Below are 113760 nucleotides of genomic sequence, written 5' to 3'. Positions count from 1 at the left end.
ATTTGCCTGTCCCTGCAGGATGTTACTGTTTATGAAGGCAAGTACTAAACTGGTTCAGATTTAAACAGAAAAGTCAACTGATTTGTTTGTCTCCCCTCAGTGATTACGATTTAGAGCCCATTGTCCAATTGCTCTTATGATATTGTGGAAAATTTTAACAAAGCACTGTAATGTTGTGTTTAGGTGCAAATATACCTAGGCTGCGAAATCTTAGCAGCTGTTGATAAGACACATTCCTTCAGTACCACGGCAAGACCTGCTGTAAAATCTCTCAAGAATGCACAGGAATAGCAAACCAGCACAGAGAACAGTTCTCCTTTGTCTTTGATACTCTGTCACACAAAACCTGGCTAACTCCGGGGTGACTGTAAAGGTTTTCTGATATGTAAATGTCATTCTGCTCTGCTACAGGAACTAACACGCTGCCTATTGCTGTTTGATCTTGCTAACCCTTTCTGCAAGAAAACAGACAGACAGAAATACCCTGCCTGCAGGAGCCTTCAGAAGGTGTAGGAGAGGGAGAAGAAGAGTGTTGAAGTTTATGAAATCGTTCCATTAACATTTGCTGATTTTGTTTCCTCTCTTAAATTCTAGAGTGTCCTCACAAACATAAACCTCGTGACCAAAAGGACCAATAAAGTAATTGGTGTCTTTAGCATGATTTGTATACTGCTCCATTGACGTAAACCCAAGAGCTACGCTGTTCCCTTGTCAATTGTTGACATATTATTTTGTAAAACTTAAGATGGGCTTCTGATTACTGCTTAATGTTGCAATACATTGGGCCAAACATTTGCTACTGACAGTCAAATACTTTTCTGAGAGAGAGAAAGAGAGCGAGGGAGATAGTGAGAGCTCAAGGGGGAGAGTTATGCCCTTCTAGCAGGACTGTTTCTGCAGCTGTTGTGTGCATTAATCCAGTGAGCAGATCTCCCAGCACTAAATATAGCCGGTGGGGTCATCTTACATGACAAAATAAATAAATAAATAAATAGAAAGTATTTAACTATGTGGTCATGTTAAATTAGGTTTGATTTTGCTTAAGAAGGAAATCCAAATTTTGGCATCTTGGTTTAAAGGTGAATGCCAAAACGTAAATATTTCAGAGTGTGGAGGGAAAACAAGCGGGAGGAAGAACACAGTCCTGGGAAGGAACTCCTCAGGTTGTTACAATCTTCCGTTGACTCCTTGGAGGAGTCAGACTGGTTCAGAGGGATTTTAAGAAGCCCACCAATGCTATTCAAGCCCTATATAATGCTGTAGAGCATTGTTTCTCTTTCACTGCAATACGCATGCCTCGGCACAATTCAAGTCAGTTTAAAAGTGATTTGTTCCCTGTATATGTCTTATCAACAATAATTAGCATTCAGATATACATGTTCATCAAACCCTTCTGCACCTGTGCTGCAAAATCAAAATCCAAAGATTACCTTTTTTAATTCCTCCAGATGTTGCTGCCCAACCCTGGCAGATAGCGATGGCAATTATCCAGAAGTGGGAGATTAAAGTTAAGGAAGCGAGGGAATTCTTCAAGTCCTCAGGAACAGAAACAGTTAGGAGTCCATACAGTGAAGGAAGTTAACCTTCGTTATCACGAGGATGGCTGTAAGGAGCTGGACAACCTGTCACCACCGGAGCAATAGCATTTGTCAGTTTGCAGGTCCCAAGTTATTTTGAGCAGCGTAAACCATGTGCCCGCAGAGCATTCCACCTCATTGGACAGGGAATCCACTGCTCTGACAGCACCTATGGGCACCGAGTGCCTTCTCACTCATGAAACGTCCCCTATAGATGCTTATACGGGTTTTGCTGATTCATCCAAGAGGGACTGTCGTGGCATTGCATTACTCTTATCAGCTGGTTTAGACTTCAGCCTTTTAAAATTACTAGTTACGGCTATCGTCTTTATGTTTTGATCAGAACTCCAAGATTGTGGGCACTGGGAAACCCATCAGCTGGTAACAACAAAAAGGTTCTGCAACTCCAGAGGCAAGCTCAGCAAACACATGGGATTTAGCAGTAAAATATTCCTGACTTCTTTGAAGCGTTTGATTTAATAAACATGCTGCAAAAATGCTGAAATCCTCAAGGAGGGTCTGTAACTACAAATCCTCAAAAAGCTAGAGCTTCTAAGCGTGGTATGGAATGCACAGAAATAAACTGTTGGGGGAAAAGTAATTAAAAGGGGCAAGTGAAATGTGGCTATAAATAAAACTGAGATTAAAACATAGGTGGAATAATTTAGAAATATTTTAGCCCTGTTAAAGGAGTACACAGAAGAACCCTGTTGCTAGGTAGAATTTCACTTTGCGAAACTGGTTAAAACCCTGAGTGATTAAAACCTAGCACATCACTTGGAAAACGTGGAGATTAGATTTTCTTTTCTACTCATCCTATACACCAGCAACGGAAAATAATCTGTAATTCTAAACAGTTCAGTTAACCAACAATGCTGCTTGATTGTTGATATATTGTTTTATTAAAAATCCTCATCATTATTCCAGTTTTAAAAGATGAATACAATTGTATGCATTTATTATGGGGAATTGATATATAGCCCTTTCCAGAGCAAATTATGTAATTAGCTGGCTTTTTGACCTTCTCACAATTCTTTCAAAATGTTATCAAGTGAAAGATTTTGCTAGAAAAGAGGTTCTCCTGTGGGATGTAGTTCTTCAGAAAGGTGTTTTATGAGGCATAACAGTACGAAAATTCAGAGGTAAAGGCAGTTCTTTTACGGAAAGTTTCCCGATGCATTGGAAGTAGTTTTCTTTTGTTCCTGTTTTCTGTAAAATATTATCAGAGTACCTTGGGACCGTTAGTTTGTGGTGTGGTTTCTTCAGAGATGTGGAACAGTTGTTCAGTGAAGTCAGCCCTTCTTTTGAGGACAGGTTAGGCATTTTGCGGTGACGTCTAATGTAACTTTATACTGGGAACAGTGATCTTTATAATATCTGTAACAGTAGATGTGAGCCATACAGTACTGACAGGAACTGCATATTGATACTGGACTGCACGCTACTGTGGCTTGGGCAATACTCTGCAAAGTCTGAAGCCTGAAAATAAAGTCTGATGTCTCTGATAAAATAACTGCAAATCCACGTGGACTCCTGCTGAGGTGCAGTTATTGTACAACGTGCATGGAGTCTTGCTGTGCTGCAGACTGCTGTTTGTGCACGGTATGTGAGATTAAGCAATCCAAAGTGACTATTCAATCTCATCCAAAACATGCGCAAAAAATTTTCCAGTACAAGAGAGAGTTTTATATAAGATGCTAGAATTGCAAAATCATTGAATAATCTGTGCAACAAATGAGCTAAGGGTTATGCAGAAAGTACAGCATTGAGAAACTGTGAAAGTTATGAGCCTCTACTGCGGCACACAGACTGACCATTGTATCAGCAGGTGGTACAAGCACAAAACTTCCAAGAACCACAAGAAATTAGAGCATACACAGTAAAAGTGCCAGATCTTACAGAGCTGTCGTATTGATAGAGCAACATCAGGGAATTTCAGATTTATTAAATTGCAAATAACAGCAAAAAAACCTGTGAAAATATTGCTGTTCCTGTCTCTACTTTTTTAAAAGATGATGAATTCAGGCTTTTGGCTGCAGAGCACTGAAAAAACACTTGAAGGTATCATGACCTTCAGCTTGATGTCCTTTTGTATTTGCTGGCCAGCAGAAGAAGGGAACATCTGCCTCTCTAGGATGAGGTGAGGTGTCCTAGAATTAATTACACAAGCCCTCATTCTCTCCAGATGTTGGCTTTCAAAGCCCAAAGTACCTTTACAAGGAGTGAGTCTTAGAATGGAACTTCGTACATGGCTGGTTGGCTGTAACTCCACAGTAGGATTATGGAACTGTAATTGGAAACCTGTAGGATTTCTCATAAATGGAAACTTCTTGATTTTCTAAAAGTTAGGATAAAATTAATAAAGTATTATTAATGACATGTGCTAAAACATTAATTGAGAAATGAAGTGGCTTACACATTATTCAGTAGAGAATTATGAGACCACTGTGCAGACTGCCCAAAATTGTGAGGCGTCTGCACTGTCTTTTGGGGATCCCCTCAAGGCATCCCTTAACACATCACACACTGTCCAGCGTGACAGCAAGCCTGTAAGTACAGCTGGGGCTGGAAGAAGTTGAAGAGTTTTAGAGCTTTAGAACATAAAAAAGAATGGTGCCTAAAGATCTGAAATCATTATCCTTTAAAATGTTGGTCTACCACCATTGTTTCTTAAACTGCTCAGAGCAGCAGCAGGGCATAGCTTCCTATCCCAGAGTAACTGAGGCAGATGAGCACTTCTCGGGCGCACAGGCTTGCCATAGTTGCAGTGATTTCAAGGTTACAATTAAGCCCATAGTGCCTATAGGTCAGTATCACCTACCTAGCATATAGCATATCTTTGCTTATAGTTTGGAATAAGAAATTCTCCAATTCAAGCTACCTCAAGCTCACAATTACACATGTACAAACATTTATTTTAGCTTTAGAGGTTAGTGCTGGAAACAGTGCTGAGAGCTGCATGGTGGCAGTTAGCTTTGGGACATATATTACAGGGCACCCTGATTCGTTAGGTACTTACCATAGAAGGTAGTGATGAAAAACAGCTGGACAAGCCTCAAAACTGCATTCTGAGCAGGAATACCACCTTAGAACAAAAGACATAAAACTGAGTGCTGCTGGCATTTAGGCTGGAAGCAGAGAGAAGACGGAGGCATGACCAGAAGGCTGGGACAAAGAAAACTTCCTGGCAGTGTGTTTTAACAGCTGGTTTGTGAAGCGACTCTGCTTTTAATTCACCTCAACTGGACTCGACCAAGCCGCTTGGAGATCAGCTCCAGTCAGTTTACACACAGCGGCTGTCTGTGTCCCTATGGGGAGGTGGAAGCAGTGTGAGTTTCTACTGTTACTCTCTAAGGGCAGGTACATAAAACAGTACCGTAGCTCAGGTGACACTGCCTAACTCATTCAACTATTAAAGCTTCATCTGAATTTTTGAGGAAAATGTGAATTTATTGATGATTTAGGTACGTACCGGGGACACATCCGTCAAGAAACGTGTGCAGAATCAGAAAAACATGTTCAGGTCACAAAGTAATGTGCAATAGCAGCAATAATTGTTGTGTTCTTGTCACTGCCACATGTGACCTTCAGTTATACAGAGCAGGAAGGTGGCATTTATACAGCTATCTCACAAACAGAAAATCGGGAGAGATGGGGATAACTGGAAAAGGAGGTTAAAAAATCTTGCCATCTCCAAACAGGATTTTCTACAAGGCCAGTTTTCTGGCTGTGGTTGTAATCCAATTATAAATTACTGTATCAAAAATATTAATATTGTCCTTATAATCAATCCTAGATTTCTGTTGGGTTTTAGATTGTGATTCCTAAAAATTTGCCACTGAAAATTCTGGCACACAAATACTAAATGTTCCATTTCTTCAAAAGCTTCCTCAAGGTCAAGTTGTCGTGTAGCAGTTGTTTTGCAGCCCTGTGAAGCACAGGCTTGCTACCCACTTTTGGTCTGCATCCCACCACCCACTGGTCTTGCTCATCCCAAGGCTGAACTCATTTTTTTCCAGCATGGAGTAAGAAATAAACTGTGATAGACAAGTTTGCTCTCATGGGCTGAAGGGGTAACTTCAGAAGAGAAGCTTAGCCAACCTATAACCATTTTACTGATCAAATAGGAATGTTGACTCATAAAGTACCTGCTTTGTCTTTTGTTATGCTGGCTCAAATCACTCAAGTCTGGTAGCACTGACTTCAGAAAGAAGGCTGATGTGAGCCACACCCTGCACCCAGAGAGAATGGTAACTTTGAGGAGATATTACTCAGCCACCTGAATGCTTCCAGTTGTGTGCACTTTATGTATGACCCGTAGAGGGAAACTATCTGCTTTAAAATTTGGATGCTAGCAAGTTAAAGAACCCAGCTGCATGTAGGATCTTTAGATATCCCAACTTAAAAGAGTAATTTTCCTTACAAAAGGGAGAATATAGGAGAACCTAATAACATATTACCTACACAGGGAACAGTGAAATGGTTGTGACACTTTTTGCATGACTAGTCCCAAACGGGCCATAAAAGTGGCCCTGATAATGCCAGTTCTACTGTCTTCACCTAACTCTGGACACTCTCTGTCATTTTGGTATGTTGTTTCAGGTCTCCAGCTAAGAGACCACTGGTTGGCACCGTCTTGGTCTGATGTTGGCACAGCTTTGCGGGATCTGGCTGTAGCTGATACAACGATGGACCTGTTTTCATCAGATTATGTGTAAGAGAGGCCACTATGCCAAACGCTGTGTTTGTACTTTTGCTGTTCTTTTCTGGGTTTTGCTTTCCCTATTTTGTGGCTCGTCTAATTGTTTCTTCAGGTAACCCAGGATTAGACCCTCGCAGCTACAGATCTATCCGTTTCAATTTGCTTCCTTACCTTTCTTCAGAACATACATCTCCAGAACATCTAAAAAGGATGTTTATAGCCATGATTGCTACTAACTGAACAGATTGTCAGAGGGACTGGCACAAAGAGTGGAGTTATCTATTTCTGGGTTTGATATTAAGTAGACCTGACATCTGCATTGTATGCCTTTGTTAACTGCTTCCTGTTGTCCAGAGACAGAGTCACATACATGAATGTTTTTGACTTGGGGTTGAGATTAACACACACAACATTATGGATTGTCTTTTAAAAAGTGGATTAAGAGTCAGTCTAGTGAGGTGTATTTTGTAACCACACAGCCTCTACTTCCAATTACACATTTGTCAAACAGAGATTTACAGTGCAGTTCTTATTCTTATCACTTAAATGGCATCGCACATGTAGAAGAGAGAACAGAATTTCATCCAGACTACTTACAAAGAAATGACAAGACCCTTACAGAACTGAGAGACTTCACTGAGCATCCATCTATAAGTGCTTTTAACATGAAAGAGCAAGATAAATTGGTTTATTTTCTTTATGGCTATGGTTGTGGAAGCCCAATTAACGTGAATTGCAGAGTAACAAGGAGGATATACTCAGAGGTATACACCATTTATGTAAAATACAGGTTATCTTCAGTATCTTTTTTTCTAATTAGGTACAGTGGCTTTCCAGTCTCTGTGTTTGCTTCACATTAGAGGCCCTGAGGCCTACAGCAAATTAAACACAAAGGGCCAGGCAGCTGGCAGGAGCCTGAGGCAGGTCAATCCTGGACCTTTAGTGTCTTAGAGTAACCCAAACCAGAAAGAATGGCTAGTGTTTTGAGTGTCAGAGGCTTTTGTGTCTGTTACAGACAACTGGAACTGTAGAGAATATCAGCTCTAGTCAGATGTTTAATGGGACAAAACATACAATAATGTAGTTGCCAAAATTATACTTCATGAGATACAACCCTAATGAGAGTGTCTTAAAGGGTTGCTGCTAGAAGAGAATTAGGAGAGGGCATTCATGCATAATCTATGTTTTAAAATAATTTCTTGAGACCTATTGCTTTCCAGGAAGACTCAGATGAGTGCCTGGTTGATCAGCAGTGCACTTGGCAGTCAGCACATCTCAGGACTTGTGGTCATCAGGTCACTTCAGCTAGGTAGGTCTGGGACAAAGGGTTTGGAGGACAGCTGTGTGACTGTCCAGTGAGGTGACCAGAGGAACTAACTGAAGATGAGAGCTTGAAGTGTGTAGATCAGGTAGCAGGAGTGCATAGTTTGGTAACATTTTAGTAAAATATGTCAGAAGCAAACTCCATGGAAAGAAATGCCTGTGTGTAGTATATTACAATGGTGCAACAGGATGAACTGGGAAATGGTCAGTCTGAACAGGCAGGAAAGAGAAATTATATTCATACTTAGAAAGAACATACCAACTCGACACATGGTGGCAGCAGAAAAGCATGGCAGCCTTTGTGCCAACAAGTAAAAGGTGGTAATGCCCTGTGGAGTTAGGGGAATTGTGTTGTCTGGTTATGGCTAGGAGAAAGAGGGTTAGCTGCTATTACTTGACCCCTTGTGCATAGCATTCAGAAAACACTGGCTCTGCCTGCCTCTCTGATTGTACCAACAAGGGAAGAAACCACGTTCTGTAGTTCTATGCAGTTTAAAATTTTCCTCCTCCTCAGTATTCAAACAGCGCCATTTTGTAATGAAAACGTAATAGGATATCATTGCCAAACACTGAATCTCATTAGCTGGCTGATATGAGAAATAGTTACTGTTTTACCAGCCCTTTAGTGTGTCACCTTATTCTGCAGACTTGAGATCAGTTTACCAGCCCCTCCCGATGATTCTGGCTCTCTTTCCCTTACACTGCCTCATCTGTCTGGAACGCCTTCCCTCAGGCCACTGAGTCACCTTCCCCCTTTAAATGTTCCTTTTTTTCATTGTAATTTTAAACTGCCTTGCATCATAATATAATTTGTAAGAATGTATATGAAGATGTACTACAAAATTGCATCTGTAGATGCTGATAAAGCTTCACAGAGCCTGTCTTTTTTAGGATATAACTTTACAGATTAAATTAATTTTAAAGTAAAGGTCTTTTTTCAAAACACAAGCAAACTTTCAGAAAGGACAGAGATGAGCGAGTGATTTGATAGCTTATTAAACACCAGCAGTATCAGAATTACTCTGTCTAGCTAAAGAACAAGTGATATTCAGAAAATGTAAGCTCGCTTACCAAAGGTCATGACCCAGAAAATTACTTCAGAGCAACAATAGCAGGAGGTACTGGCCATTCTGACTAGCCATCCAAATTGTTAATTATGCCAAATGTGACTTTTTCACAAACATATAAGACAAGCAGAGAAAGAAAGAGAGGACAATGTAACTTTTCTAATAGGAAACCAAGCAAGACCTCTAATTCATATTAAATAAATCATCTAGTGATCTCCTAGGCCAAATTTAACCCAGTGGTTCTGCTTGTGAACTGTCACTCTCCAGAACCATCTAATTTCTAAACAGTCAAAATATTAATTTACTCAATGGAAGGAGTCAAAAGATATATCACAGGATATAAAATATATTCTGAACTGTTAAAACCACACATATTACAAGCCAAGCGTAGACCAGTGGGTACATCAGTGACAGAGTAATGCCCTGTGCTACCACACCAGTTAAGAAAGGGAATTTTCCTTCTGCCTAGGGAGCCTTTGAAAATACTTTTTTAAATGTCTGTCTTCTTTTTGCTTTAGGAAAGGAAGAATATTGGAAGACTCCGAACTGTGACACTTAGAAGGAAAATGCAGATATTTCAGTAAGTATTTTTTATTTCATCTGATTAGTAAAGGCCTTTCGAAGTACAAAACCCCTTTTTTGTGTGGGGCTGTAGAAACTCAATATTTGAGCTACATTTTACACATAATGCTTTTAAAGAGTATGCTTAATGTTAGATCAGGACAACAGAGTAAATCAAGAAAACATCTATCTTATAAAGAAATATTTACTATTTTGGAAATTCAAAGACGGGGTATAAAGACCAAGCCTATGTTTTCATTAAGCAGTTAAATGATACACCTTGAATTTACTTATGTAATTTTCAAAAAACTAAGGGACTAACCTGTGTAGATCCAGCTGCATATTCTCATTTTGGGTGTTTATATAATGTCATACTGGCCAAGATTTTGACATTTGAGTGTCACCTAAGTCTTTGCTCACCATTTTTTGAAAACCAAAATACATATTTTAAAGAGTTGTACTTCACAAAGTCTCAACCCTAACGTGTATAACCCATGGGTATCGTATAGGAAAACCGTTCCTCCTGTATCAAGTGCATTTGTTTTACTGTGCCTTGAGCTGTTGAGTAGGGTTTAAGGTGTTTGAGCGAACAGGGAAATTTAAGTGAGGGCTGGAGCAGGAAGGGGAGCCAGAACTGCTGCTGTGATGCTGTGATGGATAGAGTTTACGTGAAGGTGTATAAACTTGGATTTTTTCCATACAAGACCTGCACAGTTGTGGGGTTTTGAGCTGTGATACAAACCCATTGAGACTCAGCTGATTTAAATTGCCATTAGTTCCACTGACTTCCATTGAGAAACAATTTACCCATCTGAGGGTTTGGCCTAGAGGAAAGGGAAGTGGGGAAAATTATGCCTTGGAGCTATTGACCAGGGGAGGCCTGGAATTGTAGGGGTTGGAAGGGACCTCAAGAGATCATCAAGTCCAACACCCAAAGAAAGAACTTAGTGGGAAGAACTTCCAGGCATTTCCCGGCTTTAGTCAAGATAATCAAGTTTAAAACCCAGGAACCGATAAATAATTTGATTCCTAAGACTGAGGCCTCTGCTAAAAGTCTCCACCTCACAGATACAGCTACTTGCTGTGCCCTCCCACACAGTCCTTTTGATTGCATTATTGAAACTATTAAGGAGGGATTACAGTGTTCCAAGCTGCACTGTTTCCTTCCATGGTTTTGAAAAGAACTTTTCACATAATTTAGGCTTCCTAATTCTGAAATATTTGCTCTCTATTTACGTGGGGCAAGAGAAAACCTTTGGCTCTTTTGCAGAGATCTCTCCAGTCTAGATCCTGAAATGCAGGATTTGATGCAGCCAAATGTTTGTATCCAGAAAATATGTGACAGTTAATATACTATTAGTCTCTGGATTTATTCTTTTTATGTTGGTCACTATATGTCCAAAGAAATGATGGTGGTATTTGAACCTTTAATTTCTCAAATATTAAAAAATGAGACATTTCCTGAAAGATAGCTATAGGCATAAATTTGGTAATCCTTTAAATTATATATCTTTTAAAAGAATGTATTGGTGTAAACTATTTTAAACTAAGTCTTAGCCAAAAGATAACAATTTCCATAAATTTTACTTGAAAATATGCAGTCACTGTAATCCCAAATACTGGATTCTAAAGAGATCATTGCTGATATAACTCACTGGACTTGATATGGCTATTTGTAGTGGTTACAAACAAAATGCATCTGGGTTCATGTTTATTGTAATTCTGCAGGAAAGCCAGTAGGGATTGTTATAGTTATGAACAGGCTACTTTCATGCTTACAATTATTAGAAACTCCAAATATAACACAACCAGGTTTATAATGGTGATGAGCTATTCAGAGGCTCAAACTTGCACAAGAAGTCAGGAAAAATGATAAAGATTACATATCACTTGCCTCTCAGGAAAAGTGATTTTAACCCTAGTGCTGTTTACTGCAAAGCCATCACTTGGTCATAAGGCCAAATAAGCATTCTTTTCGCTCGTCTTATTTATAAAAAAGAAAAAGAAGAAAAAAAAGCAGTACTCAGAGGAACTGAATTTGTAATATTTATACTGTCAAAGAGCCAGTTTGCCTTGTTGTGTTTGCTACAAGCTTGTAAGCATACAACATTTTTTGTACTGAATTGTTTGTATTTGCAAATGTTCTATCACATTGGGCACAATATTTTTCTATGTGCAAGGCTGCCAGCTAAAAAATATTGTGGAAGTGTCTTCTGATGAAATTGGAGCTTCAAGCTCACTTCCCTGCTGGTAATCTGTCTGGTTTTGGGTGTCTCCAGTGGGTCATAGAGTGAACAGAAGCTGCTTTGTTTCAGTTGGACACTGTGTAAATTCCTGAATCAGTCTCAGGAACAATTTCTCTTGGATCTCCATGGATCCAAGCCCTAGGACTACTTTCATGTCCGTGTATGTTTATGATTCATTTTGCTGCTCTAGACCCCTGCCCAGAAGCTGGAAATGGCCCTGTATTCTTCTTTTATGAAAGTAAATATAGGTGGGGACTATCCAGTATCCCTCAAATGATCATTTCTGATTGGGATCAGCGATCGTATTTAGTGGTGTCCAAGTGGCTTGCTGACACTGATGACAAGAAAGCCTTCATCAATCAGACATAGGTGGTGAATCATGGCTACCTCCCTCCCTATCCAAGAAAAAAAAGCCAGCTAAATGCAAAGGAGGTTTGGCACAGGTAGCTGCTCTACTGTTTCTGATTCCAAATGATATATAGCTGCTTTGGCCTCCCCTGTACAAGCTTGAAATTTTAAATTGAAACAGTATTTTGTATGCTGCTAGACCAAGTAAACAAAGAAACCTTATCCCAAAAATATTGTCCCAAGATCAGCTGGAGAGAAATAAGAGCCTCTAAATCACTCATGATTGTCAGCATTCTGCACAACTCCAATGTCAGCAAACAGAAACAAGAGATGACAAGTTTGTGACAATATTTTGTTTCCCTAAACAGGACCTTAGTAAGTATTGGCATAGGAAGTCTCTGGGAACATGAGTCAATAGGCTTCTCTACACGTGAATTGTTTGTAGGTAGTAGCAGTGATTCTGTTTTTCACACACTTAGGTGGATTTGATCACTGGTCTCATACTTCTGACTTTCCTTACGTCTCCAAAACCAAGTATTTTTTTGAAATCTTTGATGCTAAGGTTGAGATTTACATCAGGAAATTCAGAGTTGCGGTCCTCCAAGGACTCCATGCTCTGACTGCTCACTTAGTATTTCTGTTGAGCCTCATTGCAACCTCTGCAAGAGAAATCTAATTTTCCATCTGACCAAGAGTCTTTGTCCACTGTGAATATTTAATCCCTGTTTTGAACGGAGATGCCCTGTGCTTCAGTTGTTACAAACAGCAGAGATTCATTGCCACTCTGACACCACGTTTCAATCCACGCTGTACCAATATTTATCAGTTGCTAACTGCACCAAAATACATCTCATAGTATCATGCCCCTCTGGGTTTCAGTAATACATGTGGAATCGTGAATCTTATGCTGAATTAAATCACAAAAGCTACAGACTACTGTCCATTCATCTTTACAAGACAGAAGTATCTTTGTTGCAAAGTAGCCCTGTATTTTTTGAGTGATAACTAATAACAGAAACAGCTGGATGTAGTTTGAACACAGTGGTCACAGTTTGTGCCTCAGAGTTATTTTCTTCCCAGCTATTGTTCACAGAGTCCCACCACAGGAATAGAGAAAACAGCCTGTTCTGACAATTGCTTAGGCACAGGGACACAAGCTGTCACACTTAGCTGATGGTGGAGTCCTCTGCTTCCTGGAGACACATGTTGTGCCTTTTTCTCTCCTAGGAATCAGCCCTAACATCCATTTCGTCTAGTGCCTATTGTGCCCTCTGACATTCAAATGTTTCCTTACAGTTTCTTTTTCCTCCTCATCTGCAAGTGTTATTCTGGTCTAGGATCTTTTCCTTCACTATTACTGTTCCCATAGCCAAACACCCACTCAAACAAACACTCACTGCCTGGAATTATTTTTTTTTTCCTCCCAAATCTTACACCTTGTAAAGCCAAGGACTTTATCACCCAAGAAATGGGGTGGAAAGAGACCTGAATATCAGGAAAAATCCAATCTGGCTCAACAGAGAGGCAACTTTTATTATGGTATTTCTGTTTTCCATACCAGCGTGATTTTGTTTCCTCCATTCCCAGTTCTGTTCCAGTAACAACAAACAATTCTGTGAATTAGATGCCAGCTCCCACCACTCCTCTAAGACAAGAGACCATCTGTGTTATTTCACAGCTAGTTTTCCCCTCAGCTGTCTCCCAAGCCCCCTGAGAGAACAGATCCTTCTATCCCACCTCTGTTCACACAAGCACCTTTCTCCCTGCCCAGTCAGGTCACCCCGTGCTCTGGATAAGAAATGACACTAAACGATCCAACATGGAAATTCACAAAGAAGCCAAGAGTGCTCACCATGAAGTGTTGTGACCAGGCTGTGTGTGAGCCTCAATTCTGGTCGTCTCCTGTGCTTCTTTGTTCTCCTCAGTGCCAGCTGCTACCTTTCTGCCTGCTCTTTACGAAATAGTAAGAAGGCTAATTTTAGGGTGCTTCATCATCCTGCCATGCAAAGACACAGTGTCATGTCAGAATCAGCAGCATGTGGCACCACTTGGAGCTGCTATTTTATAAGCTGAGGTTCAGCGTGTTCTCAAGTTGGTCTCTGTAGGGCAGAACTGGCTGAACTCTTGCTCTTGTATTCCTGTAGAATTGCACCTTAAAAATGCCAGATAAGTTTTGGCCTGAGCAAAAGCCCAGTTTAATGAGATGGGAATTGGTATCTCGTCATCCAACACTTCAGCCCAAAAGAAACATGGGAATTGCCTGGTGTTCAGTTAGCACCTGGCCTGCCGATCTATTTATAACAGAAAAAATAATGTAATAGTGTGAAATTACAAATAGGAAGAGAACACGCATATGGGAAAGGGTGGCACTTGCAACCCTTTGTGTAGGATGCTGGAAAATGTTTGGCATCTTCAGCCCCAACCTGCAGATGCCTGGGCACTTGTGTGGCTTCTGCCATAGTGCCAGGATATGGGGTGGTCACTCTGAGTGCCAGCAGTGATTTGTGTGGGCTTGGGGATACTGGATCCATGCAGGAGTTCATTGAGTGCAAGAGCTACATACTGTATGTGAAGGTCAGCCTGTTTCCTTCACTGCACCCTTTCAGCCCAGGGTTCACCCTTGCGTTTCGCTGCGTCTCCATTTTCTTTGCAGCTCTCACCCTATGAAATAACGTTCTTTCATCTGCTTCAGCTGTATTTTGTGGCCTGAGACAATGAGGGGAGTGGGGTGTTGTAAGTTTTTCTTTTTGTTTATCTTACTTGAAGGTACCACTCCTCAGATTATCCTTAATCAGCTCCCTTAATTAGGAGCCTCGAATTGGACACAGAACTTACAATGTTGTCAATTTTGTATTCACATAGTGATTTACCTTTACAAACAGGTCATAACCTCTTCTTTTTTCATCATATCACCATCAGTTAATAAATAATTGATCTTACTGCTAATCATATACACATTTGAACTAACCAGAATCATAACAGTGAGTGGGGGAGGACAGTCAGAAAGCTAAAATATGCTTGGCTATAAAGTAGCAGAGTGCATAAACCATGTACTCTGGTGGGGGGGGGGGGGGGGGGCAGAGGGAGCAGGGTGTCTGTCTGTCTACATGGGCGATTTCCTTAATTCACTAACATCCAAATATTGATACCGTGAAGAAAGTAAGGTTAAAATGTAGAACTGAAACGGCGTGAAAGGGTCTGACCATACCTTGTTTGCGGGGCTGTTTGTATTCTAAACCTTTCCTTTGTCTTAATCAAGAATGTTCTACACAAAGGCTTCACACAAAGGTTAGTAATTTCTCACAGCAAAATGCTGACATCTCTAATTTCATGTTATCAGCTGTTCTGGACACCCATTTCTGTTTCCCATAGTCTGTGACACATCAGAGTATAAAACAAAGGGGTTTGAAATAAGGAATAAAGGTTTATAAAGTATGTACGTGAGAAAACAGGCAGAAAACAGAGTCCATCTCCGTTACTAGATAGAAGCTTTTATTCCATAACATGCCAGCTTTCAAAAACATATTAACTGAAAGATAGCATAAAGCATAGTTAAGTAATAAAATTTTTTTCATTTTTGTATTATTTGAATGGGCAATTAACTGGGGTACAATCTAACACACACAGTTGTGCTGACAGCAGTCACCAGGCAGTGGCCAAGCATTGCTATTTTAATAATGGCTGGGCAACTGAAAATAGTTTTCTGCTTGTTATGACCATCAATAAGAAGATGGTGCAAGCACAATAGGAAACCCTCTGTGGTAAGGCACTTAGAAGGAATAAATCCCTTCCCTGAAGTTAACTAGCTTTACTTTCTTGTTTTCACTGGGTTTTGCATTACTGTACTATTTTACAAGTACTGTACTATTTTACAAGTGTCAGAAGGGACATTGGGACTTTGGAGGTGCAAGCATGCTCACTCATGGTTCTCTTGACCCCTGCAACCACAGAACTGCATTTTGGCAGACGTGATGTCAGTGGATGCAGCACTGGTAGTACTGAGTGGCAGGGAGTCCAAGCAGTAATGTGGATGTCAGAGCACACTGCCAGGTGGGAAGGGTCTTACTCCAGACCTTAAGACAGGCAGGATATGGCTTCTCTGGCACGGAAAAGAAGGTTTGCTAAGATAGGTAGCAAGCAGAATAAAAAATTCGGCTTTAATACTAAAGACACATTTGAATTATTTAACTTACAGCAATCTGATTTTGGGACTAAAATAACTTTTAAATGAAATAGCTACATGTGTTACAGAAGGAACAGATTTGTGCTACACTCTATGTTGTTTCATGGTGTATACATTTATCACTTGATGTGTTAGGCCAGTTATAACAAAAGTCTTTGCTAGGTAAGAATCCTACTGGGCACGTAACATTCTCTTCAAGTACACGGACATATCCCCACATGCTGGTCAGAGGACACATTGCACAATGGATGTCTGTTTGAGACGTACTTCACAGGAATTACTTGCAGTTACTGCTCCGGTGGTCTTACAAACAAAGGGAAAAGGAAATTTGGAAGATAACGAATGAAACGTTTCCCTCCCTCCGTTTGTAACTGCTACCGCTAATCTTCTGTTTTTATATGCAGAGCGGAAAAGGCAGATCTCTCCCATCTCTCCTTCAAATAACAAGCCTGTGTATTTGCTACCCTGAAAAGTGCTGCATCATTTGCCCTTTGGCAGCTGTGTGGCTATCTCATTTTCTCTCGGGATGGATTTCGTATTTCTGGTTTGGATCTTTACTGATAAACTTAGAACCACAAATCCTGAGAAGCCCTGTGGAATCTTACCTGTTTTGGTACACAAAGGAGCCTTTAATGGCCGGATCAAGATACACCATTTGTTGGTTTGGGTTGGGTTTTTTTAATACTTTCCACTACAGGGGAAAATGGCATCAAAGCTAGAACCTTTCTTACCCATAATTAAAAACCCTTGCTTGCTGTGACGTATGCCTGGTCCTGGCCTTTTTTACATCCTGACCTACCTCCGGGTGGGTCCCAGAACTACTACAGAGGGGACACCAAGTAAGGAAACCACATTGGGATTCCCAACCTGGTCCACATACACAAATTGCAGTGGATTTTCCTCTCAGGACCAAGCAAAATCCTAGGAAAAAAGCTAAACCTCCTCCTCCCCCCCCAAAAAAACGTGTGTAGCATGTAAACTTATTTGTAGTTGCTCCACTGGAGAAGTGGCGTCAGTGAAAAAAGCATTTTCACATGCCCACCCCATGTATGCTCTGGCACTGAGGCCTTAAGCGTGTGAGTGGAATACAGAAAACCCTCAGCAAACTGAAAATATTTCTGCTGGAGGGGTACAGCGAGCACACCCACCTGCCCCAAAGCTGGTGTTACACCCCTGCCTCATGCTGCTGCAACACCATCTGGGTCACACCCCGGGAAGAAACCCGTTGCCTCACAAGGTAATGACAGGTAACTGGAGTATGAAGAACAGTTTGTTCCTGCTTCTGCCTGGCAGATCCAGTTCCTTGCTGCTCACTGATCTTGTTCTTTTCGTGCCCTCAGAGATCGAGCAAAGGCCTCTGCAGATCTCCACAGATCACAGAGAAGGAACAGCAGTACCCGCCAAGTTTCTTAACCGCTCTTCAAGGGAGAACTATGCCGTCCCAAAGACCTCTTCTCAGCAAGCACAGAGGTGGTGATTTGCTCCAGAACGTGCTACAGAACACACATTAAAATATATATATATTTTAAATTATTCATTTAAAATACGCGCTGTAACGCCAGAACGGTGCATCCGAAGGCTGCTGTGTATTGTGCGCTCACTTGTTCTCAGGCCAAGAATCCGTACGGCTGCAGCCACCGCCCCGAATGCGCACCCTGCTACCGGCCCCCTCCGGCGCCCAGCTCCGCTCTTCCCCAGCGCCGCCCCCCGGCGCAGCGGGAGGAAGAGCTCATCGCTCCGGCTTTTGGCCGCTTCAGCTCGTTCTCCTGCATTTCTTTTTTGATGGAAACTTCTCCGCGGCCCGGCCGGCGCCCCGCGGTTACTCCACCATTCGACCCCGCCCCCGCCCGAGCCTTGCAGGGCCCCGCCCCGGCTCCCACTCGCCGCCGGCGTCGCGGACCGCTGAACGACCGCTGCCACCAGCGCGGCTCCGTAGCGTACAGCGCCGGCCCAGACCCCCTCACCCCGCGGGCGGGCGGCGCCTGCCGCCGCCGAGGTCCGGGCTGGCGTCACGCCGCGCCGCCGCTGCGTCACTGCCCTCGACCACGAGGCCGGGGAGGGAGCGAGCGGCGAAGCGGGCGCGCTGCGGCCCCGCCCGCTGAGTCCGCGCCTGCGCAGGAGCAGCCACCGGGCCCTGTCACCGCTCCTTGTGGGGGCCGCTCACGCCCTGGCGGTGGCCGGTGGGTCCCTGCGGCGGGCGAGCCGGGAACCGCGGACCGGAGCGTCTCGCCGCTGCCGGTGAGTTCCGCTGCGACGCGCCGCCGGACCTGCGCGGGCGCCGCCGCCTTTCGGCCCCGCGGGGCGGACGGGAAAGTGGAGGGGGCCGCGTTCGGCCAGCGGGGCCCCACCGCGGAGCCGGCGGGACGGCGGCTGTGGGAGCGGGGCGGGGCGAGACGGGTGGCAGTGCCCGCGGGGAGGGCAGGGCAGGTGCGGGGCGGCCGGTGCGGTTAGGACCGTTACGGGCGAGGGCGCGTAGCAGTTGCGGGGCGCGCCGAGGAGACCTCTGCGCCTGGCGCCGCCCCCTCGCAGCGGGCGGAGGCCCCGCTCCGACCTGCGCTCCTCCACCGGGGCCGGTCCGGCCCCGCCCCGCCCGCGGCGCGGCCCCTTTCTCCGGACTCCAGAGCGGCGGCGGCGATGGCTGGGGGGAGCTGTGCCCCAGGGAGGTGAGGAGAGGGTAGGCATTAAGTCCGTGCGGCAGGTTGGCTGCGTTTGGCAGGGTGCGGGCGGCGTCCCACCCGAGGGGGCGGCGGGAGCGGGCGGTGCTGCCCTGGGGAGTGCCGGGCGCGCAGCCCGCGGCTGCGGCGCTTTAAGAGCGCGTCAGTGCCCGTGCAGAGCCCGATCCGGCCTGCGGGAAGCATCCAGACCCTTCCTGCGGCACCGTTACTCGCTCTCTGCTGGTAGAAAATGAGTTGGGTGGTTTCCCCTGCCGTCGGTGTTTGTCGTCGGCTTTGGACTGCTTTTGACGTCACGCACGGTAGTATCCAGCCGCAGACAACGTGAGTTGGCTTTCACGGCTACGTGCAGGGATAAAATAGTGCCGTGATTTGAGATCAAAGTACAAAACTTCGTTGGCTGCTGACTCTTGAAAGAAAGAAGCACCTTCTGTGGAAACACTTGCCTTTCAACAGAAGGAACTTACTTGCTTCTTTTTGCCCTGCTGAAGGCGGAGTTACATCCTGGCTAGGGAAATCCCGAAGCACTGTGATCACACGTCTTTTCTACCTTCTTGTGTTTCAGGTCAAAGCTTGCGCTGCAGTCACTGCTACGGATGTATGGAATTTGCTGTTGTGTAGCGATGTCTTAACCGAAGACGCCTTCATTTTGATGTCCCCTTCTGAACGTGGTAGGATATAGGTAGTGATAGCTAGGGAAATATTTGATCATGCGTCATCTCCTGAGATAGGTAAATGGAATGAAATATACTTTAAGCTGTTTGGGTTTTTTTTTGTTTGGCTCTTGGGGTTTTTTTTTATGAGGTCGCAGAAACAGGCATCTTGTTTACTGCATTTTGACTTTTACAGGGGAAAACAGTTCATCCTGTTGTGTTGGCAAGAATTCTGCCCTCCTTTGCTTTATGCAACACTTGGATGCTAACTGATGGCTTGCTTCTCTGAGAGGTTTTATGTTTATACGTGTTGTGACCCTGCAGAATGCACAACTTAGTAGTGCGTTGTATTCCACGTTCCGCTGTTCATGCTGTCCTCCAAATAATGATTGCAGATGATAGTTAGTAGCAATTTTACACTGTATAATACGAATTTTTAAGTGGCTCTGAAAACATGGGGAAACCTACTGTCGCAGAAGCGTAGCGAATAGTAATAGTGAAATCGTCATAAATCCTTCATTGTCTGCAATATGGAAAAGAAAAGCAAATTGTAGCTTTGTATCTGTTCCAGATAGGTACAGGGTGTGTCAGCACGTGTACTGGCAATGGCAGTTTAGGCATTAGGGATGGGAGCTCACATGGGGGAGTCTGTATACCTAGCCTCCTGTTACCACAGTGTAACTGTGAAGCTGTAACCTGTGTTGATTGCAGTGCAAGTCTGGGGACCTGACTTTCAGCTATTTATTTTCTTCTAGATTTTAACTTCACTTGACTCATGGCTGTTTAAGTGTAATGACTGACACATCATATTATTCTTTGTGTTGCATAACTGGATTGATCAGAGATGACCAATTTTTTCCAAGCTATGAGTCAAGAGCTTGTTCCAGGGGATGAGCTTGAGGCCATAAGCGGTGCTTTTGGGAGTCATGCAGCTCCTTGCGTAAAGAAACTAGCCTGTACTGTACTGCTGGAGGTCATTCCCACTCACTAGAATTGGTTATGACTGCCATTTGTACAGTTCTGGATTAGGGATTAGAGAAGTTTTATGAAGAATAGTACTTTAAGTATTTCATACAAAGTTTTATAAAACCGAGGAAATCTTAAAAGTTGTATCTGGAATAGGAAGGAAAGCATTTCACTGCAGAGTTAATGTAAATACTGTCTAAGAAAGTAACTTAAAAGTTGCTTGGTGTTTAAATATATTGGTATATAGAAAATGAATGCGTGGATTACTTGCTGTATAGAGAATAACATAAGCATTAGAGGCAATACTAAAAATACTCTGTTTTCTTTTAACAGCTACACAGAAGGGATATTCTAGAAAAGCAAAGTTGGAAGATCGGTGTGATCAAGAGAAGCATAAACATGTTGTGCTGGGGAAATGCATCTTTTGGACAGCTTGGATTGGGTGGAATTGATGAAGAGATTGTTTTAGAACCTAGAAAAAGTGACTTTTTCTTAAATAAAAGGGTCAGAGATGTAGGATGTGGACTGAGACATACTGTTTTTGTCTTGGATGATGGGACTGTTTATACATGTGGATGTAACGACCTAGGACAGCTAGGGCATGAAAAAGCCAGGAAAAGACCAGGTAAGTTTAGAAAGAACGAATTGCGGCGAGTACGTGCGGTTGTGTCTGTGTTTTTGTTTTGTTATGCTACATCAAACCCAGGATTGCCAGTGTCTCTGCATGTGCTGAATCGTATGCACAGTAGTTCTTCCAAGAATGGGCGGATTTTTAACTTGAAAAGCATTCGTTTGCTTGGATTGCATCTTGTGACAGTTGGAAACAACCAACTAGGAAACATGGCTGTCCCCACATATTTTTGGCTGCCATGCAGCTGGACAGTGCTGCTATTTTTTTTTTATTTCCAGTGTGGAATCTGTGTATCTGAGGTCATGGGAGACTCGGTGCCTGTTTTTAATCTCAAGGGGAGGTGACCTGCTTCAAGACATGGATTAGCGTTGTGCTGTATGTGTGGGGTATGGTAGCTATTAATATTTGGCATACCGTAGTCGAGAAACACGCTATGTGTTTTTAGTTGTTTCATATGTGATTTAGAGCAGGTCTGATTAAGGCAGTGTTCTTAATTTTCTTTTCTTTTTTGTTTCCCCCCACCCAAGAACTAAAACTTTAAGTTAAAGCCTTTTTATCACATGCGGTGCTACAGGACGAGGATTTGGAAAAGCCTACGGGGTGTGATCTGAAACTTCCTTGGGCTTTTTTCTTCGTATCTGTTAGATGTGTGTTCCTGATTCCTGCTAGTGCAGTTCCATAGCAGAAGTGGGTAAACATCTTGCAGGGACTGCAGAGGAGTGTGCACATGGGCTCCCTTCAGAGCTGTGCGTGTGAGTCATATCTGCGTGCTGCTGAGAGATACGGAGCAGTGCTTCTGACAGGGCTTACAGCATAACGTAAGCAAATGGAAAAGCCTTAGTAAGAGTTTATTCTAATCACTGTTACAGCAGTTTTATGAGTTACTTGGCACAATAATTGATCTACCAATATTGCATGTGGAAATAAGGCATTATGCAGTATTTCAGTAGTTCTTTATTCAGAGTTTTGGATTTGGTACTGAGGAAAGATTTTTCATGTAGTTGATAGGTAGCTTTTAAAACTAGTTTGGGCTTTCTTTGGGAAACAGTAAATGGATATTAAACCTGATAAACTTGATTCTTCCACAAGCATTTGTTTTGTGAACACGAATAGAAACTCAGCTTGTCAAACTGACTCTGGAATGCTTGTCACCCACTTGGAAAATGATGCTGAGCTGTCTTGTAAAAGTTACAATAAAAATACCTGACTTTCTATTTTTGTGGTATTTTAAACAAGCCTTGTACAAGCTTGTGTATGTAATGGACAAACACCTGCTGTAAATCTTTTTAGAACTTGCTGAGACACAGCAGTCATAGGAGTGTAACTTTCTCCTCCCTGATCTTTCCTTCACCAGGAGGTTACTGACAGTACTGTTGAATGTTCTCACGTGAAGTCAGTGCATAGGGGCAGCTGTACTTGCGCAGTCTGAAGAGGTTCATCTTCACAAAAGGGTGGATTTCTCCTATCTGAAGATCATTTTTGCCACTTCAGTGTCACTAGTGACACTGTTTAGCTGTGCCTTCCCTCTTTCCTTGCCACAGAAATCTGCTTGTCATAGAGATTGCATGAAGGCTCCTTAATCCATGTTGGGCAAAGTCAGCCCAGCTAGTTTAGCAGCTGCTGATCTCATGTGTGTGCTGGTGCCTGAGCTGAGGAGTGCTTACGTAATGATCCCTTCCACCGGTGGAGCTGTGGAGGCTGTAATGGGATGAATTGGGGTGGTAACCTTTTCAATCAGACCAGCTGTTTTAAAAAATTAACTTATGTCTGTTCTGTGTGTTACCTTATTTTGGAAGCTGAGTGCTAATTAGCTGTTAGATGATTGATTTAGGCTACCCTAACCTGTGTTTACAGTGCAGTTACATTAACGGTACACAAGCTTTTTCAGGGTTGTGCCGTTCTTAGGCAGGAATTGAATTAAAGTGTTTGAAAACTGGGCATAAAATGCCAAGCAGGCTCTTATTGGAGGGCGCTGTTGAAAATTTCAGCCTTAGTGACAGACCCTGATGACACTTCCCTGCTCTACTCTTGCTGAAATGAAAACATTAGGACTTCTGATTGCAAGTTGGAAGCATGAAAGCAAACTTTGAGGTTTTCCAAATGTGTTTAAAGGTATTAATGCAGGCTACTGTAAAAAAAAAAAAAAAAAAAAAAAAAAAAGAAAATCATAGAATCTGTTTCTACAGTATTTTGCGTTATAAATAGGACATTGTGTTGCTCATTGCAAAATCAGTAGCTTTAGTCTTTAATTTGCCCTGCCTTGTTTTGCAGCCTTTTTTGTTAATAATGAATAGGTGAATTTAATTTGCTGCGGTGGAATGTTTTCCACTTACATAATGTCTACACGTGTAGTCATTTGACAATAATCTATTTGACCTTAATGTTAATTGAGTTTCTGCACTCATTTTCAGATGGCAAGATTAGAAGGAACTATTATGATCAAGGCGCAGTTTTTGTGCACTTCTGCATATTGCTCCAGATACAGTTGTTGTTTGGTTACCTTGAGGTGTCAGATTTAACTTCTCCTAGAATAGCATGCTTACAATTTCAAATAAAGGATGTTTTGGCAGTCTTCTGGACTTGCTTTGCTTTCATTTCCATTGATATCATAGTACAGACTGTAACTTTGTTCAACAACACTAATTTGTTAGTTAATAAACTAACTTTTAAAAAATTTCTTTCTTCATTTTTAGAGCATGTTGGTGCACTGGATGCCCAAAATATTGTAGCTGTATCATGTGGAGAAGCCCACACTCTTGCGTTAAATGACAAGGGCCAGGTATATGCTTGGGGTCTGGCTACTGATGGACAGCTTGGCTTGCCTGGAACAGAGGAATGCATCAGAGTGCCCAGGTTAAAAATAACTATATGAAGTTATATTTTTAAAGAAAATTTCTGCTTAAATCACATTAGTTAGACTATTACACTGTTTGTAAAGCGTATTTTAGCTATGTCACTTGCATGCTGTTGAGAGTTTCCTCAGAAAGTAACCATTTGGTTGGTTGGGTTTGTTTGGGGTTTTTTTAATAGTCATTACTACGAATGAGTTAGGTTTGAAAAGTAGAATGGGTATTTTAGGAATGTAAATTGGGATTGGTAACTGCCATTTAAGAAAAGTAGAATGTTAAGCTTTCAAAACTAGTTGTGGGAGTACCTAGGTACCTTTGTTATCTGATCTTTGTACTTCAGTTTTCACCCCGAGGTTTTTTAGTTGTGATGGAGTAACACGCCTTCTAGTTATAAAAATGAATGCTAGACAGTTTCACTTGCTTGTTTTCAGAATGCTGTAAGCATTCCAGCTGGTTCAAGTCCACATTTTTACTGTGGTGAAAGGTTCACTGCAATCAGTGGAACTGTGTGGAGGAGTAAGTGTGTATGTTTGCAAGCTGGAGGTTTTCATTTTGAGTTTTCTTTTTTACGTCGGAAAAAGGCACATGAAAATAACAGTTCCTTGTAATATTGGTAATTTAGAAGCTTATCATGGCTATCTGTGACGCTTACAAATATGAAAGATGCAAATAACTAATAGAAAGATAGATTCCTGTATCAAATTCAGAAGCCCACAGGCCTTTTAGAATCTCTTGTTTTTCTCACCAAAAGATGAAGCATGCTAGGTTTAGGGCACATGTGTATCTGTATTTATTTGCAACTTCCTTATAACGTTGTGCAGTACTTAATACCTCTAAACTGAAGTTTAGATTGAAGTTGATGTTGGTAGAGATGAAAAATTGAGTGCACAGATTTTAACAGAAAGTAGTTCAGTCTTTAATATTGATATGAGGGTGAACTTTTGTTGTTTTGAAAACTAGGAAGTATGAAGCATTTTCTTCTTGCATTCATTATGGTCTTTTACTGACTTTATTAATTTGAAAATAAGACAGAACCTGTCCTTGAAGGCGTTAGAAAAGAATCAGTTTTGACTTAAGACTGTATTGAATAGCTTTTAATTAAAGTTGGGATATTTAAAATAGCTTCTTACATACTTCAGTGAAAAGTATTCACTTTTTGTATATTACTCTTTGTTGTGACTTTGTATTTCATACCATGACCTGGTATCTTAATTCTATGTTTTTAATCCCAATAGAAATATTAAAAGCTTATCAGAGATCCAAATTGTGCAAGTTGCTTGTGGCTACTATCACTCGCTAGCACTCTCAAAAGGTAAGCCAAATTCTATTGAAGTTTTCTGCCATTTCTTGCCAGGTAGTTCTAAAGGTTTCAACATTTATTTTGTCTTTTTAAAAGAAAGGATTTTTTTTTTTTTTTTTTTGAAAATGTGCTACCATGTAACACAGGTGGGATTTCAAGTTGGTAGAAGTGTAATTTAGTGATGGAAGCTTCGATTTAAATAAAATCCTAAATGTACAAACAAATGCTGTGTTTTTTTACTGAAACCTTTTTGCTCCTTATCTTGCTTTGATGTAACTTCCATTTGAAATTAATTCTGCTTTTCTTTTTGATCCCATTTCTTTTTTGGCCTGCTAGCATGCTGCTGTTTTAACCCATAACTTCAAGTTAATGGAGGCTTGCAAGGCAACGGCTCCCTTATCTGCCTTTCTGCTTCAAAGCCTCTGTTTTATTAGTGATTCTATAGTCATAACCCACCTTTTGAAACGTTTAAACATCCACCCTCAAAATTTTTCCTGGCCTAGTTAGTGTAGGTATCCAGAAACTAATGTACATTTAAGTTTGCTGCTGCTTCTTTGTTTTATCATGGCAAAGGAGAGCTGTGGCCAAGACTTCTATTTGGAAGCTCAGTGGCAACTTAGTAACGCAAACCCAAGATTGTGAAGTTTGACAGTGTTACTTAACAGCGGGTGGTTGAAACATAAACTAAATAAGCTGTGGGGAAGGATGTACTAGTTGTATGCTGAAGGACTTCTTTTCTTTTTCTTTAAATAGAAGTTTATATTGACTCTACGTGCTTTTGTTCTGTATGGGACTTTTCATGAGCTCGTGTTGAGTGTTTTCTGTGCCATTATGTATTTCCAGGTGTCTTTGCCATTGTAACCTAATGAGATCCCTTTGTTTTTGGAACAGGCAGGCAAAGATACACACATAACCCTTTGCCTGGGTTAAGATCAGCAGTAGAATGTGGGGGAGTGTCAGAATTACGCTATTAAGCATTCTGTTGGTCAGATGTGCAGGAACATAATAGGAGTTTGTAATTTAAAATTTGGTGCTTTATTTAATGTACTGATTGATTTAATTATCGGCTTCAAGTGCAGTGTCACCATCCTGCTGCCAATTGTGAATTTGCCACTCCATGTTTCTGTTGTTCAGTTGCATTGTAAGGTGTTGGGGGCTTGTTTTGCTTTTTCCCTGGGTGGAAGAGAACTTCCAGAAATATTTGCAACGTAGAAAGTTTATGGCCTGAAAAATAGGTGCACATTGGGAGAAAAATGGGATGAATTACTTGAATTGGGCATTTTGGGATGAGACTTTGTAGTATTTTGGATCTATCTATCAGTTATTGATCAGGTGGATTAGTTCATGGGATTATAAACGTTGGTAGAGGATCTCTCTGGTGTTAGGAAGATTACTTTGTATAAAAGTGGTGGTTTGTTGTTAGCTTTTTTTGGTTTTGTCTGGTTAGTTTTGTTGGTGGGGTTTTTTGTTGTTGTTTAAATAAATAAATTTTTTTAAAAATCTGAGCCACCTGTGTCCCGGGGATGGGTTTCATGGTTTTCCACCTTGATAAAACTTAGTGGAAAGGTGGAGGTTGGACAAACATAAGAAACATTGCTCTTTAGAGGTAAAGTTTGAATAAAGATGTGTTTTAAATGTATCGCATCAGCAAAACCAAAATCTATTTGAGATTAGGTGTTGATCTTCAGGATAGTAAATACCTTGGCAAAATGTTGGTTTTTCAGTGGAAAGTTTTATTTTGGAGACGATCTTAACATAGATAGCTCTCTGATGTGTGGTTCTGCAAACTTTTTCTAAGGCACGAAATGACATAAATGTTGTGCTTTGTTGATGATACCATTATTTTAACTGTCACTTAAATTATATGTGAAAATTAAGTATGTTACCATATAAAAGCTTGAAGGAGGCTCATGAATCAAAATCGGACATTTCTGCACATCCAGTGTGCAACTTCAGCAAGATCTCTCCATAAAAGTACATGCAGTAGCAGAGCTCTCAATGGAATAGCATCTTGGTTTGTAATAACCAAACACAGCTTATCTAACACTTTGAAACAGGAATGTTAAGAGCAGTTTTGAGGGTTTTGAATGTGCGTTAAATACTTCCAGTCTGATGAAGTATTTGAGTTGAATGTCTGCAAATTACACAAGGATGCTTAGCTTCAGAAGTTTCTGTGCATTTTAAAACTCAAAAATATTTGAAGAGTAACTGTCAACTTTTAGCTTTTCTTAACAGTAAGTAAACTTTATATAATTAAACTATATTGATTGTATTTCTTGGGGTTTTTTGATGGTGTTTTTTTCCCTCTAAACAGGAAGTGAAGTGTTTTCCTGGGGACAAAATAAATATGGCCAGCTGGGCTTAGGTTACGAGTATAAAAAACAAAGCTCACCACATTTGATTAAATCTCTGCTGGGAATCCCTTTTGCACAGATTGCAGCAGGAGGAGCTCATAGTTTTGTATTAACTCTTTCTGGGGCCATTTTTGGATGGGGACGCAACAAATTTGGGCAGCTGGGACTTAATGATGATAATGGTAAGTAAAAATTGCTTGATTATAATTTCACGCTGAAGGTCTTGGTTTGTGAATCTAAAGGCTGCAGTATTTTGGGGAAAGGAGCAGGCAGAAACAAGCCTTTGCTGAATATTGTTAGAGTCAGAGAACGATGATGTCAGGTGAGATTGCATAAGGAAGAGACTGAGGTTTTTCCCTCAGCTGTTTGGTAGTGAAAATTCTGACAATGTTGTGTTGAAATTCTAGCCTGCTTGGCTTGTTTTCATTCCCTCTTCTGAATGGGATTGAATTAAGATGCTGTGTAGCAGTCGCAGTTTGAACTGGATTTTAGGGAACTGAAATTCCTTGACAAAACCAGTAACCTATCAAAACGATTTGGTCGTTCTTAGTAGACACATTGAAACGATCTTCGTTGGTTTAGTGCCATGAGGGTGTCTGTCTTTCTCAGGCCACTTGTGATAATCATTCACAATTTTCTGCTAACCATTTCCAAAATTTCCTCTACTAGGATGTTGATACTCATTAACTATTTCAAGCAAGCAGTTAGGTTAGAGAAAAAGTTGGGGTTTTGTTATTTGTATTATGTTACACGCATGCTAACCATATGCAGGGCTTCAGGATGGGAGTATGTGCTATCAGGTTCCTGTAATACAGGTTTCAATATAGATTGATTGATAACTCTGTGTATTCAGATTTTCTCACTGGTTTGTTGTTCTCAACAGTATTTAAACTGAGAAAAATGTCTTGTAGTTAGAGTGCACATCTGAATTAATGCTTTAAGCCTGGCCACTTAAAAACACTTTAAAAACATGAAGCATATAAACAAACCAACATTAACTTATTTTCTTTTCTCATGGCCAATGGCAAGTCTAACATACTGTTCCATATTTCATGATACACGTGTACCTAGGACCCTATCCCAGGGAAAATGGGGCTATTTGCTATAAAGTATTTCAGTATAGAAGCATAGTATCTGTTTTTCAGTAACACTGCTTTTGTCTCAGATACATAAACTGTCATAATGATTGCATACTGCTAACAAATTTAAAGTGTCTCTTTGGCTGGGACCAAATTGGAATCAATCAGCAAAACTATGTGCTTTCTGATTATTTTTTTTCTTTTCAAAGTAAGCAATCTACTCTTGTATTAAACCTTACAGACAGGTATGTTCCTACGCTGCTAAAGTCACTGAGAACTCAGAAGGTTGTTCACATCTGTTGTGGAGAAGATCATACTGCTGCCCTTACAAAGGTACAATATTTAAAGATATCTTTGTGCTTTGATTTACTTTTTTTAATGGTTTCAGGAGAAGATGCTAACTGCATGGGAATTAACATAACTCTTCAAGGTTTATTGGGTGAAATTGAGGAAGCATTGGTAGAATGGTTAAATATTTGAAAAACCTTACCAAACACAAGAAAACTTTCATTGGTTTTATAGGTTTGTTACATTTGGTGAAATTTGGCATACAAAATAGAGCATTTTTGATATGATGACAGTGTATGTTGCATTATTAAAATTCTGCAGATATTGAAATTTACATTAGTGTATCTCAACAAGATTAGCGATTTTATGACTACAACACCTCTAGGACTGCTGTACTCTCCATTCAGACCAAGTTAATTTTGAATGGAATTGAAATGTTGGTGGGGGAATTGCTGTATGTAACTCTTTAAAGTTTTCATAGTGACCTGCTGTTTGCTATTGTGGTGGCTTGACCCTGGCTGGACACCAGATACCCACTAAGGTCACTGTGTTGCTGCCCTCTTCAGCTGGGCAGGAGAGAGAAAATACAACAAAAGGTTCATGGGTCAAGATATGGACAGGGAAATGACTTGGCATTTGCTGTCACAGGCAAAACAGACTTGACTTGGGGAAATGAATTTATTGCAAATCAAAAGTCAGAGTAGGTTAATAAAAGAATAAGCTCAAGTCTTAATTAAAAACACCTTCCCAGAGCCTTCCCTTCTTGCTGGGCTTAGCTTCACTCCCAGCTTCTCTACCTCTTCCCTCTCAGGCAAGTGGGGAATGAGTTTTGTGGCCAGTTTATCACACATTGCCTCTGCTGCTCCTTCCTCCTTGCTTTCTTCCTTTGTTCCAGTGTGAGTCACAAACTTCTCTAGGATGGGTCTTTCCCACGGGCTGCAGCTCTTCATGAGGTGCTCTAGCATGGGTGCCTTTCATGGGATGCAGATCTTCAGGACCAGACTGCTCCAGCATGCGTTCCCCACTGTATCACAAATCCTGCCAGCAAACCTGCTCGAGCATGGGCTCATAGCTTCATGGGGCTGCATGTCCTGCCAGGAGCTTGCTCCTGCATGGGCTTCCCACAGGTTCACAGCCTCCTTTGGGTGCATCTATCTGCTCTAGAGTGGGGTCCTCCATGGGTTGCAGGTGGATATCTGCTCTGCCATGGACCTCTGTGTGCTGCAGGGGCACAGCCTGCTTCTCTGGTCTTCTCCAGAGGCTGCAGGGGAATCTCTGCTCTGGTGCCTGGAGCACCTCCTTCCCCTCCTTCTGCAGAGGGCCTTGGCGTCTGCAGAGTTGTTCCTCTCACATATTCCCACTCCTGTGTCCCGACTGCTCTCGCACAGCAGCTATTTACATGCTATTGGCAAACCAATAGAAGAAATCAAAGATTTACATAACCTTCTAGTAAGTATTACAGCCTGAGGTTCTGTGAAGAATATGTGATTTATTTCAAGGCAAATTTAGGAAAAAAGTACGTATTCTGTGTCAGTGTAGCACGTCCTTACGGAGAGGTGGAAATTGATTAAAACAGCTGAAAAGTGTCAACTTGCCTTATGCATAACTGTTGGGTGAAAGCATTATTTAGTGCCTTATTTTTAAAATTTAAACTTATTTGGAAACATTTACAAGCAACACAATGCATAATACTAGTGTTCATTCTTATATTCCTTTTACTGATGAATCATGTGCTTCAAGCATCAAGCAGTGCAAAGTACCTTTATTCTGTGGTGGCTGAAACAGTACGTATGTGTCTTACTTTAAACGATTGGCCCCTGTTCTTTTCCTTTTGTGCTTTGGTAGCACACAGGTATACATCAGTATGTTAATAATTTGATGTTTTGTTTTCTTCATCACTCAACAAAAATGTACCAATTGATACAGTGAGTATTTTGAGCTTCCTACTGATAACACTAGAAAACAATTGTGGCCAGTCAAGATTTGGGCAAGTGACTAAATATCCATTTTGTGTCTGAATCTGAGTTCAGAATACTGTAGTAGAAGGCATTAGAGGTTTGAAAGTTACTATTTTAAGTACTTTGAAGGAAAAAAAAAATCTGTGTTTACTTTTGGAAAATGGATTGGTTTTGTAATTTGCTAGTTTGAATTTTTACATGGTAACAAATTAAAAGTTGCTCTGAAGACTATCATCTGCCTAATTGTGGTCGTACTTTTCTTGTTTATACAAACCTAATTTTCTACAGTGAACGGAAAAACCTGTTAACAAACAATTGCGTTGCATCCTTAAGTATTCTGTGATATTGACTGAAAAAGCTGTGGTGGCTTCGTCATCCTGAAATTGATGTTGGTGCGTTGTGCCAGGCTAGGAAAACACAGAATGTAAAGAAATCTGTAACTTGTGTTCTTAATGATTTTCCCATTTTAATGTAGGGAACTTAGCTTCAAACTCACTTTCAGTCTGATGGACTCGATTAAGATTCTGAATTTACTCTGAGTGCTTCTAGAAATTATTTATTTCACCCACTTTTATGGTTCCATTTTTCCTTGCATGATAGGCCTTGCAGAACGAGGGGATCTTGACTTACATCTGTTGTAGACAGTGCTGTGTGTATGTGCAAGAGTTCAAGTCCTGCAATTCAGAAAAACCTATCAGTGTTTGCTACCCTGATTCAGTTGAGGAGGCTGTTGGTTTTTCTCAGTAGATGCTGCCATTTTAATGATAGTTAAATGTGTGATGCAGTGTAGAACTGAAAGAAACAGCTTTACAGTTTCAAAGCATTTGAAAACGGAAAGTTTCATAGTTGTTGTAAGTTCTATAACTTCTGAAAATGTTTCTGATGTGACATTCTATCATCAAACTTTTTTTTAGTGATTTCTTGATTAAACTAATCAAAAACACTTTTAAAAATGGACTTGCCTTACGACAGTGTTACGTTTTCTGTTTTCTCGCACTTTCAAATAATGAAGCTGGCTATTTCAGTTCACACTCTCTGTCTGAGAAGGGCAGCTTCCTGTTCAGCAGTTGCTTTAAAATTTGTGTTCAGAGTTGAAAAGCCAAAGTATACTTTTCTAATAGCGTGAGCTTATATGCTGTTGTAGTTCGTCAAGAAAACTGGAAAAGAGGAAAACCAAAGATTATTATTTATTAATGACACAAGTTAATGGCAGGACTACTGTATAATGATATGGAAATGACAAGAACACAATTTAACAGGAATAAGGTAATACTTGATAGCGTTTTCATAACTGCAACTAACTTGAGGCCCTTCTGTGACTCGGGGCCCTCCTGTGTGTTAGTATTTTCTCTCCTTTCCCTGCAGTTCCAAGCTCATCAGACAAGGAGACTTATTAACCCCCTATTTCTGTTAAAGCTTCTTGTTCAGAGATGTATTGTCATTTTAACACAAAGAATTTCTTTGTTTAGGAAGGTGGGGTTTTTACATTTGGAGCTGGAGGCTATGGTCAGTTGGGTCATAACTCTACCAGCCATGAGATAAACCCAAGGAAAGTTTTCGAACTTATGGGAAGTGTTGTGACACAAATCACTTGTGGCAGGTAAGTTCTGTTCTATGCTAGCACAGTGAATCTTGTAAGGAACTTGTTTTGTGTAAAACTCTATATATACTGCAATATGAAGTTGGGTTTGGGTTTGGGTTTTTTCTTCCCTTTTGTGGTTAGGGAAGAGAGGATGGTCTCTAACAAAAGATATTTAGAGACCCTATTGGGTTTATAAAAACATTTAATGGAAGAACTAAAGGAAGTTATGCTATTGGAGAGGCCCTGATTTCCCAGACTGAAGGTGTGACTAATCCACGTGAAGCCTGAAGGTGGTGTTTGTTGCTGTCACTTTATCAATTTCCTATTAAAGAACAAGTCTGTTTGGGGAGTTATGTGAGCATTGCTGAGGATAAGTGTAAAATTTGGAAACAACTTGTTTTGTGAAATACCTGTAGCACTGTGTGACACCTCAGTTCCTAGTCGGTTTTTAGTGCATATGTTATAAGAGCACCCAAGATACTAGAAAAATTCCCAGCACACGTGAAAATGCTCTTACCCAAAGAATTGCATTCTAAAAAGACAAAATGAGGGAGGCATGTTTTTTAATAGATGGGCAGACTTAGTACTTGGGTTAGAGAAGATCTAAACTTAACTTTCTAGCAGTTGGGTTGATACCGGTTGATACCGGGCGGACCCATTCCCTTTTAATAGCTTACATAAATTCAGTACTGGTTCTTCCCAGGCTCGTGGGAGAAGAGAGGGAATCTGGAGTTGAGGGGATGGGAGGAGAAAGGAGATGCAGCCAATCTGCTGCAAACTTCAAATTTCTGAACGTCTAGAGATGTGCTCTAAAGGTCAGATTGTGTCTCAGCAGGGCTTCAAGGCAGAACCTGCCATCTCTATTACACCGTGAAAATGGTGTATTGCCTGTTAGAGTCAAACCGGAGTATTGCTAATAGAGAAGTGGAGTGTTTGACACTATGGGACCTTTAACATACTGTTAGACATGCTTAGGTTTTTGTTACTGAATTTTGTTTGCCCTAGGCAGCACACTACTGCGTTCGTTCCTTCGTCTGGAAGAATCTATTCTTTTGGACTCGGAGGTAATGGGCAATTAGGTACAGGAACAACCAGTAACAGGAAAAGTCCCTTCACAGTAAAAGGAAACTGGCTTCCGTATAATACTCAGTGCCCGATAATCACAGGTAAGCAATGTCTGGCATGTGTACTTCTTGGATTTCTGTTCCTTTATAGTGTTTTACAAATCTTGAGACTTCAATTAAATATGGGCTTTAACAGTTTTCTTCCAGACAGTTTGTTTTCACTGTGCTCAGTTCCCTCCACGTAGGAAATACGTGGTTACTTGTGCTGTTGGTTTAGGCCCTTTGCTAGCACTACAGCTAAAACTTTGAGCTGTTAACATTTGCATCAGTTAGAAGTGGCCTTAACTATTGTGTTGCAAAGATCTGCTTCAGCAAGGTTACGTGACAAAGGAACGTTTTACTAGTTAAATGTTCATTGCTGTGCCTTAATAATTTCTCAGATGCACACTTTCACAGCTGCTTGTTTTTTATTCCTATTGCAGACAGTGAGGAGTGTTACTGTGTGAAGAGAATTTTCTCTGGAGGGGACCAGAGTTTTGCACACTACTTTTATCCTCAGGTAACAGATATACATTGGTTCCAAAGACTGTCAGTGATTTAAAAGGTTTTCATACTGAAGGTGCACAATGATGTTGTAAAGTTTGTGAGAGCAGTGTGGAAGCACAACATTAAGTCAGCTCAGCAGTTGGAGGACTTGGGGGTTGGACTCGATGATCTCTTGAGGTCCCTTCCAACCCCTAGCATTCTGTGATCTGTGACTTGGGCCCAGTTGTTGAGTGTTAGCTGTCAGGGTGCTCCTGAGACTTCCTGGCATAAGCTTTTTCACCAAGTGATGGATTCATGCGCTTTTTTCCTTTCGTAAAGGAAAAGGTAATTGAATATTTGAGCTCATTACCCTCAGTAACTCGTGACTGTGCTGTTTTCTCTGTAGCTGTATTAGGATACCACAATGATGAGGAAACAAAGGGAGCTTTACTCTAAAAACCATAGGTGGTGACATTGTTATGTGATAGAGTTTTATGCTAGTTTTAAAACTTAAGCTTTAAAAGGACAAGAATTTATCTGTTTAAACTCAAGTATGGAAGAAAGTCTAGAAGCACTTTACAGTAAAAGTGGCAATATGGGAGAATGATGGAAAGGAAATGCTGTTAGAGGATGAGTTGGGAGGAAAAACCAAGATAAAGATGGATGACTGGATTTGTGTAGGGACTGTTTCCAGTATAGCCCAGCAGATATTACACAACAGGGACTAGTGAAAGAGCAAGAGTTTTCAAGGGGTGAAATCTAGTTTGGACACAAAGGAATACAGACTATAGTGGCTGTCAAGAAAAACTGAGTGCAGGTCAGGTTTGCAGCAACCCTTTGCTCCCACAGCCTGTTCTGGTTCTACAGAATCGCCTATTTTTTCTAGATTTTAATTTTTTTTTTCTTAATTCTGATTGAGTTGTGGTAAGTGTTATGTTTGGGAGAGGCTTGTTTTAGCAGGTGTAGACTGCAAAAATTACAAATCATACAGGCTCAAAGCTTCTCTATGAAAACTCGTGTTTTAAAATCTTCCCTGTGTGCAATTTTCTCATCACTGAGGTAGATTCTGACTAATTGAGATGAACTGGAGACTTTATGAATGCAGTTATTGTGGCTTCTTCAGCACAAAATGGATTAGCAAGAGATAAACATAGCTGCAAAAGTATCTTTCCCAGTACTCCTTAGTTTGGTAATTTGCATTGAGTTCTTTCCAAGTTATGCAAGTACTGTACTCCTGGGACTTGCACATCCATGCCAGTTAAGAGGTCTTAGTTAAAATCTGTTTTTCTCAAGTTAGTTTTTGGGCAGCTCAGTTCCTCGAGTTGTTTCACTGTGGGTTTAAATGCCCCTTCACTGGACACAAGGGAAACTGGCAAGAGGGTTTCTCCTCCTGATCTGGTTGGTTGGGATCAGGAGTACTGCTTTTTGGCAACAGCTAGTCATTGTTACGCTGAGTCAGCTATGCTGTCAGACTGCACCCTCAGGAGAGACAGGCTTCCTTTTGCTAGTTTAACCTTATTTTTGGTGCTGTTTGCAATCCCTCCTTTCAACCCCATTCCACCCCCATCTCAGTTCTGCTTTTCTTTACTGTTTGAAATCTTCTGGAATTCATTTGGTATGAGTAGCACATCACGATGCAGCTCATCTGATGATGCAGTAGATGCTCAGAGAAGTATGATTCATTCTCAGAGGAGTCTGATAGGAGGTGGGGTGGTACAGCAGCTGTCCAAAAATATTGAATGGCTCTTTTTCTGTGCGTTCACAGCCTGGCAATGAGTTAACTGGCTCCTAGTGACTAAGGAGAAGAGATGCTTGCTACTCTCGTGTAGAACTTGTTTAGCACTCATCTTCTAGAATAGTACTTGTATGTTTAAGGAGTTTATCATGAAGTAAGCTGTGATGTGAATTAGCACGCTAATCAAGATGGTTCTAGTGTATGCCCTGCTTCCATAGTGAATGCAGAACTGCTGGGATATAGTAAATTTATCTTTGGGCTTATTTCAGAGTAATAGCCTGGGTAGGCAAGCTGTCAGTCAGTGAAGAGTTAAAGAGCTGAACCACAAGACAGATTTTTCTGGAGATCGATTTTATGTGCCTGATTCTTTACACTTTCTTCAAACTTTAGAACATGGTGCCACCAGATGATTTTAGGTATCCTGACTTTTTGAAGCAGATCTGGACTGTGAGTGAAACATTTATTCAAAGATTGCTGACTTTCCCATCTGGAAGACTTCCTGTAGAGATAGCTAAGTAAGTGATAGTTGAGGAAAAAAGTTGTCTGTCATTATTTTACTAATGAATTAGACGTTAATGGAGTTTTGTACGTAAATAGCAAAAGCTGCTTTTAGTTACTGATTTTGTTGTGCACAGAGCTTTTGCTGTGCTTTTATTGTCATGCTTGTCAAATAGTTTAGATCCTTTAGTCTGTAATCTCTGTCCCAGTTTAGATGATGATGGTACAAGATTAAGTATCTAGTTGCACAGAAAAATAACAGCGTGTGTAAAGGTATATGAGAAAACTCAAAGATTATTGGTTTTTCCTTTAATAAAGGAGAATGCAAAGAAATAAAGAACAAATTGCAAAAATTGCTTTGATTTGAGCTGTAAGCATGGAGCCTTGAATGGACGTTTTATTTAGTGTTGATTAGTCATGTTAAAGTCAGAGTTCCGTCCTGTGTGCAGTGTAATTTATTAGGGATTAAATATACTTCATGCAAATTAGCAAATGCTAATTCATAAAAATGAAACAAAATCTAACTTATTTCACATGAAATTTTCAGTGAAATTGATGGAACATTCTCTTCAGCTGGGTGCCTGAATGGGAGCTTCCTGGCTTTGAGGTAAGTGGTCAGGCTTCTAAACAGGTACTCCTGTGAACAGAATTAATGTGGCTGCCTTCCTACTGTCTCTTGTTTCAACCTTCCTGGTACTTCTGTATCTGACTGTTACTCTGATACCCGCAGCTTAAACTCATAGCTCCATTACTGCCATACAGCTTGTTGGCTGGCCCAAATGCAGCAGTATGCCTTCTGCCAGTCTTTGGAAGCCTGTGCTGCCTGGCTGCTACCATGTAAGCCAGCAAAACTCAGTGCTTCTCAGCTACAGGTTGTATCTAACTCCAGCAGAATACATTGCGTAGGCTGGCTCAGATCCTAGTGATTTTGCACAATTGCCTTGCAGTTACAGGTTACTGCTTTTTCAGTTGCTTCAAAGGTTGGGTAAGAAATAGAAGGTTGTTATTGTGATCTTTCACGTTGTAATTCCTTAGTAAGTAGAGATAAAAACTTATGGTGAAAGAAATTCTTGAGTTGCTGAGAATACAGGATTCAGTCTTTCTCTCTGTATTATTTTTTTCTTGCTGCAGCAATGATGATCATTACAAAACCAGCACTCGTTTCTCAGGGGTTGATATGAACGCTGCTAGACTACTGTTTCACAAACTCATACAGCCTGACCACGCTCATATATCGCAACAGGTTTGTTTGGTGTATTTTCCTTCTGGGATTATCTCTCTGTGTTATGCCTATCCAGAAATACTATTGTTATGCTTGCTCTGACCCTTTTCATAACTTTCTTTGCTCAATAATGTGTCAGTTGCAAATATGTAACACTCTGATATGTTGTGCCAATTAGGTAACATAACAGTATATTGTGTGTGTCTGTATTCTAATTTCTAATATCTTAGAATCGCAGAATCATAGACTGGTTTGGGTTGGAAGGGACCTCAATGTCCCTATTAGTCCCAACCCTCTGCCTTGGGCAGGGACACCCTCTGCCAGCCCGGGGTGCCCAAAGCCCCATTCAACCTGGCCTTGAACCCTGCTAGGGATCCAGAGGCTGCCACAGCTAGAGAAGCTGCCCAGAGAGGGCAGCCTGTGCCAGGGCCTCACTGCCCTCACAGGGAAGAATTTTTTTCCTAGTATCTAATATAATATATACAGCATTTTTCTATGTGTGTAACAGTCTAATTTAAACTCTTGCTGATTGTTTTCTAGATTATTTTTTATCTAGATGGGCATTTGTTTGAATTCACCATTGCATTAGAACAAACTGTATTTTATGATGTGCATAGGTGGCAGCTAGTTTGGAAAAGAATCTTATTCCCAAATTGACCAGCTCCTTACCAGATGTTGAAGCTTTGAGGCTGTATCTCACTCTACCAGAGTGCCCACTGATGAGTGATGCAAATAATTTCACAACGTTAGCTATTCCTTTTGGAGCAGCTATTCTGAACCTAGAAAAAGCTCCTCTGAAAGTTCTGGGTAAGAATTTGAATTCTTTACTTTTAAAACTAAATATTGTCAGATTAAATGTGTAGAAATTGCACCAGTGAAAACAAGGTCCCAGCAACACCTGCTCTGTATTTACAGTTCTATAGAACTCCCTGCTGAGGAAGTTAAGGGTTAACATTGCTTGATGTCTAAGCAAACACCTATTGTGTTGCTTCTGAGTGAGTTAATGGGCCATCCATGTGAATTCATTTGGTATTGTAACTTTTGGACTGATTCCATTTGGGAAGAATTAAACTGTGTAGTTAGTGGGTTTGATTACTTGTGGTCAGACAGCTAACCAGCTTCTAAGCTATGTACAGAAGCCTTGTAGAGCAGATGTTAAATTGTCTTTGTTTTGACTAAAGGACCTGTTCGTGTTTTCTCCTTGATCCTAAGTTGTGCTCTTCAGATAGACAGCGGAGAATAGCTGTATTTTTTTCAATTCTACTTCCTTGCACCTTCTTATTGTGGCTTCTGTCACCTGAAATTCAGCTTTGAGTTATTACTTCAGAATAATTTCTTCTCAGTTGGTATCTATTTGAGAAGGTTCTTTTTCCTTTATTATATTTTGCCTTGTTACCCATTTCTCATGTTTTTCAGTAGTTTTTGGTGAGAGTAAAGTGCTTATTTGCTGTGAAGAAAAGCAAACTGATTATTTGTTTGAACTGTAAATTCTTTTTTTTTGGTGTTGCTTCACTTGCCACTGTGCATAGGACTAGGGGCTTGGGGTTTTAAGGTTTGAACCATCTGTTTTTATGTCAAAAGTTACTTTGTGATACTGTTGTGTACTCAGGATGAACAGAATTTAAAGAGTTTGTATCTAACAGTAGAGCATTTGGATAGAGGTTTGTGTGTAACAATAGAGCATTTGAATAGAGGTGTGTTTATACAAAGAGTAATGTGGTGTTTAAAAGTCTGTGCACCACTCTTGCTCTGGTGGGGTTGTGGTTTTTTTGGTGGGAACCTTTGGTAACTGACAAGTAATGCTTTCCAGCAAAAGATGCCTTTTGGTTAAAAGGATAGCATCACGTAATGTCGTAGTGACAAGTGCTAAGTATGTGTTCACTGTTGGCAGAAAATTGGTGGTCTGTACTTGAACCTCCGTTGTTCCTCAAGATAGTGGAGCTCTACAAGGATGTTGTAGTCCATCTCTTGAAGTTGTGCAAGATTGGCATTCCGAATTCTGAAAGAAGAATACTTACCAACTTTCTACACACCGCTTTCAGAGTTCTGGAGATCCTGCACAGAGTATGTTCTTGTAATTTTTAACCAGATGCTTAACTGCTTGGTTTCATCAGCATGCCAGGGCCTCATCACCCTCACAGGGAAGAATTTCTTCCTAATACCTAACTGAAATCTCCCCTCCTTCAGCTTAAAGCTATTACCCCTTGACCTGTCACTGCGTGCCATTGTAAACAGTCCCCCTCCAACTTCCCTGCAGCCCCTTTGGGTACAAGCAGACTGCTGTAAGGGCACCCCAGGGCCGCCTTTTCTCCAGGCTGACCCAACTCTCAGCATGTCTTCACAGGAGAGGTGCTCCAGCCCTCTGGTCATCTTTGTGGCTTGCTCTGGACTTGCTCCTACACCCTGGGGACCCCAGAGCTAGATGCAGTACTGCAGGTGGGGTCTCCTGAGAGTGGAGTAGAGGAAGAGAATTGCCTCCCTTGACCTACTGGTCATGCTTCTTTTGATGCAGCCCAGGCTGTTTGGTTTTCTGGGCTTCAAGTACACATTGACCAGTCACGTCAAGCTCTTCATCAGCCAACGTCCCCCAAGTCCTCCTCCTTAGGGCTGCTCTTGCTCCATTCTCTGCCCAACCTGTATTTGTGCTTGGGATGGCCCTGATCCATGTGCAGGACCTTTCACTTGGCCTTGTTGAACTCCATAAGGCTTGCACAGGCCCACCTCTCAAGCCTGTTAATGTCCTTCTGGATGTTCTTTGCAAAACTGAACCACAGAGTTCTTTAATCCTGTAACAAACAACAGTTCTTTAATCATAGGTGTTAAACTTGTGCAGATATCAGAAGAAATACTTGTTCTGTTGTATAGATGAAGATGTAGATTCATCATTCTCCCTGTGAGACCGTGTGATGTTTCAGAGTGACAGCACTGTATCATGCAATGCTGTATGCTCAGTTAATCTTACTTTTCTTTGCATTTTTGATGGGATTCTAAATAATCCACATACCCATGTCTTTAGCATTGTATTTTGCATTCCTGTATGCACTATTGTTTTTCTAGAGTTTTTTGAGTGGGTGGGTATCTGTGGCTGATGCATCAAATTCTTAAAAAAACATAGAAAATGCCCTTCTGAAAACTACTATACTAAGTGCTAATAAATTTCACCTTTGTAGGTAAATGAAAGAGGACAAGTTATACAGTATGACAGATTTTACATTCACGAGATACAAGATTTGATAGATATCAGAAATGACTATATCAACTGGGTCCAGCAGCAGGCATATGGAATGGTAAGTTGGGTAGGGTTTTGTTTTGGTTCTCCTCCCACCCCCCATGTTTTGGTTTGTTCTTTAGAAGCCTGTAGATTCTCTAAATATGGGCACTTTGCATTGGCATCAGGGATCTGTGAAGGTATTATTAACGGACTCATCTTCTGTCAGGTACTAGCTAAGGAAGAATTGTAAATTAGGTGTGCTGCTTGCGGGGTATCATTCTTTGGACAGATACTGTCCAACATACTAATCTATCATTAAAAAGTGATTTAGGATGCTGTCACTTGAGCAAGAATTTGTCAAAAATGTTAGGAAAAATTGTACTTCATGGTAGGAAAGACATCTAGAATAACCTGGATTGCTCCATAAGGTAAGTTCAGTCAATGAGAAAGTCAAAGCTGTCTTGGAAAACCAAGTCTAGAAGCATAGTAACGAGTTCCAGGGGGCAGATAACTAACATAGTTTTCTACTTTGAGTGTAGCAACAGGAACAGAGATAATTAACTCCTGGATCTGTAAACAGGAGTGGTACGTGGGAGTAAATTAATGGCTGTGCAGAGAATTAGTGAGTTAGGCAGGATTTTGCTTTGGAATGATACTGAGTAAGTGAATATGCTTTCTCTAGCCACCTCAGTGTAATTATTTTTGCAGTGCTACCTGGAAGGTCCCAGACATGGGAGACCTACTTTTGCTGTATTTTATGAATGCAAAGGAGGTGATCATGTCTACTAAATAATTAAATTATTAATGTAAAATAAGAGCAGCAAGGAGATTGGGGAGTGTACAGACTCATTTCTTTATGGGCAGTTGTGAGAGACCTTTTCAGGCAAGCTTGTCTGAAAAAATGGCTGGTATGTGATGTAGGCTGGTACGGTAGCCAGGAGGGGTGGTGTACTGAATGAGGTGTAGAAGCTAGGGGTAAGCATTGCAGGGCTGTGGAATTAGAGACAGGCTGTGTACTTGGAATAGAGAAGGGTAGGCTGGTGAAGGGTACAGAAGTGGTGGAATTTAAAAGATGATGACCTCTGCAACTGTGCTTTACATGGATTTAAACAAATCCAAATTTTATGTGTCATGGTCAGAGAAGAAAATATACTGAATATGGGAAGAGCTGGAAAATGGCTTTGTAATCGAAGTCTTAAGCTCTGTTTCTTAATTAAATTGGATGATTGAGCAGTAGCTTGACATTACTGGGAAAATACTAGATACTGAACTTCCCTTTAATCATCATTATTTTGTCATGTGTTTGTGCAGTTTCAAGTTCAGCAGAAGAAGTTATGTTGGTAAAAGTTGTTACAGGAGTGAAAGAAATTCAGTGACCTTAGGTCTTCTCATGCCCAGTCTCCCAGGTTCTTTAAAAATAAGAAGTCCTACTTGGCTATTGTACCGGGGATAATCAAGATTTCTTTAGCTAGTGTAATTTTTATTGTCATAACTCGAGGTAAAACCGTTTGCTTAATTAAAACGTGGAAGGGAAAATACAGAAGGAGTTTCTCAGAGAGAAACTCAGAAGGATAAAACATTCTTTCAGCAACAGAAAAAGGAGTGGGGAAAACCTGAAGGTACTAAATAATGAACTGTTGATCTGAAGAGGTGTTCTTGAGGTACAGCTTAAAGGCGCTGAGAAGAAACAATGGTATATACACTAGGAATATAAAATTGCATATGTCCCTCTGTAACGAATGGGGTACTCCAATCTGATGTTTCCTGTAGGAATTAGAAATAGAAAGCAAAGCATTCTGGCCATCACTTTGTGAGCCATGGATGTCTACATCTAAAACGTATTAGTTTGTCCTTACCTCTTATTCTTTCTCTGTTTTCTTCCTGCTGGGTGGAAATGACCTTAGCTTTCAGTGCAGGGTAAGGAGGGTAATGTGGCACCAGGTGGAAAACTTTGCTTTCCTAGCACAGTTGATGCAGCTTGTGGAAGGCTCCACACAGATGTAGACATATGTATTGGTCTGCCTCAAATTTCAAGTCAGTTCTCTTGTATCTGATCACAGACCCAAATGCTTCACAAGACTTCAGTATAAAGTAATCAAAGGGTTCTTTTGTATTTTTAAATTTAGTAAATACATTTTGCATTTAATTTGACATGGTGCAGTCATTTGAGAATGAAAATACGTCGGTGAAAACAAATGTCATATGTTGTATAGAAGTGAACATTTAAAAATATTTCATTTTTTACTTCCAAGAAAATGTGATACCTTAATGGTCCTTTTTTAAAAGATTGGTGTATAGGGTGTTGAATGGCATGGTTGTATGTGTAAGGTTAGTCAGAATCCTTATGATTGGTACTTATTTCTCTGTAAGCATTCTTTTAGGGGGGGAAGTTGCTGATAAATATTTTTAATTCTACATCAGAGATGAATAATTAATGCAGACACTAATGCTGCTTTTTCATCTTAATTATTGCCACCTTTGTGCAAATGCTGTCATAGGATGTCAACCATGGATTATCTGAGGTAAGATTGGTTGCAATCTGATTCCTTTTGCAGAATATGAGAAAATCAGAAATATGAGTGTCAAAGATTGTCTGATGTGTTCTGTTGGGAGTATAGCTTTACGTTAGCATGACTGTAATCTGAAAAGCCTTTTGTGGGGCAGAAATATGTAATACTTTCTATTGCAAATTCTGAGCAGCTTTTGAAAACAAGGACTACTTTGATATTGCTAGCTGTAATAAATTCTGAAATTAAAATGTTCTAAGTGAGGGTGGTGTTTGTGTGTTGTTTTGTGGTTTTGTTTATGGTTTTGGGTTGTTTTTTTTTTCCCCTGAAGTACTAAACAATTGGAAATCTACTTAATTTTCCTAAGGTGCTTTGATCCTGCATTGACAATAAGTAAAGATCCCTGTCTGTTTCCAGTAAAATAGATGTATCAAATAAGTACTATTGCAGTGGCTTCTTTAACATGACTGTGGTTTTGAAGTAAGCAGAGATATGACACAATTCTTTTCATTCTAGTTAACAGATATTCCTGTTACAATTTGCACATACCCGTTTGTATTTGATGCCCAGGCAAAGACAACTCTCCTACAAACAGATGCAGTCATACAGATGCAGGTAAGAGTCTCAGTTTTTAATGTTACGAATTCTATTTTATTTTTTAGTTGGGGGTCTTGGAGGATTGCTGTTGGTGTTGGATTTGTTGGTTGGTTGGTTTTCTTAAACTCTGTGTATTCCCCTCTCTGTAAGAATGAAGGATCTAGTTTTAGTCTTGCAATATGTATGTATGTGTGACAGAAGCTGTGGCTTAGTAGATTTGGGATCTCCCTGAAATTAGATTAATAATTGCATACATTTCTAAGGAACTTCTTTCCCTTTTGTTAATGGGATGGCATTTCTGAGGTGTTAACAACCCGTAGTATAGGTGTACAACCAACCAACCAAAAAAACCATACCAAATGCCACCCCTAACCAAAACCAACCCCACCTCCCCTATGAGCAGTCTTGAAATGATTTATGCATAGAGCCTGGAAGTCAGTCTGTCCTGTTAGAGGCTGTCATAGTTTAGCCCTGGCAGGAGGCCAGATGCCCACCAAATTCAGTCTATTACTCCCCTTAGTTGGACAGGGGAGAAATTATATATTAAGAGGCTCAGGAGTCAAAGTAAGGACAGGGAGAAATCACTGTCACCGACGTGGGCAAAACAGACTCAACAGAAAGTGTAGAGGAGAAAAGCTACTCTATTACACTACACTACACTACAAAGAACAGTGAAGAAACCTGAGTTGAGGGCACGACCACATCTTAAAACAAACGTACCCAGATCTTAAAAAACTTTCCCCCCACCATTCCCTTCTTAGCAGACTTTAGTCCAGGATTATGCTCCCTTCTTCCCCCTCTCACGCAGTACAGGGTGGGCAGGGACTGGGGAAGGTGGGGTTCTGGATAGCACCTTCCCCCCACCCCTCCATTCTAAGCAGACTTCCCTTTAGCCATGATCTTGCTCCCTTCTTCCCCCTGCTCGCAGTACAGGGGTGCAGGGACTGGGAGAAAATGGGGTTCTCGGTTACTTCTTCATGAGCTGTTTTCCTTTTCCAGATCTTAAGACACCTCTAACCTCCCTCCCTGCTCCCTTCTTAGCAGACTTCACTCTGGTCATGATTGCACTCCCTTCTTCCCCCTGCTCGCAGAACAGGACTGGGAGATGGGGGCTTCGGTCAGTCCCTTGTAAGTTGGTTTCCCTCTTGGCCGGGGTGGGGGAGGAGGGGAGGGGGGGAGGGCATTCATTTCACACCCTCCCCCTGCTGCACCGTAGGGTCTCCCCCACTGGAGATAGTTGTCCAGAAACTTCTCCAACTTGAATCCTTTCTCCAGGGCTTTATCTATTCACCAGCTGCCCTGGTGTGGGTCACCACTGTGTCGGGCAGTCATAAATCACAATGTCTCTCAGTCCCAGTCCTCTGTGGGGTCACCAGCGTCCCCCAGCAAACCTGTTTCGGTGCAAATCTCTATCTCACTCATCTCCGTGTCTCTGTTTCTCCTCATGGCTGCGAGTGCTGACAGCAGCTTGTTCCAACGTAGGGTCACAGCGTTTTCTCTGTCTCCACCTGCTCCATCCAGTGTGGAGCCCCTCCACGGGCTGCAGGTGGGGTCTTGGCCTTTTCCATGGGTTTCTCCACGGGCTGCAGGGGCTTCTTTCTCTCCGGCACCTGGGTCGCCTCCTCCCCCGCCCTTTCCCAGCCTTGGTGTCTGCACAGCTCGTTACATCTTCTCACTCCCTTCTCTGGTGGCAAAATGCAGCTGCTTCTGGGTTGTTTTCTCCTATATGTGATTCTCAGAGGTGCTGTGACTATCTCTCGGGCCGCAACTTTGGCCTTGAATTGCTTGTTGTTTATAGTTTAGACTGGCAGAAAACCCTAACTGCTGCTTACAAAGCCCATCTCAGCAGCACAGCCTCACAAAACCGCAACATTTCACCCCTCGCCTCTGCAAATCACATGTATGAGAATCCAGAAAATTCTCTACAATTATTACACTAGCCAGCTCTGATCAGTCTGTTCTGTCCATTCCCTCATCCAGTTAGTCCTTATCTCAAATTCCTCAAGCCCCACGTTGGACACTAAAATAGACTGTCATGGTTTTACCCCGGCTGAGAGCCGGGATCCACGCAGCTGCCTGCTCTTTAAAGGAAAAGGGGTAAAACCACCACAGAGGCAGGAGACAGTTACAGTTACTTTTGATTTCTTAGCATGGTGGGATTTAAGGGCTAGTGCTGTTCCTAGGATTGGTAGTATCAGAGAGGTGACACCTGGGCACCACATGAATATCTGGATTGTGCTAATTTCTCGTTTCATCTGTCATACAACCTTCAAAATGCTGCTAAACTCTGAAGTCTGATCGGTGTCTGCAAGGCACTAGAAACAAAACTTACCTTGAAAATTTAGCATCTACTTGGGCTAGTGGGGTGGGTTTGCTGACCTTGCAGTTCACAGTGTGTTTTGACTCTTTGGCTGTTAAATGCAATTAAGTGTTACTATTAATTTGTTCACTTCTGTTTTAATAACTTTCCTAGAAATTAGATGCTCAGTACAAACAGATGTGTATCTTGACTCATATCTCTTGTGTAGAGGCTGATACTCTAGACCACCCTTAAGTAACTAAGAGGATCTTACGTGTTATCATTATTCTCTACGTAGAACTGAAACTAGTGTGGTGCCATGAGCTATGCTTCTCTTCAGTGTTTGGAGATTTTTTTAATGCATACAATCCATACCTGTTCAATTGCTGTAAGAACGAATCATAGAATCACAGAATGGCATGGGTTGGAAGGGACCCCAAGGATCATAGAGCTCCAACCCCCCTGCCACAGGCAGGGACACCAACCTCCAGGCTTGGATCTATACAAGGTTGCCTGGGGCCCCATCCAACCTGGCCTTGAACACCTCCAGGGATGGGGCACCCACCACCTCTCTGGGCAGCCTGTTCCAGCACCTCACCACTCTCTCTGTAAAAAACTTCCCCCTAATATCTAATCTAAACCTTCCTTCCTTTAGCTTTAATCTATTCCCCCTTGTCTTGCCATTGTCTACGCTTTTAAACAGTTGATTCCCCTCCTGTTTATACACTCCCTTCAGGTACTGGAAAGCTGCAATGAGGTCGCCCCGCAGCCTTCTTTTCTCCAGGCTGAACAAGCCCAGCTTCCCCCAGCTTCTCTTCGTAGGGGAGCTGCTCCAGCCCTCTACTTATCTTTGTGGCCTCCTCTGAACCCTCTCCAACAGTTCTACACCTTTCTTGTATTGGGGGCCCCAGATCTGGACACAGGACTCCAGATGGGGCCTCATGAGGGCAGAGTAGAGAGGGACGGTCACCTCCCTGTCCCCTCTTCTGATGGAGCCCAGGATACCATTGGCCTTGCAAGCTGCAAGAGCACACTGCTGGCTCATGTTAAGTTTCTCATCTACCAAAATCCCCAAGTCCTTCTCAGCAGGGCTGTCAAGGAGCTCTTCTCCCAGTCTGTATCTGTGTCTGGGATTCTTCCAGCCCAAGTGCAACACCTGATACTTGGCAGTGTTGAACTTCATTAGGTTCCCCTGGGCCCACCTTTCCAGCCTGTCAGTATCCCTCTGGATGGCTTCCTTTCCTTCTATTGTGTCAACCACACCACTCAGCTTGGTGTCATCCGCAAACTTGCTGAGGGTGCACTCAATTCCATCATCGATGTCATTGATAAAGATGTTAAAGAGCACCGGTCCCAAGACAGACCCCTGGGGGACACCACTTGTCACTGGCCTCCACCTGGACATAGACCCATTGACCACCACCCTTTGGCTACGGTCTGTTAACCAGTTTCTTATCCACTGGATGGTCCACCCATCAAATCCACATCTCTCCAATTTAGAGATAAGGATGTGGTGGGGGACTGTGTCAAAGGCCGTGCACAAGTCCAGGTAGATGACATTGGTTGCCTTCCCTTTATCCCCCGATGCTGTCACTCCATCATAGAAGGTCACCAGATTGGTGAGGCACGACCTTCCCTTGGTGAAGCCGTGCTGGCTGTCCCAGATCACATGCTCATCCCTCATGTGCTCTAACATGTAATCCAGGAGGATCTGTTCCATGATCTTCCCAGGCACAGAGATGAGGCTCACTGGCCTGTAATTCCCTGGGTCTTCTTTGCTTCCTTTCTTATAAATGGGAATGACATGACCCTTTTTCCAGTCCCCAGGGACCTCACCCAACAGCCACGACTTTTCAAATATGATGGAGAGCGGCTCAGCAACCACATCAGCAGCTCCTTCAGGACCCTGGCATGCATGTCATCCAGCCCCATAGACTTACAGACATTCAGTCTCATGAGAGGGTCTTGGACTTGCTCTGCCCTTACAGTGGGGGAGTATTTACTCCCCCAGTTCCCACCTAGAGGTCCAGGGATACAAGGTTCTGGGACCTGAGAATTAGGAGAATCCTGGCTGCCAGAGGAGACTGAGGTAAAGAACTCATTCAGTACCTCAGCCTTCTCCACATCAGTTGCAGCCAATTCTCCTTTCTGATTTACCAAGGGGGGGTACAGTCTCTTTGGCCCTGTCTCTTCTGGCCAATGTATCTGTAAAATCCCTTCTTGTTTTTAACATCCCTCGCCAAGTTCAGTTCCATCTGCGCCTTGGCTTTCCTGATCCCATCTCTGCAAGTCCGAACCGCATCCCTTTATTCTTTCCAGGCAACACACCCTTGTTTCCAGAGCTTGTATTTGCCTTTCTTTTCCCTCAGTTTGACCAGCAGGTCCTTGCCTAGCCATGCTGGTCTCCTGCCCCTCCTGCCCACTCTTATTCAGAGGGACAGAGAGCTCTTGAGCTCTCAGAAAGGCATCCTTAAAGAGTAGCCAACTTTCCTCAACATTTCTGTCTCTAAGGACCACCTCCCAGGAGATCTTGGCCAACAAGTCCTTAAACAGCCTAAAGTTTGCTCTCCTAAAGTTCAGGGTCCTGATCCCACTCTTTGCCAGGCCCACATTCCTTGAGATCGCAAACTCAACTAGGGCATGGTCACTGCAGCCCAGGCTGTCTCCACCTTAACACCTTTAATTATCTCCCCCACACTGGTGAGCACCAGGTCCAGCAATGCATCACCTCTGGTTGGTCTGTCCAAAACCTGAACCAGAAAGTTGTCATCATAGACTCCAGGAGTCTCCTGGATCTCTTGCTCGCTGTGTGGTTTTCCCAGCAGATGCCTGGGTGGTTAAAGTCCCCCATCAGGATGAGTGCCTGTGACATCAATGCCTCCTGCAGCCGAAGGTGGAAAGCCTCATCAGCAGTCGCTCTCTGATCAGGTGGCCTGTAGTAGACCCCTGTCACCAGCTGCTCTTTATTAGCCCCATCCCTAATTCTGACCCACAGGCTCTCAACCTGCTCCTGACCGCTTCTCAGAGAGAGCGCCTCACAGTCTATCCACTTTTTAGCATGGAGGGCAACTCCACCACCCTTCCTACCTAGCCTATCACTTCTAAAAAGGTGATACCCTTCTACAGGGGTATTCCATCTCAGCATGTTTCCATGATTGCAACTAGATCAGAATTTTCCAGTGACATCATGTTTTCCAATTCCTCCTGCTTATTACCCATGCTGCGTGCATTTGTATAGAGACACTTAAGCTGGGCTTTCTGACTCCCTACCTCTTTTGAGGAGCCCTCCCTCAAACCTCTGGGAGGAATCTGAAGTTTTCCCCCACTGCCTCCTAGAGGGACATTAGAAGGTTCTGGAAGGGGGTCAGCAATACTACCTCCTCTGAGGAGTCCCCCAAAGTTCCTGTGGGACACTTTAGAGGTATTTTCCTACAATTTTATAGAATTTCAGCATCCACAAGCCCTTCTCTATCTCATTGAATTTCATCCTCTTCACCCTTTGAATCTAGTATAAAGCTAGAGGCTACTTGCTCTACCCTAGCAAGCCTCACTATATCCCCTCCCCCCTTCCTAACTAGTTTAAAGCCCTATCAGGATATAATATATAATAAATAATATTTCTAAAACATGAAAGGCAGAATGAAGGGAGGGTACTGAGAAAGTAAAATTGGTAAGAGCATAAGCCTACCCTCCCATGTTTAGAATGTTTAACATAAAAAGGTTAATGCTCTGTGTCTGAAATCAGACAGAAGAGATACGTCATGCTCAAGTAATGGGCTCATTTAGCAAAATACCAGCTTGCTTTTGTAGTTCATAACAAGCATAGCTTCTTACACCTTTAAAAGGTATATACGCAGTCAATTCAGGGAAATGTTCACATTGAATGCTTTAATTAAGAGTATAAGACAGTATTAAGCCATCAAACTTTCAAGACTTGTATGCCATATTCAGAACATTTGCAACAGCTAGTTTGAACAGTTGGAGTACAAAAAATACAATAAAAATGAAATAGTTGAACAAATTGCTTTTCATTCCGTGAATGAGTTTATAATGGTTGTTTTCATGGCAGATTTATACTAAACTGCACTTCACCTAATGAAGAGTATTTTTTTGCTTCCTTTAGTTATCCAAAGTATTTTCAATGGAATGCCAAAAACTGTATTGTAAGACTTCCCTGAACATGAGCATTGATAAGGCTGCTGGGTAAAGGAATATGAAGAAAATTTGGGTGAATTCAGCAGCTCTCGAAATAGCTGTTCCAATCCATGTCTTCTGTGCTGTCTAAGACAAGACTGATGGACATTTAATGTTGACAGGAATCTGACGTTACCTACTGACTCTTTAACTTTGTGGATTTTGGGTTTTTTCCTAGATGGCTGTTGATCAGGCTCACAGGCAGAATTTCTCTTCCCTCTTTCTGCCTGTATTTGAATCTGTCAACCCATGCCTGATATTAATGGTGCGGAGAGACAATATTGTAGGAGATGCTATGGAAGTCCTAAGGAAAACAAAGAATGTAGACTACAAGAAGCCACTCAAGGTATTCTCAGAGCATACTGCTCAATACTTGCCCATTTCGCTGCCATGCAAGTGTTTTTGATGTGGTGCTAACTGGATTGTGTGGTTCAGGTTATTTTTGTAGGAGAAGAAGCTGTTGATGCTGGAGGTGTTCGCAAAGAATTTTTTTTGCTCATCATGAGGGAGTTGCTGGATCCCAAATACGGAATGTTCCGGTATTACGAAGAGTCCAGGCTGATCTGGTTCTCCGATAAGGTAGGGCACAATCTGTAGCCATTGATTTTCTTTCAACTTGTAGATTAATATTGATAATGTACAAACAGTAGTAGTTTTATGTCAGGACGAGCAGCTAAAAGAAGTTTTCTCAAAACTTTTTATTTTTTTTGTTGTTGTTAGATTAAAACCTGCCCCTTATGTTTCCCCCCATTCCTCACTTACTCCTCACTGGCTGTCCCCAGCCCAGACAAGTTTAGTAGGTGGAAGCATCAGCCAGAGCAAACTTGATTTGCAAGAGCAAGAAATAGTATTTTACTCGAAAGTATGACCTTTTAGTCCTCTTTCTGAGAAAAACACTGGGGTGGCTGTCATAAACACCTGAATGTTAACATGTCCACAGTTGTGTTTTACGCCGTGGCTGTTAACTCCAAGGGCATCAATAGTGAGCTCCTCACTTCTCCTAAAAATAGGGGATTTTTAAAAGTTGTCACAGATTTAAGCACTGCGTAGTGTAATAGTAAGTCACTGACAAAAACTATCTTACTGCAGTATTTTCATCAGTATGAATCACCGTAACACAACATACGTTGCCTCTCAGCTTTTTATTTTAAGTAGAAAGAGTTCTATTTCCTTGGATTTCAGTCTCTGTCTCTCAGCTGATTGAAACTTTATCCTGATTTCCTCAGTACTTATGGATACATAGATATTTAAAGAAAATATACATGAAACTCACTCATTATACTGAACTGTACCCATTTTTTTTCTGGACTTGTCAGGATTAAATTAACTTCATTATTTTAAAACATCTTATCTGTTTTCTGTTCTTAGACTTTTGAAGACAGTGACTTGTTTCATTTGATTGGTGTTGTCTGTGGGCTAGCAATATATAATTTTACTATTGTAGACCTTCATTTCCCTTTGGCTTTGTACAAAAAGTTATTGAATAAGAAACCATCCCTGGATGACTTAAAAGAGTTGATGCCAGATGTTGGCAGGTAAGCAAGAAAGAAAAATTATTGTTACTAGGAATTAATTTTTAATTCAACACTTTCCTCTAAGAACATAAAGAAAATGTGTTGTTTTCACAAGAACATCTCAGAGTAACTTGCAGCCATCATGTCCTTTGAGAAAGGATATGTGCAATTGTTAATCACCTACTTGTAGATGCTTGGTTACAGCACCTCTGTTTTGCTGTTACTCTACAAGAGCTTTAGGGCAAAATAATATTTGGCATTCAAAACCTCTGAGTTTTAGCCATTAATTTTATTAGCTTAAGTAGGAACATAGTTTTATTTTAGCAAATACTTGCTAAGTATCTGCCTTGAGTAGGGATTTGGATAACGCGAACAGGTAAAAGGTTCAAACAAGCCTTAGTGTTCTGAATGCTGAAGTTTTCATAGATTCAAGGGGAAATTGGAACAAGTGAATGGAAGAGCCCATCAACAGCTGCCAAGTGCTCACAGCCTCTGGTTTGGGAATCCCGTAGCTGAATGAAGACTAGGGTATGAATTTTCTCACTTTGGATGTGAAGATAATCAAAAGAAAATAACGCTGCCAGTAATGGCAAAACAGTTGCTTCAGATTTCCTAACGCCAAACAGGGTGCAAGTCAACGAGCTCATAAATGAAATAACAGTAGAAAGATTTTCTTTTTTTAAGCTTGCATTATCAAAGCCTAAAGATCGCTTCAGGAAAATAAGTTCATCTTTGTTTGCACTGGTACAAGTACTTTGTAACTTATTTTGCAGGGGAATGCAACATTTGCTGGACTACCCAGAGGATGATGTAGAAGATGCATTTTGTCTTAATTTTACTGTAAGTTTTATCCAGTTAAATATTTCTTATCAACCCCATGCCACCTCTCATAAATGCCTCTGGGGGAATGTTTGAGCTAAAGCATCAGCTGCTGATTCCGTGAATTTTAGCATCTGTGTCTGCTGTTCCTGTTGCTTTAGTTAAGTGGGGGGGATTACGCCTCTACACAGTCAGTAAGTTCTATGCTATCTTTGTTTCTTTTAAATAGATCACTGTGGAAAATTTTGGCACAACAGAAATTAAAGAGCTTGTTCCTAATGGTGCTGACATTCCCGTAGTCAAACAAAACAGGTGAGTTTTATGGGTTATAGGGTAGTCCAATATTACCTGCCTTTTGGAATGTAACTGGGCTGCTGTAAATACCCTTCACCAAGCTGTTAGGCTAGTCTTGGGGGCAAAACTGGTTGTTTTTTCCAAGCTGTTCTCATGTGTATTGTTAAAATAGCTATTGTATTTAAGGATTTTCCAGCTGCAGAAAGGCTGTCTAATTTCACTCAGTGTGTAATGCTACTTCTTCACTTCAAATTTAGAAGTATTTTGAAGTGATTTTGGGCCTGTTTTCACTCCATGGTCTTCACTTGTAAGATTATAAATGATTGTGGTTCTGCAGGAAGTTATATACAATTGGAATTCAGTAATGATAAACTTCAACCTGGATGCCATTATCTGGCCAGTTCTTATGTGTGGAATACTATTCCAGAGAAGTCTTACCTTTGTAGAGCAGGCTAAGTGTAATGCTATCTCGTGTTAATATCGGAAGGGGGTGTGAGGGGTGATTTTTTTCCTTTGGTCAAGGATTCTGTTTATACAAAACAGCCTCTCCCCCTAGTTTGTGCCCTTTCTGCTCCTGGAGGATAGGTGGAATATATCTGGTGGTGCTTTTGTCCCTTTTTAGCAGAATACTACCCTTAACCCTCTCTGTCTCCTTGTCCGTTTCTCTCTTGTGTTCTTGTCTGTTCTTTAATTGTTACGAATTCTCTGCACTTTGACTTTTCCCAGAGTGAAGGGAGAGTCGAATGGGAAATGCACCTGGGCTGTGAGTGGTAGGAACAAGGGATGTTCCTAGAGGGCACGTGTTTTGGATAGTGTTTTCTGTAACTGGCTATGTCTGTTGTAGAGGAAAGAGACAGGATAGAAGGTTCCGAATGTATCATAAACCCACACGTAGCCACGTGCAGTCACAGTACCTGCCACAATGGAGAGGCTTTTATTCTCCTGATTTATCTTACTGTTAACAACTGCAATCACCATGTATACCTGCCTTTTTTTTTTTTTTTTTTAATCTGTGGCTCATAGCTGAGAATGTGTGTGATACTTTGTCTTAAACTCGATGGCCTTGGAGTTCTCAGGTGGTGTTTTGGTGTTCTGTCACAAAGTGGCAGTAAAATTGGAGCGGAATTAGGAGAAGAGTTTCAGGCTGCTCATGGAATATATGCTGCCCTGTCATCATTGGTTGTCTTGCAGCAATGGAGACTTCCTGTTTCTCAGGAGCCCATGCTCCTCTGATGCTGTTTTTAAAATATTAGCATAAATTATACGAATTGTAAGGAGTTTATTGCTGTGACTTTTCTCTGGAGCAGCCTTTCCTTCTAGAGCTGTTAGTATTGTGGAAGTTACTTGCATCTCTGTTAATTACATAGTGTGTGTAAAACGGGTACCACATTGAATGCTGGAGGAGGAGGAATGTGATTTGCCACTTCGCTCGTCTCTGGTGTTTTCAGTTCAGCAACTTGAATAAATGTATTGTCAGGAGTCTTTCCATGATTCTTCAAGTTATTGGTAATGTTATTCGAATACAGTGGGTTTCCACAGAGAAGGCATGTTGGTAGTCTTAACTAGGATTGACTGAAATGGTGATTTAAAACAAACCAAATAACACTCTTTAAATACCATATCTCATCAGGGAATTTTAGCTCTCTCCTTTACTGCTGTGAAAGATGTTTCCACCAAGATATGACAACAGATAACAAGTAGTCTGTTTTTCAGTCTCCTAGCTCCTTTGCACTCACCTTTCTGCTGTACAGGGCTTGAATGTCCACTTGAGGTTGATTTGCATTTTCAGATTTCTGTAATCTTTTTAATTAAAAAATAACACCAGCAGATTTGACTGGCTGGTTCCAGGACAGTGCATGTAATTTGAGCCTTTACCCTTGCACTGTTTGGTCCAGTTCACTACAACACGTGCAAACAAATGTTTGTAGTCCCTGAAGTAACGCTGTGTGTTACTGTTGCACGCTGTGGACTCTTGTCTTGGGCGATGTGGAGGGGAAATACATTTATGTTGTGTACTCCCTGAGGTTATCTGCACTGTGGTTTTATCACGGAGCAGAGAATGCATTAGGATCCATTTTAACTGTCAGTGCTGTGTTCCATGCAGAAATGGCTCCTGTTGTATTGAGAGAAGAGTGACGTGCTTCCTCTATTCGTTTTTTTCTTCTCAACATAATTTTCTTTCTCATTCTTGTACAGGCAGGATTTTGTAGATGCATACGTGGATTACATCTTCAATAAATCTGTGGCTTCCTTATTCAGTGCATTCCATGCCGGCTTCCATAAAGTGTGTGGTGGTAAAGTCCTTCAGCTCTTCCAACCCAGCGAGTTACAGGCAATGGTGATTGGGAACACAAATTATGATTGGAAAGAATTGGAGAAGGTAAGAACCATGGTTAGCTACTTGTTTCATATGTTTTTAATTTCAAGGTGCAAAATCTGACATGGCCTTCTGAGCTCCGTTGTTAATTGATGAGACTTCCAGCCTTGACTGCAAGAGTGAGGAACTTTTTCTAAAAAATCATTGGTGAATTCAATGTTACTTACCTTCCTGCTTAGAGCTTCCCCATCCAATTTCTGAAGGAAATCAGACTTGGAAGAGCAGAGAGGAAGAAAATGCACAGAACCGAAATGCAGCTGTAGACAACATACTGCATTAGAAGGGGGGAAGTGAACATGGTGCACACAGTTATCAAAAGTAAATGTTCCTGATAGCTGAAACTCACTGTGAGGCTTTGTCACTCCTTTATTTGGGTTGAAAATGCTTTGGAGTACATGGATCTGTCTGTATAGTAGAAGTCAGACTGAACAGGTGAAGAGAATTATCCAGGGAAAACAGTAACGTGTCACTGGCAGTATCCCTTTACATAAACCGAGTTCATTCTGCTTTAATTTCCCATTATCCTACTAGTTTGATGCGTGGACAGTAACCTAATTTCTCACTCATTTCAGAACACAGAATACAAAGGAGAATACTGGGCAGACCATCCTACAATTAAAATATTCTGGGAGGTTTTTCATGAGTTGTCTTTGGAGAAGAAAAAACAGTTTTTGCGTAAGTATTTGAGACTACTTGGCAGAAGTTCCTAACAACAGGATTGCTGTGATTTCAGGCTGTTGCTGTAAGAGGGCAACCCTAAGTATTTGTCTGTAATGATGTGAGTACCTTTATTTGGAAGAGAAGAATCATAGTAGGAGAAACAGATGATGAGCATGTGTCTGATTTTTGTGGTAGTTGTCTTGAGTAATTCTGCGTGGTGGCCAGTTACAAGATCACAGTAGAGCAGGACAGTATTAAGAAAAACAAACCCAAACAAACAAAATCCAACAAACTAAACTGCTGGTGTCTATCTGATGGCTGGAAATATTTTTCTGTGTTTTGACATAGGGTTCACATCCTCCAGTTTTGTCATGGCACACAGGGAGTTGTGATTGTGTTGTAAAAAATTGTGTTGTAATTTGGGAGTTGTGCCTGGTTATAAGTATCTGAAGGTACTGATTGAGTGGAAACATGCAGGGGAAAAACAAAGTTTCCTGTGAATGAGCTTTTGTTGAGAATAGATCATAGATGAGTTTCCAATTCAGATAAGTTCCTTATTGAGCAAACTAATTCTTTGTATGTACAAGATGCTTGGTACAGGTATGGCAGTGAATTTTAAACACTGAAATCTCATTCATGCGTCAAGAACTGCCTTTTTTCTTTTTTTTTTTAATGAATGGTTTCTCATGCTAAAATGAAAGATTTTCTTTTATATATCACTTGTGTTGCTGTTAAGGGTTCATATGTGTAAGCTGGAGATCAGGTTAAATCATGAGTACTTGTTTATGAAACAAGTGTGAGAAGCTAACTAAGCACTGCTGGAATAATGAAAAACTGCAAGTAACGATTGGATTTGCATGTGTGATGTATACAGTGTTAGCCTTAAACTACTTTCACGACTTTGTTTCTTTTTTTCTTGGCAGTGTTTCTGACAGGCAGTGATCGTATTCCCATTCTTGGAATGAAGTGTCTTAAACTAGTCATCCAGCCGACGGGAGGAGGAGAAAGCTATCTTCCAGTAGCTCACACTTGCTTTAATCTTCTTGATCTTCCAAAATACACAGATAAAGAAACCCTGAAATCTAAGTTGATCCAGGCTATAGATCACTACGAAGGTTTCAGTTTAGTATAACTTCAGAAATGAGAGTCCTGTGTAACGTAGGAGCATTAAACTAACTTTTTGTGTCTTTCTTGTGGTGGTAAATTCAGTGAGTTCAATGATGGAGTTGATAGTATAATATTTGCGAAAACGTTCAGTGGTACGGAAACTCACGGGAGCCAAAAACCAGTAACAAAACAAAGATGAGGAACTGTCTTAGTACCTTCCTGTACAGAACCATGTGGATTTTGCCATCTTACAATAAAAATGAGAGCATTGTGAATGGGAGTCAAGTTTCACTAACATGAATTAACATTTCACCTTAGGCAAACAATTTGGCGTGGGAGTGCATGAGAGACTTGCTTAAGTTTTTCGGATCACTTAGTAAGAACTTTTAACTTTTTCCCTGATGATGAATTCACTTGGTAACTTTTCATTTTGTAAATAATAAATTTTTGTGATAAAATAATTCCAATAGCAGTATGGTTTCTATTGCTTGTAATTGAATATGAGCTTATTTTATGGCTTTTAACAAAAAAGTGACTACTCTGATTTCTGAAGATATATTTTTCTGGTTTGTTTTAAGAACCTTAATAACGAAAGCGATTGTTTGAGACCTTCGTCTTCACAATGTACAATTCATGAAGCAGTCGCTTAGTGCCGATACAAAACTGCATACAATGGCATTTCTAATGTGTGGATGGACAAGCTGACTTAATACACTGTTTTATTTTCAAGGACTGATTCTGTAATTAAGTGGACACAACTATAAAAGAGGTTATTTTATCATTTGAAACCTCTGCAGCCATGTGTCAAGAAAACAGCGTAAAAGAAAAAGATGCACCAGACAATTGTTGCTGTCAAAGAGGTTAAGCGTTTATTTTTAAATGCTGAAAGCGTAGTTTATGGTTTCTAATAGAATTTTCACCTTTTTCCAGATAAATGCATTTGAAATAATTCTTTAACACCCCCTCCCCCTTTTCTTAAGACTTTATTTTTAGTATAATTACCCTGAGACGATTGTGCTTAGCTGGACACTTTCGGATTTGACTTTCCTTCTCTGGTTAAACTCCAGATTTTGTGGTGTTAATGCATATGTGACTTGCAGCTGTGAAACAAATATTTATTTTTTTTAGATTTTTAAATGCAGTGAAATAATTCAGGCTATAATAAAAGACTTGAATGAAAACCTTTGGTGGTTGATGTGTATGGATGCTTGCATCATGCATATTTCTTCAACTGAGGGCAACTTTTGCATGCATTAAATCGAGGGTACAGGTAGGATACCCAAATCTCACTTGAAAGCAGGGAAGCTAATTTACTGTAACAAAGCGGGTAATTCTGTGCTGGCAGCAGATTTGGATACATCAACAATACAAAGCAGTCAGTACAGTTAAAATAGCTCTTTTTTCCTTACCACTGTGTCTTTACAGTTTTCTCACGCGGTGTACCTTCTAGTAATTTCTCGGTGAGCAGCCGGTATTCCATCTTTCCCAGCATTTCTTATCTGCTTGGGAAATTCCCTCTTTTGTGGAAAACAAGAAAGCAACAAATAGTAAAGCAGGTTAATCTTAACCACATGCATGGCAGAACAAAAGGAGAAAAGAAAAGAAAAATAAAAAGTATTACAGCTTCATTTTACCAGGTAATGTTAAAACACTGGTTTTTTTAATTACAAAACACCAAGATTGCAAAGGCAATATTAAAAAATATTACAAAGGCAATCTTAAAAAAGGAGGAGGTGGCTAATGTAAAGCTGTTGTCTTCCTTTTTCCCCTGTGTGTTAGTACATGGTCAAACCCAGCACTACATATATATGTATTCAATTTATTTAATATAGATTTTCTCTGATCTTTTCTGTATTGGATTTTTCATCGATACTCATCTGTAAGATGAGTAATAGCCTTGTTCTGTAGATGAGAGGGTCTGAGACAGAATCCAAGCCATAGTTACTGGTGACTTGCTAGTTTCTGGTGCCAAATTTAAGTTTGCTACAGAACTTGGATGTCCTTTGCCTTTGAAATGCAGTTATTGCTGCCTATAACTACTGTGGCAATTGCTTCATGTTGCTGCAGAACTTTCTCCAGCATCAGCAAGACTTATTTCTTACTCCTTTGGACACTAGTAAGTGTTGAGGGGTGGGAGGTGCTGAATGCTTGGCTTAACATCATGCTAAGAACCTACTGGCAGAGCAGGGCTAGAGTCACTTTCCTGAGGACAGCATTCACCTGAGACTTCCTTTTGCAATTTTGGACTTGGTTTTGCCCACCACTGTCAGAAGTGGAGTTGGGTCCTATAGAACACGATTGTATTTGCTAAATGCTCCTCATTATCTTCCAGCTGTTGGCTCAATCTGTGCAGTGAGACAGGTGCCCTGTTGCAAAAGAGACATTGTCTACATAAGAAAGTAAAAGGCTTTTGTGTAGTACTAAAACAATTAACAGCCACATTCTCTCAAGCAGTTTAATCCTTCCTGCAGTGTTTAGCAGAAACTTGCCCTTAGGTCTGTTAACAGTCCCAACAGCTCCAAGAAGGGTCTCTGCAAAAGTTGTATGCTTAGGTGTTTCCTCTGGCTGGAAAAAAAACATGGGCAGCAGGAGGTGCTTTCACTTTCTTAGATCAAGTAGTATTTTGAATACAGTGCTTGGTACTGTACCTCAGGTGAGAAGTGGGGCTGGGGGTGGGGTGGAGAAACACATTCTCTGCTTAGCTAAAATAGCCATGGTGTTAGGCCTAGGGCCTTCTTCCTTTTCCAACCTCCAATTCCTAGGGAAAGCTTGCCTACCACTTTTAAAGAGGGTAACGCGAGCAGCTGGGGGATAGTAGTAGTTTGGACCGCAGTGGGAGCATTTTACAAGAACTAAAAATCTTTGAAGAAAGTAATTTGATAATTAACATTTTGTAAAGATTCAGAATTCCCACTGGAGAATGCTAGTTGTGTGTCAAACTTGTATCCATCTCCGTTGTGGTTGCTGTGGTTGCCTGCACTGAGTTACTGTGTGTGTCATGGTAGTCCAGGGCTGAAGCTTGAGTTTGCATGACACAAACACAGGGGCTGTTTCAACTACATGTATAGAGGTTTGTCCCTCATTTTCCAGGGACAATCTAGGAACACTGTTGCCCTGTGCCAGTGTGGAGCTGTTATAAAGCAGTGAGCCCTGCTGAAGCATGACTTGTCTCCTTTGGCATTTTATGGGAGTTCCTGCTAATAAGGTTGTTGTTAATGTGGAGTATCAAGCTGCAGTATTCCCTTGAAGGTTTATGTGCTACGTTTAAAAAGGTTTTAATTTATTGCCCTGCTCTCTGTGGCAATAAACTTGATTTATCAGGAATAAATTACATTTAATATAATCAAATATAAACCACTATAAAAGAGAGCTCCCTAAATAAAGGCACATGAGCTTCTGCAGTTAAACTTTTATTATCTTTTAACAACATGGTTTTCAGCAAGATAGACTGGCACGCAGGGAGCACCATAAAAATGGGTGTGTTGGCATTCTCCAAAGTGCGATCAGAACTATCTGCTTGTACTGTGTAGTAGTTGGGGATGTGAGGGAAGAAAATACTTGTTAGTCCTGGTAAGTGGCAGGTCCCATTGCTTACTGCGTAACTGGTAGGGGAGCATAGACTGTGGGTGAATTTACCATCAAACTACGACTTTTGTCTTTAAGTGTGCTGTTCAGGGTTGTGTCAATTGGGTTTGGAGCAGGGAATGTAAAAATGTTACTTAGACCTTGAAAGCCTTACAGCATCACCTCTCACTGCCATGGCCAGATTGAATAGTACACCTCAGAGCCTCAAGAAGTCCCTTTGACTCTTTCTGGAATACACACACAATAAAATGACACCACTAGACGTAGGTTCTATGCTCTTGAGCTCCTGGACCATTTCATTTGGGTTTTTGGTTTGGTTTTTTTTTTTCCCTTGAGGAAAGAAGCCTGTTCATGCCTATACACATTATTTAATTCCTTACTATCTGTTAAAGTAACTTCCTTTTTGCAAGTGGAGTATGGTAAAACTTTATAAGGGGAAGCCTTGCCTTCCTGTCTCCACACCGATGCAGATCTGTTGAATGAGAAAGATGCTGTTTATCTTCTGACCGCAGGACAACTAGGGGAAGAAAACCATCACCTAAACCTGACTGTGGCAATACCAGTGAGGTAATGGAACGGTGTGGAAGTGTATGTACAGAGCTCAGTAGGCTGACCAGTCTGAGTAGCTCTGTATCCCTTGAGTCTGAACGTGCTTTATTGATCTTTACAAGACTGCAAGACAGTGTAGCTGATGCCAGGAGTATGATCAGATCAGCTGTAGCCAGTCAGCATTTTCTTTCTCCCACGGAAGGCACATGCATCTGGGGCTATTAGAAAGGAAAATGAGGTTTATGAATCTTGTTTCTAGAGCTCTTGTGCTCAAGCACAGTTAGCTTGGGTGGTGCTAGTGGAGATCTTTATCTCAACAGTGCTCCAGGCTAGACTTAGCAATGGGTCACACCCAGAGCACAGGAATCCTGTGCCGTGCCTGGGGGCCATGCATGTCTACAGGTATTCACTGCTCTCCTCCCCCCTACATGCCTTACACAGGAGGAAAGTAAAAAAAAGCATGTGAAGAAGTCAGTTTGAGTCCAAAAGATACATTTCCTTACCATTTTACGAGGAAATGCACCGGCTTTTCCATTAGAAGGAACCGAGCTGGCAGACTGTAGCCAAAACCCAACTGCCTATGGAAATTGTGTTTGCCAGGCCTTTAAGGTTTTTAGGAGATGAAGCATTTATTTTTTTGTGGCTTAATTCTGCACCAAGGCTAAGTGTGTGCAGCTGCTAGCTCGCAGCAGTGCCTGTGTACTGAGTGGGGCTACATGTAGCATCTTAACGAGCCTGAGGCTATTCCCGGGCAAGGTACGGACATCTTACCATCTTGTGCTGAGGTGCCATGATTAAATTTGCAATTAAAAAAAAGGGGGGGGGGGGGGGGAGAGGAGATCAGGGAAATCTGCAGTATCTTTAGATGAGATACAGCTCTGCAGCTGGGTGTCAGTGCAGAAGTCAGTGTCTTGCTCGGTGCCCTGTGGGGATCTGAGGTTGTGGTGGCCTGTCTGGGGCTGGTAGCGTGTGGCTAAAGAAGGCTTTAAGATCGGGATAAGAAGGTGCGATTGCTTGCTACGCGGACTTGTGAGGATGGCTTTGCACCTCGTCTCACGCACGGCGTTTCTGGGCCAGCTGCTCTGCCGAGCCCAGCTGCCCTCGACCGGCTGCGGAGCGCGAAGAAGCCGAGTTGGTGTCGGCGTGTCCCAGGGCCGCTTTGTGTGGTGCTACCGGAGCCCCCCCGGGCAGCTGGGGAGGGAAGGGAACTGTGTCGCCGGCAGCCGCCGCTCACCTGTGCGCGCAGCCTTGCAGGTCAGCTCGCGTCGCGGTCTCCCGCCCTCGGGATGACCCGTCCTCGCCGCCGGCAGGACCGGAGCCGGGCGGTCAGCGCGGGCACAGCTGGGCGGTTCGAGCAGCCTTCAACCCCTTTGCCTTAGGCAAACCCCCACCTCTCCCGCTAAGCACTCTCGCTTCCCTGAGGAGAAGGCGCGGGAGAGTGAGGAGCGGGCGGGTGGGCGCTGGCGGCCGTAGGTGGGACTCTCCCGCCGCCACGGCCCGTCCTCTCCCGCCGGGGCCTGTCGCCGCTGCGGAGGCGGTAAGTGGGGCTGCCGGTGCGGGCCTCTGTGGCGGTGCGAGGGCTGCGGTGAGTGAGCTCCGTGTGAGCTGCCTGCGCGGTGGTGTCGGAAGGAGGGTTTCCCTCGGCTGAGGCTGTCTGGAAGCCGTGCTTTGCCCTTTCCGAGTGTTCGGAACGGTAACGCTGCAGAGCAACAGCGACTGTGACCAAGCCACAAATCCCTGCTGAGGCGCGTGTGTTGTTTTTGGGGGCTTCGGAATTGCTCTTCTCTGAGGGTTCCGAAAGCTTGCTCGTGTAACTATCCAAAATCTCTGGCTTGCTCTGTGGTTGTTGTGTGTTTGCTCTGCCGGTGGTCCCTTAGCAGGCATGCACGGAGAGAGCGGGGCAGTGGCTGGGGCGTGTGGGAGCGCGGTTTGCATCTTGAGAAAGTCCTTTAAAGACCTGCGGTCACCTGTCTGTTTCCCCTGCCTCAGAAGCAGGATGGATAGACCCTTAAGGTGTGCCTTACAAGTATTTTCTTGGCCTGTTGTTTCGAAGTTCCAGTTTAAATGGCAGTAGCACAGCTCTTGGAAGGGCTGTTTCTGTGCTTCACTTGAGAATTGTGGCACTGGGTTAATCTGAGGCACAAACCCTCTCCACCTGTGGGAGAACACAGGGACAGGAAATACTCTTTTCCTTAGAATTCCTCCTCATGGAGCTTTGGCCGTCCTGTCCCACCTGAATTTGTCCTGTTCCTTTTTGAGGCCATGGGGAGTTGCCACACCATCCTACAGCAGTGAGGTCCACAGTTTATCCATAATGGTTTCCTTTGTTGCCTCTGCTTTTCTGCCACTGAACGGCCCTAGGGCCTTGCGTTGGGAGAGTAAATAGCAGCTCTTTACCCTTAATGCACCATTATTAATATTATTATTACTTTTCCTGCTAAGTCCTAGCGGTCTGTGCGTCTTCTCAAAACTGCTGAGCAAAGAGCAACTCTACTAAGGGTGCCGTTACAACTCTGTGACTTGGTGAGTCGTAGCTTGTTTAAAATCCATTGCTACACGGACGTGGCCAAAGGTTTTAGCATGAAAGTCTAGTCTGTATTTTGAACTGGATTTTATTCTCCAGTCACACTGTTGATAAGGGTATTTTGCAATTGCAACTGCCTTTAGATTTGCCCATTCCGAGTCACTGTTTAAATGTAGATATTAACTTGAGGTGAACTGAATTGCAGAGTAAGCAGTACTTGATGGGGAAACATTATCTGTGTAAAGAAAATTTAGTGGTTTTAATACTTTATGTCTCAAGCATGTGAGTTATATAAAGAAATTTAGGGGTTGGGTTTTTTTTTTTTCCTGATAGAGATGTAACTTTTATTTGAGGGATGACGGTTCAAAGCACAGAGGGATCCTCAAAACAGTAAGGTGTTCCACAGTGAAACCAAATTAAACTTGGCCCTGGCCCTTGGATCATTGCAGTGTGGGGGTCAAAATAGCTGCGGCCCCCAGGAAGCCACGGGCCAAGCCAAGAACTCGCTCACCTGGGGCTCTCTGCAGCTGGGGTTCTTTCTCAGCTCTGCCAGGCAGGTGAGAACAGCACCCGAAATGTAACGCAGGCTTTATCCCGCAGGCATTACCTGCGTGAGGACAAAACACTAGCGAGGTATTTATGTACGTGATGATTGCGCATGCCCCAAACTCCTGTGTGGGGCAGGTTCCTTGCAGGAAGCTTCTCCCAGATGTGGCCCTTTGGGGCTGGGTTGAAGCAGCAAATGCCAAACATCAAGGCAGCTTTGTGCTGGGTAGAGGAAAGGTGGCAGGGCTGCGAGGTACTGGAGTACCAGCTCTCGTTCAGCAAACGCATGTAAGGTTAAGGCGGGGCTTGGGAGGAGAAACATGTTTTTCTGAGGGATGCCATTGCATTGTGCTTTCAGAGGGTATTTTACCGAAGTCAGTGCAGACTGGCTTCATTCAGGCTTCCTCCACCTCCTCCCGCCAAGGGGCAGATGGGGAAAAAAGCCATTTACATCAGCAAGGGTACACCTTGACTTCATAGGGCATCTTTTGTTAAGTTTATAAGAACTAACTAGAAATTAACAGAAGCCAGAAATCAAATGACAGTTTTAATAGACTTTAGAACAGAGTATACGAGTATAAAACACTGGTTTTGTATTTCAAAAGTTGCAGGAAGATAGCCAGTCATTTTAAACAGTCTTCTACAAAACATATGCCAGTAGATTACATAAAAGACACTATATACAATATAAAAGAGCAGAAAACAATCCTCACTGTAAAAATAATTTAAAACAAAGTATTTCAATTTAAAATATCTCCTATAGCACAAACTAATACATTGTGACATGCAAGTGAAAACTAAACATATTGCATTCTTTAGTGTAGCCAAATAAGAGCTGTATTAAATTTGGATAATGAAACAACATGCCAACATTTTTTTGATGAATACAGGAGGCTGTTCTTCAGTATTTCTTCACTGATGTATCTTACGCTCAAAGAACAGCTGCTATACAACTTCCAAAATGTAATAAATATTAAAGCAAAGTATATGAATAATCTACATCGTAGAGTTCTTTTGGGCTGATGTTGAAAAAGTGGTTTATAGAAAACGCTGTTTCACTTACTACTGCACTGTGCAATTTTACAAAATAGTTCTAAAGGCTTGGAAACACTCTGCACTTGAAAGTTTGCAACATCCAGTTTTAAGGCAGTCTAGCACTTGAACATACAGTGTATAATAACTCGAGTATTTGCTTTTCTTCTACTATGCAAGGTGGAGCTGGCAGGTGGGAAGTGATTTGTTCCCAGCCTGAGACCTCAAACAGCGTGCTTCCAGGTTAGGCTATTAAGCTGTGGTTTTACCCGCTCAGGGGTGTAAGCAGAGGCTCCCCATATGAGTTAGGTTCTCCTGGTGGCATTGCATCGCTAGGAATAAAGGAAGAGCTTGTGGGGTTTCTTTGCGCGCTCTCACACGCTAGCAGAAACGCTGTTCTGAACTCAGCCCAGCCTCCCGCGTTGGAGCCTCGGCAGTTTATCAGATGCTATTTTTAATGCAAGCTGCGCTATATTTGGCTTTTGTATACGATGTGAAAAACTTCCACCGTGGTGGGGGATCCATTTTGTTTTTAAAACACCAGTATTCTAATCACCCAGGAGCCCGTGTCAATGTCCATAGGAAGCGTGAAAACTCTGTAATCCAAGCATTTTCACAGCACTTTGCGCCTCAGAAACCCGGGGTTTCTCAAGTGCTTGCTGTCTTGTTTCCATTTAACTATCTACTCACATTGAAGTATGTCTCAAACATACAAAGTAACTGTTAAAGCAAAAAATTAGCTGCCACAGTAGGTCTTAGAGAATGCCAGTGTTTAATGACAGAGGAGGCCAGAATGAAAAGGTTTAGCAGAAGCCTAGGAAGGGTTTAAATAAACTAAACTGTTACAAAGCAAGAGGTGTGAAAATACCATTCTTTGGTCTAAATTAGCTGTTCCCTTTATATTAGTTTAACATTCCAATGGCTTTTTCAAAACTGTTTAAAAAATAACAAAAGCTGAAATTCATTAAGCAAAAATATGCATTATATACAGGGATGCCTGATCGGACAGATAAACTTAAAAGTGAACATAGTGACAATTGTCTAGATATTCTTAGTACCTTAAAAAAAAAAAAAGATGAGTTAGTGTTGAGTGCGCAGTAATAGAATTTTATTGAAAAAGGTAAAAAACTAAGCATGAAAATCTGTTTTAGTTGTTTAGAAACACTACATCCTTATGGTTTTGTTGCTCTAAATTCAGACGTAAACATTCATGTTCTGACATGCCAAAGCTCCTAATGCTGGTGGAAAAGTTCCTGTAACCAGTCAGTGGTCGGTCTACAACTTGTTGCTTGGATGATCTGTCCCTGCAGCTCCGTTCGTATCGGCAGATTGATCAGCTGCCGATTCATCGTGCTCTACTCCATCTTCCCCGAATCCTGGTTCCTCTTCCCTTTCAGGAGCATCCTCATCCTCTATGCCATTGTAAAACTCTTCAATCTCGCTCTCATCCTCCACATCTAAGCTCTGACTACGACATGAACCGCTTTCGCTACTGCTCCCGCAAGAGCTAGAAGATACGATATCATCCTCAGAATCCGAGTACACCTCGGCACCGTGGAAAATATAGCGATTCGGTGGTAGAAACAGATACTGAGTACCTGAAACAGAATTACAGAAGTCAATCGAAGGCTAAAATAAACTATTCATAAAAGATCTCACAGGCTTCTGGTTAGCAGGTATCTACATGTATGTATTTTCCACAGTGCCACACCAAATTGTGACCCAGTGTAACCAGCTTCTGAACACCCGAGGACCCAACTAATTTTTCTGAAAAGGCACTTGAAAAAGTTAGGAACGGATTTATTTCTGGATACTGAACTTCAGCCTCCTAAACATTGCTCTTTTCAGGGAGCATGCAATCACTGATTACAAAGCCTATTCTGAATGAAAAGAAAATGTCCTGTCGATTTCACCAAGAGAAAGAAAGGATGTAATCCTGCGTTCTGTAGACTTGCCTGTACAAAAACCACCAGCAAAACCCACTGGTTCTCTCTTCTAACTAAGTTACCCTTATTTACTTCTTTACTTTACGTCTAGAATAAACATCTCAGCCAAAAAAAAAAAAAAAAAAGGCAAAATACTGAAATGAGTTAGCACTTACCACCCAGCCTTTTGCTAATCTGTTCTTTTGCAGGTCTGTTTGCCCAGCACTTCTTCTGTATTTCATTTTTTTCTTTTTCTCCGTTGTTAGACCCGTTTTCCTTCATCGTTTCAGAGTTCATTAATTCACTAGGAGGATTTTCAGGGCTTCCTGACACTGCGTGTGTGTCCTGAAGCTTCTCCTCTGTGCGGGTCCCTTTAGTTTCCGAGGCAGGATCACAGTTTTCTACCTTACATTCAGCTGGGTGTTCTGCAGACGGCACCGAAGTGTCTGGTGGAGTCATCCTTTCTGGTGAGCTAGAGTCTTCTGAAATGTTTAAAGGTGTAGGTGGGAGCTCGGCTGGGTGCATCTCGAGCTCCTTGTGTGTTCGTGGAGGCTTTTCTGTTATTTCTGAAAGTTTTACTGAGTTGTAGCAAAGTTTTGTGTATTCGCTACCTAGCCTTTGACATAATTCATTAATAATAACATCACAGTCTCCAAGAAGCTCCACGTCAAAGTGTAGATGAGGCAAAGGTTCCCTATTAATTAAGATCTGAGGCACTTCATGGGGGATGGAACCTATTTAAGGAGAAGAGAATTTTGCGGTAGTCACTTCAGTTTCACTGTCAGCAGCGACCTACTTAGAAAGTTAATTCCTCAGACTTCTCTTTGTGCGTTCGCTTGCAGCGAGACAGTCTCGGGAAGTCCATCTCAAACATCACAGCAGTTTGAGATGCTATGCCTACTACAGCCTATCTTGATTTTTTTTTTTTTTGCCCCTTTCTTTGCAGTGCAAAATGTTCCTCTGCTCCACTACTGAGAAACATGCACAGAAATACTGGCCAGAGCAAGATTTGCTCAAGTGTTGCAAAGATTTTTAAAACTGGTACTGTACCCTCTTAGAAAACACCATCAATTTTTGTGTGTTCCCTTTACGTACTTAGGTGTATATAAGGAATAAAAACACTGCTGGTAAATGACACCCCCTTAATTAGGTCAAAATATTTCCCGCTGCAATCTACACTGTATGGAGTTGCTTGCCCCACTCCTGCCATTAAGGCTTCCAAACACCACAGTCTGGTTAACCTAGCATTGATTCCTCAGGTAACCAAGTCCAGTCCTAGGACATAGAAAGAGCAATGGTTTTGTGAAGCGCAAGCAGGGAGAGAAACAAACTGAATCTCTGTACAAAGTCGTTCAAGTCTTCAGGAGGAGTTTTTTCAGATTGTTCCATTACCTCAAGGTCTGCCTGGGGTGCAGAAAAAGCATAGAGAATGTGCTACCTTTTCTAATTTGGATTTTGGTTTACAGTGGCACTCAGCCAACACTTAATCTAGTTCCTTCACTGAATCAAGCCAAAAGCACTTCTTAGAGCTTTTAACTGAGAATTTCGCTTTGGATCCAATGCTATGGAAGGAAATATTACCAGAGATAGTCACTTACTTGGAATCAATGCTACTGGCCTTACTTTCAGTGAAGACCCAATGACAATGAGGAGATCAACTTCATTTTTATCATACTTCATGGCACGATGGAACTGCTCAGGTAAGTTCTCTCCAAAGAACACGATGTCTGGCTTCATGATAGCGAGCGGTTCGTCAGGTGGACATCTGGGACATCTGGGTACAACCTGCATTACAACAGCTCCAGTTACTACAGCTCAAGGCTGCACCCTTGAAAACCTCAGATTTTAGCAATTCACAGTGACTGACTTCAGGGGAAGACAAGGAAGTTTCAGTGATATTTCCTCACTCCGTTATTCTGTGTCTACACAGACAAGTACATTCCTTACTCCAGCCTGCAGCAACTGCATGCAGAAATAAACCTACAGCAGGAATAAAGAGGGAGTCCTCTTAAGCAAAAGGGAGAAACCACGCAGATCTACACCACAGCGCTTAGCTGACAACTAAGCCAAAGTCTGGCAGTCATGCTCAGCACCAATGAGTAATTGCCTCCTATTATTCTTGGTTTAATCAGAGCAAAAGCTTAGATTTCGCTGTTGGTTGCCATCTTAAAACCCTTCCTCATCGGAGAGCAGGTTATTGTTAGAGCTTTAGCTCTCTACTTTCTCCTCTCTTCCGGAAGGGTGTGTGTGTTATGCACAGAAAGCAACACGGCACTGTGGCAGGTGGCTAGCAAAAAGCATACACGACAAGAGCACAGGAAAACTTCTGTTTGGTCTCCATTTTAAACTTTTACAATTCCTCCAAAAACAGAGCAGAATCCTTGTTCGCTAAAAAAGCGGACGAGAGTGATGTTTGTGGAGAAGGCGGCTCCCCTTCATCCCACAACCAGAGCTGATCTTTGGGACCTCTTTCAACTCTTTATTAAGACTCTTTTTCAGAGAGAAGACAAGCAAGCAGGGGACCGACAGATGTACAGACAGTGCTTCAGTTACTACTGAGCAACTTTTCCTTCACATAGGTCAAGTCATCCCAGCTGTAGTGCCAAAATACAGTACCCCAGAGTACACCTACGGAGCTAAATGTAGCCGCAACCCTACAGCGGTCGTCACAAGTGAATTACTGCTACGTAAAGGTGCCAAGAGATGTATGTTGCCTACTGTAATAGGAAAATGCATGAAAGCTGACATTTAAATGCACAGCAACTGCCTCTTGTACAGAGAACATAGGCAGAAAAAAATTATACACACGTTAGAAAGTGTACATTGAAGAACTAGCTTATGGATGCCTGCTAGGACAGAAGACAGTGCTTTGCAAGTGAGAAAACATCACAAAGCCTTCCCCTAGTGTCAAAAGGACCTTGCCCAAAAATGCCAGTCTTCCAGCAAAGAATCCAGTCCTCCTTTGAAGAATGCCTTGTGGGAAGGATGGGTAAAAAGCAATACGGCACAAGAACTAAGATGTGGTATGGAGGAGCCCTCACTATGTAGCTGAGCTGAAGAAGCAACCCCCATGCTAAAGGGAAACCAACTAAAGAACTCCCCAAGGAGGAGCAGATGCATAGAATCAGTCTTGAACCTCTTCCCCAGATTTGTATGTGTCAGAGCTCGTAACACGCACAGTGCTTAAACGTCCCTGAAGCCTTTTTTTCCTGCTGTCTCTTCTGCTGATGTGATGCATTTGCACTTTCAGTTGGAAGCTTATGGAGGGGAAATAATTTGCTCTGTATTAGGAGGAAGATGAAATGAAGACCTCTAACTTTTGATTTCAAGAGACTGAGTAATATTAACTGTTTCTATTGTTTCTCACAGGAAACCCAATGACTTGTGACATAATAGATCTCTGTAGAGCAACTGATGGCCCTATCCAAATAATCTGAATCACTGTAAGGGGCCCATAAATGCATTACAACACTACACTACTCACCAGCTTCTCTGCTAATCCTCAGAAAGGTCGTCAGTAAGGGGGAAGATCTATTCCAAGAGCTGAAATTGATACCAAGAAGTTAAAGCTAGATAATTGGCCACTCAATTGCCTAGGGTCCTTCTTCCCTCCAGGAGCAGCACTCCCCCAAAACCCCACCACATCTGCTGATGTCTAATGAGAGAGAAATTGAATTTCTTGTTGATTTATCTGCGTATCAAAAACAAGATTAGTAAAGACAACATTGGCTTAAGAATATCCATGAACTGGTGCATATTTTCTGCTTCTTGGGCCTCTACCTAAACCTGACACACTCTCACTGTACCTCAAAGCTGCCTAAAACACTCAAAAGCAAAGTAAAAGTGGCATTTTGAAGAGCAACTGACAATTGTTTTATGCAGAAGCTCTGTGAGATTTATTGCTGCTTCTCATCCAGAGGGATGGTTGTGTACAGCAACCAAGAGAGAGAATCGCGCTACAGGGAACGAGCACATTGTCTGGGAATTGGCAAAAGAATGAAGAGCAGCAACAAGAAATCGCTAGTTGTCTTAACAGATGGTCTCAAACAATTCTCAGTCTATAGCATGTCGAAAGGAAATCCTGGCAGCAAGATGCTGAAGCACTGATGACCATCAGAGGATGGACCAGAGCAAAGGAGAGGTAGTATTTTTAGGGAAATTAAGGACCTGACGCCATGCATAACTGAACTGGAGGACAGCAGAGACTGAAGCGGGGCTTTCTATTGGGACCCAGGTGCAAAAACCATTTTCATGAAAGAGAGATTGTTAAAGAACAGACCTGCTGAAATGGACAGTGTTTTGTTTTGGAAGTAGAGAAAAGGTGTCTTTTCTAAGGCCCCAAACTCTGCATTCTGGAGACAAAGGAACCGTGTAGTGCTGGCTTGGGCGATGCATGCTAGGGAATAAAGATTGATGGCAAATAGAACAATTATTTTTTTCCAGGCATAAAGGAGGAAGGGTGTCTTTTTCTTTCAGTAGGTCTATCTCTCCTCATGGGAAATTGTTCTCGGCAATAACCGTTATTTATTTTGCCTTATGAAAATAACAGCACAGCTCAGGCTTGCCCTGGGAAGATGCACCTGGCAACAGCACTGTGAGGTTAGGGCTGAGGAACTGAGTGTAAAGAACTCCTTCGGTCTCATCTTGGGTGTAAGAACCCTCTTTGCTCTCATGATGCTCCAAGTACAGCTACAGGCCTCTTCACTTCCCCACGCTTCATTACTGACCACCAGCAGGGATGGGCTGTGGGGGCAGAAGTTTGGTTATCAACATACACAAGGTGGTGTTAGGAAAAGGAGTCTTGACCACTGACAATCAAACCAGAAAATTACAATGTGCTTAGGAAGGTTGCTTGGAAGGAAAAGAAGCTAAACTCCTTCTGGCTTTGAAGGTAAAGGAGCAGTAAACATCTGTAAGATAAAAAGTTCTCAAAAGTGATATTCTTATGAACAAAGTAAACCAGATTTCTCAGTCAGTGTTTCAGTGTTATGAAGCTTCAGGCTCACAAGATTGGTGTTTCTTAAAGCTTTAACTCAAACTTCTCTTCTGAAAATCTTGCATCAAGCTCCACTTCAAACGTAATACCCGCAAGAGTGACATTGCTTCCATATTCCACATCGAAAGTTGCAAATGTGGACTTTAAGCATTAAACAAAAGAAACCCCATGAACCTACAGAGAGAGCCCTTCCATTTGTATAAAAAGATCTTCTGATCAGAGAAGTGTCATCTCTGTCCCTCCAAAAGATGGAGAATAAGAGCAAAGAGGTTCTGCCTGAGCCAAAGGTTCAGCTGCTTTGACAGAGCAGAACTAACTCCTGCCTTGGACAACCCAGGTGTGGGGAGTCAGGAACAGAGAACAGCTGGAGTCCTGGAGAGCAACCTCTGGCATCTCACTCCATCCTCCTCCTCGCTCAGAGGCTGCTCTGTACTTAGCAGGTTCTCTGTGCATTGTCTATTGCTCAAATGTGTTTTTAACAGAGGTAAATTTTCAAAGAGCAACTGACATTACAAACAGCTGAGGATGCCTTCTCAGCGTGACCGTGAGCTTGGGTTAACATAACTCCAGGTATAAATACAACTTCCAACTTACCATTTTAACCTCTACCTTTCTGAGGTGCCTTTTAAAAACAGACTCTTAGTTTCTTCCCATGACCTAATTTCTGCAGTGTAGTATTTGATTACACTTTTTAAATACTATAGGAAATGTTAAAATACAGATAAGCACGTTTAGGAAATACATGCAAAGACAGGTAGCCTTTTAAAAGCAGATCTCTTAAGAAAATCAAGCGTGGTGTTTGGGGGGGGGGGTTGTTGGTTTATTTTGTTGGGGGTCTTTTTTTAGAGAATTACTTATTAGAAAGCTGCAGTGAGTTAAAGTAAATTTTTTACCTGATTGAAAATATCTCCTCGAACAACTTCGCAATCAACTTTGTATTTACAGATCAGGCAGGAAGCTGTTGCAAAGGAACCTGAGGGGAAAAACCCGTATGGTAGAAATAAGGATTCTCAGTCATTCAGATTTGCTCTTCTTGCCCAAGTTGTTTGGACACAAAGGCTGTTATGTTGCAGTGCTTTGAAAAATCAGTTGTTAAAAAAGTACCACAAAATTAAGAGAAGATACTTGCAGTGCTAGACGTAGTTCTTCTAGATGTTAGTCAGCAGAAATCTTGTTGTGGGAGCAGAGAAATACCGCACCACTGATCATATTTATTGTGCCCCAACCTGCGCAAGCGTATATGAGGTGGGAAGAACAGAACCTTCCCTTTCCCCCTCTGCACAACTAACAGTAGCGCTGCCAGCTCTGCACCCAGCAGCACCTGCTCACGAACCCCCATGAAATCAAGAAACTGTAGGGCAAAACGAGAAATGCATTAGTAAAAACCTCACTGCAGGCAACCAAATAGCAGTACAGTTCCTTTCAGCAGAAATCAGAAGTTCCAGCTACACTGGTCACACTGAAACACTGCTCTGAACCTGGTATCCAGCGTTGATTATTTGGCAAGATGGTGTGAAGATTGCTGCTCTGTCCAGCCACCTAGTAGCTTTAAGCAGCCTGCTTCTGAAGCAGCTGAAGGTGGTGCCTGAGTACCTGGTAGAGTGCTTGTGTCTCTCTTGGTCTAAAGGGAAAGCTTATCGGGTGGCTGAGAGAGATAAGTACATGGGGTGAAGTAACTGTGGCAAACTAATGTGGACCTTTGGTGCACAAGTGTGGAGAAGTAAGCCTACACGACCTTGTAGCTCTGGGAAGAATAACACCAGAAGTTGAAGGAACACTGACTAATAAGGTAGAAAAATTGTCAGATTTTCTTCTAGTTGGGAAGCAAGGGCTAAAAAAACTGTGGATGTTTGACCCTGCACTGGAACATGTCACTCATATAGTAACAGGCTGGAGCTCTCTAATTTCTAATGGTGGTATGAGGGCAGTAAGAATGCCCTGTGACTGTGTAATGTACAGGGGGTGTGTGGTTTACAAAAGTCTCTGTTGAAAAGGAAACTTTTAGAAAGGTAACCATTAACATGTAGAAAGCTTTGCAGATGCTATGGATAGCTAAAAACCTCTGGTGCCAGAACTTTGTCTCAGTGTTATTTTAAGCCACCCAGACCAAAGCTGTTTTCTGCTGGTAACCTATGCACAGTAGCCATGAAGGATGGGATTCTGGGGCAAAGTGCAACACTGAAGTCTATTCTGGGGCCAGACGAAGAGCGAGAGCCCAGGAAAAACTTGGAGCAGATCACTCATGAAGTGAGTTTAGGTCTGCGAATCACTGCTGGTGTGGAAAGTGCACAGCTCCTGAAATGCTGGCTCAGCATTGCAACTCCCAGGACTTGAGGGATTCCCAAGACAGTTATTTGCTCGTTATAATTTGTTTATGGTAACAATTGAGGCCTTTATACAGTGTGTTAGGGACATGGCTGTCAGGCTGGCAGATCTAATCCTGCCTAAGGCATCTGTTGCTAGCTACTTGCAACTCTACTATACGTGAGTTATTTGTTACCCTCAGGATGACTTGATCCGGAAGCGGTGCTGCCCCATGCCCAAGGGATGTGGAGCCAGCAGGCCAGTGCAAAGACACAACCGTGTAAGTTCATGAAAAATACCTCAGATAAAAACCAAAAGAAAATGCACAGCATGCTAAGCACAAAGGGAAACTAGGACTGGATTTGGGTTATTCAACAGGCAGGGTGCTGCTGTCTGCTATGCAGTCACGGCAGTGCAGCACCATGTTGGCTCTGCCTCAAACTGACGGATCTGGCACCGAGCTAAGCTTTGTAGCTCAGAAAACCAAGTGAGTCTGGTCCCTGGAAAAGGTGGAATTAGATGGACAGGCCTTATGGATGTGCCAGTGTGGCTTTTAAACAATTTATTTGCCAGAAGTCTCCTAAATGATCCAAACACGCACTTTAATAACTCATTTTCTGCGTCCTTTCCTTAAAAAATGAATCCTTGTACTTTTAGCTTGACACCTGCAATTCCTTGGAAAGCCTACGAAGCAACTGATTCTGAGATTCCACTTAATTTGGTATTGTAATTACAGAAGGTGTATAATGCTGAAGGTGTAACAAGGTGAACCCAACTGGTGACCAATGCACAATTCCTTACGGCGTGAGCTAAAATCACTGAAGCGCTGGCACAGTTTCAGGTCTCACTGGACTATAACCTAAGCAAAGAATCGGGTGACAGCCAAACTGCACTTCACTGACAGCGGGAGGGACCTGTGCAGAGACCCATTTCCAGCCACGTTCTCATGCCTGCGTGTAAATAAAGGGTAAGGCCTAAGGCTTGTGCAAACAGGGTGCGGATCGTCACTGATATGCAAAGAACACAGTTTATTGAGCGTAAGTTCTGAAATTTCCACATGAAACACTTATGATTTAAATACTTAAGATACCTAAAAAAAAAATATTTTAAATTAAACCATTTAAAAGCATTTGTTGCCAAGAGATACCAACTGAAAAATAACTCCAGTAACAATTGCCTTGTCACTTGCACCAGTAAAAATCATTCCCACACATAAAGTAAGTGAAACTGAAGCCACTAACCATGACACTGTATTATCCTTTGGATTCCTGCAACCTGTTCCAGTGTGTCTATGTTCTGAGTATAGTTGCGAAGTAGTTTTCCTTCTTTATCCATCAAAGCTATGAACTTGTGACAGAGAGATGGCTGGAATTGTCCCGGATAGATTTCCTAGGGAATTCAGAAGTACATTAGAAGCGTAAATGGATACACGATGTCTTTATTTAACTGCAGTAATTCAGAGAGATAAATATTATCAGTAACCATTAGGTCAGCAGGTAATGTTGTCGCTCCCTTTGCATTTTCCCATTTCTTTCTCACAGATCCAACTCTCTTGACAGCTGAGCTTCTGATGATGTCAGGATGAACTGCTCCATTCAAGGCAGTATTTTGTTCTTCAAACAGCACAGAAACGAAATTTAGATCTTTTGGGGGTTGAGAACTATGACATGGGAAAGCTTTCTTTCCTTTCTAAGTGTCAAGTGACATCACTGTTTGTTAGTAGAAACACGGATTGCTTAACTGCAGTCCAACAAAAATTTAATTTCACTAAGAATTGGGATTTTGTTCTTTTTGTTCAAGTGGTTTTTTTATTCCTCAGCACTATCAGCAGCTGTTCCTAGAAGTTCAGAAAGGAGAATTACATGGGATGTAAAGGGGAAGGCAGAGGGGTGCCACACAGAGCAGCTTTGCCAATTTAGCCAGTTACAGCAGCCATTGAGTTAAAACCAAATGGCCTAGCAGAGCAACTCCACTGTGCCTGATGGTGCTTAAACTTTCTGAGAGCAAGGTAGAGTAGGTGTGTAGATCACAGAATCACAGGGGTTGGAAGGAACCTCGAGAGATCATCGGGTCCAACCTCCCTGCCAAAGCAGCTCCCTAGCTCATATTGCACAGATAGGCATCCAGACGGGTCTTGAGTATCTCCAGAGAAGGAGACTCCACCACCTCCCTGGGCAGCCTGTCCCAGGGCTCTGTCACCTCACTGTGAAAAAGTTCTTCCACATGTTGGTGTGGAACTTCCTGTGCTCCAACTTGCAGCAATTGCCCCTTGTCTTGTCTCCACAGACCAATGAAAAGGGGCTGGCCACTTCCCCCTGCATCCCATACTTCAGCCATTTATAAACATTAATGAGGTCCCCAATTAGTCATCTTTTCTCTAGGCTGAACAGTCCCAGCTCACTCAGCCTTTCCTCATAGGGGAGATGCTCCAGGCCCTTTGTAGCCCTTTTCTGGACTCTCTCCAGGAGATCCGTGTCTTTTTTATATCAGGGAGCCCAGAAGTGGACACAATACTCCAGGTGGGGCCTGATCAGGGCAGAGTTTAGGGGGAGGATCACCTCCTCAGACCTGCTGGCCACACTCCTCCTGATGCACCCCAGGATCCCATTGTCCCTCTTAGCCACCAGGGCACACTGCTGGCTCATAGCCAACCTGTCATCAACTAGGACCCCCAGGTCCTTCTCCACAGAGCTCTTCTCCAGCAGGTCATCCCCCAGCCTGTACTGATACAAGCAGTTATTCCTTCCCAGGTGCAAGACTCTACACTTGCTTTTGTTGAACCTCATCTGGTTTCTCCCTGCCCAGCTCTCCAGCCTGTCCAGGTCTCGCTGGATGGCAGCGCAGTGTTCCTGCGTGTCAGCCACTCCTCCCAGCTCTGTATCATCGGCGTACTTGCTGAGGGTGGATGCAATTCCCTCATCTAGGCTGTCAATGAAGATATTAAACAGGACTGGACCCAACACTGAGCCCTGGGGAACACTGCTAGTCACAGGTATCCAGCCAGACTCTGCTCCACTGATCACCACCCTCTGAGCTCGGTCCAACAGGCAATTCTCAACCCACCTCACTGTCCACTCATCTATCCCATGCTTTCTCAGCTTTGATATCAGGATGTCATGGGAGACAGTATCAAAGGCCTTGCTGACGTCAAGGTAGATGACATCCACTGCTCTCCCTCCATCCACCCAGCTGGTGATGAGATCATAGGAGGCTATGAGATTGGTCGAGCACACTCTCCCCTTGGTGAATCCATGCTGGCTACTCCTCATGACCTTCTTCTCTTCCAGTTGCTTGGAGATGGACAAGCTGTTCCATCACCTTTCCAGGGACAGAAGTGAGGCTGACTGGCCTATAGTTGCTGGGATCCTCCTTCTTGCCCTTTTTAAAGGCCGGAGTGACATTGGCTATCCTCCAATCCTCAGGCACTTCTGTTCTCCAAGACCTCCAAGATGATAGAGAGTGGCTCAGCAATCACTTCCGCCAGCTCCCTCAGCACACGTGGATCTATCCCCTCTGGGCCCATGGATTTATGTGTGTTAATCCCTTTGAGCCACTCCTGGACCACCCCTACCTCAACTAGAGGGAAGCTCTTCATTCCCCAAATCTAAAGAGCATGTTGGGCACTTTATTGTAGAGCCATCCCATGTTTGCCCACACGGAGCCTGCCAAAAAGGAAACATGAAACGTGGGCACCCAGCCGAAAGCTTCGCACTAGGAACCTCGGTCTAGAGCTGACCAGCCCAGGCAAAACCTCTGGTTGGTGTGTTGCAAGGAGGACGGCAGCAGCAGCACTGCTCTGCTGCTCAGTAGCATCCACTTAGGGGAGGAGCTTGGATTCCAGATCTTCTGCTCTCCAGTCCTCTTTTGCCACGGGGTTGGAGTCCCACCTGAGAAGGTGAGGCTTTTTCACAGAACTCAGCAAGGAGGCGGCTGCTGCTGACCTTTACCAGTAGATACTTCAAGCTGAACCAAAAGTTCTAGTGCAACAGTGAACTGTTAAAATAATCTCTGGGACAGCTCTGCCTTCAGCTACTGTATAGCCCGACCAGTAACAAACAGAAAAGACTTTCTGAAAGACATTTTTCTTCTCCACAGTATTTCAAGTTACTTGTAATGCTGAAGCTACGTGGGTCTTCGGAGTTAGACTGCAGCAAAGATCAGTGGTTTGCTCATAGCGCCATCACCTAGATGGTGCCTGGGCTATTACACTTTACAATTAGACATTCATGTGGTCCCAACAGCTTTCATATCTTCCTCTGGAGAAGCGACGCACCTTCTGCCACCAAGCTCTGCAAATTTCTTTGGCTGTTCTTTGCCCATTGAGTTTAAGGCACTTAAGATTTAATGGAGAAAGAAAATCAGTGTTTTAACTGAGCCAATGGACAGGAAAGGAGGAGAAAGTATTTTAGTAAAAAAGTATCGGCCAAATTAGATTTGGACTATTATAGTAAAATGTCTGTGTCGACAGGCTTCAAGGAAGTTGTTTTGTTGTTTGCCGTGGTCTTTTATTGTTGTTTTGGTGTTGTTATTGAATACTAAAACCCCAAGGAACTGAGTATACCAACAAGCATCAAAATATGTTAGCATCTGGATAGGAAGCTTTCAGAGAAAGCCAAGTGGCTGATGAATGTGCCGATTTTTCTCTTCCAATCTTTGTAACGTAATGGAGCAGTAGCATAAAATCTAAGCACAACTAGTGCTGATTGATTTCCACAAGTCCTTGCTGCTGGTCCTGTAGTAATTCATGGAAGAGTTTGGTTTTGATTTTTTTGGTCCCGAAGAATTCCAGATGAAATGCAAGTTTTAAAAAATTTCTACATGTGTTTACAGCTTCTACAGCTCGTTATCTGGGAGAGGTACTTCCTGCTTCTTAAGCCATTTACTATCACTAACATCTTCCCAGTAACTGCTGTGTTCTCCCTTTTAAGCAAAGGCAGTCCCTGCAAAACAGCTTTAACTCTGAGCTGCACAGACCCTTGTGATGGCTGTATCAAAGCTTCAAAGAACAAACTTCTTAGTGCCTGGAACTGCTTCAGGCCCCTTTGTTGTAAATACAGTGATAAAATGTAGAGTGCAGTGGATGACACTGGAGAGCGTGCCACAGCCTGTAAAATTCAAACACAGCCTCTCAAGTTACTTAGCAGCTGGCCAGAGGTTTCTCCTTTTTTCCCGAGGAAGGAACAGCAACCAAGATTATCGAAGTCTGATCAGGTAACTACCACCTTTTGTTTATCCCCCCTCAAATGAAAGGCACCATCTAGAATGGCCATAGGTGTAACACATACAGCAGAACAGTGAAAATAAGCTGAAAAGCAAAAAAGATGTTGCTAAGTATTTCTGAGGCTAATACATGGCTGCAATACAACTGATACATAGCAAAGACCTGCCCAAGGAGCGAGCGTTACGCCACTGGGCGAGGTCTCTCATTCAGGTCAATCCAATACATGAACAGATTTCTGTCTTGTTTATAAACAAGACCATGTCACCGTTCTGTTAACAGAGTAGCTGTATATCCAATTTCAATGTTGTTATCTGTCTCTACTGATGAAGATAAGAACTATTGGAAAACCATACCTTTGCAAACTTAAAAAATGGCCTGGGATCCTTCCTGAAGTATTCTATATCAAACATTGCTTGAGGGTCTGGAAGGTCTGGGAAGTCTACAGCAAGGCGTGCATAGATGCCATCTCTGGATCTAAAGTCAGGTATTCCACAAGACACAGACACCTGAAATATATTTTTGCAATCTGAAATAAGCACAATTAAGTATTTGGCTGTGAAGAGTTGTTAGGGTACGAGCTATTTGGGAAACCGCTTTTCTGCGCAGGAACATTAACAACAAAACCAGTCTGGGTTCTCCGTAGGTTGTTGGGGGTTTTTTTGCAGCAATGTGACAATTCCCAGATTGCAAGCAGGAGAAACAGCACAGTAACAAAATCTGACAATTGGACCAAAAACCCCTTTAGTACACTCCGTACAGGCAGTAGTAGGACATGGGAACTTACTGACACTGGTGGAAGCTTTGTAGGGAGCGAACAGAAATTTAAAATAGCCCTGCATTTGGTTAGATCAGTAAGTGTTCGTTGACCTGTCAGGTTAGGCTCAGACAGGCTGCTTGTCTTTTTTCTTTTTTAACATGCTAACACAGTAACAGAATAACCTTTTGATGATGACAAACATCGCTTATCAACGTGCTGGAGTGGTCAATAGAGGGTACCCCAGAATGCTATGGGAAGAGGAGGAGAAGCGGGTGTATGACAGTAATTACAGAAAGAGAAGGACTGCTGTGCCTTTTCTAACAAGCTGATTACTCATCTTCTCTGAACAGTATCCCACCCTCTGTGTTTGAAGCAGAAAGTGACTTTTGGCTTTTGTATCACAATCTGTTGTCTATAAAGGGGCAAATGTGCAAGAGTAAAAATGTTCTTTAGTCAGTGAGTAATCTCATTGCTGTCGCAGAGTGGCACACATAAAAAGTAAAGTCCAGTCTACTGACATATACTCAAACTCACCCTATACTCTGCTCCCCCGCTTCTTTTCTCTGGGGTGATTTTGACTCTTCTACCCCCACCCCTCTAGCTCCATTGGGTATCTGAAAAGATCCGCTGACCTTCTGTTTAAAAAATCATTACCTTTGTTTTAATGCAAAAAATGATGAGGACAGAACATGTTCTGGAACAGGCAGAAGTGACCTTGCTCCATAGCTATTTTACATGCAATGACTGTTTATAAGTTTAAATGCTAAAGAATACGTTCTTAGAAGAAGACAGATCTTGTAATTTCCAAGTTAAGCTCCAGTCTTGCAGCCTGCATTGTTCTCGCAGACAGCTGTGCCCCCTCTTCCCACCTAGCACAACTGTCTGATTACAAACGCCACAGAGGTCACGTCACCGGCGTGCTGTAAAGCCTCAGGTAAGTATTTAACCAACCACCTATATATTCCCTCATGGACACTGCAGCAATACATACCCCAGCTCCGGTCAAGACCATTATTTTTTTGCATTCTTGTAAAAGTTTCACAGCATCATCAATAGTATTGATATCTTTCCGCTTCTTTCTTTTTGGTGGTTCTGAAAGAATGTTTATAACAATTTGCCACAGTGTCATATCGTCCAGTTCAGGTGGAGGGATTGTTTCTGGCAGCAGGTCTTTCAGGATTGTCCGTGGGTCGGTACCTAGCATGAGATGCTGCTGAACAAAAGTGTAGGGACCTATGAAAATTAAGAGAATATAAATGTTTAGCATTGAGTCAAGTGTTTTTCCACATGTTATTTATTACTATTTGCTACTGCAGTTTTATTAATCTGATTTGAAGCTTTGTTCACCAAAGCCCCTGTATGTTTTGGTCAGACTTGTGAAGTATAGCTGGGGGAGTTACTTGTTCCTTAGGGTTTTATGTTAACCTGTGATGGATTTCACAGAGGGTTAGTCAAGATTGAAATCCCAGCTTATAGCACGCTCGGTGACTCTCAGAGGTTTGCTTATTATGCAACAAGATTTTCATGTGTTTCCACTTGATCGCTTCATCTGTATTTTTCCAATGCTTTGTAAGGTTTTTATGGTAGGAAGTTGAAGAGACACCAAACATACAAACACTTTCTAGTCATATTATAAACAGTCACGTTAAAGAAACAAACAGGGCCCACCGATCCCACGGGGTTTTGTTGTTGTTCCAGTCACCTAACGCCAACCATTTCAGACATGACCTCCCAAAGCCATCACAGCAATCTTGTCAGAAACACTCAAGATTAGAGGAGTGGCAGAAAAATGCATAAATCTCAAGAAGTAAAACTAAAAGGACCCAAAGAGCTGATGCTATGGGTAGTGTGTTTTCTCACTGCTGTTCTTACCGATGCTGGCAAAACATATGCTATGGTATTACTGTGCCTGTGAATGGCAAAAGCCCTCAAGCCCCAACCTGGAAGCTGCTGTCCTGCATGAGTCATGGGTGACCTTGAGCTTTCTACCCAATTCCTAGCTGCCATGCTTAACCTGTCTGTTGCTAATATGCCATAGATATGCAATCTAATAATCCCCGATCTGATATACCACTTCAGACAGCGAGCCCTAAAATCATACGAGAACCATCCTGGTGTTAGAGAATTAATATAAGGAAGTAGGCTAGAAATATGTCATAAATGTGTTCAGGGTGTGTGAGTGTGCTTCAGAGTTACGTAACTGTTCAAAGGCAAAGAGCATCTAAGAACATTATAGAGGCCTCTACCTATACGTGGTCTCGGGGTCCAGTCGCTAGAACTCGCGTGTGAGGCTCTGTCATCTTCATCGCTGTCGCAGGAATGAAAACCATTGGCTATGACTTCATCACTAAAAAGGAAGTTATCTGCAAGACAGCACAACGGTGACTGGTTACACTCGAGGCAAACGGTACCAACACATATTTAAATATCACAGACCTCCAAACTGCATGCTTTTAAATTGGAATGCCACGAGATACAAAGAGGAGGTTTTGCCACTTAGACACAGAAGACGCTTGCTGCTTAAGAGTTTCTAGATACGCCTTCGAGCCTTCAGCAGACTTACTGCAGGCTTTGCTCTCTTAATACTAGGCTCCAGCAGGCTGGATCTCACCCTGGATGAAATTCCCATTCTATCAAGTGTTGGGCATTAAGGATGCTTTTATCTTTTAAAAAACCCAAATGTTTTAAAGGTACAACTGAAAACGTCTTTCTCTTAAAATTTCTTTCACTTCATTCAGCTGAGAGACTGGACAGAATGACAATGCGCCACCAATCCTGGACAAGGTTTTAAGAGCACAGCGTTTTAAAAGGAACCACCCCCCAAAGACACGTTTGGATACAAGGCAGGTACAGAATTGCGTGAGGCTGTTGTCTGGCGGCTGAGCTGCGACAGGCGACGCATACCTGCTTTGGTGAGGTGTTGGTTACGTCACGACTGAAAACGCGCTGCCTTGGACCACCTTCACTAAGCTGCTCTCATCTTTTCTGCCCCACAGCTGGGCTTGGCTAGGTGTACCACGTATTAGTTCAGCTCAGTTCATGGCCTTGAGCCAGAGTAACTCAATCTAACTTCAATTGCACATCTAGATAGTGGAGCCCAGAGAAGAAAGTGACTTTTCTCTTGGAGCGTGTGCTACCAAGCTAACAGTTAAGGGGAAGCCCACATTTCAACCCAAGCAGACTACTTTTTGTTATCAACTTTATTAGAAATAACCACAGCAACTGCAGCTTAATTTGGTGAAAATCTAAGGCTATGAACAAAGGAGAACGAGTTTCAGTCACACTCCCTAAAGCTAAGCCTCCGTAGAACCGTTTTCTCTCTCTACTCAAGTGAACCCCTACGATATTTTAGCTAGGTTGCTTCACCTCACCCTTAAATAAAGAACTCCACAGAATGAATCAAGTTTTATCCAGAGGTTGCGCTGTCCCGTTCTTTCCCTTGTTTGCATAAGTCCTTTATTCTGATTAGACTGGAAAGAAGTAGAGGGCAGAAATTCACTTTTTGTGCTTGCTGCCTTGTTTTTTCAAGCCCATGAGTGCTGACTGACATGATCAATCCACATATCTGCAGCATTTCACTGCCACCTCATTATGCATTAAGTCAGCATACAACGGCATTAGGAAGAAGCAGCAAGCTGGTGAGGACACACCATTACAAGGGAAGCACAAGTTTTGCAAAGGGGCCTTTTACGCCCGCTGCAGAAAGAAACCAGGTTTAGGGTGTTTGAGACTCCTAGCTGTCCTGCATTTAAAAAATACTGTGACAGATGCAAGGAGGCTGAAGCAAGTTTGACAGTCCCTCTGTATTCACGCCATTCCTCAAAGGGCTAAAGGAAACACACCCTAGAACTAAGCAATGCACAGTTAACACTTGCCTCAGCATCAGAGTAATCTGAGCAAAAAGGCTTCATTCATATAAGGTGCCGGTAAGAGCTGCTTAGCTTTGCTCCTGTGCTGTTCCAGTGATGTTTTTAACTACTAAGGCTGCTCCAAGCTTATTGCTCAGCTCTGGTCCGTTTTGGGTTGCTTCTGCACTGGCAGAGATCTGCTGCAGAACTTTACTGTGGCCTTAAAGGCAAAATAACTGCATTCTAAGAGAAAATGTAAAGACTTCCCTGGCTGGACACAGTGCTTTTACATGTCTTTTAAGAAATCTTTCTAACGCATTACTTTAAAACCCAACATGAATGGCAACCCCCTCCCTCAAAACCCGGCTGCCTCAGTACTCTCACAGGATGCTGCCTGAGCAGCACACTGCAAACACGACCTGCAAAGGAACTCTGACAAGATCGTAGTTCAGTCCTGTGCTGTGGTCACCGAAATCTCAACCTGGAAGTTAGTCAAAGAACGGCTCGAGACTGCTGCTCCCGCGCAAGCTTCCAGGAAACCGAAGTGAAAGGCTTATCACGACAGAAACTTTGGAAGCTCAAGAACGGGGCTTAGGATTTTTCATTTTTAATTAACTCGCTGCAAGCAATGCGGCAAGATAAACTCTTTCTGAAGCGAGAGCCGAGACGACCTCCTCCCGCGAAGCCCGGTGTAAGGAACGACAGGCTTCGGCGAGGGCAGATCGAGCGGGGCAAGAACCGAGCAGGTTCAGAAAGGTGGAGGGGCAGATGCCGAGTCCGCGCCCGACGCCTGTTGAAGGAGGTGGAAGCAGCAGGGCGCGCATTCGGCGATCCCCCCCTCCCCGCGGCCAGCGCCCACCGCTGCGGCCCTCTCCGCCCCGGGCCCCGGCAGGCGAACGCCGGGCCTCCCCAGGAGCGGCGCGGCCCGGCGGGAGAGCCGGGCGGCCGCCGCGGCGAGGCGCCCGCGGGGGGAGTCGTGCGTGGAGACGGCCGCGAACGGCCGCGCAGGGAGGAGCAAGGCTGCCGCCTCTCCCAACGCGGGCTGGGCGGCCAGACCGCCCCCGCCAGGCTGCAAGAGGGTGGCCCGCGACCCGCCGCGCCGAGCAGAGAAGGGGAGGGATGGGGTCCTCACCGGGATGCAGGGCCGGCGCCTCGGCCTCCCCGTTTGAACGCTGCGCCCGCCCGCAGCCAATGGCCGCCTCCGCCGCGTCTTCGCCGGGCACCGCCTCCGCCCCCTCCCCCTGGCCCCGCTGCCGCGGCTGCGGAGGCGGCTCCTCCCGGAGCAGGCCCGGCGGCCCAGCCCTATTGTCCCCGCCGCTCCAGACCGCCGCTCCTTCGTCCTCCTTGTTCGGCCGGCCGCCGCCGCCGGTCACGGCCGCTTCCTCCCCCGACGGCTCCGCCGCCAGAGCGGCGGCGGGCGGCGGCCCCGCGGCCTGGTGCTGGGCACAGGCCGCGCCCCGCCCGCAGCCGCCGTCTTCCGAGTCCAGGCGCTGGCGCTTCAGAGCGGGCTCGGTACTCTCGGCCGCGCCGCCGGGGCCGCCGTCGCTCGGGCGGAGGAGCGAACTCTCCTCGTCCGCCATCTTGGCGAAGCAACCGCCACCGCCCCCCTCCTTCGCTCGCTCCCTCCCTCCCGCCCGGCGCAGCGCGCAGCAGCGCCTCCGCCACGGCCCCCTCCCCCACCTCCAGGGAGCGATTTAAACCCAGCACGTGACCGCGCCACCGCCCACGCGGGCACCCGCCCCACTGAGGCCGCAACAACAACAAACCGGGTCACGTGAGAGGGGAGGGGGAGGGGCGGGGGGGTGTGGGTGACGGCGGCGGCACCCCCACCTCCCTCGCGCGGCTGGGGGAGCTCCTTCCACGCGCACGCTCCTCGTATTGTTGCAGGTTGCTCGTCACGTGGCTGCGCGTCCCCGCGCCAGCTTCGCTCGGGAGCGGAGGCTGGAGCGCGCGGGGTCGCCCCGCCGCCGCCGTCTGGCGGTCGCTGCCGCAGGGCGGGGAGGGCGCTCGCGGCCGGGAAGGGGCAGCCCCGTCCCTGCGGGCCTTGTCCGGCCGCCCCGTGTGTCAGTCCCATGTGACCTCGCTCCGCGGTGCGCTGCTCCGCCGGGTGCTCCCAGCAAATGGCGGGTGCGGTGTGCGCTCCCGGGCCCCGGCATTGCGGTTGCGGACCGCTTGAAAAATCCCCAGGCTCTCCGCCGCGCTGGGGAACGCCCTTTCCCGAGGAGCGAGCGGTGCCTCCTGCCCGTGGTTTCCAGTTGCTGAGGGGCTCTGTGGGGCCGCCGTGCAGCCCCCACTGACGGGGCGGGGGTGGGAGTGAAGCTGGTGCGAGCCTCCTGTGAGCTGCTCTGCCTGGGTGGGTGGCGGTGCCGGGAGCATCGCGGTGGCTCCTCGTTTCCCGTACGCACGGAAAGAGGCGCTCGCAGGGTTACGGCGCTGCCAGCCTGGCCGGGCTGGGGTGTGCACCTGCACGCTGCGCGTTCGGGACTGCCCCGGCACCTGCACTCCTGAGCCACGGCGAGGGGCTTCGGGGCGCTCGGGTCCCCTCCGCGGAGCCCTGATGGTGGGTGGCGGGAACCGGGATTTGTTCCGTCGCCTTTCAGGGTTCTCTCTTCCAGGCCGGCGTTCGCCGCTGAGATGCGCAGTGGTCGCGGCTGTAGGGCCCGCGGTTCTCCCGGCATCCGCTGTGTAAATGGCAGAGGTGATCCTCCGTGGCCCATGCAGACCAGACGGTTCCACGGCAGGCCGGTCAGCGCGCGCAGCCTCCCTGGAAGCCTTGTCAGGGTAGAAGAACTCAGCCGCTTTCCCAGAACTTCTGCCAACACCGAATTTTGGCCATGGGTGCAGATTTAAATGCTATTTTGTTTTAAAGTTGGTGCTTAGCATCATGGGCGTACTTGCAGAGTAGTTTCAGTGATGGGAATGCAGCTGATTTCCAAAGCTTAGTGCGAAGACTGAGCTCAGGCAGGGCAGATACCTCCCGTGCAGGCCATGGGAACAACTTTGAGTTGAAACTGTTGGTACACAGCCTTTGGCTTCAGAAGGGATTGCTTTATGGGTATCTCACTTTATAGGTGGAATACATATCGAGGGGATTTTTTTTTTCCCTGGTTCTTTTGGGTATTAAGAACCCCCCAAAAAGATGTGCGTGCCACTTCTCACCCTATCTACTTCTCAGAACCAAGCTACGAAGTAGCCAGATGCAATGTGGTATGGTTTTATTGTTCTGTGCAAACTAGCATGCAGGCATTCTTCCTCACCCACGGCAAGGCAAGGGTCAGATTGCTTAAAAAGCTCGTGCAGACACTTTGGTGCACCTATAAAGGCTTGACTCTTGTTTTGGTGCTTGTTCAGGTGAAGACTGCGTTCCAAGGCAGAAAATGTGTGAGAGATTGGTACAGGAGCATGTGCTAAGGCTTTTTGCAAGGGTATGGGTGACGGAATGAGTCAAGGATCCTCAAGCCGCCTGCAAGCATTTGTATGTGTTAACGATGACATGTTGCAGTGCTTACCCCTGAAGGGAGAGTTTGGTAGTGCTTAGGCCCCCTTCTATTTCTGCAGCTCGATTGTGTGTGGGGAGAAACACAAACGTCATTGGAGCAATGCTGTGCTGTGAACTTCTTGAAAATGCATACTCTGCCCTCTGGAAGCAAAACAACTGAGGTTACCTGAGAAAAACTGGTACTGGAAGATTGGACACATTTGATGGGAATAAATACCAATAGAGATTTCCAGATCCTGCTGTTGTATTTAAAGGGCCTTTTATGACTTTTAGAAGTTAATGGAGAGGAACCCTCCCATTGTACTGAACCAGAACTTAGTTTTATCCTGGTTTCAGCAGGCACAGAGTTAATTTTCTTTCCGAGTAGTGCTGTGGTTTGGCTTTAGGATGTGAATGCTCCTGGTAACAGACGGCTGGTTTTAGTTGTTGCTGGGTAGGTGTAGTGTCTCCACTAAATCATCAAGGACCTCTCAGCTTTCCAGGCCCTCCCGCTGCACAGGCAGGTGGGAGAGCACGACCAGGAGAGCTGTCCCAGCCGGGCCCTAGGGAGTATTACCTGCCACAGAGCATCGCTCTCCGAACAGGACTTGGGAAGCCAACTGGGAGGTGGGGTCACTGCTCGGAAACAACTGGGCATCAGGGTTTTTTAATTGCCTTTTGCACGCAGTGAGCAATTGCATTTGTGCAGCACATGTATTTTGTGTTCTTGTTATTTATTATCATTAGTAATCTCACATTGTTATCCTGTTTAATAGTTTTTCTCTCAACCCCAGGCTGTTTCCCTGCTCTCCTCCCCGTGGGGAAGGGGTGAGCAAGTGACTCAGTTACCGGCTGGGGTTAAACTGCCACAAGTTTCGCTCTTGGCTTTAAACAAGCAAAGTTGTTGATAATGTGCTAGGAAGGAGCCGAAACGTTTTGTTCGTGGCTGGGTACAGAGGACAAACATGAGATGTCCTCACTTTCAGTACTGTATGTACGTTCTGACCAGCACAAATCAGTGGACACATGGGCTGTGCCTTCTCCTGTGCTGTGATTCTCCTTCAGATAAAGCTCATGTCCTGAGTGTGGTCTTTATGTTTTGTTCTGCGTGTTGCACACAGATTCTCTTGCCCTCCATTTTCAGAAGATGCTTTTCTCTGTGAGCTGTTGTCCACCCCCCTGCCCCCCCGAAGTCAGTAGGACCAGTAAATGCCTGAGGTGTTACTAAGGATCCACATTTTGCACCTTCCACACGTGAACCTTCAGGTTGGACCCTTTGTGCCCCAAGCACTGGACAGCTAGGGATACAGACAGACAGACAGAAGTATGGTTGCTGTGGCAGCTTGGATCAAAGCCCTTGTTTATTTGGTCTGACCAGACAAGGGTATGTATAGATGGGACCAAGGCTTCAGCAAGCAAATTTGTGGTGAACAAGTAGCTCACAAGCCTCAGGGTTTTGTCAGCTCAGACCTGTGGTTCACCTGGCAGCACAGAAATAGCCCCTGACAGTGGGAGGGGAAAAAGGGTTAAAGAACCTTCCCTTTCACCTTACGCAAATACGCAAGAGATACTTGGACATGGATGACAGGGCTGGAGTGCTGCTGGGCAGCTGTTTGTTTTTATCCTCCCCCAAAGTACAATCTATTTAAATATTTACATGATCTCTTACTAAAAGCCATGCTTTTCTTTCCTATACTTTCCTGGTTCATTATTATGTTATGAACGTGGGGGTGAGGGAGGAGATTTGTAGTCACCAATTCTTCCACTTTGTTGAAAAAAGCCCACCTGTTGTTTTGTTTACTCAGAGAAATGGTGGTTGTGTTTTCCAACAGATTTAAATGATTCCACTGGGGGCTTGTTGCTTTGTCGCTTCTTTTCATGCACTTTATATGTTTGATGATCTTAACAGGCTGTCTGGATGTACAGTAAAAATAGGAAACTTTGGACAGTACAACCCTGAAGAGAAGGCAGCGGAAGGAGAATATTCCATGTAAGTAATTTTGGAAGTTAGTGATACAAATAATAAAAGTAAAGCACTTGTAGATGCAAGGATTAGATACTCAGTACTTCATGAACAATTTTTTGGATGGCCACTGGGTCCTTCATTGATTTGCACATACCCATTCTAGCCTTGGTCACAGCCTGTGTGTCTGCTGTGTGTAGACGCTCCTACTACGTCACTGCATCTAAAATTACATAACTGTTCCAGGCAGCTAGTTGTAAGTGCTGGTTTAAAGACTTGGCAGTATTTAATGACATGAAACATCTTACAAAGCTCTTGCGGGGATAGGAAAAATCAGAACAGAGCTCTGTAGGCTCAAGCGTAAAGAGCTCGGGAAGTGGTTGGTGTTATGCCTAGGCAGTGGTCTTTGTCAACCAACAGATCACAGGGGACGCTACCATTTAACATGTCTGTAGTCTGCGCTGGACTGAGGCCTTGATCCTTAATCACAGTTTGAAATCAGAGCTGCTTCGCTTCAATGTAAAATGAGTTTTACAAGGGGTGTGTTCTGCTAGCAACACAGACCTGCAAGGCTCATTTTGAAAGTAGCTTGACATGAAAAAGAGACTCGGTTTAATGTGGGAGCAGACAGTATTTCGTGTTGTCATTTCAAGGTGTTCATGTTGGCAGGCATGCAACTGATGTACAAGAGCAGCTGTTTGTTTTTGAAGAGCAGTTATGTGTCTACCCTAGGTAGCCTTCCGAGAGGAAGGACTCCCCCCCACTTTTATTGAAGTGACTGAGAGAACTCCAGGAAGCTTTGGCAAGGTCGGTACTTTGTTCTCTAAAGTTTGCAGCTCTCTAGTTGTTATTTTGGAAGTAATCCTTGCTCCTTTGTGTTACTACACATTTAACCCCCTTGTCAAAGCCTGTGGCAAAAGCTGCAATTAAAAATTAAGCATCCAAAAAATTTAAAATATATATGTATATATTTTTATATATATACATACATGTATATATACACATACACACACACTGTAGTGCTCTGACGCAGGAAAGCCTTTAGGTATGTGCCTGAAGTGGCTGCACACGTGCTGCTGTGATCTAACTCCCAGACATCTTTAGGTTTTTGTTAGTGTACTGCCCTCTGTTCAGTCCACACAAGACACCAGGTTAACGCCGAGGTGGCTGTGGGCACTACAAATCCCAGGGAGCATTGCCATCAGCACGTCTGTGCAACGGGATTGGCATCCTGTGGGGACCAATGGCAGGCAGAGAATTCAGGAAAATTCATTGGTGTCAGCTGCCAGTATTAAAAAGCACTGGAGAGAGCTGTAGACCCGGCTGGAAACTCCCTGTTTCCCTGGGCTACTCTGAAACCCTTGTGCTAGCATTGCGCCAATACTGTATTTCACGCTCTCTGTGCCTCGGCTCGAAGAAGCCCGCCAGACTAGTGCAGATGGATGCAATTCTCAACTGCAGACCTGATGACTTGGAGGATTTCTATAACTTGCTAGGATGCGACGAACTATCTACGGTAAGAGCCTTCCCTGCCTCTCTTCCAGGTTAATAATGTTTTGAAGGTGCCCGTCTGCCCGTGGGGGAGTTGGAAGTTGGGTCTCTCTCCACGCAGGACCACCTGAAATGCCTTGTGAACCTTATTTCTCCCTCACGACTTTCCTCTCAGTATCTCCCCTCGCAAAGCTCAGCTTTCTGATCTATCAATGTTAAGATCTCAGAACAAGGCTTATCCTGAAAGTGTCTCATAACAGATATGGTGGAAATAATGGCTTGTTCTGTTACGAGTTATGAACTACGAGCCTACTGCATCAATTTGGCACTATCCAAATAGTACTCTGGAATATGCTGCTGATTTTAAAAGATGAAAAAAGCAGTTTATATGCCACCAAGACAACGAATGTGCATAGCTGTGGGTCACCAGTTGAGTTTCTCAGGTTTGATGCACTTTCAAGCAGTTTCTAACGAGAGAGTATTTATTGGGTGGGAGGGAAGGATCTCTCTCAGTCATCACATGAACGGTTTTTAAACGCTCCCTGTAATGCCATTCGGATAGTGCTTTGCTAGGCTGCTTTGGCAGCAGGGAGGCGCTTTGCAATGCGGTCTGGCTCCTACAGGTGCCCACGACAGCTTCATGGAAGCCTCAGGCAGGCTTTTCCCGAGGTGACTGCGCAGCCCACCCCGGGAGAGGGCGGTGTTAAAGCTTTGCCTCACGCTCATTCCCCAGACGCTTGTTCGCTGTTTCTCCCTCGCGCCAGTTCCTTAAGGGCTTAGCAATTAACTGACAGCTCCAGTACATGTGATAATGATTTATATATTTTTTTTCAAATTGCTTAAAAACTAAATTAAGAAGACCGAATGAATGCGAATGGGTCCTGGAAAACACCCTGCTGAGTACTATGGGTGGAGAGCAGCAGCAGATGTTGTTAGATCCTTTTTTGAAACTGAGTAGGAACCAAGATCCTGAGCTGAGCAAGGACCAGGGTTGCGTCCCTCCCCTCGGGATGGAGCACACAACTCCTCTGGACGTTTGACAGAGATTGGGAGCATTGTGGGTGTTTGCAGTCACGTTTCTTTGTACGTGCAGCCAGGTACTTGCAGCAGCACAGGCTTCTTTAGGCACATACAGCACATTCCCAGCTGCAGTACCTCCAGCTCGGGTGCCAAATGATCTGGTCTTGATCTGGCCTGGGTAAAATTAAGCACAAACAGCCGCATTTTTCCCTACATTCAAGTGAAAGCCAGCATTTGCTTTTGGCTTCTTGTGTCAGGGAGCTCATGGGCACCTAGTGAATCTTCAGGCTGGAGAAGAAGAGGGCAGATTTAATCTATAGCCTTCGTCCAGGAACAGCATTATTCAGGGGCAGTGAGTACTGGGTACCTTTCTTGGTAAGAGGTTTCCTAAAAAAACACTGAAGGCTTCCACACTACCCTTCTGCTACTGTACATACCTTAACTTTAAAGTCCCCCTTTATATAAACAAGTTTTAGAGATGGAAGCTACCTATGTAGTAACCAGTATCAGCAGGTTCTCTGTAGAATGTATCTGTTTTTAAGCCTCTTGCCTGGAAATACACCATCCTCTGGCTGTCCTGGGAGAATGGACTTTACAAAGCAAGAATAAGTGCATGGGAAGTGAAATTAAACTGAGATGAATGTTGTTACCTATTTTGCTTGTACTAAAGCTTGTAAAACTATTGGAAAAATGTTTTAGCACTCTTCATTGCTCCTCCCAACCCCCTTCAAAAAGCAAATTTGAAAATCTTTTCTGTGTGTATGTATTTACTCATTTTAAATCTTGACATTCTGTTTAGGTTGAACAAATTCTTGCAGAATTTAAGATTAAAGCCCTTGAATGTCATCCCGACAAACATCCTGGAAACCCCAAGGCAGGTATGTATTCTTCCCTGTGTAAAAACAATCTCTTCTGTTAACATCGCTAAGATAGTAAATGCGGCCTTAAAGTTTTATTGAATTTTATTTTCCCCCAATATATTTTGTTTTTTCATTTTTTTTTCTTCCTGTGGTAATATAAAGATACTTTTCTGTCTTTTAACCCAGAAATTATTTTGGAGCATATCCCTTTCTAGACCTAAGAAGCTGGCCTGCTTCCACGCTCAGTGGCATTCAAGCTCCATACTCATGTCAACTAGTTAATTTGCTTCCATGAACAAGCCCATCAGGAACACATTAAATGTACTTTAGTTTCTTCTAATGTAATTTAATGAGTGGAAATAAAGAGAGGCCAGCAGCACATGAGTAGCCATCTGCTCACAGAACAGCAGCTAGCAACAGCTGCATTTATGAGAGCATGTGGTTCATGGTACCTGTGATGGCTAGGCAGCACCTGAGTGGGTGCTACCTGTGGGTATCCTGAGTGGATACCTTAGAGGCAGCCTGACCTGTTTGTTACCACAAGACAGCTCTAATCAGTGCTCCCTGGTTAGTTTACATTCTTAGAATAAAGGCTGTGCTGATTGTAGTTACAGTCCCCACCACAAGTTTGTTGCAGAATAATTAAATATGCTTCTCATTTTGATCAATGTGCAGAACTTCTCATTTGCATTCTTCCTTATAGCTTAACTATAAACTGAAGGCAGAAGCATAAACTGAGCACCATCGCCTACCAACTTGTGGGCATTTGACCTCCTCCATGCACTCCCCAGAGCTTGCAGAGCTAGGTGTACAGCGCAGGGCTCTCAGCAGGGCTTGGCTTTCCCAGCTGCTGTGCCATCCTAGGCTAGGAGCAGAGAGTTGGGAAGGTGGGGGTTAAAAGGTGAAATAGGTGGGATTTGTCTCTTGTTGATTCCCTGACAAGGAACCTCCTCAGACACAGTGTTTAAGAGACACTCTGCCGCCCTTACCAAAGGGATATCCCATACCTTATCATGTCTGTTCAGCAATAAAAGCTAAGAGAAAGGAGGAGGAAGCAGGGTGGGATATTGATTTTTTTTTCCCCATGTTTGTCTTCTGGAGCAACTGCTTCACAGGAAGTGGCCAGACATCGCCTGCTGATGGGAACTGGAGCCTAAACCTGATTTTCCTTTGCTTCTGCACACAGCCTTTTGCTTTATTAAACTGCCTTTATCTTGACCCATGAGGGTTTTTTCCATCTTACCTTTCTTCCCTCCCCGTCCAGCCAAGGAGGACGGTGGCTTGGTGGGCGCCTGGCCTCCAGCCAGGGTCAGCCCCCCACATGGTAAAAAGGAGGCTGAGTGCCCAATCCCAATGCTGGAGCAGCTTTGTCACAAAGAACTATTTGATGCTCTGTTTACCTGAGCATGCTTGTGTGTACTTTAAATGCCTTTTACAGTACTTGTAAAGGTTTACAGGTCTTCATTTCATTAGCATAAAGCTCAATAAAGAGTAATTCAAGTACACTCTGCATTTGCTGAAAACCAGTGACAGAAAAGGGAACCAGAAAAAGGGTCTGCAGTTTGATTTATGGTTATCAGTTTTGGTCAGTGTTTCAGCTAAGTGCATTTCAAAAGAAGCCTCTCGAATTTGTAAACTGGAAGTAATGAATAACATTAACAACAGACCAGTGCAACACAGGTGACTCATAGATCTAAATCTTTATAACCCTTCCACAAATAGTAACACGCAGCTGAATCCTTAGTAACCATTTAATGAAAATTATTGGGGTAGGGGAAAGTAAGAGCTCTGATTCATACAGGCTGGTACTCAAGACAACGTATTAGCCTATGTTGACATCATACCTAACCAAAGGCACAAGGCAGTTAACCTCTGCTGTATTTATATTTCTCCTCTGCCTGTCAGTTTCTGCTTGTTGTTTTTTCCCTGCTCACGTTGTTTTGGTGGTGGGCTTTGCTCTGAACCCCATGCTGCTGTGGGTGTGTATTCCTTCTTGGCATCGTTCCTCTACAGTTCCCTTTTGAAGGAAACTTGTGCCACTTGCCTGCTGCACGCTGCAGGTTTCCCTGAACTTCAATTTAGGAGGCTTTCAAAGCCAGTAGGTAAATGAGCTTTTTAGTCCTCATTTGCAGGGGACATCAGTCGTCCACCAGTGGTGCTGTTGTCCCAAAGCCAGCTGACACTTTGCGAGGCTGTAAGCTGCACAGCCACGCACACCTTTGTCACTCAGCTCTCCCATGTCTTCTGCTCTGTTTGCTGTGAGCCACTGCTGGCAGCTCCCCTTTCACATCTGAATTCATTTCTTTGAAAACAAACATTGGCTTCAGTAACTTCTTGGTTTGTGTTCTAGTGGAGAATTTCCAGAAGCTGCAGCAAGCTAAGGAGATTCTCAGTAATGAAGAGAGTCGAGCGCGTTATGATTACTGGCGGCGAAGCAAGATCACCATTCCATTCCAGCAGTGGGAGGCCCTGAGCAGTTCTGTGAAAACGGTTGGTGCTCTCTGCATTTGGGCCTTCAGGAAGAGGGAGGGTAGTGCTGGCCCTCAGGCAGTGTCGCAGCGACTGCGGGGGATTAGTTACAGTGCTTCTGTGGCAGTGGTGTGTTTCAGGCTGCTTTCACCAGCTGCACAGGGTGACCCCTGCACTAGGAGGAGAGGGACATGCAGGAGTGGGAGCTAGTAGTAATAGGTGAATGGTTGGACTGGATGATCTTTTAGGTCTTTTCCAACCTTGATAATTCTGTGATTTCTGTGATTTCTGTGAAAACCTGGATCACTTCAGAAGCCCATGCCCTACAGAGGGGTTTAGGCTCATAGTTTGAGAATTTACCAAGTTGCTGCTTCTATGGGTGTCACATGAAGTTTAAGCAACTTAAGCGTACAAATGCTTTGTACGCTTTGCTCTTGTAGGACACCTTTACTTCTTTGCAAAGCTAGGAGCTTTGTATGACATATTCTCCTTTGGCTGGTCCGATAGGTTCTCATGCTATCTGCTTACATAAAAAGCTCACAAAAAAATCTAGCAGGTAGGTTCCTTGGAACCCAGGGGCTTCACACAGGTCTTTGGAAGGGCCCTGCTAGGCTAGCAAGGTGATTAGGGATGAAGGATGGATGTTCCAAGGGTTGTTTTCCCACTTAAATTTTGCTAGACAATTTGGTAGCATGTTCCTAGTAGATCCTAATTCCATATGGTTTGTTGTTTGGGGTTTTTTTTCCTGCTGTAGTAGGTTGAATGTTAGTTACAAATGCGCAGGGTTAGATTTTAAGGCAGGTGAAGAAGTATTTCCCTTGCCAATTCTGCCCGCTTCAGTTCTGCTTTATGGGGGAAGTTAGAGCTTCTGCAACTAAAGGATTATGGTGGCGCTTAAATGTTTGCTGGACGGATCCCATCGGGCTTAGCTCAGTCCCAAACAGGAGTCATCCCTCAGTAATAGTAAAGCTTTCCAAATTGCCTTGTGTTCAAAGGACACCCTGGAATCAAAGGCAGCTTTGAATAGGGTCATTTTCTAAGTCACTCAAGCCGTCTCACAGAAGCATCATAAGTCATGACAGAAGAAACTGGCCAAACGGCCCATAGAATTATTTGATGCATTTCTGCATTTTCCTCTTCATCCCCTCCTGACATAAACAACTCTCTCAAACGCTCTTCGCAGTGTGGAACCTGCTTTCCCCTGTCCTACTGACCTGTGAGCTTCTCTGATACATGCTGTGCTTAGCCATTTACTGTGACAACATAGGAAAGAAAAGTGATGCTCGTTGCAAATCTTTTAAGCCTGGGAAATAGTTCTTGTTATTTCTGTATTTCTTCAGTCAATGCACTGGGCTGTCCAAAGTAAGAAGGACCAAATGCTGGAAGCTCCTGACTTGAGTAATACCACCAACACAACTAACGAGGTTTGGGCCCAGCAGACAGAAAGCAATGAAGATGGATTGTCAGACGGGAACAGAGAGCAAGAAGATGTTGCAATTCCTGATGGAAAGCCACAGTCTTCAAAAAACCCAGACTCCCCGAGTAAGTGAAACCAGCAGTTATGGAACATTGCGGTGTCCGGGGACTGGCCTGAAACAGAGGCTTGTAGTCTCAAGAAATACCTCAAGACTCAAGAAAATCCATATGCTTAACTGGTGGCTTTTTTAATGGGGTTTTGGGTTGGGGGTTTTGTTCTGGGGGTTATGTTCTTTATTACTGATTTCTTTTTGAAGCTTTCAGACCTTTCTTCCTCCCTCCCTATGCCATGTTTGCTAGTAAAACCAACAACTGGAGAAGAAAAAAAAATATATTCTAAACCCACACTGGATGGTTCAGTTTAGTTGCTGGATCAAAATAAAAATAAAAAAAGGGCAGTAATTTTCAGTGATTTAAGAAAAACCAAAACACCTTTTAAAATGTTAAATAAAGCATGTGGACAGTATGTTCTTTTCTTTTTTTTTTTTTTTTTAACCTAGCATTCAGTACTTTCGCACAGTTGGCATCTGATGAGTTGACGAGGAGACTGAAAATTGAGACATGGGGGCTCTTTTTGGTATTTGAAGGGGTCTTGTAAAAGACGGAGCATGCATCGCGATAAATGTGTGTTGCAAAAGCTGTCATCTGGCCAGTTAGTATCTCCTGCCTGCTGCTTAGGTTAGCACGCCTGGATCAAAGTTTACTTGCCACACAGGTGACCCTCTGTTCTGCTTGATCCTTCAGGAGTTTATAATCTTAAGCCTGTGTTATCAGAGAACTATTATTAAACAAAGTCCTGTCATATTTTCCTAGCTTGATCAAACAGGAAATTAAGGGGAACTGTGAGGGTAGCATAACCTAATTTAATCCCAAATATTTGTGGACTGCAGAAAGTAGATAAGAAAATTCTACAAATGAGTGTATGTGAGGCACAACTGAAAATCTTATATTTAAAAAATACACTCTATAACATTATACTCTGCCATATTTCGGTAATTAAGTGATCACTCTTTCCATTGTAAAATGGTAAATTTTTCAATTAAAGAAACCATCATCTTGTTGCCTGTAATGGTGAGCTATCTTTGCAGGCAACTTCTTTCCCACTATTGTTTTAATTTAGTTTTTGTAGATCTGAATGGGAAAAATATCAAGGGGATCAAATGCCTACATAATTTATCCAGTGGGCATGTTATTTTTATCACTGTTAGAATATATCTTTTTTACAGGGCCTGGAGGCAACTGTGTTCATATTTGATGTTAGGATATTGCAAATGCTTTTGGTTTGGCCCAGGAAAATTTACTGGATTATATTCCACTCTTAAACTTGGATATGTTCAGTTCCAGTCTGCTGGTCTGGAAAATGCATGGAGAGCTCCGTGTAGCTATCATCTCAGACACTAAGTCTGGTGTAACAGGTCTCAGCTTCCCGATACAGGGAGATCACTTTGTAGTATTAGCATAGTGCAGGGTCTGAAAACCTCCTTCACTCCCTTGTGTGTGGAAAGGGCTGTCTGTACCTTCTCCCCACACTGCTGCCTGTCATGTACCTAGAGGTTTATCACGTCACCCTCTCTCTCTCTTCTTTGGATGAAGCAAATGCAATTTGTTCAGTTTTCCTTTATGAAGTCATGTTTTCCGGACTGCCATCATCTTTCCTGTTCTCCTCTGGACTCCTCCCAGCTGGCAGATACCTTCAAGTTTGATATTTGCTTGAGTTCTTGTTCCAGCAGTGCCAAGAATACAGAGCTTGTCCCTGCCAGTCAAGAGCACTGGAAGTGGCCAGTCTTTAGCATGCTTTGGACAGGGGGAGTGTGAGGAAAGATTATAAAGTATCACTTTGGACAACTTAGTTTTATGCAGATCTGTATTCATTCACTTGCCTTTCTCTTATTTTTTCTTCTCAGGATTTTTAGAGGCAAATTACTGGCACCTGCGGTTCCGATGGTCAGGGGATGCTCCGTCAGAGCTTCTGAGGAAATTCAGAAACTATGAGATCTAAAATGCAAAATAAGCAAGACCATGAGATCATCCATTTGACAATTCACCTTGGTTTTTTTTTTTTTTCCAATCAGCAGTTATAAGTTATTTGGATTTTGTATTCGTTCATTGTGATGTGGAAGTTGTTTGGATAAATGTCTTCAGACTGGTTTGTTAACACACAATTGCTATGAGCGTTACAGACAGAGGTCTTTGTTTAAGAAGCAAACTTTAATAAGCAAAGCCCTTTTCAGTATTAACCCCACAAAATCACTTAACATTCTCTAACATCTTATATATTGTTTCTTGTGTTCTTAAATGTGGTGTAGTGAATAATATTTTTCTCAGTACTGTTATGGTATAAAGTATGTACTCTTTGTAGAACCAATAGGCAGTGAGTAGACCCCAGCATATCATCCTGTTTGGTGACAATCTTCCAAAACCTACATGGAAAGGAACTTTAGGCAAAACTGTGCTCCTTTCTAAACTATGTATGCTGGCTCACGTCTCTGTTGCGTTGTACTTACTGATTTGTAATCCATGCATGCACGATCTATTACAAACTTAACTTGTTGGAGAGCTATTGTCTTACAATACAGGTGAAATAAGGACCTTCTTATTACCCAGTAAGGTTGCTGACTCTCTAAAATAACTTGTTTTCTCTCTCAACAAACACACTTTTTGTAGTGGCTCTTTATTTTGGAAGGCAGTTCCAGAACATCACTTCTCTGGTAAGCAACTTGCTTCTGAAGATTTGTTGGCGGACACCTGACAGCCCTTGAATATGTGAATACAGCACTGTCCCGTGGCGTAAGGGCGACTGCCCTCCCTGCTCTGGACTGGTAGGCAGGGCCTTACCAGCACTTTGGTGAGGAACGATCGGGCCAGGCACCGCTAATGTGTCCAAAATCTCATGGGAAAGGTTTTTGATGTTTTGGGCCACTTCTCAAATTCTGTGTTGCGTTTATTTTGTATTTACTTTCTTCTCTGTAAGCCTGACTAATGGGTCAGGTAGTGACAATGTGGTTTTGTGTAGACAAGTAATTCCATCAGCAACAAATAAAACTGCATGCCTACAGAAAATCGTGGTTTTCAATTTTTAAATGAAATCCTCTACCCACCACAGAGTTCCCTCGTGAATTTCTTCTTATTTGTCCCCTCAGAGGTTAAAAGCTTGTGGGTGTCCAGGTAAGAATCCTGGGCATTTCCATGGCAGTCTAACCTGAAAGCTAGTCTTCTCCCTACATGGAAGCAGTATTACAATGCCCGTGCGTTTGGCTCTATTGTGCCGGGCTACGATGTGCTGACTGACCTGTTCTCCTCTTTAGTGCCTATTTGCTGTCAGTTGTAATGCAGGCACCTGCCTGTGGAGCCCTAACAATCTGTGCTTCTCATTTACCTTATTAGTTTACTACTTCTGCTGCCAGTTTCCTTTACAGGGGCTGATGCCAGCATTAATGCTGGTGGTGCCTGTACCAGTTTATAAAAGCTCAGAGTACTGGTGTTCTGCTGAGATGGCTGCACTCATCCGAGATTTGATGGCATCAGTAGCAATAGCTATTTTTACAGGACATCATCCTGCTTATCCACAAGCTTTTTTTTTTAATTCTATGTGCTTTTCCCTTGCACATTTTGCAGCTGACAACACTACAGTGAGATGAGATTAATACAATCTGCTACATCTAATTACAAATCTTATAGAGCATACATTGCTTTCCTTTATATAAAGGCATTTGATCAAGAAAGACTTTCAGTCCCCTTCCTAGGAAAGGGCTTTAAAGAATGTGAAACCATCTTAGCAGAAGAAACTCTAGCTCACGTGATGGGATACAAATCACCAGGGGACAACCTTTCTCGCTGTAACAGAGAGGGAAATGCAACCAGCTGGGGGACTTTGAACCAGGTGGCAGCTAACATTCTCCTCTCAGCTTCCCTGTCTTGTACAGGTAAAAGGAGGGAATTGGATGGATGATCCAGCACTCAACTGTCTGGTTTCACCTGAGAAGTGAGTATGCAACTGCCCTTTGAACAGCAAACTCATTTTTCACGTCACTTGTTACTAGCCAATTATTACATGGCTGTTTTGGCCAAGCACCTTGAGGTATTCATTCCAGGTGAATGCCTGCACATAGTTGGAAGACCCTTAGACAAGCGAAAGCTGATGGCAAAACTTCTGCTTTGCAACAAACCTGCTAGAGATCAGTACTCGAGATCGTATTTGCCGTAGTGAGGGCTCAGATTATGAACTTGTGCTGTACTAAACTGGTACAGGCTGTGTTTCCACATAGCATATGTTATGGCCCAGGTTTCTGTATTTCTCAAATAGAGTTGAATTAACCTCCTCCTAGGAGAGCAAACCCAGAGGTACTGGGAAGCAAGAAGCAGCTGTGCAGCCTCTTTGGCTTTTGGGACAGCATTGGTGGGGCCTGACCTCTTGGGCAGTAAGAACAGGTAACTGGAATAAATGGGCAGCCACTTCTCCCTCACTGTAGAAAGGAAAGAAATAAGTGCCTAAGAAATTACGTGGTGTTAAATCATTCAGGGCCCACATCACAAGCACAAACTGCTTATCTTTAAAGTAAAACAGTATTTTTAGAAGGTTTTTTTTGCTAGTAACCTGAAAAGATCTAGCAAATGCCCCTGAGGACATTATCCACAATAACGATGTGCCTTGGCCCTGCACTGGTAAGCACATAGCAGAGGTTGTAAGGCACATCTCAGGCTCTGCAAAGATGTGATTAAGAGGCAATAGAATCAGGTTTACATGGGTTTTCAGTGGCCAGTGGAGAGGTTAACTTTCTTTGCACAGTGGAAACAGCTGCAAGAGGGCAGTTGTGAGGGTGGGGGAGCAACATCAACAACCTCAGGTATTATATATTAGAATTAGGGGCTGTGCCTCTCACTTCGAGAGAAGAATAGATCTGTGAGGGATGGTAAGGTTTCATTTATTTTTCTCTTGAGCTCTTCCTGTGTGTTGCTTAGGTAGGTAACAAATTGGTCCTGAACTTTCTGAGTATCTGAGGGGTCTCATTTGGTGCATGCTCCCACTGCACAGATACTGAGCACTGCTGTGTTTGGATGCTTTGTTGGCTATAGCTCTAAATGGCCGAGCTTGGTATGAAAAGAAACAGGTCTGCAAAGTGAGCTGAGCTCCTCTGGATTCTAGGCAAAGGTTGTGATTAAACCTGGCTATTCCCAGGCTCATGAGGGGGCTTCATTGGAAGTTTTGAGGTAGCAGATGGCAAAAATAAAATAGAGATCAGGGTGTGTTGTTTAATGCTGGTTTTCTACATCTCTGAAACTGTATCAATCAGTTCTGTAATACCAGAAATTAAATAACTATTTAGCTAGTTGTTTACAATGGAACTGAAGAGCTGTGGGCAGTTCTTGAATTACATAAAATTAGTAGGCTTTAATTACTGTTATGTGTCTGTTCTTGTGCAAATGCTGACTATATAAGGTTGAGAATGGTCTAGTTGTTCACATCCTTTTTGTTTTGCCAGGGTTTGCCCAAGTGGCAATGTAAGAGTTGAAGTTTTGATGATGAATGCAGACAATACATGATTTAAAATCTCAGGCTGGGTAATGCTGAATGATAGGTAATGCTGTATCCTGAGTGCTTGTTTTCCTCTTTGAATGAGGAGAGAAAAATGAAAAGGCAGTTCTGTCACAGAAGCAAGTATCCTGATGATTAAAGCAGATAGTGGGTAGCTTTAATTTCCTGAGCATGAGCATTGCTATCTTATACTTTCATATCCTGAGATGAGAGAAGACTGCTGGGAAGGTAAGCACTGAAACTGTTAATAAAGTTGATGAAACTACACAGCAGAAGATAAAGCAGCTTAGTAAGTTGTCAGCCTCTGTTGCTGTCAGATGGGGTGATGTTTATCAGTTAGTTTATTCTGGGTATATTTGTTTCAGCCCAGTGGATGTGCTCATCCTGCTGCTATGAGAGCTGCTGAGCCTTCCCCCGATGCTAGGTGCCACGTAGGTATGTCCTTTTGCCTTCACTACAGGGGTCCCTTCTCTCTTCCATGTGTAATGGACAGGAGACGACTCGTGGTCTGTTTGTCCTGCCTTGTGTGTGAGGGAACAGTTCCTGTGTAGGCTGGGAACTTCTGCACGATTTAGGTCTCTGATGGATATCCTAACCTGTCATAGGTGATGGATGCTGCACGAAACAAAGCCTTCTGTCCCCTCTATTCACAGTGGTTTGTTCTTGCTCCCCCTTTCTGGTGGGGCAGTAAGGGAGAGGGGTAACTTCAAGAAAGTTAAGCTAGCTGCCCATGCTGGGAAGGTTTCCAGTGTTGATGCATGACGTGGTTCTCAGTGCTTTAGGTAAAATAATTTGCCTGCTGCTTTGTCAAAACTGCGTCTCCGAAGCTATCGAAGGACTCTTGGCTCCGAAAGCAGACAGCTTGCTTGAGGAGATGTGGAGTGAGTCTCTGCCATCAGCCCTTACAGAAGCTACATGTAGTTTGTCTGCATTGCCAGAGCTGGTCCTTTACTAGCAGTTAATTTCCATGAAGCCCCCAAAATTATGCTGAGTAGAGAACTGCCACCTTCTCTTTCTTTCTCATAAACAACTTTGTGTGAATGGTATCAGGGCTGTGAGAATGAGCAGAGCGTCCAGAGGAATAAGAGCCTGTTCCAGCTGGTTGGGCCTGGGTGCCTTTTGTGCTTTCAGCTGCTTGCTGTCATTGCGGTCAAAGGATCTGAGAATTCCTATGTCTGTCAGGACACATCAGCCTTCCACTGCCCAGTGACTAGGCTGCTTGCTTTGTATGGATAGCTGGTGAGAAAACGGGAGCCTGGACGCTGTAAGCATCCCTTTGCTTAGGCTGGCTGGAGGTACCTTATCCATGAAGGTGCTGTGCAGTGGGCCCAAGACAGGTTTGGGGAGGAAGACTGTGCCAAGTGGCAGAGGTGGGGAGCAGGACCATGTTGAGCCCGTGTGTACCTTTGGGCTCTGGACTCCAGCACCAGGTTCATTTCTGCCTTGCTCGTCCTCATTCTTATAGCTGAGGTTTAAACAGGGAAGCAGATCAGAATGGCAGCACCTTAATTCTTTGCTACGAAATGGAGATGAAAAGTACTTGGAGTCATGGGTGCACTAATGCTGCTGGTGCCTGTATAGCTTTAGTAGTCTGTCTGACAGTCCTTACTTTCTTCTGTAATTGCAAAAAACCCAACTGCAATTAAAACCATATGTGTTTTTCTCTTTAGTGCCTTGATGGGAAAGCTTTCCGAAGTCTTGCTGAAGGGTGAGGGTGGGAAACAGCTTGGGTGTTCGCTGCAGCTCTTCTATTTTTCAACTGCAACTTTTAGGGAAAATCAGTTTCAAGAAGAAAAGGTTCACTGAATGCAGCTGCTGCTTTAGAGGAGACTTTTGCAGCTTTTCTGAAGGACTGTCCTCTTAGTTTTCAACAGCAAATTTAAAACATCCATGTCTTTCAGTGTTGGTTATTTGACATTTCCATCCCCAGCAAGGTCCCAGTGAAAAGGCCATCTTGAGTTGCAAACTTCCTAATCAACATTTATTGGGTTGGTGCTTTGTCTTCACATCTGTTTAAAGCAATTAAATGTCTTTTGTAAATAAGACACTTAGTGGTCAGTAAAAATATCTGGCAACTTCTCTGGTGGTACAGTGGAAAAGTGGGATGTAGTGCAAAGCTTGCCCACTCCATTTAGTATTTTGACTTTCTTTTTAATGCTGCCTTTTTACTAATTTGAACACTGTCTGAACTGCACGACACACAATATAGTTCCTCTCATCTGTTCCAGATTACGGGGGTAAGCGGGATCTTCATGTTATAAAAGAACAAGAAAAAGAGCTTAAATTCCTGACTGATTTAAACAAAATCAAGCCTTATATGTGGGGAGAAAGGTTAGTTTTCATTTGTTAGCTGAAAAGTGCATGCTGGCTATATATTTTTTTTTTTTAATATTTTGCAGTTCTAAGCACATAATTTTAAGCTGCTGTTGGAATACGAGTAGGCTAAGGTAAAAGCAGCACTGCACCTTAGCAAAGGGTTAAGTTGGCACACTTGAATTGAAAAGCTGTCTGTTCCACAATACCTGAGACAAGATGTCTGATGCCAACATCCCTTGGCAGGTACCTCCACATGTGAGGACTGAAGGGAAATGCCTAATGTTTTGGTCCCGTATTGCACAGGACTAGTGTCAGTGATTTACCAATTCAAGGTTTCCTCTAAAGCGTAACCTTTAATACTTGCATGTGCGATAGCTGAAGCAAACACCCAACCCTGAAATCCCTTGTTAGGGAGCCCTTTTGAAATGCTCATTTTGCTGCTGCATGTATTGTTTGATTGTTTCCACTTCTCCATTTTGTTCTGAGCAGGGCCATTTCAGCTGCCATCTTCCCAGCCTCTATTTTTCTGATTAAGTTGTGCTAAGAAACACAGTGCTGGAAAGAATGGGTTTGCATGTGTTTGTGTCCTTTCAAATAAAAGACAAAAAACAGGACGGAAAAGGGGCTGTTCTAATCTATTTTGGCTCCTGTGGAAATGGCCTTCTTAAAAAATTACTTATTTTCAGCCTACTCTTGCCTGGCTGAGGGGAGGTGGGTGTGTGTGTGTAGGGAAGTGCCTTGTTATGATGTTTTTCCTGGTCATTAGGGCATAATAACTTCCATGTTGTGCATTTGTTGGGGGGTGTGTTTGTGTTTCCCTTTGTTGCCAGATTGGGTGTACATATGCATGCATATGCTTCATGCCTGTGCAGAAGGCCATAAAGGACAGGAAAAGGTAACCTAGGACCCTCTCACTGGAGATCTGTGGCTAATCAGACCAGCTTTCTTCCCGAAAGGGAAGATCTGACAGAACAAGTGCCTTCAATTCAGAGTAATTATAGAATAGAATAGAATCATAGAGGTTGGAAGGGACCTTGAGAGATCATTGGGTCCAACCCCCCTGTCAAAGCAGCTCCCTAGCTCATATTGCACAGATCGGCGTCCAGACAGGTCTTGAACATCTCCAGAGATGGAAACTCCACCACCTCCCTGGGCAGCCTATTCCAGTGCTCTGTCACCCTCACTGTGAAAAAGTTCCCCCTGCACCCCATACTTCAGATATTTATAAACATTAATAAGGTCCCCCCTTAGTCTTCTTTTCTCTAGGCTGAACAGTCCCAACTCACTCAGCCTTTCCTCATAGGGGAGATGCTCCAGGCCCTTCATCATCTTTGTAGCCCTCCTTTGGACTTTCTCCAGGAGATCCCTGTCTTTTTTTATACCAGGGAGCCCAAAACTGGACACAATACTCCAGGTGGGGCCTGACCAGGGCAGAGTAGAGGGGGAGGATCACCTCCTCAGACCTGATGGCCACACTCCTCCTGATGCACCCCAGGATCCCATTGGCTCTCTTAGCCACCAGGGCACACTGCTGGCTCATGGCCAACCTGTCATCAACCAGGACCCCCAGGTCCTTCTCCACAGAGCTCTTCTCCAGCAGGTCATCCCCCAGCCTGTACTGATACAAGCAGTTACTCCCAGGTGCAAGACTCTACACTTGCTTTTGTTGAATCTCATCTGGTTTCTCCCTGCCCAGCTCTCCAGCCTGTCCAGGTCTCACTGAATGGCAGCGCAGTGTTCCTGCGTGTCAGCCACTCCTCCCAGCTCTGTATCATCGGCGTACTTGCTGAGGGTGGATGCAATTCCCTCATCAAGGTCATCAGTGAAGATATTAAACAGGACTGGACCCAACACCGAGCCCCTGGAGAACACTGCTAGTCACAGGTATCCAGCCAGACTCTGCTCCACTGATCACCACCCTTTGAGCCCTGTCCGACAGCCAGTTCTCAACCCACCTCACTGTCCACTCATCTGTCCTGTGCTCTCTCAGCTTTGCTATCAGGATGTCATGGGAGACAGCATCAAAGGCCTTGCTGAAGTCAAGATAGATGACATCCACTGCTCTCCCTCCATCCACCCAGCCGGTGATGAGATCATAGGAGGCTATGAGATTGGTCGAGCATGATCTCCCCTTGGTGAATCCATGCTGGCTACTCCTCATGACCTTCTCTTCCAGTTGCTTGGAGATGGCATCCAGAACAAGCTGTTCCATCACCTTTCCAGGGACAGAAGTGAGGCTGACTGGCCTATAGTTGCTGGCATCTTGCCCTTTTCAAAGACCAGAGTCACATTGGTTGTCCTCCAGTCTCCAGGCACTTCTACTGTTCTCCAAGACCTGTCGAAGATGATAGAGAGCGGCTCTGCAATCACTTCCGCCAGCTCCCTCCGCACACGTGGATGCATCCCATCCGGGCCCATGGATTTATGTGTGTTAATCCCTTTGAGATGCTCCTGGACCAGCCCCACCTCAACCAGAGGGAAGCTCTTAATTTCCCAAACTCTATTACTTTCTTCCAGTGTCTGTGGGTCCTGAGGGGCCTTTGAAGTGAAGACCGAAGCAAAGATGGCATTCAGTATCTCCACCTTCTCAGCATCCCCTGTTACCAGGACACCCTCCTCGTTCAGCAAGGGACCCACATTATCCCTGGTCATCCTCTTACTATTCACATATCGAAAAAACCCCTTTTTATTATCCTTTATGTCCCTTGCCAGTTTCAATTCCAAGTGGGCTTTAGCCTTTCTAGTCGCATCCCTATAGGCCCTGACAACATTCCTATATTCTTCCCAGGTGCTGAGACCCTTTTTCCACAACTCCTAGACCTTCTGCTTCCCTTTGAGTTTACTCATGAGCTCCCTGCTCATCCACGCAGGTCTTCTGCCTCTCTTTCCCATTTCTTGCTCAAAGGGATTCACTGGTCCTGGGTGCTTGCTTATTTTGTATCAGCTGTAGGACATGGGGGCAGGATGACAGTCCTTTAGGCAAATCAGGACAGTGTCTGTGCGTAATGCATTGTGCTCATTCCAAGTTTTGCACTCAGACAGTGCCTGTTATGTCTACAGAGGACCCAGAATGGGTGCTGTGGAAAGAATGTGGATCCCAGTGTGCCCTTCTCCCACCTCCACCAAGTGCTGGTTATATCTCAGGTGGTTTAGATGCACAATAGGAAACTTGCCCTGGGCCCTATTGCTCCTTCTGCGCTACTTCTGTTCTGAAAGGAAGCAGGGGAGGGGTGCGCAGCTACAGCCTGAGGCGTTGCAATAGCATAAATACTAGATAATCCCGCCTGCTGCTAGAGAGGCGCGCTCACTGGAAGAGAAGACGCGAGAAACAACTTGTAAGGGGGAAAAAAAAAAAAATGAACCCCCACCGGGCCGCAGCGAGCAGGGTTCGAACCTGCGCGGGGAGACCCCATTGGATTTCAAGTCCAACGCCTTAACCACTCGGCCATCGCTGCTGCTGGTGCTGACAACTCCGGCCTGAGCTCCTTATTGAGCGCGACGCCGGCGGAAGTTCCCGCCTCCCGCTGAGCTGGGGCCCAATGGGCTCTGACGCGTCTCTGCCCGTCGTAATGGCCGCCCTGCCGGGCCCGGTCCGAGCTGATGCTGGCGGAGGATAAATGTCCTTAAAAACAGTATTAGTGCGCGGGAAGCAGGTGTGCCGGTTACCGCTCCCTCCCCTCCCTGCTTTCTCCCCGGAGCGGAGAGTCGCGCGTTGTCTGAGCAGGCCGGGCTCCGGGCAGTGGCGATGAGCAGTCGCCGCTTGCGGGCGCTGAGCCCGCTCCCGCTGCCCAGGTGGCGGCCGGCGCGGATCCCGGCGCGCATTCTGGCGTCCGTTAACAGCCTGCGTTAGGCTCCCCCGCAGCTCCGAGAGAGCCGCTGCCAGCCTGGGTGCCAACTGGGCCTTTCAGGCTGAAGGCTGAGGGCCCTGCGTGCGCCGGTAACGGCCGTGCCGGGCAGCGCTTGCCGCCAGCCTGCCGCGGCGGCTGGAGGCGCCCGGCCGCCGCTAGAAAGGCGGGAGCTGTCAGGCCTTGCGTTCATCCAGCAGTTGGGCTGCCTTGGTTTTCCTGCCGTCACCAGGTCTCTGCCCTACGTTGTGGCAGTTCTCCACCGTGTGACTTCCGTATGCGGTTTTGTCCGCTGCAGGGTTTTTTTTCCCCTTACCCCAGCAATAGGTAATTGTGTCAGCAGCAGGATAATGGAACAGAAACCTGAACTTGGCTTTGGATGTGTGCTGCAAGGGATAAGACAGTAATCATCACCTTCATCCTTTGTGACTTCCCTCCAGAACCTGACCTGGGGAACACAAAGACATGAGAAAGCACAAGGCGTTTCTGGTGTTCTAAAAGAACTCAGTTATTTTGTTGTACTTCAGCACTGCGGTTGTCCTTACTGTTTAATACAGCTTTTAAAAATGCTTTGAACCCTATTCTTCAATTGCTGATTAGCAATTGGGAGGTCGGGTGGTTTGTGGTTGCTCTGACAGCTGTGACTGCTCAGTTCCGCATTGGGGAAACCAGGAGAGAGCTTGCTACTTCCAGTGGGAAACAACGAGAACATCTGTGCTTATGAACCACTTGCAGACACAGGCAGGGCTGGTTGAATAGCCACGGATTTGTCTTCTTAACAGCAAGCAGACAGCTCAAGATCTGGACAAGTAATTTGCTTTAGGAAGATGTTAGGAAATGCAAGAATATTTTTACTACCCAAAGTCAAAGGGAACCACATTATAACACATCAAAGTACAGGTTTAGTTGTGCCTCTTCAAGTAGGGGCATTTGTTCCTGAAGGGACTGAACCACAGTCTTGGTTTTGGGCTGGCTTTTTAACCCCCTTGAATTGAAACATAGGCAAATGTGCTGTATGCATTGATCTCCAAATGCTGCTTGCATGTGCTGCAAGGCAAATATATGTATGATGGATCAGACTGAGATTTCCAGGCACCTAGTGGGTGATCTGAAGCTCTGAGTGAACCATTTGATAGCACAAAGCTTTCACCTTCTGATTAGATGGCACTTCCTGGATGAGGAAGGGGCGGTAACTTGTTGTTCATGAATGAAGGCCTCCTGCTATGTTACTACCAGGGTCTTTTATGTCACATGCACAAAGGTATTTTGCCCAGAAAACACTAACAAAAAACTTTGAAAATGCTTGGCATTTTTAATTTTGCCCACTTATTAAGGACAGTTTGTAAATGGAAAAAAAATCCTCCTTATCCATAGGAAATACTAAATATGCCAACTAAGCACTTTTTCATATGCCTTGTTGTTAGTCCCATTGAAGAAATGTGCAAAAATATTTCCTTTGTGTTACTGGGAGTCATATGTTAAAAATGTTCTCAAAGTCTAAAGCAAACCAGTCTTGTTTTTAGACTATGCATGCAATTCTTCACTTGCACCAAGTGCTACTTTGGTAGAATTAAGTCGCACTTAGTACTGTGGTTTTTGAAAAATCTATATAACTTTCCTGCACTTTACTGAAGGAAGAATGACTGCTTGACTGAAATGTTATATACAGATCTGCAGGGAAGAGTTTTTGAGTGTGGGTTTTTTTTTTAAATTAGGATAATTCTTCTGTAAGATGAGAAAGTATGGACATTGTTACTTGTCTAGAGAGAGGCTTTAAGCTGCAGAACAAATGGAACACCTTCCTTATGAGGACAGGCTGAGGAAGCTGGGCCTTTTTGGCTTGGAGAAGGGGAGACTGAGGGGTGACCTTATTAATGCTTATACTGATGTGAAGGATGAGATTCAGCAGATGGAACCAGGCTCTTCTCAGTGATGGACAATGATAGGACAAGGGACAATGGGTGCAAGATGGAGCAGAGGAAGTTCTATGTGAATACAAGGAATAACTTATTAACTGTGAGGGTGATGGAGCCTTGGGACTGGCTGCCCAGGGATGCTTCCTTCTCTGGAGACATTCCAAACCCACCTGGACATGTTCCTATGTGATTTAGTCTAGGTGATCCTGCTCTGGAGGTCCCTTCCAACTCCTAACATTCTGTGACAGCGTTCAGGAGAGAATGAAGAATTGGCATATTTGCTACTGTTTTACCTGAGTTTGAAAGCATGTAAAGTCAATGTGAGTGGTACTGGTACTGTGCAATGCAGATATTCACATCACTGGAGGTCCCTGGTTATGCGACATCTGTTCTAATAGCTGCCCCAAACCATTACACTACAATTCCCATGTCTCAGGAATGAAGTTCACTGGCATCAATAGTAAATTACAGAATCCTGTTTCAGAGTTTGTATTTGAGCTCCTCGTCAAGACATGTGTTTTTAATCTACTGAAAATGCTGCTGGAAAGACAATTATGTTCTGAAGCCATGCAAAATGCAGACAACCCAAACAAGGCACAGCAAAAAATAAATTACAGTGTGGTCTTAGTAACAGAAGAACTTGGAAGAAAGAGGGTGGTTACAGGCACTGACCGAATACAGAGCTGAGACTATACTCAGCCTTTGGATTCAATGGAAATGCCCCCAATACCTATGAAGAAATCCGAGATGCTTCTTATTTGATGCCAAGAACAGGGTTACCAGTCTGGGCTCAGGATGGTAAGACTGTGTCCTCTGCAGTACCGTAGCCTGGAGCACAGTTGTGTGTGGTGACACAATTATGAATTGTCCACCTGGAAACGCTTGGGTGGGCTGACAGCTACTATGTAGCAATAGGCACTGTGTTTCTAAGCCCACTGAGGTTGGAGGGGTTTGGTTCTGGAGGTTGAGGGAACACTAGAGTTCAGTGGTTCTGCAGCAGGCCTGTCTTGGAAGATAAAACCTTATCGTCTAACCATTCACGGAATCACAAGGTTGGAAAAGACCTTTGAAGATCATCAAGCCCAACCAATCCCATCCTAAGCTAAACCATATCCCTAAGTACCTCATCTACCCCTTTTTTTTAAACACGTCCAGGGATGGTGACTCAACTACCCCCCCATGCAGCCTGTTCCAGGCCCTGACAACTCTTTCAGTAAAATTTTTTTTCTAATATCCAATCTAAACCTGCCCTGGCACAGCTTCATGCCATTTCCCCTTGTTCTATCTTCTGTAACCTGGCTGAAGAGACCATCACCCACCTCTCTACAACCTCCCTTCAGGTAGTTGTAGGTGGTGATAAGGTCTCCCTTCAGCCTCCTCTTCTCCAAGCTAAACATCCCCAGCTCCCTCAGCTGTTCCTCATAGGATTTGCCCTCCAGCGCCTTCACCAGCCTGGTTGCCCTTCTCTGGACTCACTTGAGGACCTCAATGTCTTCCTTATGGTGGGGAGCCCAGAACTGGACACAATACTCAAGGTGTGGCCTCACCAATGCCGAATACAGGGGCACAATTGCTTCCCTAAACCTACTGGCCACACTATTTTTGATACAAGCCAAGATGCCATTGGCCGCCTGGGCACACAGCTGACATATTCAGCCTGCTGTCAACCAACACCCCCAGGTCCTTCTCTTGCTAACAGCTCTCCAGCCAACCTCCCCAAGCCTGTACCACTGCATGGGGTTGTTATGTCCCACGTGCAGCACTCTACACTTGGCCTTGTTAAACTTCATCCTGTTGGTCTCAGCTCATCAGTCCAGTCTGTTCAGATCTCTCTGAAGAGCCTCCCAACCCTCAGGCAGATCAGCACTTCCTCCCAGCTTAGTGTCATCTGCAAACTTACTGAGGGAGCATTCAATCCCTTCATCGAGGTCATTGATAAAGATGTTGAACAAAACTAGACCCAGGACTGAGCCCTGGGGGACACCACTCACGACTGGCCTCCAGCTGGATTTGGTTCCATTTACCACCACCCTTTGGGCCCGGCCATCGAGCTGGGCCTGATCCCCTGGCCATCACACATGTGCTGCATGATAGCTCCCAAGATGACCCTCTCCATGATCTTCCCCAGGACTGAGGTCAGACTGACAGGCCTGTAGTTCCCCTGATCCTCCTTCCGGCCCTTCTTATATATGGGTGTCACATCTGCCAGCCTCCAGTTGAGTGGAACTTCCCCAGTCTGCCAGGATTGCTGGTAGATGATGGAAAGGGGTTTGGCAAGCACATCTGCCAGCTCTCTCAGCACCCTCGGGTGAATCCCATCTGGCCCCATTGACTTGTGTGTATCTAACTGGCCAAGTAAGTAGCTAATCATTTCCTCCTGAACCATGGGAATTTTGTTATTCTTCCCCTCCCTCTCAGCCAGTTCCTGAGGATGAGTACTCAGGGAATATCCATCTTTACTATTAAAGACTGAGGTAAAGAAGGAATTAAGGACTTCAGCCTTGTCCTCATCCCTTGTCACTAATGTTCCCTCTGCATCCGATAGGGGCTGGAGATTCTCCTTGCCTCTCCTTTTATTGCTAATATACCTGTAGAAGGACTTTTTATTATCTTTTAGCAGAACTGGCCAGTTTGAGCTCCAGTTCAGCTTTAGCCCTTCTGACTTTCTCCCTACATGATCTCACTACATCCCTATAGTTGTCCCAAGACACCTGCCCCTTCTTCCAATGCTCATATTTTTCCCTCTTTTCCCGAAGATCTTCCTGGATCTCTCTACTCAGCCAAGCTGGCTTCCTCTTCTGACAGACTGGGACAGCCTGTTCTTGTGCCACCAAGATTTCCTTCTTGAGGAGCAACCAACCCTCTTGGGCTCCTTTGCTCTCCAGGGCTGCCTCCCATGGAATCTGATTGAGCAGCTTTCTGAACAGTCCAAAGTCAGCCCTACGGAAATTTAAGGTGCTTGTTCTGCTGTCTCCCTTCCTTACTTCTTCCAGTACTAAGAATTCTATCAGCTCATGACCACTATGCCCCAGGTGTCCTCCAACCTTCACATCCCCCACTAGGCCTTGTCTGTTTACAAACAACAAGTCCAGCAGGGCACCTTCCCTGGTGGGTTCATTCACCAGCTGGGTCGGAAGTTGTCTT

The 113760-nt window shown here is 43.6% G+C and overlaps 3 protein-coding genes across 6 annotated transcripts; 2 read left to right on the top strand and 1 right to left on the bottom strand.

Moving 5' to 3' along the window:
* Positions 1-20697: 20697 nt before the first annotated feature.
* On the top strand, positions 20698-58137 carry HERC4 (HECT and RLD domain containing E3 ubiquitin protein ligase 4; the record flags this gene model as incomplete). Of its 4 annotated transcripts, XM_084265717.1 has the most annotated exons (24): positions 20698-20923; positions 23623-23782; positions 25014-25090; positions 27393-27614; positions 28753-28844; positions 32227-32357; positions 33345-33488; positions 33860-33962; positions 36054-36178; positions 36709-36768; positions 37293-37404; positions 38001-38190; positions 39275-39447; positions 40554-40670; positions 43093-43116; positions 43618-43716; positions 50370-50537; positions 50627-50770; positions 51560-51726; positions 52479-52545; positions 52754-52836; positions 55015-55198; positions 55768-55870; positions 56779-58137. In XM_084265717.1, 24 exons carry the CDS (start codon positions 20698-20700, stop codon positions 56985-56987), a joined length of 3180 nt encoding a protein of 1059 aa, XP_084121843.1. In that variant the 3' UTR covers positions 56988-58137. The 4 variants fall into 4 exon arrangements, with proteins under 4 accessions (XP_084121843.1, XP_084121845.1, XP_084121844.1 ...); XM_084265719.1 differs by lacking the exon at positions 43093-43116; XM_084265718.1 differs by lacking the exon at positions 43093-43116 and having other exon boundaries at positions 33345-33505; positions 33886-33962.
* Positions 58138-64694: 6557 nt separating this feature from the next.
* SIRT1 (sirtuin 1) lies at positions 64695-85829 on the bottom strand (the record flags this gene model as incomplete). The annotated part of the gene is made up of 9 exons (XM_084264310.1): positions 64695-66796; positions 67300-67857; positions 68722-68908; positions 73013-73092; positions 75665-75812; positions 79998-80150; positions 81393-81634; positions 82648-82764; positions 85382-85829. The coding sequence occupies 9 exons, from the start codon at positions 85827-85829 to the stop codon at positions 66474-66476; spliced, it is 2256 nt and encodes a 751-aa protein (XP_084120436.1). The 3' UTR covers positions 64695-66473.
* Positions 85830-90922: 5093 nt separating this feature from the next.
* On the top strand, positions 90923-99144 carry DNAJC12 (DnaJ heat shock protein family (Hsp40) member C12). The gene is made up of 5 exons (XM_084264714.1): positions 90923-91206; positions 93001-93079; positions 95412-95551; positions 96871-97072; positions 98911-99144. The coding sequence occupies exons 1-5, from the start codon at positions 90934-90936 to the stop codon at positions 99003-99005; spliced, it is 789 nt and encodes a 262-aa protein (XP_084120840.1). The 5' UTR covers positions 90923-90933; the 3' UTR covers positions 99006-99144.
* Positions 99145-113760: the final 14616 nt, after the last annotated feature.

Source organism: Gallinula chloropus (genome assembly GCF_964237585.1).
Source record: "Gallinula chloropus genome assembly, chromosome: 5".
NCBI classification, from domain to species: domain Eukaryota; kingdom Metazoa; phylum Chordata; class Aves; order Gruiformes; family Rallidae; genus Gallinula; species Gallinula chloropus.
The sequence above is the reverse complement of the archived record's forward strand: the minus strand, read 5'-3'. Positions and strand labels throughout refer to the sequence as shown.

What these genes read in the sequence shown, in the direction of transcription:
- DNAJC12 (XM_084264714.1), top strand. Translation starts at nt 90,934, where the DNA reads ATGGCAGGCAGAGAATTCAGGAAAATTCATTGGTGTCAGCTGCCAGTA. An exon ending in TCCTGGAAACCCCAAGGCAG is followed by an intron (nt 93,080 to 95,411) that starts GTATGTATTCTT and finishes TTTGTGTTCTAG; the next exon opens with TGGAGAATTTCCAGAAGCTG. An exon ending in TGAGCAGTTCTGTGAAAACG is followed by an intron (nt 95,552 to 96,870) that starts GTTGGTGCTCTC and finishes GTATTTCTTCAG; the next exon opens with TCAATGCACTGGGCTGTCCA.